Source organism: Microtus oregoni, unplaced genomic scaffold (assembly GCF_018167655.1).
Source record: "Microtus oregoni isolate MIOR12 unplaced genomic scaffold, Mior012 000053F_ref0000044, whole genome shotgun sequence".
NCBI lineage: Eukaryota > Metazoa > Chordata > Mammalia > Rodentia > Cricetidae > Microtus > Microtus oregoni.
Window position 1 is genome coordinate 9,298,032 of NW_024543829.1, and position 124,753 is coordinate 9,422,784.

The 124,753-nt window shown below is 42.6% G+C and overlaps 1 protein-coding gene across 2 annotated transcripts; it reads left to right on the forward strand.

Moving 5' to 3' along the window:
- Nucleotides 1–9,695: 9,695 nt before the first annotated feature.
- On the forward strand, nt 9,696–119,925 carry Ubr5 (ubiquitin protein ligase E3 component n-recognin 5). 2 transcript variants are annotated; one of them, XM_041637444.1, is made up of 59 exons: nt 9,696–10,205; nt 43,051–43,095; nt 43,699–43,780; nt 44,074–44,150; nt 44,940–45,059; nt 49,578–49,767; nt 49,918–50,077; nt 50,818–50,967; nt 53,360–53,571; nt 60,073–60,189; nt 60,283–60,393; nt 61,258–61,412; nt 62,233–62,350; nt 65,195–65,379; nt 67,121–67,230; nt 67,898–68,010; nt 70,042–70,185; nt 70,270–70,381; nt 70,568–70,722; nt 71,258–71,455; nt 74,265–74,475; nt 75,904–76,030; nt 79,760–79,911; nt 80,697–80,792; nt 81,172–81,295; nt 81,867–81,964; nt 82,996–83,144; nt 83,532–83,623; nt 85,097–85,243; nt 85,337–85,455; nt 85,533–85,659; nt 85,743–85,872; nt 86,718–86,878; nt 86,978–87,217; nt 89,145–89,268; nt 90,028–90,139; nt 91,839–91,970; nt 92,297–92,554; nt 93,039–93,307; nt 93,476–93,687; nt 97,001–97,231; nt 97,871–97,944; nt 99,455–99,627; nt 99,711–99,824; nt 100,644–100,864; nt 101,831–101,951; nt 102,041–102,139; nt 104,392–104,635; nt 106,296–106,413; nt 106,918–107,062; nt 107,934–108,064; nt 110,137–110,197; nt 111,681–111,856; nt 112,221–112,305; nt 114,472–114,627; nt 114,946–115,059; nt 116,238–116,382; nt 117,600–117,685; nt 119,319–119,925. In XM_041637444.1, the coding sequence occupies exons 1-59, from the start codon at nt 10,144–10,146 to the stop codon at nt 119,529–119,531; spliced, it is 8,403 nt and encodes a 2,800-aa protein (XP_041493378.1). In that variant the 5' UTR covers nt 9,696–10,143; the 3' UTR covers nt 119,532–119,925. The 2 variants fall into 2 exon arrangements, with proteins under 2 accessions (XP_041493378.1, XP_041493379.1); XM_041637445.1 differs by having other exon boundaries at nt 53,378–53,571.
- Nucleotides 119,926–124,753: the final 4,828 nt, after the last annotated feature.

Below are 124,753 nucleotides of genomic sequence, written 5' to 3' on the forward strand. Positions count from 1 at the left end.
TAAAACTCAAGCATGCTAATATAACCTTGCTTTGCCTTAGAGTGCCTGTTCTGCCACAATTAAGAGTCTCTGTCTCTCTATTATCTGATGCCTTTATCTTCCCCTGTAGCCACACCTTTTGGGGGTGGAGAGGCGGCTCAGGATTAAGAGCACTTGCTGTTCCTGTTGAGAACCTCATTCTGGTTCCCAGTACCATGTCAGTGGTTCACAAATGCTCTTCTCTGGCTCTAGAAGAACCTGTCTCAAAACAAAAATTTATTTGTGGAATTTGTGGAATTCATAAACAATTGATTTTTTATTATTCTAACTTAAATTTTTTTAATTAATTTTTTTTTTCTAGACAGGGTTTCTCTCTGTAGCTTTGGAGCTTGCTCTGGCACTCTAGACCAAGCTGGCCTTGAACTCACAGGAATCTGTCTACCTCTGCCTCCCAAGCACTGGGATTAAGGGTTAACTAAATTTATTTAATGTTTGTGTTTGTGTAGTCAGTTCTTTCCACCATTTGGGTTCTGGGATTGAACTCATGCCATCAGATTTGGCAGCAAGGGTCTAAACACACTGAACCATCTTGCTGACCCTTAGCTCTAATGGTTACACATTGTAAAACTCTAAAGCCATTTCTGACAACTCTGAGGCCAATTTTGAGGCCTCTCAGCAGTAGTGCTGCCCCTCCGCCCTGGAAACCAAGGACCTAACAGCTACACATGCATGTACTGAGATGTTGGGAACTTTCCATCTCCCTGAATAGGGGCAAGATAACCCTTAGGTGTTGATTCAGTTACTGATGTTTTGACTCAGTCCCTGGGAAAGGGGCAAAGTGACCCTCAGATGTTCCCTCTTACCTCATCTGATCTGGCAACCGCTCTCCAGCCAATTATTGGTAATAGCCCTTTTGAATAAGCCAATCATAATAGTTAAGGAACAACCCCCAGACACTCCCCTTCCTTTTGTGGCTTTTTCCTTTAAAAATAGCCTGTACCGAATGCTGGGAGGAAGAGGAAGTGAGGTAAGATGGCTCAGACAGAGCTGGACAGCTCTGCTCTCTGGAGCAGAGACGCCATGCCCCGCTCCCGGGCAGACACAGGCGATGAAGCTTCGACCCAGGATGGACTTAGGCTAGAATCTTCCCGGTAAGCGCACCTAGCTGTGCTACATAGAATATTAGAAATGGGCTAGTCCAGGTGTGAGAGTTAGCCTAGAAGAGGCTAGATAGAAATGGGCCAAGCAGTGATTAAAAAAAAATAAAATAAAATAAAATAAATAGCCTGTACCAGCTATTTGGGGGCTTTCTGGCCTCTCTAATGCTGAAAGACCCTGTCATGACAGAATTAATAAAATCCTCATGATTTTACATCAGCTGTGGTGTGAGGGATGGTCTCTTGGGGCGACTCCTCCTTGGTGATTGGACTCTAGGGTCCAACAACATTAAATTATTTTACACAGGCATAATGATACCTGAAAAGCTAAGGCAGAAAGAGCAGCAGTAAACTGCACGTCAGTGTGGGCTCTGCAGTGAGACCACCTCTTCAGATCTTTGTTGGTGTGTTCTCTTTCCTTTGGTGTTGCCCTGACAGAAACAGTTTAAAGGAGGACTTACTTCTTCTGGCTCACTGTCCCAGCATGCCCAGCCTATAGCTGCTCAGTTCCATGTGTCAAAGCAGAACATTGTGGCAGTGCGAGTCTTTGGCAGAGGACGACTCTGTACATGGTGGTGGACAGGAAATAGTCCAGATGGTGTACTGCCAAATATCTGTCCCTAGAGATCCTTTCCTTCAGTTAGGCCCCACCTCCCAAAGTTTTCAGAAACTTTCAAAATAGTGCCACTACTGGAGACCAAGTAGGCAAAACATAAGCTTAAGGGGCATTTCAGACTCCTCTCCAGTGTGCCAATATTTCCAACCAGTCCCATAAGCTAGGTGTCTCAGGTTAGCAGACTTGCATGGTTTCAGGTAACTGTTGCTGTTTTGGTTTGGTCTTGTGAGGCAGGCTTTATAATCCAGCCTAACTTAAAACTTAAGAGGTTAAGAGCACTGACTGCTCTTCCAGAGGATCAAAGTTTAGTTCCCAGCACCCACATGGCAACTCACAACTGTAACTCCTGTTCCAGGGAATACAACGCTCTCATATAGATATACCCGCAGGCAAAAACAAAAACACCAATACACACGAAATAAAAATAAATTAAAAAAAAAACTTGGGGAAAAAAAACTGTGTAGGGTAGAATGCCCTCAGCGTCATGGCCTCCGTCAGTCTCCTTGTTGTTGGGACTACAGCCTGGGCCATCTCGCAGTTAGACACACAGTTGTGAACAAGTTATCTTTTCCCGCTGTTTTCTATTTGCATTTAGTCAGGCTCTTTAGGGTGGCCTGGGCAAGGTTGATCTTGAGGGACGGGCCTTGCAGGGTCTTGCAGATGTGCCTTGGACACAGAATCCATAGGGGCCGTAGGATGAGGGTGTACCTGTGTGTTTTTAAAGAAAGGCCAGAGCTTAGTACTTAAGCCTGATCCATGGAAATATGGATGTCCTTATGATGGATGCTCTCTGCCAGCCAAGCTATGCCTGTGTGGCCACTCCAGACCAGAGGAAGCTTAGAATTAACAGCCACCGACAGCATTATCTGCCCCTCTGCCTCAGATGAATCCTGTTTTAAGAATCCTTTTCTTCTCCTCCTGTCCTAGAGAGACCCCTTAGAACAGTGTTGAAAACCAATGGTAAGAACGGGTACTCTTGCCTCCAACTTGGTGGAGAAGGTTTTTGCTTACCATCACACAGATGGTGCACAGTTCACCCTCTCTCTTGACTTGGTTGTTAGGTGTGGGGTGCAGTGTCTTACTATGCAGTTGTCCCTTGCTTGGAACTTGTCCTAAAGAAAGACAGACCTCAAACTTGCAGGAGTCTTCCTTCCTCTTCCTCTCTAGTGCTGGGGTTAAAGGTGCTGCCACGAGTGGCTCACGGACTGGCTTTCTTCTTAACACATGGTGCTGTGACCAGAGCAGCTTTGAGATTTTCCTCCCTTTCGTGCTAGGAGGCTCGGCTGTTTATTTATTTGTTATTCACAGCCTTATTTTACTCTCCCTTCCCTTTAATTTTTGAGTCAGATCTTTCTGGCTGACCTTGAACTCACCAAGAGCCACCAGCCTCTGCCTCCAAAGTGCTGGGATTAAAGGCGTGTCCCAACACACCAAGCTTTTTCTTTTTTTTGGTTTTTCGAGACAGGGTTTCTCTGTGGTTTTGGAGCCTGTCCTGGAACTAGCTCTTGTAGACCAGGCTGATCTCGAACTCACAGAGATCCGCCTGCCTCTGCCCGGCTACCTCCTATTTCTTGAGACAAGATCTTACTTTGCCATCTGGTCTGTCCTGGACTCACTATTTAGTGCAAATAGGCCTCGAGTTTATGGCTAATTCTGTTTCCATTTCCCACATCACACCCACCACATCTAGCTATAACCCTTAAAAAAAATAAATTTCTCTCCATTATTTCTCGCTCTAATCCTCATCCTCAAGAGTTGTGGTGAGTGAGGTCAACTCCAGCACCAATGACAGAGTCTGCCTCCAAAACAAGACCCACACCAACAGAGGAACGAGACATAAAGCTGGCGTCTGTACACCGACACAGGGAACACACTCGCTGGCGTCTGTACACCGACACAGGGAACACACTCGCTGGCTGCTGTACACCAACACAGGGAACACACTCGCTGGCGTCTGTACACCAACACAGGGAACACACTCGCTGGCGTCTGTACACCAACACAGGGAACACACTCGCTGGCGTCTGTACACCGACACAGGGAACACACTCGCTGGCGTCTGTACACCGACACAGGGAACACACTCGCTGGCTGCAGTACACCAACACAGGGAACACACTCGCTGGCTGCTGTACACCAACACAGGGAACACACACGCTGGCTGCTGTACACCAACACAGGGAACACACTCGCTGGCTGCTGTACACTGACACAGGGAACACACTCGCTGGCTGCTGTACACCGACACAGGGAACACACACCACCAGAGGAACGAGACATAAAGCTGGTTTCTGTACATTACAAAGGGAGTGCACACGCAGTCTCTTGTTCAAGCCGCTCTCAAACTCCTGGGCTCAAGAGACACTCCTGGCATAGCTCTGATGCTGGAACTAGTGGCCAGCGCCACCACCACCCCGTCTCTTAAACAGCTTTCATAAATACCCTTGAGCACATAAGGCAGCTCCCTTTTGTTCAGTTTGCTAGAATCCTTTTGGTGAATGGTGCTGGGATTGTACGGCTGGCATTTGCTTCTTACCCTGAATGGTTTCTCTCCTTCTTGAATGTTTAAGTCATATTGGTGAAGTTTTCATAGTGCAGATCATCCAATCCTGTATTTGTGGGCTGCGATCCTTGCTATTTATTGGTGAAATTCTTTTGTTCATATTTCATGATTTTTGCATGCATGTTCATGCAATTTTTTTTCTTCTAATGACTGCCAGATTTTTGTAACAAGGTCATGCGCTGGTCTCATGAAGTTAATTGGGTGGTGTTTAATTTTTTCCTTCTCTATTCACTTACCAGAAGAATTTATGTAATATTCACATTGACATGGTTTTTCCTTCCTTCCTTCCTTCTTTGGTTTTTGGTTTTAGAGACAGTTTTTCTGTGTAGCCCTGGCTGTCCTGAAACTCACTCTGTAGACCAGGCTGGTGTTGAACTCAGATATCTGTTTGCCTCTGCCTCCCAAGAGCTGGGATGAAAGGCTTGTGCCACCACTGAGACCCTGTTTTAAAAAATAAAACATAGACCTAGCCGGGCAGTGGTAGCGCACACCTTTAAACTTAGCTCTTGGGAGGCAGAGGTAGGGGGATCTCTGAGGGTTTGAGGTTAGCCTGGTCTACAGAGTTCCAGGACAGCCAGGGTTATTATACAGAGAGACTCTGTCTCACAAAACCAAATAAGTAACAAAATAAAATAAAACAAAATAAAAACACTGGTCCAGGCAACACATCAGCCTTGGCAGCTGCCTGGAGAGGGAGGAGGGAAAAATGACCCATGCTGTGTGAGTTAGCACCATGGAAACCCGACACATGGTGGAGCAGTGGCCATATCACTACCAAAACACCACAAGACAGGGAGGGAAGGTTAGAGAAAGAGGATGGAAGCCCAAAGAATCAGGAAAAGCATACTTAGATTCCAGCCAGCATCCGAGACTCAACAAACATCACGGTGGCTTGTAGGAACTGTGCTAGGGGGTGGGGACTGGGGAAGAAGTACAACTGTCATTAAAGGGCTAATTATTCAGCCTGTGTCTTTAGTATCTCATAAGGTAAACCCACCCCTAGGGGGTGGTTCCTTTGCCAGGTGACTGACTCCCCCAACTGGAATGTTAGGTCTCTACAGGCCAGAGTTGACCAATTTTCCCTTCCTGGGCTCTTTTGCTGCTCTAACTGTACAAATGACATTTTCCAAATCATTTTCCAAACCAACTATTTATATCCAAATCCTTTTCTCAATGTCTGCTTTTAGGAAAACCAAATCTTAGATATGGTTCATTTCAGGGATCTAGTCCTTCAGGACACAACAAAGCTGAGGATGCATTAGCACTCCCTTTGCACTGGGGGGTCCTGGACACGCACCCCTGGCCTCTTAGCTCTCTGCGGGAAAGACTTTCAGCAGACAGCTAGCCTTCCAGCTCGTCTCTGTGGACCAGCGTCCCCACGTCTGACCACCATCTTGTCAGTTTCTTGTGCTTTTAGAGTATTCTGTAATCCTTCTAACTTGGAGAATTCTCTACGAGAGAATCAGTTCTGATTACTACAGAGAACATTTCCTGATCCTTTCCCAGTGCTGTCTGTGAGTGACAGGCTGGAGCTCTGTTGTCGCACTATACACACACAACTCCCTTTAACAATAGACGTCTACGTGTATGTGTGCAATCGCAGTCCATGGGACCAGACTGGCCCTGAACTGCTGTCTCAGCTTCCCAGGAAGCTGGGATTACAGGTGCACACCATGGCATCTCAGCTCTCTTTCCAGGCTGGTATTACACTCTACTTTTCACAGGGCTTGTATCTGAACACTGCTTTGGCCACTCTTCTGCTTTTATGACTGAGTATTCAAATATATGAGTCTATGGGGGTCATACTTATTCAAACCACCACAATCCACTCCCTGGCCCCCATAGGCTTATAGCTATAGCATAATGCAAATGCAGTTAGTACAACTATCCCAGTCTATCAGTATTTGTTTTTTTTTTTTTTTTTTTTTTTTTTTTGGTTTTTTGAGACAAGGTTTCTCTGTAGCTTTGGAGCTTGTCCCGGAACTAGCTCTTGTAGACCAGGCTGGCCTCGAACTCCCAGAGATCCGCCTACCTCTGCCTCCACCGCCTATCAGTATTTCTACGTTGTTTAAAAATTCAAAGTCTCGGGCAGTGGTGGTGCCCACCTTTAATCCCAGCACTTCTTTTGAGTTCAAGGCCAGACTGGTCTACAAGAGCTGGTGTCAGGACAGGCTCTAAAAGCTACACTGAGAAACCCTGTCTCGAAAAACAAAAACAAAACAAAACAAAATTCAAAGTCTCTTCTGAGATTCAGGACAATCTCTTAAATAAAATCCTCTGTAAAATCAGAACCTTAAAAAGCAGATCACATACTTCTAACATACAATGGCACGGGACATACATCACCATTCTAAAAGGAAGGAAAGGGAGCACACTGAGGAAATGCTGGACCAAAGCAGGACCAAAAACCAGTAGGCAGACTCTAGCCTCTGCATCTCCATGTCTGATTCCTGCAGGCCTCCAACCCTTTCAGCTCTGTTGACTGCAGCACACGTCTGTCTACTGGGCTGCTTCCACTCCCTTGGCAGCTCTCCTTGATAGGTATCCCACGACATCTTGGGGTCTCCAAGGCAATCCAGGCTCCACCTTCACAGCTTCATGCAGTCTGAGTAAGAATGGTCCTCACAGGCTCATGTATTTGAAAGTTTAGTCACCAGGGAGTGGAACTCTTTGAAATGGCCTCCAGGACTCCATGTAGGGACGCCCCAGATACACACCTGGCCACAGAGGGAGACTCCACAACCCCTTTCTTGAATTCTTGACTCTAAATCCAGAAGCACGTGGCCGAAGCTGCCAAGTTCTGCAGCTGGTTTCCTTCACTGCCTAAAAGGTCCTTTAAGTCCTTTGCACAGGTTGGAAACTGACTTGGGTGGGGGTCTCGCCCTGAGGTCACTGCTCCCTACATCCCTTTAGCGCCAGGTTTACTTTAAACTTTATCTCCTTGAGCACTGGACTTAGCTCCATTACGCTTCCTTTTCTCCTCAAACTGTGCACTTTGTATTTTCTTGATCCTTTTCCCTATAATTATAGACATTCTTATGAGTGGTTACTAATAACCACGCGGCACAGTCCATGTTAGGCTATCTTGAAATCTCCTCTGATGACGTCATTGACACAAAAACTCTTTAATTTAGCCTCATGCGTATTTTTAGGACAAGAGCAAAAAGCAGCCGTATTCTTTCCCCAAATATCATCTAGCACGGTCTCTAGGACTTACTAATGTTCCTCCCCTGCACACCTTCTCGAGCTGAGCGCCCACACTTCAGCTTGCCCTCTGCATGTCTTCCAGCACCAGGACCAAGGTAACGCTTATAAAAGAAAGCGTTTCATTGCGATAGCTTAGTTATAGAGGTTTAGTTCATTATCACCATGACAAGAGTATGCAGCATGCGTACAGACATGGTGCTGGAGAAGAAGCTGAGAGTTCAGTATCCTGATGCACAGGGGGGCAGCAGTAGCAGAGAGACAGGGAGGGAGGGGGAGAGAGAGGGAGAAAGATGGTACTAATATGATCTTTTGAAACTGCAAAGCCCACTCCCACTGACACATTTCCTTTAATAAAGCCTCTCAAAGAGTTCCACTTCCTGGTGACTAAACATCAAATGCATGCACATACGGGGACCATTCTTCCTCAAATCACTATTTCTTCATGTGATATATGATCACAACCCCGTGTCTTTTCTTGTCCCCTTCCCAGATGAGATGTGTCCTCTGGGGTTTGTATAGTTTTGCAGGAGGAGACAGAATTTCAGGTCTTAGGTATAGAAAACCAGGAGTGGATAAATCCATCTAGCAATGAAAAGTTGGAGAAGGGCAGGTTTGGAAGAAACGTGGCAAAGCGGGGTGGGGGTGGGGGAGCGTGTGAGCCCTCTCCAGGAGTAAATCTGGAACCTGGCACACTTGTATTTGCTCAGAGCATCATTGAAAGTTCTGCTTACAGGACTTTTCGGAGTCTCCTGGCTGGAACCAGTTCCCCTTTTAACAGCGCTTTCCCTGCATTTTCATGCCCATCTTTTTGGGCTGGGTTTATACGGCATTTACCCAAGAAGTTTGGGATCCGGGGTCCTCACATATGCCACAAGGACAGTCTACCTCACGGTGTGATCTGCATATTATGAGACATCACGTATGAAGTAGTGCATAGTGAGGACATGACACATTAAAACCTTTCATTGTGTCTGCAAACAGCTGTGTGACTGACACATCTTTCTGCTTGACATACGGTATTCATAAACCCAAATTCTGCTTTGTCTGGCTCTAGAACCAGCAGTGTCCATCGCATTAACTGGAGAAAAAATAAATGTAGAAGTTACGGATTACTGGTCATAGGTGGCTTAGGCAGTGTCAGTGCCCTTCAAACCATTGAGACAGGTTTTACTGTGTAGTTCTAGCTGGTCTACAACTCAGAGGTTTGCCTACCTGTCATCACCGCCCCGGGCTAGACCACGCTGGAGCTGATGATCAATAGTGTTACTCTTGACTTTTAATTCTTCACAGCATGCTCAAAAGAACTTCCTAATGTAAAAAGCACGAAGAGAGGAAAACTGCTCTGCTGTGCCACCATGAAGAACGTTGTTTACCCAACAACTGTTAGACTGGAAAAGAGGCTTCAAGTTTTCAGTTTTTCCCTCAAAAAGGGCAGTCGCTATTTTCAAAGGAATACAGAAAACTTTAATAAGAGGGCGGCTGTTCTGATTCCATGGGAAAACAACAACAAACCAATGGAGAGATTCCAGAGGTTGAAGTTCCGATACCTCCAGATCCTAAGAACGCTCTTCCTACAACAGGTGCGTATCATCTTTCATTAAAGTACACTAACGAAAAAAAAGAAATCACGAATAACAGGAAATTGGTGGAAATTTCCACACTCTGTGCAGCTGCCCGATGGTAGTGGTGATGGTGAAACAGGGTTTAGTCTACAGCGACAGAAAGACAAAGTCACCTCCAGGACCCCGCTCTCCAGTCTTGAAACGGCCCTTACGTAACAGCCCGCCGCAAGAGGCCGCGCATCTCTGCTTCCCGAGTCTTCCTGTCTCGTCCAGAGGACGGGAAGCACCGGCAGACCATCCGGGTCCGCGAGACCCGTGACGGATCCGAGGCCGAAAAGCCGCCCCGAAGCTCGTGCCCTCCCGCCCCGGCGTCCGGAACGAGCACGTGCTCCCCGAACGCGCCGCCCCGCCCCGCCCCCCGAGGCGGGGGAGGGGGGGAGGACCGGGCTCGCGGCCCAGCGCGCCAATAGGCGAGCGCCTTACAGCGCCGTGGCCCGGCGACGTTAAGCCGTCCAATCGCCGCGGCCCGGCCGCCCGTTTCCCGGAGCCCCGCCCCGCGCGCCGGGCCCCGCCTCCGATGTCCCGCCCTCCGCCCCACCCCCCGCCGGTCGGCGCCCAAGCCTGCGAGACGGAGAAACTGGGGCAGAAGTGAAGATGGCGGCGGCGGCGCTGGCGGCGGCGGTTCGTCGCCAGTGACGCGCGCTGCGGGCTGCTCACCCTCCCCGCTCGCCGCGTCCGCCCCGGCACTCCCGGTCCACCCGCCGCGCTCCGGGTCTCCTTCGCCCGTGTCCGCCGTGGCCGGCCGAGCGGGCGGCGCGTTGATCCGCCCTCCTGCCCGCCGCGGCCGCCGCCGCCAAGCCGGATCGCCGAGCCGGGGACACACGCTCGGCGGGGAGGCGGCGGGCCCTGCGTGCTCGCAGCCCTCCGTTTGGGGACCCGGAGGAGGAGGAGGAGGAAGAGGAGGCGGTGGCGGCGGCCGTGGGCTCCCCGGACGGGAAGGGGCTCGGGGGGCCGGGCGAGAGCGGCTCGTCCCCGGGAGCGGTGCGCGCAGGCGGCACCATGACGTCCATCCATTTCGTGGTCCACCCGCTGCCGGGCACCGAGGACCAGCTCAATGACAGGTACTGGGGCGGCGGCGGGGGAGGGGCGCCTCCCTCCCTTCCTCCCCTCCCCTCCCCCCACGGCCGCGCCGGCGCCCCTACCGCCCCCTGTAGGCCCCGGGAGCGGTGCGAGCCAAACTTGGGAGCCCCGGGCCGCGGGGGCGGGGGACGGCTGCGGTGTGGACGCGGCTGCGGTGTAGACGGCCTAGTGCGCACGCAGTTCCCCCCACCCCCCAACCCCGTTTTCCCCGCCTCTCCCGCGAGGAGCCTCGTTGAACCCGGCGGACGCCCGGGCCCAGGCCCGAGGAGGAATCCATATTAGTCAAAGTTGAATTGAGACAGACAATGCGGATGGGGGATGGTGGAGGTGGAGAAAGAGAGGGAAGGAGAAGGAGCGGCGGGTTTGGGGGGCTCCCGCGAGCCTCGTCCAGGGGGCTGGGCATCCCCCCCCCACGGGGAGGCGGGGAGGGGCGATTCCCGGCAGACCGTGGGTTGGGAGGGGTAGGAGGGAGAGAGCGCCATGATTATTATTATTATTAGATTGGAGCCCCTGCAGTGAGGTTGCCTGCCCCGGGAGGGGCGGTGAAGTCAGGCTGGGGGTAGGGAAAGTGGATTGAATTCCCTTTGCCCTCCTTCCTTGGAAATGGTACTGCCAAACTCTGGCACCCGGGCCCCTGTGGTGAGAGCCTTTTTTTGTTTCCTTTTTTTTTTTTAAATTCTAATGATAGTGTTTTCTCGAGTTGTAATTTGACAGCTGAAAACTGCGTACAGCGTCAAAGGAAAACTCTCGGTGTTGCAGTTTGCATTAACGCGCTGTGAATTGGTTGGGTTCGCTTCCAGCAGAGGAGGAATTTTGATTTAAAAATTAAAGAAATCTCATAAGGCTGTTTTGATTTGGATTTTCTCCCTTGGCTCCGTCACTATGCCTTGCCAGTTTAGGCTTGAGTTGCTTGGCCGCATGCTCTCTGGGACCTAAGATAAAACAAGAAAAGTTGCTGCACTGTTGCAAGACAGACTCGGAGGTTGAGGGAGGCCTCCATTAAAGCGTGTCTTGGGACCTGGAACTTAGATCTCATGATGGACCAAGTATTTACAGGTCAGAAAGTGGGGGCGTTTTAAGCTCCCTTCTCCCCAATGTAGTTCTGCTGGCCAGTGTTTATTTTGCATGTGGAAGGCCATCGTTTCCCAAGTTTAGAAGCGAGGTGTAATTTTTGCTAAGTGACCGGATGACTTAAGTTGCTTGACGCCCAGTTTGTCATGTGCTTCCCGGAGAGAGGAAGAGGCCTAAAGTGTTGCTAGTCTGTAATGTGTCAGTATGTCCTTCCCTCGGCCTGAGCCGGCTGCCTTCCATCCTGGGCCGGCAGTCTAGTTTCTGACATTGGGTGCGGATTTGTCTAATCTTTAACCATATTGTTTAAATACGTGTTTGCAGAACTCAAAATGCTTTTTGAAAAGATTAACTGCGTCGAGTTTTCTTATAGTTCTTTAAATATGGAAGCAACCTTTAAGCTATTAAAACATTTTGTTATAGGATCCTTATTCGATTTCGTTAGATGTATTTACAGCTTCAACGTCAGATTTTTTTTTTTTTTCTATTTTGGTACATCTTAGAATCAGGCCAGTAGCCGGGTGGTGGTGGCACACGCACTTGGGAGGCAGAGGCAGGCGGATCTTTGTGAGTTCAAGGCCAGCCTGGTCTAGAAGAGCTAGTTCCAGGACAGGACAGGCACCAAAAACTACAGAGAAACCCTGTCTCGAAAATCAAAAAAAAAAAAAAAAAAAAAAAAAAGAATCAGGCCCGTAGTGAGGACAGCTCTGCTGCCATTAAGAGAAGTGTGTTGGTCATGTTTGAGTCATTTGTCTTGACTTGGAAGTAGCACCAGAGAAGGAAAGCTTGCTTTTGTGGTAGTACTGACTTTAGAGTCTGCACGTCAAAACCCTTGAGTTGTTACAAACCTTGTATTTATTGTTTATTTATTTAGAGGGGTTCTGGCTAGCCTGAAATTCACTGCCTTGTCTGATGGTGACCTTGTGGTGGGTACCGTGCCCGAGCCACCACGCCCAGTTTACGCTGGCCTAGAGCCCGTTGCTTCCTTTTGCTAGTTACTGCCAGCATGCTTCACCTCCTGTGTGCTGGGCGTTTTGATTCACTTTTTACTTCAGCTGTTTGAGAAATTTCCTCACAGTTTTTTTTTATTCTTATTTATTTGTTTGTTTGTTTGTTTGTTTGTTTTTCGAGACAGGGTTTCTCTGTGGTTTTGGAGCCTGTCCTGGAACTAGCTCTTGTAGACCAGGCTGGTCTCGAACTCACAGAGATCCGCCTGCCTCTGCCTCCAGAGTGCTGGGATTAAAGGCGTGCGCCACCACCGCCCGGCAACAGTTTTTTTTTTTAAGTTGCTATTTTTCCACCCCTTTGTTTTTGACTCTTCTAGAGTCCATGTACTGTATTGAGAATATCTAGATATTTGTGACTTTTTGCTGTCTGTTGAGATAGCAGTCTGGGATAGGGTCTCTATGATGCCCAAGCTGGCGTGGATTCAGTCTTCCTGCCTTAGCCTCCTGGGTGCTGAGATTGCAGGTGTGTGCAGCAACACCTGGGATGAGTTTTTAACTTGGTTTTTATTTTATGTGTATAGATGAGTACCTGCGTGTATATCTCGGTACCACATATGTATGTGTATCTGGTGCAGGAGATGAGAACAAGATGTCAGATCCCTGGAACTGGAGATATTATAGGTGGTTGTGAGCTGCTGGGTGTGGGTGATGGCAATGGAGCCCATGTCCTCAGCAAGTGCAGCAGGTGATAGTAACTGGTAAACATCTTTGTAGCCCTCTGGTGTGAGTTTCTATGAAGTCAGGGAAAAGACAAGTGACTGAGTTATAGCACATTGATTAATACTGCTCCGCTGCTTAGCTGTACTGTGCATGGCCTGTTGAAGGCATCCTAAGTGCTTGGTGACAGAAAAGTCCATTTTGTTTGATGTTTGAGTGTTCATTCTGGAGATGGAATTCTGATCCCCATGTGGCATAGTTGGCACTGTATTGACCAAACCACCGACCCAGCTCTCCAGTGAGTTTCTTGTTCTAGTTCTTGTTTACCAATCTCAGTCAACAAGAACTAGACCCAACCATGGTTCTGAAGCCTGCGGGCTTAGGGGAGGGCTGGCAGTGCTCTGCCACCAATCCTTGGAAAATGTCTGAGAAGTGAGTTGTGCTCCTCACAGAGGCAGTAGATTTATGGAGTGACCCCAGCCAAAGGCACAGTGAGCTACAGTGAAACCTGCATGATGCTGTGTGCAACATCTAGACCTTTCCATTGTCCCAGGCACCCCAGCCTTAGTACAGAGGTGCTGAGTTTCCATTCACTGGTAGAAGTTTATTCTTCAGTTTACATTTCTTGTGTAATAAGTAAGAAACGAGTTTACATGAGAAACAAGTTTTTATCTGACTTTTTTTAACATTTTAAAATTTGTGTGTGTGTGAGTGTGCTACACTATGGGTTTGAAGGTCAGAGAAAACTTGCTCCTACGCAGCGTTTGGATCCTGGGTTTCAAGTTCAGGTTGTTAGGCTTGGCAGAGGGGTATTTACTCAGTGAACCATCTTGCTGGTGTGTGTGTGTGTGTGTGTGTGTGTGTGTGTGTGTTTGTGTGTTTGTGTGTACATGTACGAGTGTGAGTGCCACAGCTGTGTGGGGAAGTCCAGAGGTCAGCTTTGAGGAGTGTTTTTTCTACTTATTCTGTGGGTTCCAGAGATCAAACTGAGGCCATTAGGATTGCTCAGCGAAAGCCGTGTCATAGGTCCCCCCCCCCCAAGATTTTATGTAGTCCATACTTATATTTGGCATGTAATTTCTTTGGGGGTGAGTTGATTTCAATTTTAACAGAATTATTGGAAGAATCAGCCAGATTTTGTTGTCCTAGAGTTCTAACAACTTCTGCCCAATATATCTCTCCAGGTCTCCAGGTTATTATTTTTTTTTTTTTGTTTTGTATTGGTCAGAGAGCTGACTTTCTTAATCCTTTCCTTGTGCAAGATAAGGAAAGATCTTTTTTAAGTGCTGTGGACACAACCTGCGTTCTCTTCAGATTATTCCTTAGGGTACAGGTCGGTTGTGATACAAGTCAGTTCTCATTGTTTGGGGGGGTTCCTGTGAATGCTGCCTTTTTGCAGTATAATGTGTTGTGTAATCAGTTGTAATCAGGGTTTCTCCCTCAGGGTGTTGGAAGGCTGTAAGATAGATAGAATAGACAGGAATTTGAAACTGTTAGGCTGAGTGCTGGCCTCAAGGTCAGGGAAGAACAGTTGAGATAGTGAATGAGAAGCACAAGAGTATTAAGTGAGTCTGGAAAATAGGGAGAGATGGTTACTTTAGTTGTTTCTGTGTGTGCTCGGTATTCACATGGCAGTGCAGGAGTTCAGCTCACCCTAGAGTGCCCTCCCCCACAATTTCCCTCCCTTCCCTTCTCCAGGGTGCTGGAGCTTGGGAATGCTAGGTAAGTGTGGTGTCACAGAGCACATCTCCAGGCCCCGGAAATACTGTTGCTATACATGAAAAGCAACATGGGCATGGTGGATCATGCCAGCAATCCTACTGGGACTTGGAGACCGACGCCCTAATTGCAGCAAGTTTGAGGCCAGCCTAGTCTAATTTTGAGTTCCAGGCCATGTCACTGACAGTGAGACCTCGTCTTTAATAAACTAAACCCCAGACTCTTAATCCAAGTTTGCCATTTTCAGCTGACAGCAGTTTTACCTTTCAGGGCATTCTTGGCCATGTCTGCTCCTCACGTGACTCTCAGCTAGGACATTGGTATTGGCCTGTAGTGGCTCTAGGCCAGAGACTTCTAGACTCCAGTAAGAACAGGACTGTTCCCCACAGTCTGGAATTATTAAATTCACAATGTCAACTCTGTGAGGGGAGAAACCTGGGTCAAGATTATCTTTAGTACAGATGAAAAAATCAGGTTCTTAAATTAGTTTTAAAACACGATAATTGAAAGCTAATTAAAATTAAAGCCGAAGTCAGGCCTTTGGTAAATAGGCCCATTTCAAGTGCTGTGCAGGCACACGTAGCTCCGCTAGTCCATTTAGGGCGGTGGAGGGAGAGTGGTCCCTCAGAGCATGCATGTCGAGAGCTAGCGATTGGCTAAATGTAACAAGGCTGAAAATAAACATTTTTAGGACTGTTGGGTTTTATGCCTTTGCACTCTGAGCAGGAGCCAAAAGGTACAGAAGAGTGGTAACAAAGGTGGTGGTGTGTGGGGGTCATAATAATGAAACTGCCTGAAATCTCAGTGGTCCCTGCCCCAAGCCCCACCAGAAACAACACCCGAGTGTTGGGCCAGGCGTAGTAGAGCATTGCACAGTTAGCAGGAAATCTCACTGATTACTGAGATTGTCATCTAAAACGATAGTAGAAACAGTGGGAAGGGGCAGTCATGTGTAATAAATGGATTAAAGGCAGTGGCTTCAGAAAAGATTGAAAAGCGTGTAGACTAGCCCAACAAGAAGTTGAAAAGACAAATGGGCAAATTTTACAAGTCAGGAAGTTAGTCACTAAATCATAGACCTGGCACAAACACTAGTGAAGGGGAGTGCAGCATGGAGCGGTCCTGGAGGTGGGGACCTGGGTTTTTCTTAGCAGTTACCTCATCTGGGGAACAGACTACAGGGAAATGCAGTTGGTCTCACTGTACAGCCTTGTCTGGCTTGCGGCTCATAGAGATCCCCCTGCCTTTGCCTTCTGAGTCTTTGGATTAAACCACTGGGGGTGAGAGGAGGTGTCTCTGAACACCATCTTTGTTTTGAGACAGAGTATCCGTCTGTGTGTCTTTCCCTCTGGCCTTTAATGCTTTATCCTTTTGCTTCTGGGTCAGGTGCTGGGATTACAAGTGCATACCAGCCCACATGGACTCGTCCCCTCCTCCTTTTTTGAGACAGTCTCCTTATTCCAATCTCAAACTCACTAAGTAGTTAGGGATGACCTTGAATACAGTATCTTGCCTCTAGGTTACTCTCAGGTTACAGGCGTAAAAAAGTAAGCTGTACCTAGTTTTCCTCGAGCATCTAGGCAAGCACTGCCCCGGCTGAGCCGCCTCTCCAGCCTCTCACATCTCTCGGGCATTCCCAGCTTCTTGACATTGCAGCATGGCACCTGAGACAGTCATCTATGAAGTTCACCCTTGAAAACCACCATAAGGTTACCAAAAGTAGGAACAAAGAGATGGCTTGGTGGCTAAGAGCATGCACTGCTCTTGTAGAGAGGACTGGAGTTCTCAGCACACATGCAGGAGTCTTACTTGAGCGTCATAGGGATCCTCTCCTGGCCTCTGAGGGCACTGCACTCAAGGGAACACATCCCCATAGGCACATGGGTATGCAGAGTTTTTTTTTTTTAAATATTTATTTATTTATTATGTATACAATATTCTGTCTGTGTGTATGCCTACAGGCCAGAAGAGGGCACCAGACCCCATTACAGATGGTTGTGAGCCACCATGTGGTTGCTGGGAATTGAACTCAGGACCTTTGGAAGAGCAGGCAGTGCTCTTAACCTCTGAGCCATCTCTCCAGCCCCGTATGCAGAGTTTTTAACAATGACAAAATCTTTAAACAGTCCCAATATTTTTAAAAGTTAAGTTTATAATTTTGTGTTAGACATCATTCATAACTAGGCTTAGTCATTGGGGGCCTACAATCAAAAGGTGCACGCGCGTGTGTGTTTTATGATGTGTGCAGTTTTATGTTGCAGCAGGATGTACTTGTTATCCTTTTTGCCTGAGAGAAAACTGCAGTTACCACTTTTTGTTTGTTTGATTTTATTTTGACTTTGCCTTGCCATTTTGATCACATGAAAATAAATTTTTCCTTGGCTTGTTCTGATTATGAATCTTTGATTAATCTTTTTTGTTATTGTTGTTGCCAGGTTTTAAAAATTTCCCCTGAATATTAGAATTTAAAAGCCTTTCGGAGCCAGGCGGTGGTGGCACACACCTTTAATCCCAGCACTAGGGAGGCAGAGACAGGTGGATTTCTGAGTTCAAGTCCAACCTGGTCTACAGAGCTAGTTTCAGGATAGACTCCAAAGCTACAGAGAAACCCTGTCTCAAAAATCCAAAAAAAAAAAAAATATATAAAAAAGTGTTTTGGAAGATTTCAACATCTGCAGAAGTAGAGAAAAGAGTAAACTAAACACCAGGTACACTAGGTACTTATCCCCCAGTCTCAGTAGTTATAACTCTGACCAGCTCATGCCAATCCTAGCCCCACTGGTCCTGTCCTGTCACAAAGATTTTTTTTTTTTAATTAAAATAGTTATTTGGATGTGCTTGAACTTGTGTGTGTGACAAGTGTGTAAATCAGCTGAATCATAAAGGCCCTAGGATTACATTGTGTGCTGTGTGTCTGGCCCTGGTTGGCCTGGAATACACCAAGATTTGCTCACCTCGGCCTCCCTCATGCTGGGATTAAAGGTGTGTGCCAGCACAACTGCTTTTAACCTGACCTTCTCAAGAGAAAACATCTTTGAACTGCACATGGGACACAGTGGGGGTTTCTGTTTTGACCTAGTCTCTACGGGTAGTCCAGACCAACATGGGATTTACCGTGTAACCCTTAAACTGGGATCCTCCTCGGCCTCTCACCTACGCTGTTCCGTACTGGAACCTTCGTATTCTGACAGTTTGGGATTGTAATTTGTCTGTGTCAGTGCTGAGGGTGCTTCTAGGGTGCGGACTACCATTGAGCTCCATCTCCCAGCCTCTCAGCTCATTCAGGAGGGCATCTTCCCCAATTGTCTGTAGTTGTCATGTGACGACACTGTTGGGTAAGAGGCTTGGAATGAAAGGATTTTTTTCTGTGGTAATACATCGAAGAGTAAAACTGTGAAAAGTTAATGACATTTTTCTAAGTTAGTATTTAGATAGAGGTGAGAGTATTAAATAAGGTCTTAGAAATTATTCTTTAATAAGGCATTTTATGGTTTATTCTTGCCAATGTAATAGTAATACAACTCTAGTATGGTAAATTCTCAGACCTTTTGTGGTGTTTGCATTCTTGCTAGGGTAGTAAAGCGACGCCATCTGATGCTGTCTTGCTTATGTGTAATGTATTACATAGCAGAGATACCATGTTCACTTTCAGGTGGTGCAGTTCATGATACTGAAACATCATTTAGTTACTGTTTTTTACTGTTGCTTTGAGACAGTCTCGCTGTGTAGCCTTAGCTGGCCTGGTTGGTACTCTGTAGATCAGGCTGGTCTCAATTTTATAGAGCTCTACCTGCCTGCCTGTGTGTCCTGAGTGTTGGGTTAAAGTCAGCCATCACCCCCAGCCTTGTGTCCTCATCTTTTTGGAGTCCTATTTTACATACAGAGTAACTTACCTGTTTCATGTGTACACCTGGGATGTTGAGACTTCCTTCCTAGTTGAGACATAGAATATTCTATCACTCTGAAGTTTGCCTGGTGCACCTGTCTTCCTTGTCTCCTCACCTTTGACAGATCTTCTGTTGACTCATTTCTTAGCATAAAGATGGAGTCTTGAGGATCATACACCTTGTTTTTCTGATGCTCTGGGTTAACGCGCATAGTAGATTCTTCTTTATAGTAATCTGTAAGAGTAGTATTCCTTGTGGGTACACCACAATTTTAAGTCTGACTCTTGGTGTAAATTTTCTGCTTTTTTTTCTGTTCCTGTGTTTTTAAGAATTTCCTCGCTATAAAAGAAAATTATTTAAAAAAATCTGGAAAACAGAATAGAAAAAGTCACAGCTCTTATTTTGATTCCCTCCCTTCCTCTCTGTAGTTTAGTGTGTCCTGTTTTGTGGTGATGGGGATTAAACCGAGGCCTATGCACACTCTTTGTTTGTTATTTAGTTTTATCCTTGATTTTTTTTCTTGACTTTAGTTTGTTATAGTAGTTTTTATAGAAAAAACACTCCTAAAAATTACATTTTTGATAGCAAGTTTTCTTATTAAAGTTACGTGTTTGGGGCTGGCGAGGTGGCTCAGCTGTTACCAGCACGAGCTATTTTAGCAGAGCTATGGATTCCCAGCACCCACATGGTGGCTCACAGCCATCTTTACCTCCTGTAGTAGTAGAGGATCAAATGCCCTCTTCTGGCCTCTTCAAGCCCTAGGAATGAGCATGGTGCACACACACATGTGCTGGGAAAACATAGCTAAAAAATTTAATTATGTATTTTGTATAAAGATGTTAGATAGAATTCAATTGACTGTAATTATTTTATTCTAGATCATTGCTTACAAAACTGAGTGAATCAGTAAGTGTATTTTTCATCCATTAGTTTGGGCCGTTTTTTAGTATATGTGCTGCCAAAGCCAGCATAAGTTTGGGTCACATCTTTTCAGTACAGGATCAGAGGTATTGAGAGCCCACCCATTTTGAGAAATTGCCTCTGCTCCAGTATAAGCTGCACTCAGATTAGGTTGAGGAGTTGTACCACATCTTCACCTGGATTAATCCACCAATATTAAGGTAGACTTGGTAGCTCATGTCTTCCGTCACAGCACTGGGGCAGCAATATGGTCATGATTCCGGGCTAACCTGGGCCGTAGTGAGACTGTTGGCAATTCTGCCTGTACACCGTCCAGAAAACCCTGGCCAAACAAAGATTGACACCCCAAACCAAACCTGGAACTCCTGGGGTGATCTGCATTGGCCTCTCCAGGACTCATTATCATTAAGAAGGAAGGAAGGTGGGGTTCATCTGTGGTAGTGTTCATGGCAGCCTGCTTGCTGCGATTTGAGAAGTGGAGGTTGGAGTTTCTAAGTCCTAAGGAAAAAGTTAAGTTTGAGATTAGGAAGTTCATTTGATGGGGAATGCTGAGAAAGGAGACAGTACAGTAGGCTAGTTGAATGCCTTTTTTTTAAAATTGCAATACTGTTTGGCCAATAGTTTAAGCGTTATTTCTAGCTAGCTCTTACATCTTAATTACATCTTAAATTAACTAATTTTTTTTTTTTTTTTTTTTTTTTTTTGGTTTTTCGAGACAGGGTTTCTCTGTGGTTTTGGAGCCTGTCCTGGAACTAGCTCTTGTAGACCAGGCTGGTAAATTTTTATTTTTTATACATTTTTTTTATTGATATTTATTGAGCTCTATAGTTTTCTCTGCTCCCCTCCCTGCTTCTCCTCTCCCCTCTTCAACCTTCCCCCAAGGTCCCAATACTCCCAATTTACTCAGGAGATCTTGTCTTTTTCTACTTTCTACTTCCCATGTAGATTAGATGTAGTTGAATGTCTTGAGTGGTGAAAGACTGGGAGAAGGAAGGTCAGGTTGTAGCTGAGTTCCTAGTTGGTGGCTTTGCCTTGAACTCAGATATAAAGGAGATATAAAAGCCTGTGCCACCGCTTTCCCACCATACCTTTTCTTTCTTTTAAAATTTATTTTTATTTTATTTGCATTTGAGTTTTGCTACATGTATGTCCGTGTGAGGATGTTAGATCTTGGAGTTACAGACAGTTGTGAGCTGCCATGTGGGTGTTAGGACTTGAACCCAGGTCCTCTGGAAGAGCAGTTAGTGCTCTTAACCACTGAGCCATCTTCTCCAGGCCTCCCCCACCCCGTACTTTTTCTTAATGTACTTTTGTTTCTAGTGGTGTTTAAAGGTAAATTTTCATCTTTTTTTTTTTTCTTCTTCCCTGAGATAAGGTATCTCTGTGTAGCACTAGCTGTCCTGGAACTCACTCTTTAGACCGGGCTGGCTTTGAACTCACAGAGATCTGCCTCTGCTTCATAAGTGCTGGGATTAAATGAATGTGACACCAGTGTCCTGCTAAATTTGTATCGTTAAGAAACACATTGACTCCCTTCATAAAATGATTGTATTCTTTTGCCAGGTGAGTGCATGGGGATTAGAGAGTCACTGAGAGGGAGGGAGGGGGGTTAGTGCTGTGGACAGGGTGACTTTTCTTGGATTCTATAGGAACACTGTCTTCTATATTCAGCAGCAGGGGATGAGCTCGGATTGCTGCAACAGGCTCTTCAGGTTCCCTGTTAGGAAGCAGTCACTGCCAAGGGATTGCAGACCCAGGGTAGAGGTGATGCCTGTTGACCCTGCTGCCAGCTGCTCCCCTTCCTGTGACTTGTGAGAGCTGACATTTGTCTGCAGGTGGGAATCAGTAGGTGGCTCACTGACACACCGCACTTCCAGAGGAGTTGTGGTTTGGCAAAGCTCTTGAGTGGCAGGGTATTGTCTTTTTTGGGGTGGGTATGTCTCTGTAGCCTCAGCTTCAGGAACTGTGAACTCTCTCTAGCCGCCATGAAGCTGCCGCCCTCCTTTTGCAGATGGTAGTCGTTTCATTTTACTTTGGTTGTGGTTTTATAAATAGGATCTTGTTGTGTAGTCTAGGCTAGCCCTTGAACCCTCCACCCTCCTGCTGGCCGCAGCCTCCCTGTTGCTGGATTACAGGTGTGAGTGATCCTTATGCCGACCTCTCTGATGTCTTGAGAGGGAGCAACATGGGCTCGTGGTGGGGGAGGCTTGGCTTGTATGTGTGAGCTGTGTCCCTAACACCTGACATGGAAAGATGCCTCCTCCTCAAGAATGCCCTGTAAGTAGCATAAGCTAGTCTAGTTGTAGTAAGTCGTTTCCTCTGGCATTTAGGTACAGAGTTGTTGATTTACTGTGGTACTCTTTCTCACAGTACCTGCTGACCATATGGCTAGGTTAGCCAAAGCACGAAGACCACTGGAAGGCTCTTAGCAATCCTTGTCTAACTTGCTTCAGGAGAGGGGTGCACTTTCATGGTAGAATTCTTGCCTGGGTCCCTTGCTTAGCCCTGGAAAGAAGATTAGTTGGTGACAACAAGCAGGAAGTACAGAAATTCCCCGGTCTTCATTGCTCCTAGCGTTCTTCTTCCTGCACTTAGGTTCTCAGCTGCCAGGGTGTTTGACTGTGTTGTCCTTGTCAACCACCCCCCATTGGGTGTCTCTGACTGGCCTCAAACTCAGATCCACCGGCCTCTACCTTTTGAGTGCTGGAATTAAAGATGTGAGCCACCCCCGAGATTTTAATAGGAGAATATTTGTGTGTCTGTCTGTGTACACACTCCCTGGAAAAAACAGGATGCAAGAATCAGTACTTTGTTCGCTTTTTGTTTTTAACCATGAAATTAAAAAGAAATCAGGTTAAATTATATAAATATTAGCCTCCCCCAGAACTAGAAGGCACAGAAAGGGACACTTAAAGCTCTGGCAGCGCTTCAAAGGTCACAGTCACAGTTTGTGTGTGGGGAATCTGGGCTGGGCCTGCTGCAGATGGTGAGGGCTAGCTGCAGGCCTCTGGACAGGAGGACGACCTTTCCTTTGCCTCTTGTGCAAGCATGCACGTCCAGGAGTGGCCACAGACCAGCGTGCTCTGCTCATTGTGTTAAGTGTGGGAGGTTTTTCTGAGCCACCAAGAACTCCTGAAGAAGAGTAAGGGGCCTAGACTAGATCCTTCAAGGAGCGGCTTCGGGGCTGTGCTGGGGGCCAGGGGAGCTGTGCTGGGAGTCATTTTTCTTATTTGAAACAATTACAGATTGGTAAGAAGTTGCAAGAGTTGTAAAAGTGCTGTGTGGTTTGTTTGTTTTTGCATTTTGTCCAGGTACCAGCAGTAGAAAATAACATTTTCTTGAGCTGGTAAGATGGTTCCGCAGGTGCTTGCTGCCAAGCCTGATGACCTGAGTTCTATCCCTGGAAACCACGTGGTGGAGGGAGAGAGCAAACTCTGCAAACTATCTGTCCTCTGACCTCCATGCTTGGGCAACAGCACACGTGCCTGCCCCCCAATAAATAAATGCAATTACATTTTTTCCTCTTTTGTATTTTTGAGAATTGTTAATCCTGTGGAACAGGAAATTTTGTGTTTGATTTATTGTTGAATCGAGATAGGGTCTTGCTGTATAATAACCTAGGTAAGCTTCCAGAGTACTGGCATGATAATCAGAATTTTAATTGTAGCTCAGAACTCTTACTGTGTGAGAGAACACTTTACATATAGACAGTGTTTTTGTTTGTTTGTGAACACTATGAGGCTCATTGCATTTGAAATTGGTTGTTGCTTCTTAGTGCTCAGACTCCATACTGTAAGAGTGGAGATGGGTGCTGGCCAGGGCTGTGGGGATGCTTGAGCTTGTGCTCCCTGTAAGCATTGGCCTGATGGCATTAGCAGGTGCTGCAGACAGAAATGGCTGCCCAGAGAAATGTAAAGCGAGAGCGAGATTCAGCTGACTTGTTATTAGTGTGTTGTGAGCAATACATCAGGGTTGTGGGCATCCATGCGCGTCTTTTAAGGACTGTAGAATTGCCTGTTACACTGTTTCCTAAGGCCCCAAGGAGAGGTGAGATGGTCAGGAATGCATCTCCCCATTCCTCTGCATCTATTTCATTTACCTCTCCCCCTTGAGCTCTGGCTGTCCTCAGACTCATTATGCAGCCCTGACTAGCCCCAGTCTCACATAGATTGCTTGCCTCCACCGAAAGGTGTGCGCCTCTACACCTGGCCGACTTATTTATTTATTTAGACACCGTCCTCACTCTCAGGCCTCAAACTCGAGATCTTCCTTAAAGGCAGAGGCCTGTGAATCTCTCCATTCAAGGCCAACTCAGCCTGACAACCCTGAGTACACAAAGAAACCTTTGTCTTGAAAGAAAAAAAACCTGAAAGAGAGAGCTCCTCCTGCCTCCATCTGGAGTGCTGGAGAGTTGAAGTGAAGGGACAGTGACCAGGTGTTGGCCCTGGCCTCCGGCTTCTTCCCTTTGGGTGCGCGCACACAGCAGTAGAGCTGCAGATGCTGTTGTTCACTAGTGTTTTCCCATACCTCGTGTGTGAGGGTGCATATATTGTAGTCTTTTCTTTAAAGGAGGAGCTTGTCATTTAACTTAGCAGGATTGTGGGGCTCTGCTGCATGTCAGCACTAACCTGGATGTCGTGGGAATGACAGCCATCAACAGGCTAAGTTGGCTGTAGGGTGTGTGCAGGATTCTTCGGCAGATTGCTAGCCTCGTCTGGGAAGGCAGGAAGGTTCCCTGAGTTCTTGAGAATGAGATTGGGACAGTGAATAGGTGGTAGCCAAGGGGTTGATGGAGGAGCTGTGGGCTGCAGGGCAGGGCGGTGAAAACCTGAGAACTTTCTAGGCACCGTGAGAAAAAATAAAAAAGGGTATTAGCTGGACTAGGTGGCTCAGGCCTTTAATCCCAGCACTCTGAGGTAGAGGCAAGTGATCTCTGTGAGTTCAAGTTCAACTTGGTCTACAAAAAGAGTTCCAGGACTTCCAGGGCTATGTAGAGAGATAGTCTTAAACCAAAACCAAACCCACAAAGAATAGGATTGAGGGCCATTAATTGTGGGGATGGAACTTTGGGCCTATTCTGCAAGTTCTGAGACCCATAGCAGATCCTGATTTTCAGAAAAAAAAAAAAGGACTCAGACTTTAGATTAAAAACTGTATTATTTCTGTGTGGTGGTAGAGGGTATATGCGTGTGTATATGCACCATAGACTGCATGTGGCGGTTCCAGGCACTGTGGAGTCAGTGCTTGCCTCCTCCCACTTTGACATAGGTTGGGCTCTTTAAGTTCTTCTGATTGAATTCTGAAAAGAATGCAGCAAGTGTTGGGTTTTTTCCTTTTTAACCTGCTGAGCTATCTTGTTTTTTGGTTTTTTTTCGAGACAGGGTTTTCCTGTAACTTTGGAGCCTGTCCTGGAACTAGTTCTTGTAGACCAGACTGGCCTCAAACTCACAGAGGTCTGCCTGCCTCTGCCTCCTGAGTGCTGGGATTAAAGGTGTGCGCTGCCACTGTCCAGCCTGCCAAGGCATCTTACTGTCGTTGTCTCCTCCTCTTTTTAAAAAGACAAACCTTTTTGTCCTTCTTTATGTGGAATGGAGAAGGAAGGCGTTTCCAACCCATGCCCCTTCTCTTTGTGGATCTGTCATTTCGGTGATAATGATTTCTGGTTTTGATGGTTTCTAGTCAGGTGTAGTAACACACACACCTGTAGCTTGTAATCTCAGCCCTAAGGAGGCTGAGACACTGATGCAAGTTTAATGCCAGCTTGGACTGGGGTCAGACCTTCTATTTTGTAAATGAATGAATGTTTCCAGCGTTCAGCTATGGGCATTTCCAAAATAACATGCAGACAAATTCGGAACTAGCCAATAGATTGTGATACTCATCTTGTAGGCTGTTAAATGTCTGCCGTGTTTTCAGTGTGTGCATCTATACTTCTTAGCACTTTACTGAGTTGTTTGAGACTTACAGTCACGATACTTCATCTCCTATATGTGGATCTTTTTTCTTTACAACCATTTTGCCATTTTTATACCTTAGAATTGAAAATTGATAGTCATCCAGTAAATGGTGTATACTCACATTTCCCTACTTACCTTATAATGTCTATATAAAAACAGTTTTCAAAACAGTTTTCATTTGAATTTTTATCATGGAGACCTATTTATTTATTTATTTAGGAGGCGGAGTTTCTCCGTGTAGCTTTGTAGCCTGTCCTGGAACTCACTCTGTTCTCAGATCCCTCTGCCTCTGCTTCCTGAGTGCTGGGAGTAAAGACTTGGGTCACCATCATCTGGCTTCATGAAGACATTTTTACAAAAATATTTGGATATTTTTCTCTTTAGTTATTCTGTATTCAGGCCATTTACTTTTTTAGTCTTTTGAGACAGGGTTTGTGAAACCAGCTAGCCTCAAACTCACAGATTCACCTGCACCTCCCACCCCATGCTGGGACTAACGGGCTGACCATCCTATTCTTTTTTTTTTTTAATATTTATTTATTATATATACAATATTCTGTCTGTGTGTATGCCTACAGGCCAGAAGAGGGCACCAGACCTCATTATAGATGGTTGTGAGCCACCATATGGTTGCTGGGAATTGAACTCAGGACCTTTGGAAGAGCAGCCAGTGCTCTTAACCTCTGAGCCATCTCTCCAGCCCTGACCATCCTATTCTGATGCTCCACATTTTCAGTTCTCATGAACTTGAACTTGTGTTTTAAGAGTCTGAGTCTAAGGACTAGAGATAGCTCAGGTGGTAAATTGCTTGCTGGATGTGCTAAATTCTGTCCCCGGCACTCAAGTATAAAGCTGAGTGTGTGTCCTGAAAACCGAAAACCAAAATAACTGAGCATGGGGACCATGGTTGTAAAATCCCAGGACCCACGAGGTCAGTGAGGCCAAGGGGCGGGGTGGGAGGGGAGGAAATGACACCCTAGGTGTCCTCTGGTCTCCAAACACTGTTCATGAAGGTTGGTACTTTCTCATGGGGAAAATACACACACATGCATATGCTCACTCATGCACACAGAATCTTAGAAACATCCCCTTTAAAAATAATAAAGACGAGGCAGGTCTCATGCTTATCTTGAGAATCCTGACGTCCTGCCCCAGCCTTCCCACTTGGCATTACAGGGTGCCAGCGCACTGGCCTCGTTAACTTTGAACTGAGCTATATATTATAATAGTTTCTGTTTCCGTGGTGTGTTAGGATGCATTCCCAATATTTTCCTAGACCTGGTGGTGAAATACTGAACTTTGTGTGATTGACAGTTTTACTTTGTAAATATTTGCATTGGACTGTGTTACAGCAAGATGACCTCTTACACTGACCTCTGAGTCTAGTTGGTACTTGTTGGACTGGAAGGTGTTTAGAGATGGTTTTCCAAGAGATACTCAGTGATCAAGGTTTTGGTCTTGTCAGCTTTGATGTCTTTGCAGCATCCCATTAGGGTGAGGAAATGAGACGGTTTGAGGAGTGTGTCGCCACGTGTGCCTGCAGTTTGCTCGTCAGTGCTGTGCGTAGTTACCAGGGTGTGGCAGGGAGGCTTTCTGGTTGCCTTTGGTGCTCTTTAAGGAATGGTTTTATTTTGAGCAAAGATTTACTCTTCAGTTGAATTTGTGGATGAAGGAATTTGAAAAGTTTTTTTTTCTTTTTGGAGTAAATGTATAAGGAGGTTCACAAGTGTAGAAGGGAAAGGTTTCTTCTGGTTTGTCCTGGCAGTGCAGGGATGGTGCTGAGGGCCTCCTGTGCCTCTGGCAAGTGCTGTGTGCTGGATACTGAACTCCACCCTCTCAGTCCCTGGTTTTGTTTTTAATATAGCTCAATTACAGGAAGGTGTCCAAAGCATAGCTGCAGCTTCATTCATAGGCAGTGGGAATGAGCCAGAGGAAATTCCCAATTTCTTTGATCATCGTACTTGGTTTCTGTTGACTGGGTTTCATTACTCACCCCACACTTAGGTAGAAACAACACAGATCGTTTGTTAGCGCTGTCTACGCGGGGTTTGCAGAGCTCAGCTGCTTGCCTCACTGTCTTGTCTCCTCCCTTTGCAGCTGCCCTTAAGGCCTGAGGAAGTTGTTTTTTTTTTTTTTTTTTTTTTTGGTTTTTCCGAGACAGGGTTTCTCTGTAGCTTTCTCTGTGCCTGTCCCGGAACTAGCTCTTGTAGACCAGGCTGGCCTTGAACTCACAGAGATCCGCCCGCCTCTGCCTCCAGAGTGCTGGGATTGAAGGCGTGCGCCACCACCGCCTGGCTCAGAGGAAGTTTGCGTAGTTTGGGTGGCTTTTGTGTCTGACTTAACCTTAGGGCCCAGCCACAGTCACTTAGGTGTCGTTCTCCTTTGGAGAATGTAGTCCTGAGTCTAGCACATCTTCCTGGAGAGAATAATTTAAATGCTGGGTGACAACTACATCTAACTAAGAACTTAGTATTGTTGCTGTTTTGAGACAGGGTTTCTCTGTAGCCTTGGCTCTCCTGGAACTAGCTCTGTAAACCAGGCCGGCCTCGAACTCAGAGATCTGCCTGCCTCTGCCTCCTGAGCTGCTGGGAAGAATTTATTTCTTAAACCACCGTTTAGAAAGATGGTAGATAATACTAGTAAAATTAATTATTCAGAAAGATTTGGATACCATGGAAGGGTTGATACCATGCATTTGAATATTGAAGCACTGACAGTTTGATATTTATTGCATTGTACATAGCATACCTTGTGAAATATCATTTACAGTAAGCCTAATTTGAGATGGAAGTATTGGACTTGACAGTGGGCCAACATAGAGGCTCTCCATGGCATGGAGGTCAAAATGCAGGCGTCTTTCTTTGACATCACTGGTGTTGGAGTCAGGTGTCTCACTGAGGAAGTGTGGACCACTGCTCTGTTCCCTGATTTCAGACGGATTGTGGGCCAGTGGTTAGTATTTATTTTGTGGGATTTCTGTGCAAACAGTATTTTTCTTTTTCAGATGAGAGGTACTTAATCTGTTTGATTGATCAGCTGTAGGACTGAATGCTTTTCTATTCAGAGACATCTGATCTGAGATGATGGCTTCACTGTGACTGTGTTCAGTTATTTGTTTTTTTTTTTTTTTGTGCTATCTGTGTATCAGGCATTCTCCTAGGTATTGAGTATGAGATGGTGTTCAAAAGAAACTTGCATTCAGTAGGTTCCTAATGGAGAGCTCCAGGCATGTCTTTGGGTAGGTGTCCTAGTCAGGGTTTCTACTCCTGTGATGAAAAAAGCAGTTGTGGAGGAGAGGGCTTGTTCCCTCTCTTCTCTGTGTATAACAGTTCATCATCAACAGCAGTCAGGGCGGGGACCTGGAGCAGAAGCTGATGCAGAGGCCATGGATGGGTGCTGCTTACTGACTTGCTCCTATGGCTTGCTCAGCCCGCTTTCTTACAGAACCCAGAACCACCTGTCCAGGGTCTGCACCACCCACAATGGGCTGAGTCCTTCCACATGAATCACTAAGAAAATGCCTCACAGCCTGATCTTATGGAGCTGTCGTCTCAGTTAAGGGTCTCTTCTGATGACTACCTTGTGTCAAGTTGACATAAAACTGTCCAGTACAATAGGTTGTTACTTTGTAACAAATGTAGCTCTCCAGTATGGGAAAGAAGGAGGGCACCTGCTGGCCTTAGAGTTGATTAGAAGCAGGGCTGGGGAATCCAGTGCTTAGAGAACTTGCCCATCATGTATGAGGTTCTGTGATGTTTCCCCCTCTCCATAAAAAGATGGACAACACCCGTAGCTTTGCCTAAAAGAGTGTTCTGATATTTTGGTCAGTTTTTAAGTGATATTGATCATATTCTGTTGTTTTTTTTAATGCTTTTTGAGGTTTTAATTTAATAGAAGATGAATTGAACTTGCATTAAGTTTTGTGTAGCTGTGGCACACACACAGCACCCTTTGCTGTTTTGTATTTGATGTGTTTGAAGTCAGAAGAAGCCCTGTCTTCCAGACCTTGTTGGCATTGTAAGATGAGGACACAGGCAGGTTCTCACGCTTCCCTGAGTTCAGAATGGGCAATGATAGGAGTGTCCAATGAAGTAAACTCAGCTTTTAGACTTCTTGGAAGCCACAATAAACGGTGGCTAAGAAATTACAGTGAGTGTTATATTGTGTGTATGTGTGTGTGTGTATATATATTCTTAGTTACTGTTTGAGACAGTTTTTTTCTTTTTTTCCCTCTTAAACCTAGAGGGCGGTGGGAGTCTAGTCCAGAGAGGTTCCTCTTAGGTGACTGTTGTGCACTGACAGACCCTGAAGGGGGAAGACAGTCTTGCTTCATAGCGGTCTTTTCAAGTATGGATAAATACAGCTGAGCAGAGCTGTTTAGAGGAGTCTGATGTCTGATGCTGTATAGGTAGGTGAGGTCTCCCCCCCCCCCCCCCCCCAACCGGTTCTGTGTAGCCCAGGCTGGCCTTGAACTTGTGGTCCTCCTGCTTCTGCTTCCTGAGTAGTTGTGGGATTGCAGGGATGTTTGCTACTTTAGAACAAAATTCATTATAGCAGAGTTTCCTTAGACATTTGAAGCAGTGGAGAATTGGGACGGATTAGCTTCTGTTGCTATTTCTACTTCACTACTGCTGAGAGAAAGGGAAATGCTAAGTGGGGACTGGCTGGGGTGAGGAGGGGTGCTGGGCACAACCACTATACTATTGAATGAAGAGAGCAAAGATTAATCCAGTGCTTAGCCAGTATATCCCATTGAAAAATAAGCATTGAGAAGGGCATGGTCGCACACAATTAATCCTAGCTCTGGGAGTCTGTGAGCTCTATGCCAGCCTAGTCCACTCCGCAAGTTCTGCATAATCCAGAACTACAGTGAGACCTTGTCTAAAGAAAAAGGACTTGAAGACATTGGAAACATGTGGCACACCAGAGGCAGCTGAAGACTAACTGCTTCCAGTTTCTAAGCACAAAGCAGGGTAGCAGGACTATAATAACCCAGTAGTCCCCAGTCCACACACATATGCCCTGCAATTTAGGCTGGAGAAAGCCATAACCGAACAAAGCACACTGGCATCAGAAGCAAACAGTGGTCCTATTTAATAATCTGATCGTAAGAGCTGTCACTGTACTAGGTCCCTGCATCCAGCTCCAGGCGGGGAGAAGATGCATGCTGGTAACCCTCTCCCACAGACCAGACTCACGGGTACTGGGAGTGGCTTTTCCAGAGGACCCCAGTTCAATTCCCAGCACCCACTTGGCAGCTCACAAGCATCCATAATTTCAGGTCCATGGGATCTGGTGCCTTTTTCTGGCCTCTGTGGCACCAGATACACAAGTAGTGCACAGACATATACAGGCAGAATACCCATATACATGAAATAAAAATTTAAAAAATTATTTGAAAGTGTATTTGTGTAGACACATGTAGATAACTATTAGCTTTTGGTATGTGAGGAAGGACTAAGACATTCCTCTGAGTGTTTCAGATCAAAACTGTGATTTAGCTTAAAGGCCAGGCTTTTAAGATTGGGATATTGTGGTTAGCACCTGTCTGTTGTCTACTTTATAGAGTCTTGCCAAGCTAATAACGAGTAGACGAGTAAGAGAAGTAAGGCCGAGGTAGCGAGTCCTTTAGATTTGTTTCAAGTAGACTGCAAGGTCAGCAGGCCGAAGTGAGTGCCTGTCTGTGTGTGTGCCTGACCTTTCCTTCCTCCCTGTCCTCTCCCTAATTCACAGCCATAAGCGAATTCCCATCTTCTCCATTCTGGGTGCTGTATTTGTGTGATGTCTGCCTGGAAGCCCTCCTTTCTCTGAAAGCATTTAGGACTTCTCATGGCTTCATGGACCCACTGCTCCTGGAATTGTGGGCCTTGTGTGTCTATTGAGCTATATAATTTAGGTTTAAAAGTGTTTTAATTTTCCGTATGAATGTTTTACCTCTATGTTTTTCTGTGTACTGCTTGTGTGCCTGGTACCTATGGGAGGCCAGAAGTGTGCTGGGATCCCCCGGGGACTGAAGGTAGAGGTGTGAGCACCATGCGGTCCTCTGGAAGAGCAGCCAGTGCTCTTAACTGCTCAGCCACCTCTATTTCTACAGCTCCAATTCAGATTTTTTTTTTATATTTAGAGGCTACTTTAATAAGTCCAATACAATTTACATAAAAATACCCTGTGAGAATTTCATGCATGCCACAATTCGGGCTTTTAAGACAATTCCGTGAGAATTCCTAATGTTCAGTAGCATTTTAAGAAAAGATTTTGTTTTTATTAGTGTTTTAATTTGTTTATGTGTGTTTCTGAATGTATGCCCCATGTGTGTGGGTGCCTGGGAGGCCAGAAGAGGGTGAAATAATCTTGAGCTAGCCACAGTAGATGCTGAGAACTGAACTTAGGTCCTGTGGAAGACCATCAAGTGTTTTTAGACCACTGAGCCATTTGCCCTGCTCCAGTAACGTTTAAAATAGAGGTATTTGAAGTTGCATAGGATTTTTGAGATAGACTCTATGTAACTCAGGTTGGCCTTGAACTTGATCTTTCTCCCTCAGCCTTTCCAGTGCATCTGGTAATAAGGTACACATTTTGAATGCAAATACTGTCTTTAATTTTTCTACTGCTTTGTAGATAAGGCCACGATCACTGTTGGGAACTTGGTGAGTCTGAATTATTGTTTTTCTTTCAAAGCTGGGTTACAGCACCTACTGTCCTGTTTCAAATGTCTTGAATTTTCTTACTCCTTTGCTTTCTCTTACAGCTTTACAATTCATGTTACTATTTTAGTTTTTTGGAGGTAGTGGTGATAAACACATAGAACTAGCATAGTCTTGAAGATAGAATTTATTCTTTTCACCCAAAATACACATACCTACTGTGATTAATTTTTTTCTTTTTTATAAAGTGACCCCTTTCAGCTTTTTTGTTGTCCTTGCTGGTAATGTCTGCCTATGCATACATGTTGGTCTTGGCCATGGTGTTGTCTTCAAAGAGATTTGGAGCTTCTTTAGCCCAATAACCCTACATTTTCCTCCTGGAAGGAGCATCTTCGTATGCACAGGCTCGGTAGCATTAAAAATGCACTCTTTGTGCTCAGGATGGAATTTTGGGAGCCTCCAGTCTTTAAGCTGAAAAGAATTGCAGTCAAGGCTTACATTTTGTCTAAGTACCCTTTACTGAAGTACTTGGTTTTCTTCTGTGTCGGGTGGGCAGGTTTTGTCATGTTTTCTCTGTTGAGAGTGCTGGACTTCTTCTGTGGTATTGCCTTGAGCTTTGTGAAGTCAGACAGTGTGGCCCCGCGGCTGTCCTCTGCCCTCCCGTTAATGAGATTGACATCTATGAAATAAATACATTGATATTTCTTTTTACAGTTTTTGTCAATCATCTGTTTGTATTTTATTTTCAAATTTGCTTAGACTTCTGAGGAGAGATTCTTATTCCAAGATAGTAATGATTTGATTACAGGAAGATGGGTGGGTTGATTGATTATAATGTTTATTCTTCTAGCTGTGTTCTACCCTGACAGTGTTTAGATGATATCTAAGAAAATTTACATAAACAACATCAAATCTTAGAATTCTCTAAGTGTTAGTGTTGGGGTGGGGATCTATTTCTGGTCCAGTTCAGCTGCACTTGTTTCTTGATGTGCTCTGTATGCTGGAATATACTAAAGGAAGGAAGGCTTTCTGCATTAGGGGTTTAAGGTTCCTGCTGGTTTGAGTATAAGCTTGCTTGAATGGTCCTTTATTTTTCTTCCTTCCTTCCTTCCTTCCTTCCTTTCTTTTTTTTTTAAGACATGGTTTCTCTGTGCAGCCCAGGCTGTCCTAGTAGAACTTGCTTTGTAGACGAGGCTGGTCCTCCAACTCCCGAGAGCTCTGCCTGCCTCTGTCTTCTGAGGCAGAGGATTAAAGGCGTGCACCACCAGTTGCCTGGCTGAGTAGCCCTTCTTAGTGGGAAAAGATGCCCAACAAGAACCACTTATGTTAGAGAAGGGAAACTTACGGAAATACCTTGCGGTCTTCATAAAGGCAGGTTGATTTTAACTGAAAAAGATCTGCCTAAGATCTGTCTGCTGCAATATTATTTTGGTTTAAAGAATGCAGCTAGAGCTGCGTTTGTGGCACATACCCCTAATCCCAGCATGTGGGGGAGGAGGGAGCAGCAACAGGAATTCAAAGACATCCTTGATGTCTGAGGCATTGTCTTAAAAAAGAATGATCTTGCTTTATAAATGTTTAATATTCTAAAATAATACAACTTTAGGTTGGGTGTTGTTGTTCATGCTGACTACTTTAAAAAGATCTGTTTAGGCTGGGCATGGTGGTGTTGGACTCTAGCGTCCAAACACCGAGAAGGAGTCGCCCCCAGAGACCATCTCATACACACAGCCGATGCAAAAGCATGAGGATTTTATTAATTCTGTCATGACAGGGTCCCCCAACATTCGGGAAGCCGAGGGACCTCAAATAGCGGGTACAGTCTACTTTTAAAGGGGCCACAGAACCAAGGGGGGTTGTTCTTTGACTATTCTGATTGGCTTATTTGAAAGGACTATTACCAATAATTGACTGGAGAGCTGTTGCCAGATCAGATGAGGTAAGAGGTCATTTTGACCCCGTTTCCCAGGGGACCGAACCAAAACTTACGTATATGGGTAATTGTTCAGGAACTGAGTACGTGCAAGTGTAGCTGTTAGGTCCTTGGTTCCCAGGGGAGGAGGGGAAGCACTATGGCACAGAGGCTGAGAGGATTCAGAGTTGTCAAAAATGGCTTCAGGATTGTCTTAAAGTCTTACATTGGGAGGCAGAGAGAGGCAGGCCGATCTGTGAGTTTGAGGCTAGCCTGGTCTACATAGTGAGGTACAGGACAACCAGAGCTACATAGTGAGATCCTGGGGATGGGGTGCTGTTCAATTGATTAAATGATGGGAAAAGTGGGCATTTTTGTTTAGCTAAAGAGAATAATAACATGATGGTTCTTTCCGAGGAAGTCTGGTCTGTGTATTCCTCCTTGGTTCTGGGTTAGAGATCTGGAGAAGACTTGGTCGCCGAGTTCTTAAATGAGTGTCTCCAGCTTCCTAAGATCTCACTAGACTGCGTCCTATTCGGGTTCAGAGTGGGGAACAAAGAATTGGGCAGGGTTAATCAGATTGCTGTTGTCAGTCTTGCAGAAGAAGCTTTAGTAAGGCTGTGGACTGAGTTTTTGAGGGCCGAGACTACACCAGTTTCCTGAGATGAAGCATGCTCGTAATTGCTCTACACAGGCTTTTATGCTCATGAATGTTTCAGAGAATTCTTTGTATGTTTATGATGGTTCGGAGCAGCCAGTCCTTGACCTAGTTAATGTTAGAATCACTTTGGCTGCTTAAAGTTTTGAGCTGGCAGTGTGGTCCTGTGGGATGAAATCCAGTGTAAATGGGCAGGCGGTGGTCTCCGCAGTTAAGTGCTCTTAACTGCTGAGCATTTCTTGAGCCTCAAGAAACCAACGGAGCTTGATGTGTGTAATTTTTATTGCAAATGCTCATAATTTCGTTCAGTTTAGAAGCTAGAATATAATGCATTTATTGCCACCAGAAAGTGTCTGGTGACAGTGCATGCAGTTCACGGTGGAAAGCTCTTTGCTATCAGATCAGGTCATGGAAGCAGACATCTGTACGCAGTAGTCTAGGTGTGTGTTTACCTGGGACTTGTGTCTGAATGAGCTCTCTTTCCCTTTTCCTGCTTCCACTTTGGTCCCTTTGGCTCATTTCCCTAAGAACAGTCCAGATTGTGGGAGGAGAGACTGACCCCAGAGTGGACGAGACTGAGAGTTTCTCATCCTGTGAAGCAGTACTGAGCATTTTCTTGTGGGGGGCACTGTCATTATCTAGAACAGGACTTGCTGTTGCAGCAGCAGCTGAACTAGCTTGTATCCTCCAAAGTGTTACTTCGCAGGTTACCGTTCCTTTGGTTCTAAGATGTGTGGTAGGGTATAGCCTTCCACCTTACTTCTCTAAGACAGGGTCTCTCACTGAGCCTGAAGTGTGCTGGCTAAACTGTTGGTCAGCAGACTCCCAGCATCCACTTGTGTCTGTCTGTCCTACATGAATTAACAGGCATATGTTGCTCTGCTTGGCTCTCTGTGACTGCTGAGGATTTAAACTCATGTTTGCCGAGTAAGTGTTGTTACCCATTGGGCTGTCTCTCTGTACCCCTAAGGAGTGTTTTAAATTATTATTGATGAGGGGATGGGTTGGGCTGGAGAGTTCAGTGGTTAAGGACTTTTGCTGGTGTTCCAACGGATTTTGGTGTGATTATCAGCGTCTTCAGGATGGCTCACAACCATCTGCTCTAGTTCTAGGGGATTTATTACCTGTCCTTTTCTGGCCTCCCTAGGCACCAGGCGTGCATGTGGTACACTAACATACACTTAGACAAAACACTCATACATAAAATAAAATTAATAAACTTTAAAATTGTTTTTGAAAAAGAAATAAAGCAACAAGCTAGGTCTTGACTAATTTGAAATCATGTAGGGTGTAGAGCCGGGGCATGGATCAGCATGTGGCCAGTAAACATGTTCAGTGTCTGCTGTTGAGGACTTGGGAGTTAATGGTGTGGGGCTTTCCTTCTAGAGTACCAGTGAGGTGGGCTGTGGAGGAAGCAGGCAGTAGGTACATGGGGCTTAGGACAGTGCTTGGCTTAGTGTGGAGTTGAGGTGGGTGGTTTCCAGTAGTCGAGTTACAGACGACTCTGGGGGTACAGTTGCTCTGCTAGGCTGGGGGAGTGTGTTGGAAAAAATAGTTCGTGAGTGTAATCTGAAGAACTGTGGCAAGCTAAGGCTGTTGGGTTATATAGTCTGCTTCTGAAGAGCTAGGATTAGAAACATTATGTGGGGGGAACCAACCAAGCAAACACAAACCCACTCTTCCTGAGAAGGGTCTAAGCGTAAGGACAGAGGATTACTGAGTAGCGCAGCTTCCTGTCTCCAGGATCTTATTCTGACCATTCCTTGGCTCCTCAGATTCCTGCCCACCAGACTATTAGCTTGGCACTGGGGCAGATTAGAAGCTGCAACATAGCACACACTCCAAGGATGAAAAATAGGAGTTTACAGCATTGATAATAGCTGCTGTCTATTGAATGTTTGAGTGATTGGCTCTCCAATATATGTAAGAAAATCACTTCTAATCCTTCTGTAAGCACCTCTTTCAGACAGATGGTTAAATTTCCACTTAACAGACTAGAAGCTGTTTCAGATCTGTGAGGTTAAAGCAAGCCATGCGTGTGTGTGTGTGTGTGTGTGTGTGTGTGTGTGTGTGTCTGTGTGTGTGTCTGTGTGTGGTAGTGGACAGGATTGTGTGCAGCGGAGCACTCTCTTTGCTGTCTTCCCTCATAAACACGGACAAGCTTACCCAGGGCAACAAGAAGCCAGCCTGTGGTTCTTCCTCAGCTCTTCAGCTCTGACTGTGGTCAGGTGTGCAGTCTCCTAGGTGTCTTAGTACTACTGAGTAGTTGGGTTTCGTTACCATACTTTATTTCTGTTTATGTTTGTGTCAGGGGTCAGAGTATGTTGTGAAGTGTCAGTTGTGAGACTTTCCATAAGAGTTCACAGCAGACTTGGAAGGGTTTGAGTACACAACCTGCAGTTGGAGGGGCTTTCCTGGGAATGAGGTTGTCAGTATTCGGACTGGATGGGGCTTGTGCGAGGAAAGCCGTTGTGCTCTGTGCGGGGCTGGGTGGCTGGACTACCTTGTGCTGTTGACATGCTTTGGTTCCTGTGTAGGAATAAACAGTATAGTTTACTGTTTAAAATGAGGTGAAGCTGAGAGAGGAGGCACACACCTTTAATGTCAGCACTCTGGAGGCAGAGGTGCGTGCATCTTTGCGAATTCCAGGCCACTCTGGTCTACATAGTGAGAAGAACATCCAGAGCTGCTCTGATCCTGTCAGGGAGGGGAAAATAAAGAAGTGAGATGAACCAGGATTTACAAAGCTATCAAAAATTAATGTGTAAAAAGGCCACATCTTTGTCCTTTTCTACCAAATCTCCTCTTGTTGTCTGGCATGAGTCTTCTTCCCTTTTCCTGTTTTGAGTGGAGCCAAAAATAGCAAGGTTGATTTTCGGTTTAAAAGAAAATGACTCATTTTTGTGTATTTGGAGCTCATTCTCCCAGGGACGTCTGTCTTTCAAATGCACAGTTGTGCGGGATTTGTGTCTCATTTTATATTATCTCTGACATTAAATCTGAACCATTAAATAGGAATATCTAACCATAGAAATTAGATTCCAGAAAGAACTGATTTCTCTATTGTAGGTTGTAGAAGGTGCCCCCCCCACCCCCCCACCGGGTTTCTCTAGCTATGGAGCCTGTCCTGGAACTAGCTCTTGTAGACCAGGCTGGACTCAAACTCACAGAAATCTGCCTGCCTCTGCCTTCCGAGTGCTGGGATTAAAGGTGTGCGCCACCACCGCCCAGTTTGTAGAAGGTTTTTATAACCCAAATTTTGTCATTTTCATTTTGTAGAAATCTTTAAAGTTTCAGTTGGAAACCATTTTAGAAGACAAAGACTGGCATTTTAAAAACATGCATCATATAGTATATTTACAGTACTAGAAGCTTCTTTTTCATCTTGAATGCATCTAGGGTGAGTGTCTTATATCATTTGCTTGGTAAAGTGAAAGTCTTTGATAGGCTGGCACCTGCCATCTTCCTAAGTGTTAGAGCAAGTTTAAGTCCTAGTTGGGAGCAGTGATTCAAAGGGTGGCATGGAAGTTTCTCTAAAAGCCCTCATTTGTGTGACTCGGGGTCATTGGAGAGTAATGTCAGATGTTTGCTACTGAGCACGGTTCTCTTTGGGTAGGCAAGGAGGTAAAAGGGTTAGAATGATGTCAGATCAATTTAAAGAGAGAAAATGTGGACAGGCCTGTTACCGAGCAAAGAGAGATTAGAAGACTTTGATCAGTATACACACCACTGAGGAAATGGCCTTTCTTGGGGCAGGGGTGGTCTTTCTGTGTGGACTGTCTCCAAACTGGAAGCAGTGAAGGGCACTCTGCTCACTGCTACAGTATATGAGCTCAGTTGCTTGCCACGCCCACCCGCTTTTCTTGACTGTTTGCCTTGGAAGTTGGTAATCTAGACCTGGCTGGCTTCAACTCTTAAGATCTGCCTGCCTCTGTCTCCCCGGTGCTGGAATTAGGGATGTGGTCCCATGCCTGGTGCTGGGATTAAAGGAGTGTGTCCACGCGCCTGGCCTTTGAAAAGCATTTTGAAAGTACATAGCCAGGAGGTTCTGGTTGATTTCTGTGATTGTTCATGAGAAGGATGGGCAGTTATTATTATTTTTTTGCATTTGTGTATTTATTTTTCATTATTTATTTGCTTGATTTAATAAACTGAACATGCATGCGTGGGTATGTTTGTCCGTGTGTCATGTACTGTGTGGAGAGTAGAGATCAACATCACGCCTCCACGTTTTTTGTGTGTCATCGCCACCTCACAGGCTTACTGTTAAGTCTGCTACTAAGTTGAGGTTTAAGATATTTAGGTGTGAGTGAAATTTGGCTTTTTAAGAAAGAAATGTTGCTTTTGTTTTGTTGCTGTGAGAAGTCTAGCTTGTGTCCTTAAGCATTGGAAGCTGGTGCACTAGCAGTTTTAGTGGGTCTGCTGGGTGGGTATGTGGTCCTGTGATCTGCGCTCAGCCACAAAGAGAGGCAGATGCTCCTAAGCAGAGCCCACTCTGTGCTGAAGGTTTCCTTGTCATGTTACGTATGTTTTAGGATTGAGTTAATGAATTAAGTTGATAATTGGAGGAAGATTCTAGGTGATTATGTAAAATTTATTTGTATATGAAATTTTTCAGATCAGTATGATTTTGATATATTAGATACTATTTCATTCGTTAAAAAATATTTATTGTGTGTGTGCACACATGTCATGGCATTCCTGTGGAGGCCAGAGGATTACCTTGAAGGAACTAGCGTTCTTCCATCGTGTGAGCTCTGGGTATCCAATTCAGGTCATCAAGCTTAGCATGTTCCTTTACCTGCTGAATCCTTTCATGGCCCCCAGTAAATGCTGCTTTTCATTGACATTGCATATGTTTAATACACCGATACATTTGCTTTTTTATGCATTTGTAAGAATTCCGAGCCTGAAAAGACCCAGGGCTAACTAATGGGCCTTCCTCACATAGATGAGAACCTGCGTGGACGAGCTGCGGGAAGCCCTCAGACTTGTGTGTGCACTCGGTGTTACTTCCACAAATTGGTGTGCATGTCAGGTGAACCTAGGACATTAATTATGGGTTCCTTACCCCCCTTTTTCCTTTGAATTGGGATCTTTTTATGTACTCAGGCTGTCCTGGCACTCAGTCTGTATCTCAGGCTGGCTTCCTGAGAGTGTTGAGAACATAGCCATACTTCACCTAGCTTTAATTACAGGTTAAAAAAACATCAAGTGTTTCATTTGTTGTGTGACTATCTTGCTTTTGCACCTCTGACTGCACCGGAACTCACTATGCAGGTTAGTTTGGTCTCAAGCTGGTTTTGAGCCTCCTGTCGCTGCCTCCTGGGGGCTGGAATTGCCAGCATGTGCTACTATACTGGATTGTGAAGACCTGCCCTTTTTTGTCCAGGTTACACGCTAAGGCATGTATGTGGAAGTCAGGACAACTTTGGTGTTGGTGTTGTTCGGTTTTGTGTTGGTGCCGGGGATTGAACTCACGGCATAAGGCTTCGTGTAGCAAGTGCCCTCCCTTCCCTCTGAACTGTCTCACTGGCCATTTTTGTTTGTATTTTGAGATAAGGTCTCACAGTCTCTGGCTGTCCTCTGCACTCACTGTAATCTAATCCAGTGAGTTTACAAAGATTTGTCTGTCTCCAGAGTGCTGGGGTTATAGGTGTGCACCACCATGCCCCGGCTTCACTGGCCGTCTTAAAATGTGAATTTTAAGATTAAAAAACTTAACTGATACCAGGAGCCATTTTTTTATGTCTTTGGTAGTCTGTAATTTGCTTTTGAGTTTATGTGTTATTAAATTATTTTCTGGCATTTTGACATCCTCAAAGCTAAGTTTAGTCCCATATCGTCTACCTGAAATACTGTTTAAAATCACTGACACATTTAATTTTAAATTTTCGTTATTGTCCAATTTTGAAAGTTTTGACCCACTCTGCTGGTTTGTATATTTTGAACTAATGAAAAAGACATGGTAAAGAAAAGAGTTGGTTTCCTGTGCTAGTGAACAAATGTGTCTTTCTGTGTGTCGTGGCTGTGGTATGGGGGAAGTCTGTGTGAAGGTGGGTCTGGTACAATCAGGTCTCCTGAAGGCTGCTGCCACTCTGGAGCGCAGCTCTGTCTATTTGGCCTTCATCTTCTAGTTAGCCTCCTCAGAGCTCTGAATTCCATTCTTGTATTTAATCTTGTTTGAAACAGAATGTGTCTTCTAATTGAGCAAACTGGAGTTGAGGGGGAAAGCTCGCCCTCCTGGAACCGAGGGGACATATTGTTAAAGAAAGAAAGTAAATGCACCACTGGGCTGGGAAAATGAGATGGATTTTTTTTTAGGGGTGATGGCACAAATTGCACCCACAATTTTGGTAGTGAGAAAGAATTCACCGGTATTTGTTTTTTTGTTTGTTTGTTTGTTTGTTGTTTTAAATGAAAGCACCAACAGAAAAATTTAATCACCAGGTATGCCTTGGTTGTTCCTTAGTTATTGTGCATGCTTTACAACGGTGTGTTCCAGTAGTCGGCCACTCTGCACTTGCAGGGTAGGTTGACAGACTCCTCCATCTAACTCAGTCACTCACTGCAGCAATTAGAACATTACCCACGGGTGCAACAACCTCTGTAGGCTTTTATTTTAATTTAAAAACCTTTCACATAATTCCCTATTTTATTGTCTGAGTACTTGCCTGTGTTTGTGTATGCCTGTAGCGAGTACACATGGCGTGAGGTCGGGAAGGCATGGGGTGGCTGTGAGCACCGTGCAGGTCCTCTGGGAGAGAAGCCATCTCTTTAGCCTCTTCTGGAAGCTTTTTAAACCCTAAGCAGCTTGTACAAGTGGTTAAAGTTTGATTTCATCCTTACTTTTAGAGATCAGCAGTTTCATAGATCTTCTATTGATTTATGAACTGTTGTTTTTTCATAGTGTTTTCTGAAATTCTCAGTTTATCTATATAAAAATTATTTCTAAGAAAGTTTTAAAAGACTGGACAGTTATGTAGGTAACAATTGAAGAGATGAGTTCTTGAACATTTCTGTTTGGTTATATTGTACATTATAAAATTACTCCCTTAGGCTGATAACATTTTGTATTAATTCCGGACTGTGTCTTTGAGGGAAACAGGCAAATTATAATGTACAGCACAAGTTATTATCTCTCTTATGTAGCCCTGTGAGGATTGTGCATCTATCTGTATGCATACCAGAGGCTCATGTTGGCTCCTCATCTGTTCTGTGCATGTGTGTTTGGAGACAGTCTCCATGTGCTCCTGGCTGTCCTGGAATCTTCTGTAAACCAGTTAGACCTTAGATTAACAGATCCTCCTGCCTCTGCCTTCCAAGTATTGGGATTAAAGGAGCGTGTCACTTCCTGGCCTCTCCATATTTTTTGATTGGTTTTTTATTGAACGTGGGCTCTTGGTTTCTTTTACATTTGGCTGATGAGTGAACTCCTGGGCGTCATCTGTCCCGGTACCCCCTGTTCCCCACCCCCCAGCACTGGGATTAAAGGTCCCAAGTCTGGCTTTTATGTGGGGTCTGGGGATCCAGACTCAGGTCCTGGTGATTGTATGGCAATTACTCTACCCACGGAGCCACCTACCTAGCCCAGAGTTTTTTCTAAGCATGTACAGCAACATTCCTTTAGAAATGGAGGTGTTGTCCTGTACAGATACCGCGGTGTGCCATTCAGCCTCTTGTCACAGGCCATGAGAACTGAGACTAGGCTTTGGGAAGACACCGCTGTGCTAAACTCGACAGAATTTTGTGCTTCCCAGTTATTTTCATTTCATGATGTCTGTGTGCTTTCTTAGACAGCGCTCATCCCATGTCAGCAAGGTAGGGAGTTCTGGCTGCCTCGCACTCATGGGTCTGGCCTCAAACCCACAGAGATGTGCCTGCTCCACCGAAAGGTGCGCTCCACTACACCTGGTTTATAAATGAGTTTTCCATTAGGCATTTGCTCAGGGACCAGCTTTGCTGCTGATGTCAGTTATGAAAACTCTAGAAGCCTCCTTGTCCCTGTCTGGAAACGGGGTTAGCATGGTAACACTGGAGCTGTGGATGGTTAGGGACAGGGTTGGCATGGTAACACTGGAGCTGTGGACGGTTAGGGACAGGGTTGGCATGGTAACACTGGAGCTGTGGACGGTTAGGGACAGGGTTGGCATGGTAACACTGGAGCTGTGGATGGTTAGGGACAGGGTTGGTATGGTAACACTGGAGCTGTGGATGGTTAGGAATGGGGTTGGCATGGTCATAGTGGAGTTGTGGATGGTTAGGAAGGGGAAGGATTGCAGCACCCGCTTGTGATTGCTCTGTGTGTCCCAGGACTGGTGCAGGTTTGTCAGAGCCATCTTGTTTATGCAGGACCAGTACCAGACTTTATTAACACTTGGTGTTTGTTTTTCAAGGTTGCGGGAAGTTTCAGAGAAGCTGAACAAGTACAATTTGAACAGGTAAGAATTTTAAAATGTTTTAAGTTTAGCAATTTTTTGTGGTTGGATGTGCTAAGCAATTGTCCTACCAATGGAGCTGTAGCCTTTTATTAGGAAAAGGGTCCATTTTTTTATACCGTAGTATAATATGGTTATTATGGTTTTATTAGATTAAGATTTAGATTAGAGGACTGGGCTCAGTGGTTAGGAGCACTGGCTGCTCTTCCAGAGGACACAGGTTCAATTCCCAGTACCCATGTGGCAGCTCACAACTGTCTAACCTCAGTTCCAGGGGATCTGACTCCCACACACCAATGCACATAAAATAAATTTTAAAAAAGTAATTAGATTAGATTAAGAATCTTTGTTTGCGATGTAGCCCTGGCTGTCTGTCTTTGAATTTGATATGTAGATCAGGCTGGCCTTGAACTTACAGACAATGATGGGAGTAAAGGCTGTGCCACTACATCTTTTATTAAGTTACAGTTTCCTTAAACTCTGATTTGTAAACAGTTTGGCTTACTACCCAACTGCAGTGACTCTATGGTGGATGTTTAGGAATTAGTTCTTTTTGTTTTCAATTAAGAACAATTTCACTTGCATGTTTTTTTTTCTTCTTCCTAGCCACCCGCCTTTGAATGTCCTGGAGCAGGCTACCATTGAGCAGTGTGTTGTGGGACCGAATCACGCTGCCTTTCTTCTTGAGGTGAGGAATGAAAGTGAAGCAGTGAAGTCACCTGTGCCTTCATGCTTCCCTTAGTCAAGGAAACAGTAGGTATGGAGGAGGACTGGGCAGTGCCGACTCTGCAGCCCGTCAGGCTGTACTGTTCCCGGGCTTTTGTGCTGTTGTGGTCCTCAGCCCAGATGTGGGCTTCCTCTGGAGGGAGGGGCTTCCTTTCCTCTGAGCTGACAGTCATGGAAAGCAGAATCTGATTACTGAGTAAGTTGAAACTTTAATGTCTTCTCTTTTAGAATTTTATATATTTTCTTTTCTTTTAGGATGGCAGAATTTGTAGGATTGGTTTTTCAGTCCAACCAGACAGACTGGAATTGGGTAAACCTGATAATAATGATGGGTAAGACTTTTTTTTTTTAATATGTGCAAATGCGTGTGTGTTTATGGTGTTGAGGATCAAACCTAGAGCATAGTATATCGTAAATAAGCACTTTACTACAGAGCTACATCCCTGTCTTGTATTTTGTATTTAATACAATATTTTAGAAAACCCATTTCTGATCTTGATTATCCTCAAATGATTTAAAAAAAAAAAAAAGGCATGACAGAAAAAATGATCTGCTGGGGTAGGAGATGGCCCAGGTCTTGCACCACATTCGAAGCTGGTCTTGAATCATGCTCAAGATGGCCTATTGCCCTGGCTTCCCAAGTAGAAGGTAGTACAAGTTCGTGCGTGCGTGCTGGTGCGCCTGGCTGACTGAAATGACTTATGTCATGTTTATCGCTAGGGACAAATGAAGGAACGCACTTTGAAAGCTGTCAAGTTTTTTTCCCCTTCAGATTTCGGTCTGTAAAAATTACAGTGTAATAAAGGGTGCTTCCCAAAATACGGCTCCTATTTGATCATTTCCAAGAAAAACATGGTTGATTTTAAAATGTAAAGAAAATTTACTATTATTCATTTCCATTTGAAAATTGACAACTGGTTCTACGAGGAAGGAATGTGAGTGTTGGGCAGCTGCCACCTGGCACACATTTTAGTAGGAGTAGCCAGCATACCTACCTGGCAGGAGTTGGGTACCTGTCGGGCAGGCAGACACTGGACAGGAGGTTCCTGCGGGGAAGCCTGGAGGTATCTTCCCAGCAGCCTGGGCTGTGTTTTGAAGGTTCATCTCTTGATTTTTCCTAGGTCAAAACTGAATAGCAGCTCGGGGGCAGGGAGGACTTCTAGGCCTGGCAGGACAAGTGACTCCCCATGGTTTCTCTCAGGTTCTGAGACTCTGGGCAGGCTGGCAGGCAACACTCTGGGGTAAGTTGTGTCCAGTTGCTAGCCCTATTCACATAATGTGTGCTGAAGAATTCTGAAAATAATACAAGAGCAAAATGATTTCATTTATTAAATCTGGAAGAATACAGTTATTTAGGAAATTAACTGTTATCTGTAGTACATGTCAAACAACAAACATTTCTTCGTTGAGTTGAGATTCTGCATGGCAAGTCTATTGGCATGGCTGAGCTCTGCTTCCCACTGGTGGCTCCTTGTTGGTTACTTAGAGTGGGGTTGAGTAGTCCTCAGAGCCCCTCTGTGTTGACCCCCAAAGCCTAGCTAGTTAGGTGTGACCCTCACAGAAACAGTTTGCTTATCTTGTTTTGTTTTCACTTTTATAGTGGCATTTATTCCTAATCTTAGGTTTTTAATTTATTTTTACTTCTGAAATAATCTGGTTTTAAAACCCTCACAGCTCCAGAGCTTGAGAGGCCAAGGCAAGGAGAGTCTGGGGTTGGAGGTCAGTCTGGGCTGCAGAGCAAGCAGGACCCTCCCACTCATCTTTCCCACATCAGCTCTTCCTTGGGCAGAGTTCTGAAGCAAGGACTTAAGATTGTTTGGTAGCTGGGCGGTGGTGGCACACTCCTTTAATCCCAGCACTTGTGAGGCAGAGGCAGGTGGATCTCTGTGAGTTCTAGACCAGCCTAGTCTACAAGAGCTAATTCCAGGACAGGCTCCAAAACCACAGAGAAACCCTGTCTCGACAAAGCAAAAAAAAAAAAAGTTTGGTCCACAACTCATCCCCATTTTCTCAGCTGTGCTTTTAGGATCCTTTCTCTGGAGGAGGATTCAGTAGCGATCCCTGTAGGATTTGGGTGCCATGCTTCTTTAGTCTCTTGGTGAGGGCAGCTCCTTAGCCCTTCTGTTTTTTTAGCCCCGGATGCGGTTAAGGAGCTTGTTACAGTGCACGTGCACTGTGTCTGGATCTGCTTCTCCTTTCACTCCAATTGACTCGAGAGCAGGCAGTTGGGCGGGAACAGCCCAGTCCTTCCCTTCCCATTTCAGTGGCATGGGATATTGATGGGTCTCACAGGGCTGGGCTGGCTGAGGTTACTTCTGGCTGTTGGGTGAAAATGATGCCCCTCGTACAAACACTCTTCCCCCTTAGTCATTCACATGGACTTTGTGGAAAAAACCAAAACTAGAAAACATTTTCAAGTATGTGACTATCTGATTTCTCCTCAAGCTTCTGCACATCGATTTTAATACCTTGATGATTGCATGTGTTAGTTGTTACTGTAGCATTGGCTAGCAGTTTAAAAATTCCATCTTTTTTTTTATACTTAACTATAAGGAAGAACTCCCTCTGATTAGTTTCTTTCCCTCCTTTAAATTTTTGTTTTATGTCTTTCTGTCCAGTGGCTTATATTACTTATATTATTATATTTGGTGTGTGTGTGTGTGTGTGTGTGTGTGTGTGTGTGCGCGCGTGCATGCACTTGCTCACACGCTTGCTGATGTGTATTGGTAGCCTGTTAATTATGTTGCTCAGATTGTCTGCCTGATTTAAATGCTTTTAACTGTTTAAGGTAGTTATAATATCTATGACAGAATGACAAATAGAGTGGTGGAATTTTATGAATTTACCGATGAAACATGCCCCAGATACAGTAATATTGACTAGCACATTTATTTGACTTTGGATAAAACCTCCAAAGAGGACTGTGACTAGTTTTAAGACTTGAAATGCAGAGAGAATTGCTCATGTTTGAGCTGACCCTCAGTTGACCACTCTTACCTACCATTCCCTGCTTGACCCCTGACATCTCACCATATTGAGCTGCTGGTCAGGGTGGCAAAGCGGCATTCACACGCCTGATTTCATCAGGTTTGCCAGGTTTGCAGAGACCTGGTCTGTTCAATGGGAATGTGAGATTGTGACAGGTTACTCTGAAAACCAAACTTTTCAGTCAAGTATGCATGTGCTTTTCTTTGATTTGTTCTCTCCCTATTCATCCATTCATTAACACATGCTTTAGAGTTTGGAATGTATGGCATTTGAGAATTGAGGACAGACAAATCTTGAGTTCGCAAAGGGATATCATTAACCACAAACGTTGAGTAGGATATAGTGGAGTAGGAGCGAGAGTGTCCTCCTGGACCCTGTCCTCTTCCCTAGAGATCTGGCTAGCTCACTTTGAGCTGAACGGTTTCCATTTCAGTGTGTGTTTGAAAGACTTTGGGATAATCACGCTGTTTCTTTTCCCTGTCAGCAGGATATCTGAGAGGTGGTCGTTTATTTTCACTGGTCATCTTAAGACCCTTTTTCCTTTGGTTTTTGTGTTCAGCAGTTTGGACTAAAGACTGCCTTGCTGTTTTCTCCCATTAATAATTACTTAATGTATATATCGTGAGATGTTTCAAAAATCTCCTATTGTTTTTCTTAATTCACTTTGAACCAGGTTGGAAGTAAGAGTTCATTTATCTGGGAGAAGAGAGTTATAATTAACTTGTTAACTTACTTAATAGTGAGGCTTAAAAAGGAGCTGTGGCTGTCAAAAGTCTTTGCTGTTGTCATTTAATACATAGGTGGGCTATGAGCTGCCTTTCACTGGCTTGGACTCTACAGTCCTTGTGGATTTCGTCTGAACTAATCATTTACTATGGGTTTTGGATTGAAAAGTGAAGCAGATACTTGGAAATTGTAGGTTGAAGCTGGCCAGGTAGGAAAGGTGGTACATAGTAGGACTCTGACAAACCGGATGTTTGAGGGTTTGGAGGATCACATGTGGTGTGTGAGCATGTGTATGCTGGTGCTTGCACCTGTGCATATGCCCAGACAGGAGATTGTCAGCTGTCTCCTTTCTCTGCTTTACTCCTTTGAGGCAGGGTCTCTTTCCAGAACATGGAGCCCTATGTTCATCCAGGCTAGCAGCCACGGAGTCCCAGTGGTTGCCCTGCCTCCTCCCACGTATCCCTGGGCTGACCGTTGTACATAGGATCATACCCAGCTTTTTATGTAGGCTGGGTTCTGAACTCAGCTCTTCATGCTTGCACGGGAAGCACTCTTATTGTTGAGTTCTTTAATACTCGGTTTTATCTAATGTGGTATTTTACTTCCAGCATGCCATGTAGGATTCTGTGATATTTATTTTTCTTTCCATTTCTCTTAAGTGGAAAGTTTCTCAGACTCTTTTTCTTTAAACAAACAAAAATATGTACTTTAAAATGTAGTTTACAAATTACCTGGACTACACTTGGTGTGAAGCTATGGGCACACCATGTGATTTTCAGTCCTTTTGTGTAATCTTGAGTGCTGTATGGCTGGGTTAGAATTGTAGCATTGATTTGATAATTTTACAGAGCAGAGTCACGCTTTTCCATTATGTTTTAGTTTAATATTTAAGAAAATTGTAACTCTATTATCAATAAAAGGTATTACACATTCAGTACTTACTGTCTTGTTACCCGGTGCTATATGCTTAGCATAACATTAATCTTTGTCTAAAGCACGTTTAGGAGAAATGAGGGTTTGGGGCAGATATTCAGTTTGAATTCTGATAGGTTAGATGGAGTGGGCAATCCCTGTAGCCACAGTTGGAGTCGTGGGTGACTCACCTCAGTGCAGGGGTTCCTGGAGCAGAGCTTCCCATGTCAGCTGACACCGTTACAGTGAACTGAAGCTCCTGGTGCCAGAGGCAAACACACAGATCCCTTTGTAGGCGGACTTTCTTCCCTGGTCCTCTGTCTTGGCGTTCATTTTTATACCTCTTGACGGTTTTAGTCTCTGACACGTGTGAGATGAACATGTGTGAGCTCAGTCTATCCCATCAGGTTCCTAGTGCCTGCTTAAGGGAAAGTGGCAGAAATTTCTTGGTAGAAATAGCAATTCCTTTCTTTTGTGTTCATTGATCACAAAGATTATTTACCAAACTGGACATTTTTAGATGAAATTAGGAATGAGGTTCAGACATTAGACACTCTCACAGGTGACTGCGACATAAAGTTACTCTGCTTAATATATTTTTTCGAATCTTGGTATGTTTCTCCCACTTTTTGCACGTATGTGTGGGTGTTTGTGGTATGGATGTGGGTGTGTGTGCATCCCTCTGTGTGTGTGTGTGTATTAATGGTCACTCTCCTGTAGTTCCTGCAGCAGGGCACTGAATTGGGACTCACCTACTAGCTAGGCTGGCTGGCTAAGAAAATCTGGGGACTCTGCTGTTTATTCACGGGCTTAACTAAGTCCCCAGACATGCCCCTTCCCCTTTTGTTTTGGATAAGGTCACAGTATGTAGCCCAGGCTGGACTTCTCTATCTCCTGAGTCACAGGGAAACACTGCCATGCCTGCCTCTGTATGCAGGTCTTGAACAAAGATGGAAAGGATGTTGTATTTATTGTTTAAAAGTAAATTTATATTTACGTGTTATAAAATCAGACAGTTATTTTATAGTTTATTCCCAAATTTTAACTAAATAGCTAACATACAACAGTGTGACTCAGCTTTATGTCTTTGAGTTGTTTGAAGATTGTAAGTTCACAAATCATCCCATGTGCAGGAGCCGCTGGAGTTCTGGAGTGGGCGGGAGTGGAGGAGGCTCCTCTGGGAGGTCATCTGCTGGAGCTCGCGATTCCCGGAGACAGACTCGAGTCATCCGCACAGGACGGGATCGGGGGTCTGGCCTCCTGGGCAGCCAGCCCCAGCCAGTTATCCCAGCATCTGTCATTCCCGAGGAGCTGATTTCACAGGTATGCTGGCAGAACCTTTCCTACAAAGGCAAGAGAGGGAGGTGAGGGCCTAACCCTGAAGAGTTGAAAAATGGGACTTTTTCTTTACTGATTTAGAAAGCTGACTTTAGTAATAATAGAAAGCACAGCACTGTCCCTTGTTTATTTTAGGCCCAGGTTGTCTTACAAGGCAAATCCAGAAGTGTCATTATTCGAGAACTTCAACGGACAAACCTTGATGTAAACCTTGCTGTAAATAACTTACTCAGCCGAGACGATGAAGATGGAGACGATGGGGACGACACCGCCAGTGAATCCTACCTTCCTGGAGGTCGGTGCCTCCTCTCACACTTTTCTCCTGCCCCGCTGCTGCTCTGGCTGCCCACTAGAATTTTAAGGACTAACTGCTGACTATGTCTGTCTTTTGGAAGGTGGTGGATAGCTCTTGGCTGTGCACTTTGATTATAAAGTTCCTTTATAACCATCCATTGGATTTGTGCTAGATCCTAATTAACAAATGTTTATATTGCATGGATTTATCCCTGCCTGACATGGGATGTTGTTTTTAAATGTCATTACTGAACATTGGTACTTACTGAACTGCATTTATATTTTGTGTGTATTTTGTTTTTATTGCATCATTAAGTATCTTAACAGTGGTCTTTAATTTACTAAATAGAGCCTGCAGCAATTATACATGTTTTCTAGTTCTTAAGATCTGTGTTCATGGGCTGGAGAGATGGCTCAGAGGTTAAGAGCATTGACTGCTCTTCCAAAGGACCTGAGTTCAATTCCCAGCAACCACATGGTGGCTCGCAACCATCTGTAATGGGGTCTGGTGCCCTCTTCTGGCCTGCAGTCATACACACAGACAGAATATTGTATACATAATAAATAAATAAATATTTTAAAAAAAAAAGATCTGTGTTCATAATGTTAATTTTATTTTTTAGATCCTGCAGTGAAAACAGTCTCTGATTTTAATGTATTTTAATTTTTAGAGATCTTTAGTGGTCTACAGATACATTATCTATAGCATCTTAACTTATATTTGTTTGTTTTTATTTGTAGAAGATCTTATGTCTCTTCTTGATGCTGACATTCACTCCGCCCACCCAAGTGTCATTATTGATGCGGATGCCATGTTTTCTGAGGACATTAGCTATTTTGGTTACCCTTCTTTTCGCCGTTCATCACTTTCTAGGCTAGGCTCATCTCGAGGTAATTTTGCATTTATTTCTTGATTTGTGGGTTGGCTATGTGGAAAGATAGTGGTAAATTCACCTGTATCTGAGCTCAGATATGATAGTAGAGTGAAGTCACTGCATTCAGTTTGCTTGAGAGCCTTGACTTTAAAACTAGGTTTTATATTTTGGCGTGCCATGATAGAATTTTAGAGAGGATTTTATTGTATAAAATAAACCAAAGGCTATGACTTGTCTAAGTATATTTTTACCTAGAAAGATAGATTTTGATCTAACTGAAAGCAGAATTCTAATTTACAGTGACATGCAACATTTAGAAAAAGAAAATCTCCTTAGTTTGTTGATTAGAAACAACACAGTAGTGTTCATTTTAAATGCTGAGCAGACGTACGAGTGAAAATGAAAAACTGAGCAGGACTGACTGGTACTAAACGGACAGACATATTTGCCTTATTAATGTGCTATTAAAATCTTTAAAGGTATGTAGTGCAGGTTTGGAGCTACTTTAGCTTACATTATTACTGTTTTAAAACCTCTAAAGGTATGTAGTGCAGGTTTGGAGCTACGTTAGCTTACATTATTACTGTTTAAAATCTCTAAAGGTGTGTAGTGCAGGTTTGGAGCTACGTTAGCTTACATTATTACTCAGGGAAATTTTTTTTTTTGCTTTCCAGAGTTCAAAACTGCTTGATTTAAATAATAGACAAAATAAGCCAAAATTACAATAATTAGTAAAGTGGAAAAGATGCCGTGCTCTGTTAAGGATGGCCTTGCTCTGCAGATACTGGTTTCTGACTGTGTCGGCTGTGGCTGTCGCCTCTCACATGAACACATGTCGCAGCGCAGACTTTACCGCTTTAACAGGGCCGTGTGTTGAATTTTGAAACACATACTTTCTGACATTAGCAACTCCTAAATATCTGTTTGTTAAGTTCATTCTGTGTAGATATTTTTGTTTGAATCATGAAGTAGCTGTACTAACCACTGTTGACTTGGGCAGTGTGGCAGTTTATGTTGTTTTAGTGGTGTTGGGAAATTGAAGCCAAAGCCTGTCACATGCTGGGCAAGTGGTTTGCCTTGCGTGACATGCCTAGCCTCACGCAGCAGTTGATGTGGTTCAGCTATGTATTGTCCAAAAGGTTTCTTTTTACTATATTATTAATTTTTCAGGACAGGGTTTCTTTGTGTAGCCCTGGCTGTCATTGAAATCAATGATCCACCTTCCCCTGCCTCTCCCAAGTGCTGGAAATGGAAATACAGGTGTTTGACACCACACCTGGCTCTTTGGACGATTTTCAAACGTAGCCTACAAACATCCAGAAATGTAGCTGTAGCTTTAAGTTAATTTGAGGCCAATTTTAAGGGATAGTACAGAAAGATTTATCTAGAAAGGTTCTCCCCTTAAAAAACACCCAAACAAAAAACAAAACAAAAACGCCTGTCTGTTTCTCAAAACATTTAAAATAATTTATCCAACATGATAAATCCATCTTATAAATTTATCTTTAACAAAGACTTGAGTTTTTACTTTATCGAAATATAATTCAGCCTATTTAAGCTTTTCTGTTTGTTCATTGAGAAAACAAACCTCGAGGATTTGGAGGATTTGTAACATTTGTTACATTTGACACTCTTGGTTTGTGCCTTAGCTAGGATTTCTGTCGCTGAGATAAAACACCATGACCAAAAGCCCTTCAGGGAGGAGAAAGGTTATTTCAGTACGAACTACTACTACATCACAGTCTCTGAGGCCCAGCACTCATGTGTGGCGGGAGAGCCAAGGAGGATGTTGCGGCTGGTTTGTTTTTCATGGCTTGCTCAGTCTACTTTCTTAGAGCACCCAGAACCTGCCTTCTTACAGCCCCACATAGGACTGGGCCTTTCCACACCAGCCACTTTTCAGGAAAATCCCATGGACTAGTCTGGTAGGGGCATTTTCTGAATCCATGTTTTTTTTTTTCCCCTAGATAATTCGACCTGTGTCACGTTGATATAATAATTAGCCAGCCCAGTTGGTGTACTTGTATTTAATGTTTTGAAACTCTATTTTATAAACCAAAGACTCTTATACTAAGTTTTTCTAATGATATAATATGAATTTCATATGAATAATGAAGTAATAAAATAATTCTAGAATATTTAAATCCATTAAAAAAAGCCACCAAATCAAACTTGGAATAATTCTACTCCAAAAACATCAGACGGCCTCTGCATAGTGTGAAAAACACTAGCGTATAATCTTTATCTAGTCACTTGAAGGGTCAATGTTTGAATGTTGCATGTCAGCCTAATTAGATATTGATCGTATGCATTTTGAGTAGATGAAGTGCTGTTAGCTGCGTCCTGCAGGGTGTGTACTAGAGAGTGGCTTACTTTTATCCCACTGGTGTGACCCGATTGCATACCAGTTCTCCTTCTTCCCTTAGAGAGAGACTCCGAGCTCTTGCGGGAACGAGAATCTGTTCTACGGTTGCGGGAGCGAAGGTGGCTTGACGGAGCCTCATTCGATAATGAAAGGGGCTCTACCAGCAAGGAAGGGGAGCCAAACCCGGATAAGAAGAACACACCTGTCCAAAGTCCGGTGTCCCTGGGGGAAGATTTACAGTGGTGGCCTGATAAGGTATTTGGGAAAAGTTTGTACTTTCAAGTAGATTCCTAACAACCGTCCCTCCGTAGAGAGTTTCCGTTTTGTCCTGTTGTTTGCGGGGCTATTGAAAGAGGCAGCACTTTTAAAGTGCTCATCTGTCTTTTGTTTTAGAAGCATCTTCTGGAGCTTTGACCAAGCCATGGACCTCTCGTCCAGTGGTGCTGCTGCTGCTGCTTGCTGAGTGAATCAGAGAAGTTGGGGAGATAGTTCCAGCCACACATGAGCACTTATCCTCCGGGACATTTTTCCTGGGGATAATTAAAATAATCGTTATATTCTTTGGTAGAGATGTACTTTGCTGAATTTGATATGCCAGATGGACCCTAGTTTCTACAGGACAGTCTCTGGTCACCGAAGCAGTGTGCATGTCAGAACAGGATGAGGCTCTCCATTTCATGACAGTGTATTCTGACATACCCTTTGATCTGTGACACTGGGCCTAGGAAGGAAAACAGAACACTAAGTAAGCCCTCGAGTGTACGTAGGGCTTGTCTCTGCAGTCACCTCTGCCACAGTGGAGTCTGCTGTGGTATGTGTTCCACTGTCTTCAGCGGTCAGTCCATTTTCAAAGGCCTTTACAGATGTTCTTAGCATCCATGTTCTTCACTCATAAAAAACCATGTCCTCCTTCCCCTAATTCCCCAGATAGTGAGTGGACTAAGTCCTAAGCGTAAATAAACTTGAGTTTCTGGTTCACACCTCTGACCCTAGTATTTGGGAAGGTGAGGAAGCAGGAATTGAAGGCCAGGCTGGACCACATGAGACCCTGTCTTAAGCAAGGGAAAGGGTGTGGGGGCATCTTGGAGGTTAGTCACCAGCAGATGGAGAGTCTGATCTGAGTTTTATCTTTTATTTCTTTGAACTCAGATTTGGGGAAATACTCAACCTTCTATATTTATGTTTTCCCATAGTTAGTATCAATCTTAATTCAGTCAACGTATTTTTTGCTACTTAGTTCACATGGGAAACTTGAATATAAGAGGGGCCATGTACTTCACCTGTCTTTGGGCTGCTATTGCTGGCAGCTAGCATGCTTTCCCTGAATTGTATTTTCTTAGCCACCTTCCTTCTCCTCCTGTGGTAGTGTTTAAGCCATCAGTAGCTCCCCTTCTCCATCTCCCTCCTTTTCTTCCCTTTCTCCTATTCTCCCTCCCCGCTGTCTTCCCCCTCTTGCTTTCCTCTTGCCCTCCCCTTCTCCCTCTCTTTCTCTGACCCTTCTCTCCTCCTTCCTTTCTTCCAACTGTGGGGGCTCAGACATTATTGTTCTCAATTCTCTTGCCTGGGTCCTTAGAGCTCTGTTACTTGTTTTGTTTTGTTTTCACCAGATTGGTTAAGGGTTGTGATTCCTGAGGAGGGTAAGGCAGGAGAGGGGCTACAGGAAGTGTATAGGCCACAGAGACAAACAGGATTGGGATGCAGTTGTTAGCTGCAGCAACTGCCCTCTGCTGAGAACTCAGGGTCCCCAGCTCAAGAGAGTTGGGAATGTTGTGCTGGAGTTAACACTTGAGAACCAGAGCAGGTGGAGAGCATGTGTTGGGTATGCGCTGACTGATTGCTGCTAGAGGCCTTTGCTTTGCTAGGTACGGGGACTGTATTGAAAACTGGAACTTTCGTGAAGCTTCAAGTCTATTACAAGATACAGATTATAATCACTTAGACATTAATACTTGAAATGTGAATTTGATAGCTTTTGCATGTTTTAAAATTTATTTGTCTGTCGGTCTGTGTGTCTGTATATATATTTATCTATGTCTGAAACAGGGTTTCTCTATGTAGCTCTGGTTGCCCTGAATCTCACTCTTTAGACTAGACTGGCCTCGAACTCATGGTGCTGGGATTAAAGGATAATGTATTTCTGCATTTCAGTATATGAAAAGGTAGTCTTAATTTTGTATACTCTAGTCATCAGAATTTTATAGTTTGTGTTTGAACTATATTCATTTTTTATGTTTTATGTATATCAAATATTTTTATGCATGTATGTTTGTGTCTGTTGTGTTTGGTGTTCCTGGAAATCAGAAGAGGGTGTTGGAAGGTTGTTAGATGCCGTACTAGTGCTGGGCTTGAACCTGGGTCCTCTGGAAGAGTAAGCAGAGCTCTTAACCACTGAGCCATCTCTTCAGCCCTGTCCTCTTAGTTGCTATAAACTTTGAGCACTCTAGCAGTGCTCACATGACTCGATAGTGGTACAGTTAGCAAGGAGGCCAGAGCCTGGGCAGGGTCCCTTAAATAGAAAGTAGTCTCTTTTGAGGTAAAAAAAAAAATTAATATATCTCATTTTTTAATTTCAGGGAATTCCTAATTCACATTCTTTCATTTTTAGACTCATTTTCTTATTTATTGTGTTTATTCCTGTGGGTGCCACAACCTCCATTTGTGTATAGAGGTCAGTGGACTACAGACTCTCTGAGGAGTGTGCCCAAAGGGGACAGAGCCACCGTAGCTGATGCGTGCACGGGGGTTGGGGTAAAGGGTTAGAGTTAGAGGAAGGCACCTGAAACAATTAGAACATATGCGCTGTATGATTTCACTTTAATGTAGTCTTCAAAAAAGAAAAGCCAAATACAGTTGGTCATCACAGATCTTTGGCATGGGAAGATGGTGTGAAAGGACTTGGATATAATGTCGCGCATGCACATGCATGTCTAACTACCTCTGGAAAGCAGTTAATAAGTAGGTATCAGCTGACTTGGTTCTAGCTCTAGATGAGACGTTTGAGTCTGCTCAATCATGGTGGCCATCTACTGTAAAATGCTGGAGCATCCTGTGCAAACCGCAAAGGTGTTTCATATACCCCTTCCCCCTCCCCCCCTCCCCATAAATAGCCTCACTAAAGTAAAAGCTTTGCTTTGGTTTTGACAATACATTTAAAGGATGCTTCCACTCCTCATTGCTGAGCTGCCAGGAAGGGCTTGATGGTGGTGGCTGTCTGGGGGTATTGAGAAGGGATCATCAGATCAGCACTTAACTAACACTTATGTCCTGGATATGTTTTCAGATAGTTTAGGGGAATTAAGTACCTGTATTCCTACCAACTCTGTGCACACGAAGTTGTGTGCGTTATCTGTTGAAGGTGCTGAGAGAGGCTGACATGTGGTACCTGGCTCTGACTAGAAGTTACCATTGGAACATGCTTATTGACTGCGCTGCCTCATCTTAATGGTTTTCATGTGGATGCATATGAGTTCTAGAAGTTTAAATGTTTTATTGATAATTTGACATTTCTAAAAAGCGTCCATTAAAAGTTAGCTCCATTTAGGCATGACGGCACACACATACAATCCCTGCTCTCTAGAAGATTGCCGTTTGTTCAGGATTGGCTTGTGCTTCACAGCAAGTACCAGGCCAACAAGACAAAAACAAGGCTTACAAATGTGTAAACTGCAGTTTGATGAGGTGAGTAAGATGAGACAGGACGACACAGAGCACAGGAAAGAAAGAGGTGAAGCAGGGCAGGACAGCCGACTGCTGATGCTGGCCCTTTTCTTCATGGTAATGTGCTGTGCTTAGTTTTAGCGACATGTGGTGAACAAGGGATTTTTTCCCCCCGTCCCTTCCCTAGGCTGGTTGTTGTACCGTTCATCAACATCACCCATAGCAGATTTCCAGGTTCTGTGACATCAGCCCAGGTGGTGAACAGTGGGCTGCCATGCTTGGAAGCCATTTTATTGTTTTTTTGAGTAACAATCAGTTCCGAGAGGGTCTTGTCACTGTCCCTCTGCAGTTAGGGTGTTTTGTCTGGGCTGTGCAGCCCTCAGGAGAACATTGCTGTAAGGTGTTGGAATCAGTTTTCCGTGGTCACTGCGCAGTTGGTTGATGTGCTTTTTGCACCGTGCAGCGCGTGTGTCCACTGGCCTGAAGTCTGTAGAACTCACAGTAGGAGCTCACTGGGAAGCACTTGCTGGAGTGTGATGTGTCAGCACTATCATCTGCGCTGTCCTGAGGTGTGGAGAGAATCCCGTGGGGACTGATAGGAGAGAGGTGTCACTGATGCTGAAACAGTTTTGAGGTAGTAAGTGGGCATCGACCATGATGGTGCCCGAGAGCTCATGGTATGCTTGTAGAACAGTGAGCGCACAGAATTGCTGCTGTAGCCCAGGAAGTAGAAGTGGTGCGCTGGGCGGAGTATATTGTAGATGGCTGTAGTCAACTTGCCAAGCAATTGAAGACTTGATCTTTGGTGATTAATGGTCCAAAAGAGTCTCTAGGAAATTACTGTGGGGAGGTTGGTGAGGTTTTTGTCTGTGTTTAAGTAAGTGACACTATTGATATCATAAAGGAGCAGGAAAGGGGACTTCTGGTCAGTTGTGATCATGGCAGGATTGTTGGGGGACTGTGAAGACCTTAACCAAAGTAGGAATAGTGGGGGCCAAGGAGGGAGACCCACTCTCGGACTGGTTGCTAGATGATGAGAGAAAAAGAAGAGTAGAGAAGGCTCCTAGATCCCAAGAGTACACAGTGGGTGATGGGCTCATTAGTGGAGGCAGGGACCACCTATGAGGGTGGGAGTATCTTCTTGTGGAAGATGATGCTTATGGAAGCCATACCTACACTTGGGTATGTCTTAGTTTCTGCGACTCTTTGAGAAGTTCATACTTGTGCTTTTTTGGGGGGGCGTGACTTACTTTCTTCTGAGTCTCTCTTAAGATGTATGCATAAGCCTGTACTGAGATACATTTATTATATCCTTGCTTCCTTTTAGAGAGTATTGCAGGTAAACCAGGGATTTGTATTTCAAAGCTTAGTGTGCTAGTTGATAGAGCTACTGAGGCTGAAGGTGGAATGTAAGGGGACAGTGATGCAATCTGGGGGGACATACAGTGTATGAGGGAGTTGGAAAAAGGACACAAAGCAGATGTGTAGCCCAGGCTATCCCTGGGCATTAGGACTTAGAGGGTGTGGCAGCATACGTGGCTGGCTTGTAGAGTTCGAAGGGGTAGATGGATGAAACAGATAGGTTATCCATTTGGCGCTTGGAAGGACTATTATATTTGTTTCAGAAGCAGTTAAGTGAGAATTCAGTTTGCCACAAGGTAGACTAAAAGACAGACTAGCTTTAACGGTTGTTGCGGGAAAGGGGCATACGAAGGGCTGTGTTCTGTGTGCCTGTCTGTGTGTGTGCCCTTCAAAGAAGGTAGGAGGTCTTTCTCTGCACACAGGAGGTGGTAAGAGCTTTCATTCAGTAACACAGAGGTGGGGCGTTGTCATGGCTGAATCTGACCAAGCATTTGTTTTATAGTAGGTCCTGTGCCTACTATATTAGTTCACACCCCCTTCCAGATATCTATTAAAATATTTATTTCAGATGTGAAGAATGGTTTTAGAGAAATAACGTAATTGAAATCAAGTCATGTTAGTAAGTGGACCTAGATTTTGGGCTCCCCTCTGCTGATGCCATTCCATTATATTTAAGTTTGTTGTGGTTTTGTTTGTTTGTTTTTTGAGTGGGTTTTTCTGTGTAGCTCTAGCTGTCCTGGACTCACTCACTCTGTAAACCAGGCTGGCAGCGAACAGAGAGCCACCTGCCCCTGCCTCCTAAGTACTGGGATTAAAGACATGCACCACTACCGCCCAACTGTTAAATTAAATTTCAGCTAAAGGACTGAGAGGTAGGGAAGGTAAGATGTGGTGCACTTCCTGCCAGGAAGGCGGGAGTGGCCTTCCAGTGCCTGTGGCTTAGGGAACAGAGGATTGGGTGACTCGAAGAATGTAAATTCTTTTGGGTGGTATCTTTTGATGCCATCTTTAAGGTGACTTGAAATGGTTGGTTGCAGATGCAGAAAGATGGAAATCAGTGCTCTCTTGTGTATTCTGAAGCCTAGCCTGTTTATAGCCCTTGACAAAGGAAGGTTCTTTCCTGCATGTTCTGCTTTGAGGTTTCTGGGCAACTTTATGGTTCAGTCATTATTCTTATATTAAAATAATTACGTTATTTACATTCATTCCTTGTTTTTATATATAATTGCATCCTAGTCGATTACATGTCTTTCCCCCTTAAAAGTTAATGAACTTTTACCTTAAGAAAGCACATGGGTGTCAGCAGTTTAGAAGTGTCTGCAGGGAAAGGTCTCTACCCCCCCCATCTAGCACACTCACCGAGTATTTTCTATGGACTGTTGTGAGGTTGGCAAAGGTCATCTGAAATGTTCTGGGCTGTGCGATGTGTGAGCTGAGAGAAAGGCAGGGTGAGAGCAGCTACAGCATCAGAGCTGCTGAGTCTTCTGCATAGACTTGATGAGGACAGGGAATGGGTTATCTGAAGGTGGAGGCAGAGACAACATTGAGAACAGTCCTGGTGAATATCGTCCTGGAGACAGGAAGCAGGCTAGCATGGCTGAAGGAGCATGAGTTCCTAGGAGCCAGGGACTTGTGAGGGTCTTGAGATTGTGACTTATCTGCCTACGTAAGCAGTGGTTAAAAGCCATGTCTGAGCCAAGTGATCTGACCAATTTGTATTTTATTTCTACTTTATAGGATGGAACAAAATTTACCTGCATTGGGGCTCTGTATTCTGAGCTTCTGGCTGTCAGCAGTAAAGGAGAACTGTATCAGTGGAGATGGAGTGAACCTGAGCCTTACAGAAATGCCCAGGTAGTTTATTATGTTGACTCTTGGAATGAGTGACTACATATCAACATAAGAAATAGTAATCATTCAATAATCATTTTTCATATGCTTTTAAAGAATCCTTCATTGCATCATCCACGAGCAGCATTTTTGGGATTGACCAACGAGAAGATCGTCCTCCTGTCTGCAAACAGCATACGAGCGACTGTAGCGACTGAGAACAACAAGGTGGGAAGCATTTTGCATTCAGGATGGTTTATTTCATGGGTAGTCGGGCGTTCTTCCTCTGCCCTCCACCTTCCATTCTGATGCGTGTCCATACTAAAAGCCTGCTAACGTTTACAATAGTCCTTCCATCTTTTCATTTTTTTGTTGGCAGTTTATACTATAATGTAACTTTGAAACTATTTATAATTTCTTAGTCTACTTGTGTGTGGGCGCACATGGCACATTGGAGAGACAGTGTTCTTCTCACACGTTTGTGGGTTCTGGTGATTGAACTTTTAGGCTTATCCTGCCAGCTTTGTGTATAAAGTCGCTTTCTCCTGTTAATGGAAGAAAAGAGAGTGTAACCAGGAAAAGCTAGGAAGGAAAGTGCTAAGAGACAGGAGGAAGGGCTAAGGAGCTATAAGAGATGGATGAACTGTTGAGATTGATGCTCCACTTAAGATGAGGTCAGGCTGTCAGGGTGGTGTGGCTGGAGACTGGCATTGCACTTCACATGAGGTTAGGCATGAAGTTTTTCATGTGCATGATGAGTGTTTTGCTTCCTTGCACGTGCGTCAGAGCACCGTGTGCATGCTCGGTGGCCAGAGGGAGGGTGCCGGATCTCCTGGAACGGGAGTTAGAGTTGATTGTGAGCCTTAGTGTAGATGGTGGGAACCAAACCTTGTCTCTGCAAGAGCAGCAATTGTTCTTACTCCTGAGCCATCTCTCCAGGAGCCTTTTCTGGAGTGCTTGCTTTCGTTTTGTTGCACTCTGAGCATTGCAGACTTGGAGTTCATAGACTGCATTATGCCTTTCTCCAATGCTGACCACACTGGTTTCCAAAGAGACTTCTTTTACTTAAGCCTCTACTATTATTTCCCGTAGGTTGCTACATGGGTAGATGAAACACTAAGTTCTGTGGCTTCTAAGTTAGAGCACACGGCACAGACTTACTCTGAACTTCAAGGAGAACGGATAGTTTCTTTACATTGCTGTGCCCTTTATACCTGCGCCCAACTGGAGAATAATTTATATTGGTGGTAAGTGTTTTTGACAGAGGGTTCTCATTATATAGAAAGCAGTTTTGAAGAGAATACCACCTTGGGGTCATTGAAAAGGCAGTGCTCTCTAGAACACCAATTTCTCTTTAAAGCAGTTGCATGAGAAACTAAATGAATTTATGCAAACGGTGTAGCTAGCAACTAAGTTTATTAAATTTCATGAGCGCACAAAGTGGAATTAATTATATGGATTCGTACTATGCGTGGGTAACTGACTATTTGCAGGTAGTTGTAACCCTTTCTTCTGTACACACACACACACACACACACTCACTTTGCTGTTACACAGTTTAAATTATGGGATATATGTTATTCTAAAATTTTATTGCATGGATTTTTCATCATTTATATTTAACTTTATTGTTTTGTTTTCAGAGACAAGGTTTCTTTGTGTAGCTTTGGTGACTGTCCTGGAACTCACTCTGTAGACCAGACTGGCCTCAAACTCAGAGAGATCCACCTGCCTCTGCCTCCTGAGTACTGGGATTAAAGGCGTGTGCCACCACCGCCCGGCTATATATTTAGCTTTATTGTTAATAAGACTCAATTTATTCTTTGTATTTTCAGGGAGTACTAGTAAATTTACATCATCAAAAGTAATTATTTGTAGGAAAAAGTTACTTGTAAAAACAATATTGGTTTTATTTTCTGTAGAATTTAACTGCAGATTAATACTGTTCTGAAATAAAAAATATTGGAGAAGCAATGTACCAGCAATGCTTAAATGACTAAATAATTTGAGATTTATTTAATGGGCTGCTTTGCTGTTTTCTTGACTTGTCTGTGGTTTTCCTTTCAGGGGTGTTGTCCCTTTTAGTCAAAGGAAGAAAATGTTAGAGAAAGCTAGAGCAAAAAATAAAAAGCCCAAATCCAGTGCTGGTATTTCCTCCATTCCAAACATCACCGTCGGAACGCAGGTACGTGGTTAGAGTCAATAGCGTCCCTGTTGAGCAGCTCACAGCTCCCTGAAGCTCCAGGTCTAGGTGAGTGATTCTGGAGTCTACAAGTCCCTGCACTCATGCACGTGTAACCACACACGGACACACAAATACATGCTTTAAAAGAGAGAGATGATAAAATTCAATATTTATAATTTGTAACAAGTGTTGGAATGAGAAAAAGCTTAGAAAGCTTCATGGTCTGTGAAACTCAGTACAAATGTGGATTTTTATTATACAATGTGCTACCTACTTTCTCCATGTAGCATTTTCATTTCAGGTTCTTTCTCGACACCAAAAGGTCCTATCACCCTATTCCCTGTGTTTTAAGAAATAGTCACTTCTTGATCCCAGCTGTAATATACTGGTTCTCTTCGTGTGGCTCTGTCTTCTCATCACCCGCAGTCCATGGCTGTCTTATTCCGAGTTTGTTTACCTTCCAAATAGAAATACCAACTATCTGGACTTAGTCAATTTTCATTATTTACCAAGGCATCTCTCCTGTAGAAGCCTCCCTTTTCCCCCTGTTCATTTAAATTTCAGTTTCAACCTTGATTACCGGCTGAATTTAACAAAATACAACAGCTATTTAAATAACAAGTGATGACATTAGTATAAGCAGGGATGATGGGAAATAAAGATACTCTAAGAAGGAAAAGGTTTATGACTTTTATATTTAGATTTATCTGTTTTTGACTCCTTTGCCTGCACGCGTGCATTGCATCACGTGTGTACTCTACCTGGTGCTAGAGGTGGCCAGGAGAGGAGCTGAATTCCTGGACTGGACTTTCAGTTGGTCTGAGTGGTCTTGTGAGTGTTGGGACCCAAACACAAGTCCTCTGTAGGAGCAGTGAATGCTCTTAATTGTTTAGAGACATCTCTTTACTCAAAGGAAAATTTTTAAATAAAATAGACTGATAACTTATTGCTGAAGGATAAAACACATCAGAGTACCTTGAGGTACAACTGAGGTTTTGTTTAAAGCCAGAGGTTTATGGAGCTACAGAAAAGAAAAACATTGCTTTACTGACATCAGAAAGAAGTGTTGGATAACTCCACTTGCTTCCACATCCCGACACTGAGCAGATAGGAACTGAACGTCATGCTTCTTGTCTGTAAAGTGCATGTATTGTAATATGGTGCTAAGAAGTAACCTCAGTTAATAAGCCATGTTTTGATTTCAATTAAAGTATTTTTTATTGAGCATTTTATTGGTCTCTCAGCTTTTACTAGATTTTATTTTTGCTTTTTTGAGACAGGGTTTCTCTGTAACAGCCCTGGCTGTCCTGAAACTCTGTAGACCAGGCTGGCCTCAAACTCACAGAGATCCTCCTGCCTTCTGAGTGCTGGGATTAAAGGCGTATATGCCACCACTGCCTGGCAAATTTTATTGTTTAAAGTGAAGCAAAGCTGGAACCTATTAGGGAAAGTGTGTGGTGAGCTTTGTTTATGTTTGGGATGGGGCTTCACCTTGAAGCCCTGATGGCCTAGAGCTTAGCTTGCGATTTGCTGCACAGAAATTGTGCTGGACTCAAATGTACAGAGATGCTCCTGCCTCTGCCTCATAAGGCCACCACCACGTGTGGCAAGAAAAGTCTTTCGTATAAACTTAGATAGGTACACTTATTAAATGTTGGGGTAGAGAGACATATGGCTAGTTTTGGCTGTGGTGGAAAGTGGCAGACAGTACTCCTTTTCCTGAAAGTTTCTGGCTAGAACATTCTTCCAAGTTTGCTTCCGAAACTACTTATGTATGTGTGTATGCCCAAAACTATAGTTTATGATATGTAATTTTTCTTGAGGAAAACTAAGCCACTGTTGTGGTTTGTTTGACAGTGTCTCTTTAGAGGCCAGCTTTCAGCGGATAAGTGCCACAAAACCTGTTTTTTCCTCCTCCCCCTCCTGTTCCTCTTCCCCTCCTCCCCCACCCCTCCCCCTCCCCCTCCTCCTCCTCCTACCCTCCTCCTCATTCCCCTCCTCCTCCTTCTTTTCTTCTTCTTATGTTTTTAAAGCTTTAGAGTCTAACCTTAGTTCTACAAGGTCCTTTAATAAGCACTGTCTTTTAGCTAACAGTGAGAAATTTATAGGTTATTGACATGTAAACTTGTTTGTTTAGGAATCTTGCTCTTGTTTTGCTGAGGCATTTCTTTTACCTCAGCCTTCTGAGTGTGGGATTTTAGGACTGAGCTGCCACACCCTGTTCGTTTTAAAGTTAAAAGATTACAGTGGCCACTGAAGCCTCTGGGTGTAAAGGTCCCCCACTGAAGGAAACCTTCATAGAAATGTATCAGTGTCTCTGGGTGTAAATGCCCTGCAAAAGGAAAGCTTCACAGAAATGTCTTTGTCTTCCAGTTTGTGTCTTCCAGTTTCTCCTGCTTTTCTGTTTACTTTTCCCTCACTGACACGTCTGTGTGAAGTTTATAGTGATACATTGCTAGTGGATACACTGATGGGCTGTTGAGAGAGTCTGAGCAGTGAGGAGGGACTTTAGTTAGTGATACAGTGCTTGCTAGTGGACACACTGATGGACTGTTGAGAGAGTCCCAGCCACGAGGAGGAGGGAGTTTTAGTTAGTGATGCATTGCTAATGGACACACTGATAGACTGCTGAGAGAGTCCCAGCCATGAGGAGGGAGTTTTAGTTAGTGATACATTGCTAGTGGACAAGCCAATGGCACTGCTGAGAGAGTCCGAGCAGTGAGGAGGTTACAGTAAGCCATGTGAGTGTAAACCTGTGTTGGAAACACAGGAAGCCCACTTTGCGTACGATCACTGATGCATTGTTTGCTGTACCCCCCTGATGCTGATTTTCTTGTTTGCCAGGTGTGCTTAAGAAATAATCCTCTTTATCATGCTGGAGCAGTCGCATTTTCAATTAGTGCTGGGATTCCTAAAGTTGGTGTCTTAATGGAGTCAGTTTGGAATATGAATGATAGCTGTAGATTTCAACTGCGGTCTCCGGAGAGTCTGAAAAGCTTGGAAAAGGCCAGCAAAACCCTTGAGACAAAGTGAGTACTGAGGCCTATGCTTAAATCTCAGCTTTACTGTATGGATGAGCATGGCCATCAAAAGTTTGCATAATGAAATGGGGAAATTGCCGAGCTTTCATTGTATGTGAAAGTTTCTTTTTCAAAACATTTGGTTTTATGTATGAGTGCTTCTCTCTCTCCTCTCTCCTCTCTCCCCCCTCCCCCCCTCCCTGTCTCTCTCTGTCTCTGTCTCTCTCTCTCTCTCTGTGTAAGCCAGGTGTAAGCCAAGACAGGTCCTCTGGAAGAGCAGTAAGTGCTCTTGTACACCCAGTCCCCTCTCTACCCCTAGGTTGCATTCAGTTTTTGGTGGTGGTCAGATTGACAAGCGGTGCTCTCTCTCTCTCAATGCCTTTTTGTTCTTAGCGTGTGCCCTTTGCAAGTGTTACTCCTTACTATTCCATGTTCCTGTTAGGCCAGCATTTGCTTTTCTCCTATACAGTAGCCTTTAGTCATTATGACATGGAGGAGTGTTTTCTTTTTGCTAATTTTGGTACATGGAAAATGACCACATACACAAATGTTTGAAATTCTGATATAATGATTATAAGCTTATTATAATTTCTGACATTTCTTTTGATGTTAGAAGTGCAGGCTGAAACTCGGAAGCACAGGGGTTTGTTAGTAAGCTAAAATATACACTTAAGAAATCACACCTAGCTGGGCAGTGATCCTAGCACTTGGTAGGCAGAGGCACCTCTGAGTTTGAGGCCAGCCTGGTCTACAAGAGCTAGTTGCAGGACAGGCTCCCAAACTACAGAGAAGCCCTGTTTGGAAAAGCAAAAAAAGACAAAAAAAATCAAAGTATAAGTATTAAGACAGTAATACTTAAGATTTATAATTTTAGGTTTTTTTAATATTTAAAGAAATGGGTGGACCCAATTACAGTGGTATTCGACCTAAAAATAAAAACAGATCCTACTTTCCTATTTTATGAACTCTAAAAAAGAAAAAAAAAGAATAGAAATTTATAGTGTTAGGGTAGGGCCAGCTTTTATGTACAAATATTGCTTATTTGGGTATGATAATCTGGGTGCACGAATGTCAGTCATCTGGGCGTGGTGATCTGGGAGTGCACACGAGTTCTAGCACTTAGGAAGCAGGGGCAGGAAGAGACCTTAAGTTCACAGTCAGCCTGGTCCCACATAGCTAGGATTTCCCAGCTCTTCAGTGCTACACAGAGACGTCCTGTCTCAACCCAAAACAACAGACAACCAGACATAACTTGTAAACAAGATGAAGAGAATGTGCTATTTAAACTGTAACTTAGTTTCTATCAGTGAACGTCTATATTGAGAGCACAGCCATTTCTCCTTCAGTAGAACTGTGTCGGTCATCAAAGTGCCTTCACTTGAGGTGTGAAATTCTCAGGGAGGGCACTAGGAAGCAAGAAGGTTAAGATGAGGACCCAAATTCTTTGTAATGTGATGTTAGTCTTGGTGTATCGCGTGTGTGCTTTGTTGCCTATAGGACGTGGTGGCACTGTCGTCGTATGGCGCTCGGGTTTCTTCTAGAGAAGCCAGCGTGGGAGACCTCGTCAGAGCAGCTCTCTCTCTTATGTGCACCATGTGCCCTTTTACTGCATGGAGCTGTAGTTAGAAATAAGTTTGTGTTTAAAAATATAGCCATTGAATTAAGACGTCTCCCCTCCCTCCTGAACTTGTTTCCATCAACTGGAAGTTTGTTTTATTCCGGTTATAAGGAGAGGACTTTCTCACCCTAGGCCTGAGAGTAAGCAGGAGCCGGTCAAGACAGAAATGGGTCCCCCACCGTCTCCAGCGTCCACCTGCAGCGATGCCTCCTCCATTGCCAGCAGTGCTTCAATGCCCTACAGTAAGCTTTATGCGCTCTGTGTAGACGGTGCTGGTATCTGACTTGTCAACACAATTCCATTTAACAATTCCTTCTATGGATATTGTGTGTTCTCTTGGTTTTTTTTTTCCCTTGTTGTACAACTTTTAAGAAGAGAGATAATATTTATAGTGTTAATTGTTTCGGTTGTTTTTGACAATTACAGTTAAAAATACATAAAATTTTTTTTGTAGTCGTCAGAGGAAGTGACCCCACTACCCACTGTGTGTTGCGGTTCTTTGAGTCTCATTATTTTGTGTATTAGCTAAGACATGATTTCAGATTGTGCTTAGGACTTAAAGAATTTATAAAGCTTGGCTTAGAATTGTCTGTGGATTTCAAGGTCCTTGAAAGTCACACTTTGAAGTTATGTGGTGGTTTTAAGGAGATCATAGCTGATACTCCTTTTTAAATGTTGCCACACACACACACAGCTCATTTTACTATGTAGTAGTGTACCAGTTGTAGCCCTTCTTTATTTACTGTGAGTTTATTGGAGTATGAGTTTTATGTTGCAAACTCTCAATTCAGAAAGGGGGACTTAAGGATTCTGGGTTCCTGTACAAACATCCACTACTGCATGCTTAGATGGGACTGTCAGAGTTTTTATGGTTTCTTTTTGGTACTTAACGTTTTGCTGTTGTCTAAGAACGACGTCGGTCGACTCCAGCCCCGAAGGAGGAGGAGAAGGTGAATGAAGAACAGTGGTCTCTCCGGGATGTCGTTTTTGTTGAAGATGTCAAGAATGTTCCTGTTGGCAAGGTTTGTTCAATGCTACTACTCCATTTTGCTTGCTTGAGGATATCTATAGTTAGTGTCTGAGACCTCTTTCTTCCAGGCTACCTTTTAGTTAGTCTGCTTCAGTGGCTCCTTTAGACCTTCCGAAGGTGAAGAGATGAAGCTGTGCTGTGGTCAGGGCTCTCTAGGGGAACTGATAAAATAAACACACGCTCTCTGGCGCTCTCTCTCTCTCGCTCTCTGGCGCTCTCTCTCTCGCTCTTTAGAACGACTTAACAGGTTGTAGCCTAGCTAGTCCAGCAATGGTTGTCTACCAGTGGAAGGTTCCAGAATTTAGTAGCTGTGCAGCCCACAGGCTGTATGTCTCAGCAACTCTTCGGTATACACTGGAATCCTTAGAAGAAGTAGGCTTTAGCCAGTGAGAGTGAGGAAGTGAAGAGCTTTGTTCTCCCATGTCGTTTGTATAGCTGCCAGCAGAAGCTGTGGCCCAGATTAGAGGTGAATCTTCCTAGCTCAGAAGATATGGATTAAAAGTGTAGCTTCCCACCTCAAAAATTAAAAGTGGGTCTTCCCACTTAAAGTGATTTAAGAAAAAAAAAAATCACTCACAGGTATAACCAGCCCCCTGAATTTTAGTTAATTTCTCATGTTGTCAAATTTTGACAATCAAGAATCCATCACATGTGCATTGAGCATTTGAGGTGATGTTTTCTTCTCAGGTTAATTCGGGATAATTTTACATGTACAGAAAATTTGGAGAGATACATTACTGTTTTTATTTTTTAAGTAAGATTATTTGTGAGGTGTGTTTGCACACTGACATGAGTGTGTACAGATGTGTGTGTGTGCTGATTCCCTTAGAACTAGAGTTAGAGGCCCTTGCAGGATGCTTATTGTGTTGTATATACACTGGTCCTTAGGATTGCGAGCATGTGCTCTGGCTGCTGAGCCCTCTCTGCTACCCGGTACATTACTTTAGATGCGGTCCCTGCTGGAACTCTGAAGCTGCAGAGGGAGATCATTTGTAGCCTTTAAGCACTGCTCTGCATGAACCACCTTGTGCTTTCTCCTCCTTTCCTCCTGAAGATTTTCCTTCTAAGAAGCCAAGTAAATAGCAGTTTGCTTGGATATTATTAATTGACCCTTTTGTCCCTCGGGCCATAGTTTAGAATTCCTATAGTAGAGAATATCCACAAAGTGAGTGCTTTTTAAATTGCTTTTTAGTTTTCTGAAATATGATGACATTTGAAATTATGATTTTTCGTTTGTATACAATGGAAATGAATGGTAAACCAAGATCTACGGTTTATACAGGCCTTTCTTAGGAAGGCTTTTCATTAATGTAGTTTGATTTGAGTTCACACTGGCTTAAACTCAAATTAGAAGAGGTGAGATTCAGATGTCCTGCTTCCAAGTCCTGGCTTGTCTGCATTGTTGACCCTGTCTCCAGTTTGAAAGCAGTGTGGTCACACAAGTACGGATCTGGTAATTTAAACTTACTTAATTAAAAAAAGGAAATAACAGCAACAATAGTATGTCATGTCCTCAGTCATACTAATATCTTAAATAGCTTTGCAACTTTCTAGGCTGCTGACCTACATAAATACAGAAAGTGCCAGGTGGAGTACGGTGAGGTCTATTTGTTACCTCATCACTTGGGAGGTAGCAGCAGAAAGATCCAGAAATTATTTAAGATCCCATTCAGCTTTATAGTGAAGATTAGTTTGGGATATAGCTATTGCTGCTTAGAGTAATAAAGAAGAAAGCTGAGCGTTCTGATCAGTAAGTGGCCAACTCTCGTGATTGTGGTACATGGCTAACACGCGTTGTAATCATTGGCTCTGAGTTGGTTCTTTTAGCCTTGAATGTGGATCTGACAGGAAAGTTTTAATGGTTTTGTTCAGGTTAATGTAACAGTGTGGTGCTCATTGAGGATACATACTTACAAGAACTTAAGTGTCTTTAGTATTAAGTCACTTCGGCAAGCAGTATCTGCATGTCAATTTTACATAAACTTTTTAAAAATTACTCATTGTATTTGCCTCTCGTTTCCAGGTGCTAAAAGTGGATGGTGCCTATGTTGCTGTGAAGTTTCCGGGAACATCCACTAACACAAACTGTCCAAACAGCTCTGGCCCAGATGCCGACCCTTCTTCGCTCCTGCAGGACTGCAGGCTGCTCAGAATCGACGAGCTGCAGGTCTGTACAGGGATTCTCAGTTAATTCTGGGATGGACCATTGAGTTTGTTAGAGTAAGAGCAAAATTCCCATTGTTGTTGGCAGGTTGTCAAAACTGGTGGGACACCAAAAGTTCCAGACTGTTTTCAGAGGGCCCCTAAAAAGCTTTGTATACCAGAGAAGACTGAGATCCTGGCGGTGAATGTGGATTCCAGAGGTGAGGTCTTTCCCATTCACGCATGTGCCCAGGGGAATAGGAGACATTGTTGGTGACTTGATGGTTTTTGTCCCTGGCATGTCGCACAATCCAGTGAAACGTGGCTGAATTTACACACAGCTGTTGAAGAGTGATTGGTAATGTGTGTGAGTTTTCTACTTCTCTTTCTTTTTGTGCCTTTGAAAGGTGTCCATGCTGTTTTGAAGACAGGAAACTGGGTGCGGTACTGTATCTTTGATCTTGCTACAGGAAAAGCTGAACAAGAAAATAATTTTCCAACAAGCAGCATTGCTTTTCTTGGTCAGAATGAGAGGAATGTAGCTATTTTCACTGCTGGACAGGTAAGAGCCGCATTTTCCTCTTTAAGAATAAAGACTGGCGCCGGGCGTTGGTGGCGCACGCCTTTAATCCCAGCACTAGGGAGGCAGAGGCAGGCGGATCTCTGTGAGTTTGAGACCAGCCTGGTCTACAGAGCTAGTTCCAGGACAGGCTCCAAAGGCCACAGAGAAACCCTGTCTCGAAAAAACCAAAAAAAAAAAAAGAATAAAGACTGGCATCTTTGTGCCACGTAGGGTTTGCCTGTTAGGGAATTAAAGATTTTAGAATATTCAACATATTTTCTTATGAGAGTTTTAAATTTGATTATTATTGCTAACATAGTAAAATAAATACACTTATTGTAAGGTCAATCTTTGTCTCCCACTCCTTTTTTTTGTTGATAAGGGTCTCTAGTTTAGGTTGAACTTGAACTCTTGCTCTTCCCGTTTTATTTTATCCTTCTAAGAGTTTAGGATTTGGGCATGCATGGTCACAGTAGGTTTGTATAATCAGTTTTGATGTGATCAAGTAGTATTTATTATTTTTCATCCATTGTAGGAATCTCCTATTATTCTTCGAGATGGAAATGGTACTATCTACCCCATGGCCAAAGATTGCATGGGAGGAATAAGGGACCCTGACTGGCTTGATCTTCCGCCAATTAGTAGTCTTGGGATGGGTGTACACTCTTTAATAAATCTTCCTGCTAATTCAACAATCAAAAAGAAAGCTGCTATTATCATCATGGCTGTAGAGGTAATTTAACTTTTGAAATTACTTGGCATTTTAATTAAGAAGAAATACTGATATCTTGAGAAAATTCTTGTTCCTTCCCTATAAGAACTAATAACTATAGTAATATAATAGTAAACTAGATGAGAAGTCTGGTTATGGTATAATATTGTTTTAAAAATGAAGGCATTTATACTGTTGGAATAGCACAGTGTGCTGAGATAAAAGTCAGACTGTTTAGAAAGCTTTTGAGGAAGTGTTGTTTGTGCTAAGGGGTGAGAGAAGATTACTGTCTGTGGTACCAGGTGTTATCTTTAAGAATCTCAATAATGTTAGAAAAATATGTTTAGCCAAGAGGTGAAGGTGATATTGGTACCAGGGGGAGCAGAGGGTGACTTGGGTCTTTCCCCGAGGTGCCTAAGTTTGATCTGAATCCCAGTAGAAGAATTTTGAAGTGGTGAATGGCATTTTCTGTTTTAAAGATTAGTAATAAAGTATTGGGGTTTTAGGGAGGAGTGGAGAGAAAAGAGATGTTTAGAGAATCAGATAAAAACTAGTGTATAATCCAAGTTAAATACAAGGCAGACTTGAACTTTTGAAAATGGGAAAGAGGGAGAGATTTGATGTACTTGAAGGAAGCAGAAACTGCACAACTTAGCTTAGGACCTGGTGGATGGTAGTGGTCAGGGAGAGCTGTGTGTGAGATGGTGATGGGGGAAGGTGGAGGAGGGGCAGACAGAGTAAAGTGGGATTTGGGATTGCTATGGTTGAGCTGCTGTCAGTTGGAGAAGTAGAGATGTTTCCACTCAGCTCTGCAGCTAGCTCTGAGCATTAAAAGGCAAATGGGAATAGTGAGATGGGAATGGTGGTGTTCAAAGTACTGTTGGGCCAGAAGACAGAATTATTTATAAAAAGGGATAAGATCCTGGGTAGGCTTATATTTGCTTTTGCAAGTAGAATCAGGAAAATTTGTTGATGCTAAATGCAAGAGATCAAATTCAAGAAAAAGTGTAAAAAAGTCTTGTTTTATTAATTCAAAATTGCTTATTTATTTTTGTGTCTGTCTGCATGTGCCATGGAGAATCCAAAGCTGTGTGGAGTTGGGTCTCTTTCTAGATCTAAAGACAGATCCTAGAGCTGTCCGCACCCACCACACAGGGCCTTGAATTGCTCAAAGGTGAGCATCTAGGTCAGGATTAACATAGGTACTTTGTTTTTAGATGTGCAATCTTGAGGATGTATGTCTATCACACATCCATGAGGACAGTGGAGAATAAAAAAGAAAAAGACACCCTGAGAACAAAGCGAGACAGCACAGTTCAGTGATTTGAATGTGACATGAGTAGAGCTACAGACTTTTTAGTTTGCTCTGAGCTCCCTGTGCCTTTTCCCATACGGCAGCACAGCTAAGCATGGTACTAGGTCTCGCAGGTTGGCAACGAACACTTCCTGTACAGTTGCTGATGCCAACCAGCTGACTGGTGGGCTGTGATCATTGGAGTGGGGGGTGGACAGACTTGTGTGCTCAGGCATGCTTTGGGGTTCAGAGAGACTTCATCTGTGAGCATATGGCAGAAAGTCACCCGTAGTAGTAGTTAATTCTACAGGGAAAGCAGCTTTTCTCACATGTGCCAAGCATGCTGAGTTTGCAGTGACCCCTCTATTCCGTCTTCTTCCCCATGAGGTTGGGGAGGGAGACTTTAAGGCAGTTTCTGACAAATTGTTCAGTGTCCTTTTCTTTGTCCCTCTCTATTCCCATACATACCTGCTTGTTTAAAGTTTTTTTTTAAATAAAACTAGTGCTTTATGTTCTATGAAATGTCTTTCTCTTTAGTTTTTCACTTTTGTACTGTTTTTGTGTTTGTTGTTTGAAAGACTTGTTTTTCTATGTGTAAAGTAGCATGTGCGCTCCTGGTGCCGAGGAGGCCAGAGCAGGACGTCAGATCCCCTGGAAGTAGAATTACAGAGGGCTGTAGATGCTGGGAACTGAATCTGGGTTCTCTGCAAGAGCGTCGTGTGCTTTTAACCGCTGAGCCATTTCTCCAGCCCTGAACTACTTCTTTGTGCTACGAGACAAGAGACAATAGTATTTTCTGCGCATATCTTACAGCACTGTTATGTCTTGATAGTTAGATCTGTTTCTGACTTTGGAAATTATACCTATGATAATTCCTAGAGAGTTAAAGGTTTTGTATTCATGTACCACAACATAATATCACCCTTTGCGCGCCTTGATTACTGAATATGTACGTGATTGGGGGATGTGTTGGAAGGCACATGTGGAAATCGGAGGACAATTACAGGAGTTGATTCTCTTCACCATGTGCCTTGGGGATTGGTCTCAGGTGGTCAAGCTTGGTGGTAAGTGCCTTTGCCAACTGAGCCTTCTCATAGACCCAGAAATGTAACTTCTATACAATGAGGTGCTGGTAAGTAAGTATTGAATAAAGAGTAACATCATTTTAGCTGATAGTATTGCTAGTGTTCTAATTTGAGAGCCGGACTAAACACCAGGGTGTCCACCAAACATGGTCATTTTATCATACCCAGGCATTCCTGTTGAGTTCTTCATTGTGTAACTGGTTTTCCGTCAGTCACAGAGTTGAGGTAGTTCTGACAATTGGAAACCTTTACTCAGACATGTTTCCCAGAAAGTTCATACTCTTTCTGCCCTCACTTAACAGAATACAGAAGAATTCAGCCACGTGCAGTCTGTTCTGGATCTGATTGCGTTGTAGTGGCCACAACACAATGTTTGATGTATGTAGTTTTAGATATGTTTGCTGTTCAGTTTCGTTGAAGATTTTTTTTGCCCTCTTTTGCCCGAGTACAGAAACAAACCCTAATGCAGCATATTCTGCGCTGTGACTATGAGGCCTGCCGACAGTATCTCGTGAATCTCGAGCAAGCGGTTGTGTTAGAGCAGAACCTACAGATGCTGCAGACATTCATCAGTCACAGATGTGATGGCAATCGGAACATCCTGCATGCTTGTGTCTCAGTTTGCTTTCCAACTAGCAACAAGGAAACTAAGGAAGAAGAGGGTAAGACCAGCACCATAACACACCTTCAGTTCCTGTGGAGAACATGTGCACGTTTTACTTTATGTTATATGATCTTGGAAGGTCTGACTTTGTAGTTGGTAAGGATATTTATAAGGGTTAGATATGGAAGCCTGCATTAAGTTTGATCTGTGAGGTTTTGTCTTTAATTAATTCTTTGAATAATATACAAGCTGAGTATGTTGATACTAAATGAACTTAGCAAATTGAAGTAAGTACAGTGACTTTTTGTTTTCGTTGTTTTTTATTTGTTTGTGTTTTGAGACAGGTTTCTCTGTGTAACAGCCCTAGCTGTCCTGGAACTAGCTCTTGTAGACTAGGCTGGCCTTGAACTCACAAAGATCCGCAGCCTGCTTTTGCCTCCCAAGTGCTGGGATTAAAGGCATGTGCCACACTGCCTGGCTACAATGACATTTTAAAAAGCATTTTAAGTTATATACGTGTGTATGCCTGTGAATGTGTGTACAAGGGTGGGTACACTTGCCGGAGAGGAGTAGAGGCATTGGACCCTCTGGAGCTCGATTTCCAGCAGCCATGAGTCATGGTGCTGGGACCTGAACTGTGCTCCTCTTAGGAGAGCAGGGAGTTTTTCAATTGCTGGTCATCTCTCTACTCCCTAAATAATTATCTCAGTATATGTATGTATGTTCATGTGTGCACACGTGCCAGTGCTGGGGTTACAGGTGGATGTGAGCTGCCCAACAGGAGTCCTGGGGAATTTCGGTCACCTGCAAGGTTAACAAGTGTTCCCAACTGCTGAGGCACCTGTGTCTCCAGCCCCCATAAGCCACCAGAAGCAGCATTTGTCCTGTTGTTTGAAATGTAGAAGGGAAAAAAATAAGTTACTGGGCTGTTATATGTTTCTGAAAGTCAGTAAGATGATTTGTTTTTTTGCTTTGTCTTGGTGGTGTGTGTGTGTGTGTGTGTGTGTGTGTGTGTGTATTTTTGTCCTTGGATTTTTTTTTTTTATATATTGGCTAAATGTGGAAGAATCTAAGTGAAACTGTGATTATTTAGAATTCTGCTGGTGATGTTGTGGTTAGTGCATTTTGAGTGGTGACTTGCAATTCTCATTTTTATTTCATCAGAATTCCTGGGGCTGTGTATAAATGGCATAGAACTAAGACGGGCAGACTGATAAGCGAGCCATCTTATTTATTTATTTATTTATTTATTTATTTATTTTAATAATAGGTAACTTTAAGTCTAGTTGAGTTTACCTTTTGTTATTTATGTTGTTGAAATGAGGCAGAATAAAAAATAAAGGTAGTATTTCAACCTTTGTTGCGGAGAATAGTTACCTGCTATGCTAATTGAAGCACTAACATGTGTGAGTTAGTGTTTACTGGTCAGTCCATACTATCTGTTGTTTTCAAAGTTTAAATCCTAATTTTTTCCCTTATGTTTCAGAAGCTGAGCGCTCAGAAAGAAATACATTTGCCGAAAGGCTCTCTGCTGTGGAAGCCATTGCAAATGCAATATCAGTTGTTTCGAGTAATGGCCCAGGTAATCGGGCTGGATCATCAAGTAGTCGAAGGTAATATGATTTTTACAAGGAAGTTTAATTGGAAGAAAAAATCCCAAGTACAGAAAGCAGTGTCTCTCATACTGTTGTGTGCATGGATTGGTGGGTCCTTTCTTGTTTGTTTTTGGCTTCTACCAATAGCACTGGGAAATGTCTGGTAACTAATTAGGGTTCAGGTCTGAACATTGGGATCTCTCACACTTGATAATGGAATCACAGCTCAGACTTCATCTTTTGAACATGATCTGAACTTATCATTCTTCTTAGGCAGTTTCCTGAGATGGAGACCAAGGAACACAATACAGTCACACACACACACACACACACACACACACGCCTCCGACTCACAAAAACAACAACAGAAAAAAATAAATAAAAAACCAACCCTCAGTCTTTAAGTTTTCATATTGCTTATATAGGTTCATTCCTCAGATGTCTTAATGATCTGGGGAGAAGTAAAAGGCTGATGTGTCTTTTGAATGTTTGATTTTAAATTTTCAGGTTTTCTGAGTTGTTGAATGAATAATCCTTTGTAACCTATTAAAACTGCTAGGTGTTTCCTAGATAATAAAGAATTCAGTAATTTTCTGTAGGAAAAGGGCAAATTTTAGATATGCAAGCGTCCGAGTTCTTGGTCACGGACACAGGGTGTGTGAAGGCATTGGTGGGTAGTTGAACCAGAGGAGGCGCAGCGCAGCCTGCTCCACGGGAAGACCATTGCCCGAGTTTCTGCTGTGCACTCATCTGTTCCTTCACAATGGTTTTTTCTAAATTGGCATTAGGAAAGCTACCAAGTTGATAGTTTCTCTGAACTCAAAAAGATCCAAAAGTGAGACATAACAAAAAAAACTCTGTGGGTGACCAAATCATAATTTTAAATAGTACAGAAACATGTGTACTATACATACGGAAATTACCATGAACTTACTTAACTAGAACTACATTAAGCAAAGCGTTGACTCTAAAATGGGAAGCAACTTAAATTCTTCACGAAGAAATTAGTTTCTGAATTATTTCAGGTATTTCATTTCCTCAGGGAAATTACAGGTGCCAATCACTTTGGACTCTGATACAGTTGGTCCAATGCCAATACAGCCATCTTTTTTCATATAAGGATTATTTTGAAGGCAAAGACTAAAAGGAGCTTCAAGAGTGGGCGATGAGTTGCTCACAGAAATAGCTTTGCACAGTAAGCTCCTTTGAGGGATTTGCCGAAGATTCCACTGCTGTGCTCTTAACCATGCAAGCTCAGGGCTGCCGGTGACCAGATGACAGCACAGGAGGCTTACTATCCACGCCGGGCAGTAGGAAGTCCACAGACTGCTTCATTGAAGTGAAGTCCTCCTCTAGCCTACAGTGGATTTTGTAGGCGATGCCCCTTGATGAGTATGCAGGCTGGGATTCCTGAGCTGTAAGCTCAGAACTGATGCGGTTTCACTGTTGAATGGAATACTGTAATGACTTCAGATGATGCTATGACTCGCTAGTTCCTGAGTACAGAGGGCAGACTTAGTGGAGAGCTTGATTGAGGCATCTGATTGCAGGTGTGTGCTCTAGCCTTGTTGACCTGGAAGACACATGACCTTCGCTTTTCTGTCACAGTGTTGTATTTGACCATGACTGGATTCTAAGGCTTCTGTAGCATGGATAGAGCGTGCTTACAAAGAGGAGATTACACCATCCTTGAATTCTTCCATATTGTCAGAAAACACGATGACTCCAGGCAAGCCTATATGAAGAAATGTCAAAACGTCAAAACTCTGAATCTTAGCAGCCAAGTGGTTCCTCCTCAGTATTGTCCTCAGCCATTGAGGATCCAGGTGAATCTCCATGAATTGTGTACAGCATCTTGAAGAATAATTTTCTTTTTCTTTTTGTTTTTTTATTTTTTAAGAATCTATATGAGGAATTGGGCAATATACTTAAAAGTGTTCCCAAGACCCAATGAAGAAAAAGGTTAAGGACAATTTAAAAAATGACAAGGAATGACCCCTCATTTAATATTGACTTGACTACATCATAACAACAAAGTTGGGAAGTTTGCACGTTCAAGATGAGGCTATGATCTCAGTTTACCTTCATTTATTCTAATGTACACCAAGCTAGAAGTTGGAGAATACACCACATGTGCTTTCTGATGTCTTTAGATGACCATGTGTACTTCTAGTTTGCCACTACTTCTGTTTCTTACGCCTGACTTCCCTTACAATCGTAATTTTATATTTCTTACCCAGTAGGCATTTTCACTGTGACCCTGGGATGAGCACTTTTTCTTAATAAGCCCCAAACACACATTTATTTTCAGGTTATTTGCAGTGCCTTCCATTTCCTACATTTTCCCACCCGTGCTCTGAGTAGAACAGGTTGGCGCCCTAGCGGCTGTCATCTCAGTGCAGTGCACAGTCACTGGTGTGCTCTGCCCTGGGAAGAAACCTGCTCTTTCTCTCCGAGTGCTGACTGACTGAAATCATCATGGCGCTCTGCCCTCTGTCTTAGAAAAACTTGTGATCTTAGGTTTCCAAATCAGGGAGGTGGGGAGAATGTTGAGTAGATATATGTGGCAGTAAATATATAGGTAATACATTATTGGAGACATTAAAATTTACACCACAAATAAGTTTCTAAAAACACATTCTGGAAATAGACTCTTGAAAGAAATTGTCATGTTCTTAATTTTTCTTACAAAAGCAAAACTATGTTGATATGGAAAAACACATTTACACTGAGATTAAATAGTTGCTACATTTGGAAACTCCAAACATTAACAAGATTATTTAAGATTTTTTATTTTGTTTCTCATAAATTACAAGGTCTTCCACAGTAGAAGTCATATCTTTGTGATTATGGCTGCATGGGAAAATGAAATCCCCATCTATAAGAGTTTTTACTCTTTATTTAGAAGCTTTAAAAATTGTGGTTCAGTGGAGGGATTTGTGCTCTCTTAACTGCTATTGTCTTAAGCGTGATTGTGTGGCTGGAGTAAGCTTTTGTTCAGGTACAGTACAGGCTTGTATGTAGGAAGGTACCAGTTCCCCTGATGAGGGTTCTTGAGTAGTTATCTTTTTAGTGATGTAGACCACCTGTACAGTGTTCTTTCTTTATATAGCAAGAGGAGAAAACAAATCAAGCCCTAGTAACATTTTTAGTTTAATTAATTTTTTGAAGGTGTAAGTTGTATTGTTTGTTGAGGGTTTTTGTTTTGTTTCATTGGCTTTTTTTTTTTTTTTTGGCTGGGGGGGCTCTTTTAGGTGTTGAAAAAAATCTAAATTGTTCTTTGTTTTAAAATTGCTCATGTGGATATTTGTTTAATTGCTTTTGAGTTCACAGAAAAGGAATTTAGTAGGCTAATATTCATTTTGTACTAATCATTAGTTTTATTGATATTTGTTTTTCAATTTAATTTTTAGGAAATGGGACCAAAAAAATTTGTTCTAATGTTTAGGTGTAAATTTATCCTAATTGTATGTATGAAAGATTATTTCTAATGTTATCTCACTAAAACTTTTGTTCCCTTTGCTAAAGTTTGTGGGGGCTTTAATGCTTTCAGTGTCCATTGGGTACTGGACTCATTTCTGCCCGCTACTGACTCATCCTGTGCTCACAGAATTGGCGTTTGTACTTAAGCCCCTTGCCTGGAGTGTTTGCTTATAGAAGCTCTGAGCTTCTCAGATGAGAGCACCTGTGCACCTCCTGTTAGGTTAGACATGGTAATGAGTTCTGATTTTGTCCATATCCTTCTAGTTTGAGATTACGGGAAATGATGAGACGTTCATTGAGAGCAGCTGGTTTGGGTAGACATGAGGCTGGAGCTCCGTCCAGTGACCACCAGGATCCAGTTTCACCCCCCATAGCTCCTCCTAGTTGGGTTCCTGACCCTCCTTCAATGGATCCTGGTAAGAGCTCTTGTTTTATTTAGTGTTTAATAAAAAGGCAAGATTGTGAAAAGAGAAATGACATTTTAGTGAAAAATAGTTTTAAAATTGATGTGGGATTTCCCTCTGTATTCTGTGATTACCATTAATGAATAAAGGAACTGTTTTGGGCCTATAGCAGAGCTATAGGGGAACAGAGTTAGGCAGGGAAAACTAAACAGAATGCTGGGAGAAAGGAGGCAGAGTCAGAGAGAAACCATGTAGCCCTGCTGAAGAAAGACGCCGGAACTTTACCTGGTAAGCCACAGCCATGTGGCGATACACAGATGAATAGAAATGGGTTAAATTAATGTGTAAGAGCCAGTAAGAAACTAGAGCTCATGGGCCAAGCAGTGATTTAATTAATACAGTTTCTGTGTGATTATTTCGGGTCTGAGCAGCCGGGAACCAACACGTGGCCTCCTACTACAGATGGTGACAGTAGAACGGTGACCATCATCATTAGCTGAGAAATTGGCCTAAGGGGTTTGCTTGTTTTTTTTTTTTTTTTTTTTTTTTTTTAGAATCTTCTCTTACATAATTTATTTCTATGCTGGTAAGAGGCTTGATGGCCCCTTGATTATGATACATCAATATAAATGAATGGTTTGCCCAATGGGTTTTCCATAGTATGGAAAAGAAATTTCCTCTTAACCTTTTGTTGGATTTGACCTTTGGTTTGTGGAGAAAACCTTAAGGCCTGTTAGCAGAAAGGCTAGGGGTATGCTGCCCATAATGATATGCACCCGCTGTTCTGTTTGCTAAAGATGGTGACATTGATTTTATCCTGGCCCCCGCTGTGGGATCTCTTACCACAGCAGCGACTGGCAGTGGTCAAGGACCAAGCACCTCCACCATCCCAGGTAAGACCTTGCTGCTGTCTGCTTGGGCTGACACACCGGTTCCAGGCTCTGAATAAAGTTCATACTTTGGTCTCAAAGATAATGTTTTCCTTTGCTTAAAAAAAAAGTATTGTACTATACATAATCTTCCTTCTATATAATTTGGAATACAGTATTTACATACATGCATTAGGAAATCAATTAAAATTTATAACCAAAAGCTATGGGGAAACCCTGTCTCGAAAAATCAAAAAAAAAATGTTAATATGCTTAAATTCTTTGTATTAAGTTAGTTTGCTCTTACAGATATTGCTCTAGTGACTTACTCCATATCATGGTATGTTTTTCAGAACTCGGTCTTTCTTCTGTTTGATACTAAAATAATTCTGCTTAATTACAGGCCCTTCCACAGAGCCTTCTGTAGTGGAATCCAAGGATCGAAAGGCAAATGCTCATTTTATATTAAAACTGCTTTGCGATAGTGCAGTTCTGCAGCCGCACCTGCGAGAGCTCCTTTCTGCCAAGTAAGAAGCTCGACAATCTTTTTAGATGACTCCCTGTGTGAATTGACTTGTGGGGTACTGAACATAGAATCTGTCAGTATATTTCTTCTGTTGCCACTATCATGTTTGTGTGAATTTATAACATCAGACTCCAACTCTAAATTATTCTTAGTAAAAGAGGAGTTCTCAGTGTCAGAGATTAGGCCCCAAATGACTGGAAACCATGCTCTTGTTAGTTGGGTCAGGGTATGTGCTTCTCTTGAGGACAGCACAGAATTTGTTGACATCCCTGCCATTAGGAAGCTGAGGCAGAAGAATCGTGATCAGTGCCATCATAGACAACAGAAGATTGTTTCTCTAATAGCATCACAGAGTAATCTTTCTGTAACTGAAACAAAAGTTGAGTTGTGTGTTTATAGTGAACCCTCCCTCCCTCCCTCCCTCCCTCCCTTCCCTCCTTCCTCTTTCCTAGTAGATAGGAAGGCAGCATTGTGTATTTGTGTTTTTAAGACAGAGGTCTACCTGCCTCTGCCTCCTGAGTGTCAACTTTAAAGCGATGAACCGTCACGCCTGTCTGCTCTTCTCATTTTAGGGATGCGAGAGGGATGACCCCATTCATGTCTGCTGTAAGTGGCCGAGCTTATCCTGCTGCAATTACCATTTTAGAAACAGCACAGAAAATTGCAAAAGGTAATTAGTGCATAGTTCAAGGCCTAAATGAGCTGCTCCTTTTTAATTTGAATAGATTCTCTTCATGTATAGCATTGCAATTATTCAAACTATGTTTGTAAATATAATTGAAATTATCAAGATAATTTTTGTATGTATAAAATTTGGTTAAATTTTTTTCAAACTTCATATAAAAGCAACTGGTATGAATTTTTCACTACATTTATAATTGGTAGTATAAAATCTGAAAGTAATACAGTGTTGTCTATGCTGAATTGATATGACAAGCTCATAGCGATAATAGGCTGCCATATTGTAGCTGCATCTGACTTAAATAAGAATTGAGGAATATCAAATTTCTGTCATCTAGTTCTTAAAGGATGAATTATCTTTTTTTCAAAGACTGATGTTAATAAATTGCAGTATGGTCTGTAATTTACTAAATAAAACATAGACTCAAGAGTCTTGGTTTTTTGAGACAGTGCCTCACTATGTAGTACAGGCTAACCTCAAATATGTGTTCTGCCTCCAGTGTGCTGGGATTATAGGTGTGCACTCTCAGACCTGGCTAAGACTTGAGGCTTAACTGTTGGATACAGGACCAAGGCTTCCACTGGCGGGAGTGTGTGTTGTCATCACAGAGAGTTACAATGTAGTCAGTTTTGCCTTTTTTGCTCCAGAATTGGCTGGATTTTCTTATACATTGACTTAAGCAAATTATTTTCAAGTGTATAGGTATTTTGTGTTCATGTCTGTGTAGCATGTGTGTGCCTGATGCCTGCTAAGGCCAGTAGTGGTCATTAGATCTCTGGAGACTGCAGTGAAAACAGTGTTGAGCCTGGCGTGTGGGTGCGGGGGGCCCTGGTGAGAATCCAGTGCTCTTAACAGTTGAGTCATCTCCAGCTAGACTTTTCACATTTTGACTTAAAAAGTTTTTTAACTAATAAGAAGAGGTTACTAATTGGTACTAAATAAATATATTTAAGGCTCCTCCTTGTGCTTGTGGTTAAGTCCTTTCTGATAGATGAATTTCCGTGTTCTTAATTCTTCAGCTGAAGTGTCTACAAGTGAAAAAGAGGAGGATGTGTTCATGGAAATGGTTTGCCCATCGGGCACCAACCCTGACGACTCTCCTTTGTATGTCCTGTGTTGCAACGACACCTGCAGTTTTACATGGACTGGAGCAGAACACATTAACCAGGTAAGTCATCCTAGCACTTCTTCAGGTTTCCTTTCCCCTCCTTAACTAGAGTTAAAAGTGTGTAAATATCTCTGGTATTTTATTTTACTTTTAAAATTATCCAAAGAATTAATTTTGATTTGGTTCCTACATAAATATGGCAAAAAGGGTCATTCATTACTAATTAAATATGGTGGATTTTGAAAATTGAATCTTCCCATGTGCAGGACTCTGACCCATGGCTTTTGATACAGATTTTATAATTGCTGTCTATTTTAGGATGTGGACTGTTTTGATGTGCTTGGTTTTCATCCTTTACACTGCCCATTGCACACTCATCATGTTCTCCTTGTTCCCCAAGTGCCTTACTGTTACCCTGCCGTTAACTGGGACCCATTTTAATTTCAGGACATCTTTGAATGTCGAACCTGCGGATTGCTGGAGTCGCTCTGTTGCTGCACAGAATGCGCGAGGGTATGTCATAAAGGACACGATTGCAAGTAAGTCCAGCTGCATTTTTTGTTTGTTTTGTTTTGTTTTTCGAGACAGGCTTTCTCTGTAGCTTTGGAGCCCATCCTGGAACCAGACTGGCCTTGAACTCCAGAGATCCGCCTGCCTCTGCCTCCCGAGTGCTGGGATTAAAGGTGTGCGCCACCACCATCCAGCTCCATTTCTCAGAAACTATTTAGGCATATGTTGCCGTGCAAAACAATGCTTCAATTGTTGGCATAGTTTAGAAAATGTAGAAAGTTGAGTTTTTTTTCGCATTTCAGTTTATATGTAAAGAAATATGGTCTTCGATTTTTTTTTTGGTATTGTCGAATAACTTGTTTTCTATTATCGGTAGTCCTCATTAACCAGAATCAGGACAGTAGGCTAAGGAATGTATAATTAGAGTCAGATTAATATTGTTCAGATTAGTGCTTCTAAACATGTTTACAGAAAAGTTTCATCTGTATTCTGCAGCCAGTTTTAACTCCCTCTCTCCCCAGCATTGTTAAATGTGTTATGCTGAATAGTTGATCTGTGCCTTGTTTATGTTTTAAATGTTTTAATCTTTTATTCCACGGTAGAGTCCTTCTAGCTGGTTTGTTAGTTGTTACAGACTGCAGTACAGCTTATGTCCCAGGGTTACCAGCAGGAACCCCGCTATATAGATGGCACAGGGAATAGAATGCCGCTATCAGAACCCTCCATTTGGGGTGCTGAGACACATCAGCTGGCAAAGGCACTTGCTACAAAGGGAGCCTGAGTTTGATCCCTAGGTTCACAGAATGTAAAGAGAGACTAGACTCTTGCAGATTGTCCTCTAATGTTTGCACATGCTCTGTGGACAGGGTAGCCCCCTCGTCTGTCCTTCACTCACCCTGCCCCATAGACAGACGTAAAGCCCACTTCAGTTTCTGTGTCCATGCTGGCCGGTCAGTGTGTGCACTGCCCTGCTGACTTCCAGGGTGGGGGAGCAGGAGTTCCTGTTCTGACAGCATTTGCAGTCCTGTCAGGTGAAAGACAAACGCAGGAAGCATCTGCCCACAGTGGTCAGAGGGTTGCCCAGATGCATGTGGGAGGCCACCTAGGGCTGGGAAAGAAAAGGGAGTGACTATCCAAGACAACAGGATGCTGGGTTCTGTCTGTCTGTCTATCTATCTATCTATCTATCTATCTATCTATCTATCTATTTATCTATCTACCTATCTGTCTGTCTGTCTATCTATCTAAGATTTCTGCCTCCTCCCCGCCACCGCCTCCCATTCCCCTCCCGGATGCTGTGTTCTTAATAGGAATTTTAGTGTTGTTTTCTGGATTTCATACCTTTAAATAATCTTTCTTGTATATAGCTTGTAAAAGTTACACTTTGCCTTTTAACATAAACCAGAGTTCTCTAGTTTCATCATGTTGTAGGCCCTCATTTCAGTGCAGGTCTCTCTTTTTTTAAGTTTTCTATATATGAACTTTTCTGTGAATTCCTATAGACTCAAGCGGACTTCACCAACAGCCTACTGTGATTGTTGGGAGAAATGCAAGTGTAAAACTCTGATTGCCGGGCAGAAGTCTGCTCGTCTCGACCTCCTCTACCGCCTGCTCACTGCTACAAATCTGGTCACTCTACCAAACAGCAGGCAAGTAGAATTCTTGGGATGCAGAATAGACCAATGGAAGGAGCTCGGCATATGGTGTACCTCGCTCACTCTCAACAACGTGCTGTCTTTCAGGGGAGAGCACCTCTTGCTGTTCTTAGTACAGACCGTCGCCAGGCAGACAGTGGAGCACTGTCAGTACAGGCCGCCCCGAATCAGGGAGGATCGTAACCGGAAAACAGCCAGTCCTGAAGGTGAGCGTCTTGAACATTTCTAACTTGTGTGCAAAGCCAAGGATTTTATGTTTGTCTGACCCACTCGTTCTTCTCAGATTCAGATATGCCTGACCACGACTTAGAGCCACCAAGGTTTGCCCAGCTTGCACTAGAGCGAGTCCTGCAGGACTGGAATGCTTTAAGATCTATGATTATGTTTGGATCACAGGAGAATAAAGACCCGTATGTATCTGTTCAAACACTTAAAACTGTCTCTGCTTCCTGTGTTAATGTCGCTATCTACAGTGTGTTCTGTCTCTTTCTAGTCTAAGTGCCAGCAGTAGGATAGGCCATCTTTTGCCGGAAGAGCAGGTATACCTCAATCAGCAGAGCGGCACAATTCGGCTAGACTGTTTCACCCATTGCCTTATCGTCAAGTGCACAGCTGATATTTTGGTGAGTTCATTGATTCTTAGTAGACTTCATGCTGATAACTTCTGATTACAACCATCAACCCGGTTCCCTCCAAAGTAAAATTCTTCAGTGAATTTAATCATAGTAGACTTACATCACAGCCTAGCCATTTACTGAAATGAAATGCAAAATGTTTTGATATAAAAATTGTTATACGTATCATTAAAAAGACAACATGAAATTGGGTATTTGTAGTTGATAATCTTGTTTGATAAACTATGCATAGGAAAGGTTAGAAAGTAATTAGTAGTTTAGTAGATATGGAATTACAAATTTTATCACCAGATATTTTAATCTACTTTGCACTTTGTTAAATGTGCTATATATGTGTGTGTATTCTTCTGATTTTACGTATTTTATATTCCCTTCTAAATAATCAAGATGAGTGTAAGTAGGACTATATAACAAAAAACCAAGATAGTATCCATTTGGGATCACTGTCTGCCATACACATGGTGGGAGTTGTGTTGCTTAATTACCGACTCTGGAAGATGGTTTGGTTCAGTTTGTTTCAAGAGTTTGTTATGAGGGCTGGGAATATGGCTTAGTCAATTCATAGGTGTTTGCTACCAAAGTCTAACAACCTGAGCAGTCCCTGGACCCACGTGATAGAAGGAGAAGAGCAACTCCTACAAGTTGTGTCTTACCTACACACACACACACACACACACACACACACACACACTAATTAATATATATGCACAAGCATCATTTTTAACATTTTATTGGGGAACTATTAACATTTAGAAAGTATCAGAACAGTGTACTTAATATTTAACCATCTCTGAAACATCTCAGCATTAATAGAACGGTTACAACTTTTAAAGCTTTTAGATACTCTGCTGGGCACTTTAGTAAAAGAACTCCAGAACAAATACACACCTGGTCGCCGAGAAGAAGCAATCGCTGTGACAATGAGGTTTCTACGGTCAGTGGCAAGAGTGTTTGTCATTCTTAGTGTGGAAATGGCTTCATCCAAAAAGAAAAAGTAAGGCGTTTAAAATACTGTTGGGACACATTTTCAGTGTAACAATGTTAATATATGTATGAGAGGACTCACAGATTCGTATTTTCCTTTCTGCTATAGCAATTTTATTCCACAACCAATTGGAAAATGCAAACGTGTGTTCCAAGCACTGCTCCCTTATGCTGTAGAAGAATTGTGCAATGTAGCAGAGTCTCTGATTGTACCTGTCAGAATGGGGATTGCCCGCCCCACAGCCCCGTTTACACTGGCCAGCACCAGCATAGACGCCATGCAAGGCAGCGAAGAACTGTTTTCAGTAGAACCATTGCCACCGCGCCCATCACCAGACCAGCCGAGCAGGTATGTTAGTTCTTAGTATAGAAATGTTATGTTGTGCTTTTGAGTAACAGATGAATCAATTTTTCTCAAGTCTAATTTTGTTACCTTAATGGAAGTATAGTGATGTTTTAGTATGTATCTGACACCATTCATTAAAGCTGAATGTCAGCAACAGGATGTTTACAAACTCTTGGAAATGGAACAGCTCACTACTAACTGAAAAATAGACCGAGACAGAAATTAAGAAAGAAAATAATAATAGCCGGGTGGTGGTGGTGGCACACGCCTTTATCCCCAGTACTCGGGAGGCAGATGCGTGAGGATCTCTTGAGTTCAAGGACAGCCAGGGCTACACAGAGAAACCCTGTCTTGAACAATAAAAGAAAAAGGGTCTTGAGTACCAAGCCCTTGACTTTTCTGGAAACTATCTGGCATTTTACCTAACAAAGCTCTTCTGTCACCATCCCACCATTGGCAAATTGTCATTTTCTGAAAGCTTTGTAAATTAAGTTCTACGATTTCTCAGCTGTGTCCCATTGTCAATGATTTTGCCAGCCAGGTCTGTCTGGATTCATGTTATACTGATCCCAATACCATGAGAAGAGCCTACCAATTGCTGGATTACTTTGTGTTGCTTTAAGAGAATATATTTAGTACATTACATATATTGACTTTTACTTATTAGTATTGCTGCTAAGCCCCCCAAGCTCCTGTTGTCCTACAATACCCCAAGACCTGGTCTTTATAACATAGGCTGGCCTCATTCATGGCAGTCTTTTGCCTCAGCTTCCCTAATGCTGGGATGACATGCATGAGCCACCATGCCTGGCGGAGTCGTTTTTTTAATATGGAAATCCTATAATTTTGCAGTGTTCAGAAATACCTTTTTGACGGGGCACGGTGATACACACCTGTAATCTCAGCACTTAGCAGGCATAGGCGGGTGGGTCTCTTCATCTGTAGAGCTTTTTCTCTTGACTTCTCATGTACGTCTGTAATAATGCATCTTGTGCCGAGTGATGGTGGCACATGCCTTCAATCCTAGCAGAGGCAGGTGGATCTCTGTGAGTTCAAGGCCAGCCTGATCTACAGAGCGAGTTCCAGGACAGGCTCCAAAAGTACAGAGAAACCCGGTCTCCAAACAAACAGCAACAAAAGCAAACAAAAAAATCTTGTTTTATTTTCTAGGTTCTGAGCTTCCTGGCTGGCAGGTGCCAACTGCTCCTGTGGAGGCACTGTTGCTTAAGTGGCTCTCAGATAATGCCTTAGATTCCCATTTCTCACGAAAACTGAGATGAGGGAAGATAAAAGTTCCATCTTTTTTCTTTAATAAATCTTGATTATGTATATAGTGTACTTCCTGCATGTATGTTAAGGCACCATATCATTACAGGTGGCTGTGAGCCTCCATATGTTTGCTAAGAATTGAACTCAGGACTTCTGGAAGAGCAGCCAGTGCTCTTAACCTCTGAGACATCGCTCCAGCAAAGTTTTCCATCGTAACATCACTTAATTTTAATTTCCTTTATCTTATTCCTGAATCCAGTTGAAATTACCAAGGACTTCTTAATATCACATCTTTAGTTTCTGGTCTGTGTAAAACTTAATGCAGTGATTGTTACTGTGCAGGGTATCTGCCTTTTGTTATTTCAAGTCAGGTTTGAAGAGAAGCAAAACTGTGAGCGCTCTGCTTCTGGCTGTTACTGTTCTAGGATATGGTTTATATATTGATTTTCCCTGTCCCCTCCCACCCACTAGCAAGTCCATGGGTCACAAGCTGGTACAGAATAGAAACTGTATCTGCTAATGGATGAGTGTTCGGCATCTGAGGGTGTTGGAGGAAGGGAAGAATATAAGACTTGAGCTCCATAAAACATCCCAGGGAGAAGTGTGCCGTGTGTTGCCTTAGGTGTGGAAGTAGCGTTCTCACCAACCCTGCTCCTTCCAGCTCCAGCCAATCACAGTCATCTTACATCATCCGGAATCCACAGCAGAGACGCATCAGCCAGTCACAGCCTGTCAGAGGCCGGGATGAAGAACAGGATGATATTGTTTCAGCAGATGTGGAGGAGGTATTTTTAATTATTTTAAATGCAGATGACACCCTTTAATTTGGTGGGAAGAAGAGTCACTTTCAATATTAATGATAGTAGCTTAAAACTACCCCATGTTCCATCCAACCTGTGGACTTTATTATACCCACTCGTGGCTCTGTGTATTACAGCAGTGTCAGTAATCTTTCATTTCTTTTGAGTACCAGGAAACTGGACACATAAACTTGTTTTTTTACCTAACAATTAAGAGTAAAGATAGTTTTAATGTTGAAATAGTGTTTTAATATTTGAGAGGCAGGAAATTGGAATTTTATGATGGTTGAAGTACAGAGGAAATTCAACCCTTTCCCTATGCTTCAGAACAGCTTCATACTTCTAATTGTAAGGTTCTGTTCATGTAGAAAAATTAAAATCTGTCAGATATGTTGATAGATTTTTTTTTGCAGTGTTCTTGCTACATGTATGCCTGCCAACCAGAAGAAAACACCAGATCTTATTACAGACCCGTGTGAGCCACCATGTGGTTACTGGAATTGAACTCAGGATCTACGGGAGAGCAGCCAGTGCTCTTAACCTCTGAGACATCTCCTCAACCCTGATAGAATTTTTGATAATAGATTTCTATTAGCAAGTTATTTTTAAAGCTACATAGTATAAATTTAGAATTCCTTATTTTAGAGTGTTTTGCACTTTATTTCACTAATTCTGTGGATGAAATTGGTAGAGATGGAGGTCTGCTATGTGCTGTAATGGTCTACAATAAGATTCTGGGTTTAGGTTGAGGTGGTGGAAGGCGTGGCTGGAGAGGAGGATCACCACGATGAACAGGAAGAGCACGGGGAAGAGAATGCTGAGGCTGAGGGGCATCACGATGAGCACGATGAAGATGGTATGCAGGCTTTGGGAGTTATTAGGATGGAAGAGAGAAGCCTCATTTGCCCTACCCTAAACCAGTTTGCTTTCTGCCAAGGCACTCTGCAGTGTGCTTCAAAGTAAAGCATAACAAAATAATTTTACCATCCCCCCTCTTTGTTTAAGAAACTCTTCTGTATCCTGGACTCACTTCAGACTCAGTGTAGGTGGGATGACCTTGAACTTCTCATCTTCCTGCTTCACCTTCCCAGGTGTTAGGATTGTAAGATGTGTGTGACTGTGCCAAGTTTATTGATGGTGGGGATCCAGCTGGGACTTCGAAGCATGCTAAGCAAGCGCTCTACCTAGCCTTCTACTTTGTCTGTCTGTCTATCTGCATATATTTAAATTTTCTGAGACAGGTTTTCTCTGTGTAACAGCCCTGACTGTCCTGGAAATCCCTTTGTAGACCAGGCTGGCATCACACTCAGGGATATGCCTGCCTCTGCCTCCCAAGTGCTGGGATTAAAGGTGAGCGCCGCCACCACCACCCAACTCTTTCATTCTTTCCTATTTGGGGCTGGTGGATAGCTCAGTAGGTAAGGCATTGTTGTCAAGCCTGTTTCCTGAGTTCAGTGCTAGGGACCCACATGGGGAAAGTAGAAAACACATCCCCACTAGTTATTATTCTATCTCCATACAGAGGTCCATCTTATTGCCATGCCAAATAAGTAAATATATTTCAAAAAAGTATTCATTTAGCCAAACATGGTGGTGCATGCCTTTAATTTCAGTATTTGGGAGACATAAGCAGGCTCATCTCAGAGTTCGAGGCCAGCCCAATCCACAGAGCGAGTTCCGGGACTGTTAACACAGAAACCCTGTCTCTACTCGTCCCCCTCAAAAAAAAAAAAAAAAAAGAAAGAAAGAAAAAAAACAGCCATTTATTCAGTGTGTGTATGATCTGTGAGTCCAAATGCGTATGTGCCACAGCTTGCGTGTAGAGATTAGTGACAAGTCTGTGTTTTGTCTCTCCTGCCAACTCGGGAGATCTGGTGACTGAACTCAGATTTCAGACCTTAGTATAACTATAACTAGTACCTGTGCCTACTGAACCCACACAGTCCTGTTTTCTCAAAAAAAAAAAAAAAAAAAAAACTTTAATGGTAAAATAATCAACATTCTGGAAGCTGCGGTAGGATTTTGAGTTTAAGGCCAGCCTGGGTTATATATTAGCAAGATCTTGTCTTATTCACCTCACCTCTAAAATTAATCAATCATAATTTAACAAAGGAATTTCCAGTGGAGAGAAAGGAAAATAGTGCATCCTCTCCCCGAGATAGTAGCATTGTGTGCTTAGTTCTCTGTGCAGCTCTGTCCCATGCGGTCTCTAACGACCGGGTGTTAATCTCTGACTTTGTGTTTAAGGTAACTGAACTGCATTATTATAATTAATTTTATAAATGTTTTAAGTTCCCTTTTGAGGTAAAATAGATGAAAGTAGGACAATGTGGGTAGGGGTCTTACCCAAGCCCTGAGGCTCTGCAGGAGGTACGCAACTGCGGGAAGTCCACTCTTTACAGTGCTTGAGCCGTTCTTCCCAATCTCTGGGTTTTCTGTGCCTTACTCACCCGTGTGCCCTCTTAGTTCCTCCTTCTGGGACGATATACTGGCTTGTCAGATCTGTATTCATTATTTGGTGACTTTTTCTCCCTTATTATTTAATACTTTTCTAGGAAGTGACATGGAGCTAGATTTGTTAGCAGCTGCTGAAACAGAAAGCGACAGTGAAAGTAACCATAGTAACCAAGATAATGCCAGTGGTCGCCGAAGTGTGGTCACTGCAGCCACCGCTGGCTCAGAAGCAGGTACGTTGCCTCATGGGAGAAGCTGCCTCTTGCATCTGTAAATCCTGTATTACATGCATGGGTAACTAGAGGCTCTTTGTACTTTTCTTCTTCTCTGACTGTTCTGGTCAGCTTTTGTTTTTGTTTTGGTTTTTTTTTTTTTTCAGTAACGGATTAATTTTAAAGTTTTTTAAAAAAGAGTGTTCTCATTCAACTATTTTTATGATGTTTTCTCAGTACTTCATATCATTTAGCACTGTTAAATATTTTCTTGAATGAGGTGGTACATGATAAAGTTAATTATCAAAGTACTTATGGTAGTTTTTCTTCTAAAATTTATAACTTAGGAGCAAGCAGTGTTCCTGCCTTCTTTTCTGAAGACGACTCTCAGTCTAACGACTCGAGTGACTCTGACAGCAGCAGCAGCCAGAGTGATGACATAGAGCAGGAGACCTTCATGCTCGATGAGCCGCTAGAAAGAACCACCAACAGCTCGCATGCGAGCGGGGCTGCCCAGGCTCCTCGGTCCATGCAGTGGGCTGTTCGTAATACGCAACACCAGCGAGCCACTGGCACAGCTCCGTCCAGCACATCTACACCAGCAGGCAAGTCTGAAAACTGGGACATTACGCCTAGGAGCACTTCATTTATTAAGTTGTATAAAAATTCCTTTTGTTGAGTTTCAAATATAAGAAGTACATGAATATGATTATATCACGTTTTCTCAATCTTTGCATTATTGCTTCTTTTGGACTGGATAGTTCTTTATTGTTGAGAACACTTTTGGACATTCTAGGATGTTAAACTATGTCCATAGCCTTTTCCGGTAGATGTCCCTAGTATCCCCAGATCTTCCTCCTTTCTTCTCCACTCGTCCAATTGTAACAACACAGCGCCAAATGATTTCTCGTGTGGTGGTTGTGAAAAACAGAATTACTCTTGAACACTTCCCTCCTCAGATTATACAGTTGTAGTACACTTTTGCTCGTGTACATATTATTAATTGATGATTTAGATTTGTACAAGCATATACAGTGACAGTAGTTAGCAACTACATCAGCTCATTGTAATTGTCCTTTTTCCTTATAGCAAGTTCCGCGGGTTTGATTTATATTGATCCTTCAAATTTACGCCGGAGTGGCACCATCAGTACAAGTGCTGCAGCCGCAGCTGCTGCTTTGGAAGCTAGCAATGCCAGCAGCTACTTAACATCTGCAAGCAGTTTAGCCAGGGCTTACAGCATTGTCATCAGACAAATCTCGGACTTGATGGGCCTTATCCCTAAGTATAATCACCTAGTATACTCTCAGATTCCAGCAGCTGTGAAATTGACTTACCAAGATGCAGTCAACTTACAGGTATGAAACCATTGAAAAGTTGCTTACTAGAATATAGTGTTTCCCCATCAATTAGGAGAATTTCAATATAATGGGAATATTACAAATGCTTAAATATTAACCTACTATTACTGTATCAGATTTAGCTTTGTTTGGGTAGTTTTGACTATTTCAGTTTGATCTTCATAGAACTATGTAGAAGAAAAGCTTATTCCCACGTGGAACTGGATGGTCAGTATTATGGACTCTACTGAGGCTCAATTACGTTATGGTTCTGCATTAGCGTCTGCTGGAGACCCAGGACACCCAAACCACCCTCTTCATGCCTCTCAGAATTCAGCTAGAAGAGAGAGGATGACCGCACGAGAAGAGGCCAGTTTAAGAACGCTTGAAGGCAGACGGTATGAGATTCTCCACATGCGTCTCTGTGTTGAGTCAGCCCCTGAATCCTAGGTTAGAGCTTTTGGGTTGCTGTTACATTTGACCTCACCTTTTGGTGAAGGAGAACTGCCTCATGTTACTTGTTTTTGAGAGGCAGTTGAAGCAAAATCGTTTTGTTACCTAAGTTACTATTCTTTTTAAATCCATTCATAGGGCTGGAGAGATGGCTCAGAGGTTAAGAGCACTGACTGCTTTTCAAGAGGTCCTGAGTTCAATTCCCGGCAACCACATGGTGGCTCACAACCATCTGTAATGAGATCTGATGCCCTCTTCTGGTGTGCAGGAAAACATGTTGTATATATAACCAAGAAATAAATCTTAAAAAAAAAAAAAAGAGTTAGACTCTTTAAATCCATTCATGTCACCATAGGAATTTCTTACTAAAACTACTGTTAGCCTAGGTCCTTGTTTCCCTTTATAAGGCATCTGTTTCTGGAAAGACTTGGTTTCGACCAGGACTAAGCTCAGAGCAGTTTGTACTTAGGAGGGAAAGTGTGTGAGTGTCAGTATTGTGCTTTGGTTTCACAACACACATTTCTCCCCTCTCTCCCTTATCCTGTTCAATTATAAGTTAGCACTTTTCAGGACTAGAGTCACCCCAGCATTGACGTCATCAGTGAAGAGGATGGGTCTGGGGATTTGGCTCTCGTTGTTGCTGGCAGTTAAAATAGTGAGAGAGAACAAAGATCTGGGGGGCACGAGAGAGCGGAAATGCTGAGATACAAAGAATTGTTGAGGCAGGCCGGGCCAGGCTCTATATTTTATACTTGATTCTAAAATAAGGAAATAGGAAGTAATTTCTTCATAGGGAAATCAGAAATATTTAGGAATAGAATTCACATACTTGCCTTTGAACATTTGGGAGTTGAGAACAAATTTATTTGATGGGCTGGTTGGTAGAGTACTAAAGAGAGATTTGATTGGCAGCAGATTTTCTGTTCTATGAGCTCTGCTCTACAGAAGGACAAGTTCTTGTGTTTTGGGGGCTGTAGTCAGTTGCTCTAAAAGAACACAGTATTCTGTTGCTGGAGAGTGGGGGTCAGTGGTTAAAAACACTGGTTTGCAGAGGACCTGGATTCAGTTTCTAGATCACACGTGGCAGCTTATAATCACTGTAACTATAGTTCCCAGAGATCAGACACCCTCTTCAGGCCTCCTTGGGCAGTGTACCAACCCACGTGGTGCAGTCCTATTGGCATGCAAAACAGTCACATACATAAAATACTCTTAAAAGACCAACACCCTGGACTCTGATGTGGGATCTTGATCAGTGTCAGCATTGTGTGCACCTCTCCCTAATCTCAACCATTGTTACATCATCAATACGTGGTCTTTTAGGACTGGCTTCTGTCACTTAACACGATGGTGTTTTGGCTCAACCATGTATCAATAACTTAAAAATATTCTGACATCTTGTTAACTATTCATCAGTTGACATTTGGAATATTTCTTCTACCTTTTCATTGTTGTATGTGATGCTTCATCTCTCCATAGAGGCTTGTGTGGGCGTGTGGTGTTTTATCTAGTTGTAAAATCGCTAGGTCATATATATATATATGGTAATACCACATGTTTAACATTCTGAGACACCAGACTGTTTCCTGAGAGGAAAATACTGAACAGCAGTGTTAGAGAGAGCGTTAGTTTCTCTGTGTCCCTTTCTATCCCCAAACTTTTGTTCTTCCTGTGTCTGCCTTGAATGTGCTAGGGTTATAGGTATAGATCACCTAGCTCATGCCTATAGTTTTCTCTGTGTCTCTTTGATTGTAGCCACCCTAGTGGGTGTAATATGCAGTCCACACACCCGAGGGCTGGGGACACCTCAATTACCCATCTGAGTTCTTTGAGGTTTTGATTTGATAAAGATGTTGTAATATATTTTTCATGTGCGATTTGGCGGTTGGCCCTGTGTCTGCTTGCCTCTGTTCCACAGCTGAAAATAGATTTTTTTTTTTAGTTTTTATTTAGTTAAGAGTTTATATATTTTGGATAATAATTCCTTATCAAGCAATGTTTTCGAAGGTTTAATCCCTCTTCACTTTTTTTCTTCTCTTTTTAATGTGTGAGGGAACATCTTGAATTGAGAGGTAAGCACCAGATCCTTTGGAGCTGGGCTGAATGGCAGTTATGTGTTCCTTAGTTGGGTGCTGAGATCCAAACTTGGGTCACCTGGAAGAGCGGCAAGTGTTCTTAACTTCTGAGCCTTCTCTCCAGCCTCCCTTTGCACTTTCTTGGTGTCCCTTGAGAAGTTTCTAATTTTGATAAAAGTCCAGTTCGCTTAACATTTTTATTTGCTGCTTGTGGTTTTTGGTATCATTTGTTTGTTTGTTTGTCCGTTCATTCATTGAAAGATAGTTTTGCAATGTAGCAGCCTGGTATCAACTTTGCTCTGTAGCCCTGACCTATTCTACGCTCCATCTGTCAGCCTCCTACATCCCAAAGCATGGGATAGCATGAGTCACCATTCCCAACAGTTGATGTTAGTTTTAGGCTATGTTTTAGTTTGCTTTTCTATTGCTGGAGTAAAACACACTGGCTATGCCTTAGAGAGGAAAGGGTTTATTTCATCTTACACCTATAGTCCATTATCAAGGGAAGTCAGGGTCGGCACTCAGCGAGGGAACTGATGCAGAAGCCTTGGAGAGTGCTGTCTACCAACTGCTTACGGTTTGCGCAGTGTGCTCTCTCACACCTCAGGTCGACACAGCCCTTAGACCCTCCCATGTCAACATCGGTGAGAGACTGCTCCTTCAGCTTGCACGGAGGCTAATCTGATGGGGCCCTTTTGATGGTTTCTCCTTCCTGCATGACTCTAGCGTACATCAAGTAGACAAAAACTCACAGGTCGTGCTTCTCAGAGTGGTTTCTAGAACTCCACCATCGGCCTTGAGCTGACACTTGTTAGAAATGCAAATTCAGGCTTCTTAAGACTGGTAGGGACCCTGAAGTGTAGAGCTATAACTCATAAGCAGTGGTATTTCTAAAGAGTTCTATTTTCTCTCTTAATATATTTCATGTTTATGAAGTGTTTTGCACATGTACGGTAGCTGAGGAAGCAATAAGACAGTGTCAGATCTCTCGGGATGGAGTTCTGGGTGGTTGTGCATCCCTGTGTGGATGCTGGGAACTGAACCCAAGTCTTCTACAACAGTAGCAAGTGCTCTTAACTGATGAGCTATTACTTCAGCCCAGTGTTTTCATTTCTTTTTTCATATTTATGAGATTTCATATTTGTGGGTTTTGCAAACTTCTTTTTTGTTGTTGTTCCTATAGACGTGCTACATTGCTTAGCGCCCGCCAGGGAATGATGTCTGCTCGAGGAGATTTTCTCAATTATGCTCTTTCTTTAATGAGATCTCATAATGATGAACATTCGGATGTTCTTCCGGTATTGGATGTGTGCTCATTAAAACATGTGGCATATGTTTTCCAAGCCCTTATATATTGGATTAAAGCAATGAATCAACAGACAACATTGGACACCCCTCAACTGGAACGGAAAAGGTACATCCATACTTTCCTTGAGTTTTGTTTGAGAACTACTTACTTGTTGTGGTCTCTAAATAGTCAGTCTGGATGAGGAAGATCAGCACTACAAAAGAGAACAAAGGTATTTCATGTAGGAAAGTGGACTTGACTTCTATCCACCTATTCTGCCATTATTCCTCGAAAACCCAGGAATCAAGTGAAACTTAATAATGAGGTCTTTGCTGGAGTTTTGTTGTGTTTGGAGGAGAGTTTGTAGACACTCAGTATTTCTGTAGTGGAATTCATTCATTCAGGCTCCTGGTGAGCCTGTTTTGTTACTGTAGTGAATTAGGCAGATGGTTTTACCATTTCTCATCATCTGAAACTATATAGTTGTGTTAGACAGTAGGAGTTAGATTCCAGGGTGAGGTGTCAGATGCTAAAGGTGTTTGCCCGACCACCTGAGTTCAGTTCTTGGGTGCTGTGTGGTAGAAGAGAGAACAAATCTTGCAGATTGTTCTCTGACTTCATGTGTGCTATGACAAACATGCACACACGAGTTAGATACCCAAGTGACAGTTTTAATGTTGTCTTCTTGCCATCTCTCCCTCACCTTTGTTCTTTTTCATGTCATGTGAATACTTAGTTTAAATGACCAGCTTTGTTCTCTTATAGGACGCGAGAACTTCTGGAACTGGGCATTGACAATGAAGATTCAGAGCATGAGAATGATGACGACACCAGTCAAAGTTAGTGCTCAGAAAGTCACTGCTCACTTAAGAATGGCCGCCTCTGTAGTTCCACATTATTTTCTGTCTGGGTGGGAAATCTCTTTTCTTCTCTGTCGCATTTATCTTCTCTGTCCTTTTTATCACACATCCTTGTGTATAGTTTATAATGAGGACCGAATTCATGTGTATTTTTCAATAGTCCGTACTTCTTTAGATTTTCCCCCTTTTCTTTTCTCTTAGTTAATATTTATCATTACTTTAAGTCTTAGGAAATATTAATTTTTTTCTATTAATATTATTGTAAAATAGATTTAATTAAGAAAATGTAAATTATTCTTGAACAGAAACTAAGAGAAGTTAAGTTTTGCTTTTGGGTTATTTTGGTTTTTTGAGACAGGGATTCTCTGTAGCTTTGGAGCTTTTCCTGGAACTAGCTCTTGTAGGCCAAGCTACCCTTGAACTTACAGAGATCTGCCTGCCTCTGTCTCCTGAGTGCTGGGATTAAAGGCATGCACCGCCACCATTCTGCAAGAAGTTTAAGTTTTAGTGCCGCAAAATTGGAGGATCTTGTAGAATAGTGGTTCTCAGCCTGTCGGGGTGATGGTTCCTTTGGGGATGAGTGATCTTTTCACATGAGTCGCCTAAGATCATTGGGGAAAACAGATATTAAAGGGTACAGCATTAGGAAGATCGACACCACTGTTACAGAGCCAACTTGTAGTTTTCTGTTATTCCAGTTGGGAGTTAAAGGTTTTAGGTGAACAGTCCAGTTTTCTGTTTATTGTTCCCAGCTAATACTTTATTAGCTTAGGGAAAGAAAACTGGCCTGGGTTGGATTGGGGGTAGAGGTTGTTGCTGATGTTTGTGGTGATTAGTTGGTTTTTTTTTTTTTTTCCTTTGTCCTTTTGAAAGTCCAGCCATAATCCACCATTTGCACAGCCTTAGTAGGCACTGCCAGAGTTTGGTTCTGTCCAGGAGAGCTGCTGCTAGCGTGCTGACTTGTGTTGGCTGGGCACAGAAACTGCTCAACAGCTCCTACTTGTTTTCACCGTGGTAGGCAAATAGTCAGACTTCAGCTTCTGTTCATCGCCTTCTGCTGTCTTCAGATTGAGTTCTGACTGTGGTCAGGAAACTAGCTGATTTTGGCTTCATTCTCTAGATTTAAGGAGAGTGTGTAAGAAGCCTGTTCGCAGAGTGGAACATTTATTCTTGCATTTTTATTGTTGTGTGAAATAGTGCTTTCAGTTATTTTGGATTGTCGCTTTAAAAAAATACCGGAAAAGCTAGGTGTGGTCTCACGGGTCTTTAATGTCAATACCGAGGTAAATAGAGGCAGCTCAGCCTGGTCTACATAGTGAGTTCTAGGACAGCCAAGGCTGCCACACAAGAAGATTCTGTTTCCGATCCAGCCCTTAACTTGCTTTCTAGTATACTAATATTTTAAAAGAGATATACTAAGAATTTTGGATCGGACAAATTAATTTTCTGTTACCCTTTGTAATCACTATTTTTTTTTTTTAATGTTTAGGTGCTACTTTGAGTGATAAGGATGATGAGTCTCTTCCTGCAGAAACTGGCCAAACCCATCCTTTCTTCCGCCGTTCTGACTCTATGACTTTCCTTGGATGTATACCCCCAAACCCATTTGAAGTGCCTTTGGCTGAAGCCATACCCTTGGCCGATCAGCCACATTTGTTGCAGGTGAGCTAAACAGGTCTAAAGCTGGCTCATAGCTGATTTTGAAGTGTTCAGTCTAACTATAATATGTCTTGTTAAAATTCCAGCCAAATGCTAGAAAGGAAGATTTGTTTGGCCGCCCAAGTCAGGGTCTTTATTCCTCATCTACCGGGAGTGGGAAGTGCTTAGTGGAAGTTACAATGGACAGAAATTGCCTCGAGGTAAGACAGTAAAAGTTTACAGTGTGTTTGTTGGTTAGCACTTTCCCCCAGTTTCCAGATGTGAAGAGGTGCCTATTTCACCACTCAGTTCACACATCGTATAACTCTGTTATGTCTGTATTGGATTGTCTGGTCTGGTCCAGAGCGTTATTGGTGTGTGCTGCTAAAAACTGAGGTTTCCACGTGAGTATATTTAATACAGATGAGCATATGTAATTTTAGCTTCAAATTTCTCTTGATGTGCTGAACTGCTTGAATCAAGAAAAACAATGAGGCAGCAGTAGTAATGATTAGTAAAGACACCTCAGTAAGTCTGTCTCTCCGTACTGTCTCTGTCTCTGTAACCAAGGAAACATTTAGGTGAGAAATGAGGCTGGAGGAGATTTTAATTTTCAAGGGGGAATGTCAGTTATCACAACACTAATTACACAACAGATTTAGTTTTCAGAGATATATATGTCTGACTTGAGGTAAAATTTATATTCTGCTTTTCTAGGAAAAAAATGGTATATTTAAAGACAACAGTGAAATATAGCTGAATAGATTTTTATAACCAAGTGGTAAAGGCAAATGTAATATTAAATTATTGAAAATATATAGGAGGCATAGGTGCCAGATACTACAAAACATTGCTCTGAGAATTCTCTAGACTGCACTGGGGGAGTGCACTGAATTTGCAGTTGTCCAAGGACTAGGTTGACCAGAACAGACTGGTGGAGAAAGCTCTAGACAGGGGGCATGGTTTAACTTCCCTTGGGATTTCTGTGGGACTCTGTTATGTTGAAAACATATGTAACTTTTAACCCTAAAATTCCATAGGTTCTTCCAACTAAAATGTCTTATGCTGCCAATCTTAAAAATGTAATGAACATGCAAAACCGGCAAAAGAAAGAAGGGGAGGATCAGGGCGTGCTGACTGCGGAGACTGAGAGCGCAAAGCCCGGGCCGTCTGCTCATGATGTAGCCGCGCAATTGAAAAGCAGTTTGCTAGCAGAGATTGGACTCACTGAGAGCGAGGGGCCACCCCTTACATCATTCAGGTAAGGTGAAATGAAGTAGTGCCCTTGACTGCTGCTCTGTTATTTTTATTAGAGATTTCATTCTTTATAAATTTGTATATGTAAGTTTATGAATACTGTTACTCTTCTGTGATTTCTTAATTTACTATCAGATAAATACTATTGAGTTTTCTGGACTTTATTTAGAATTGATCTTCTTTTTCATTTATTGAATTTCCAAGATGCCAGTTTTCTTAATCAGCAGTTCAGATAAGGGAACCATGTAAATACTACAAAGAATAGAATTTTCAGGATTTATGACTTACGTTTAATTTGGACTCACAAATGGTATCTTTGACAGAAGTAGGTGTTCGTTTACTAAATAAGTTGCTAGTATATACTGTTGCTTATGCTAGAAGTATAAGATAATGTTTTTGCTTACAAGTTAGTGAACTCGTTAATAAAATAAGGCATGCTTAGTCAGTGAACAAGGCACACTGCATGGTCATTTCCTACCAACCATAAAGGGTATTGGGTGATCTCTATATTAAGTAGTTGTGGTATGAGAGAAGAGGGAGTTTGGCTAGCAAGTTAGCTTTAGGGATGAAAGAAAACCACATCAAAGAAAGGTCTCAGAGGGACAGAAGGTAGGAAAAATGTGATTTACGTCTGTGCAGTGCGGAGTAGATGGTGCTGATGGATAAAAGTTACTAGGAAATATTGTCGTGAGGCCATATTAAATTTTGTCCGTGTTGGGTTAAGCACCACTAAAACAAATAAAAGTTGTAGAGGTGGACTGAGGAAAGGAAGTAAATGGAATGTTGAAGGAAGATGATGCCTTGATGGGGTGACGTGTGTACACATCAGGAGCCCGCATCTCTGGGGAAGGCTTTGAAATACTTAAGACAGCACAATATTAAAAGACCAAGAAAGGTACTGCTATTGACCAAAAATCTGAATTTGGGGAATTGATGTAATTGCTTTCTCCGTCTCTTTAACTTCTCGCAGGCCACAGTGTAGTTTCATGGGGATGGTCATTTCTCATGACATGCTGCTGGGACGTTGGCGCCTTTCTTTAGAACTCTTTGGCAGAGTATTCATGGAAGATGTTGGAGCAGAACCTGGATCGGTGTGTAGTTTGTGTACTTAAATTCTTTTCTGCATGATATGAACATGTTTCAGTGAATAATTGTTACTGTTACTTTATTTTATTTTAAGATCTTAACTGAATTGGGTGGTTTTGAGGTGAAGGAATCAAAGTTCCGTAGAGAAATGGAAAAACTGAGAAACCAGCAATCAAGAGATTTATCACTAGAGGTAAAGGTATTTAGATTTTCTGATATTCATAGTATACTACTGCAGAAGTCTAAAAACATGTAGATAATAAATATTGCTCAGTGATACACACTTATAATTAAAATTTTAAAGAAATGACGATTACAAGATTCTGAGTAATAATTTTTGTTTGTCTTGTCATTGGGGATTTGTTTCCTAGCTTCTTCCTAGCATGAGAGCCTTAGTTCCAATCTCTAGTACCCTCTTAAGCCAAGTGTGAGCCGGGTGGTCATGATACACACCTTTAATTGGGAGGTAGAGGAAGGCAAATCTCTGTGAGTTCGAGGCCAGCCTGATCTACAAGAGCTAGTTCCAGGACAGGCTCCAAAGTTACAAAAGGGGAGAAAATAAAACCAACAGAAAAAAGCCAAAACAAAACAAAAACCATGTCTTGAAAAACCACACAGACACACACACACACAAAAGCCAAGTGTGGTGGTGTCCCATCCCTTTGATCCTAGGACTGGGGAGACAGAGACAGGATTCTTGGTGCTCATTGGTTAACTAGTCTTGCTGAAGTCAGTGAGAGCCTCATCTCAGAAAATAAGATGGAAGATGATAGAGGAGTAAACCCGATGTCGGCCTCTGGCTTTCATATGTTTGCCTGGGCAAGTATACCTGTACACGTGAACATGTATACACACACTTCATTACAGAAACATGAACAAGAATACCTGTACACGTGAACATGTATACACACACTTCATTACAGAAACATGAACAAGAACTCTTGGTGTTTTGAATTCCATTCAGACTATTCTTATTGATGCTTTGTTTGTTCGATGGCTAGTGTTTTTTTTTTTTGTTGTTGTTTGTTTTGTTTTGTTTTGTTTTTTTCAAGACAGGATTTCTCTAGCTAACAGCCGTCTCTGTCCTGGAACTTGCTCTATAGGCCAAGCTGGCCTCAAACTCACAGAGATCCACCTGCCTCTGCCTCCCAAGTGCTGAGATTAAAGGCGTATGCCACCACCGCCCTGCTCAATGGCTAGTTTTGTCATTTTTAGTGCCTCAGCCCTTTCTAATATTATCTGTAATAAATGACGTTCCTTGTTACTCCAGTGTGTGCCATGTACATTTCCAGCCACAGGCCCTACCTTGGCCATTTCTTAAGAAATCTGATTATAAGGTTGGAAATGGGCTCTGGTCTGAGGTTCCGTACACTGCTAGCATGGTTGTTATTTCTAGGCCTTTAAGAAACTACTGTGAAATTCATACTGAGACTTTGCATGCAAACTGAAGATGTCCTTTTTTCCAGACTGAATAGACAGCTCACCTTGGGTGGATTGTTTATACCCCACATTTTACAAGTCTTAAAATTATAACATTACTACTACTACCACCAATAAGATGTTTCCTTTTTTAGGTTTTTCGAGACAGGGTTTCTCTAGCTTTGGAGCCTGTCCTGGAACTCACTCTGTAGACCAGGCTGGCCTCAGACTTAGAGAGATTCACTGTCTCTGCCTCCCAAGTGCTGGATTAAAGGTGTGTGCCACCCTTGCCCGACAACTTTTAAAATAAAATTTTTTATTTCAGCTGGGCATTCCCCAGCATGTCATTTTCAAACATACATTTTCTGTTACTGAGGGAGTTACATGTTTGGGAATCAGTAGTGTAGGAGGTTCATTAGTTTAAGGTCCTCCTGGACTATAGAATAAATTCTAGGCTAGCCTGGGTTACATACTAGGATATCTCAAAAGAGAAAGAGTTCCTATCTGATCCACCTGGGACTTACTCTTATGTACCAAATGATAATATTGATGTTCTCCAGTATTTGATGTTTTTTTTTTTCATTTATTTGTTTTGTTTTTCAGATGCAGGGTTTTTTGTTTTTTTGTTTTGTGTGTGTGGTGTGTGTGTGTGTGTGTGTGGTGTGTGTGTGTGTGTGTGTGTGTGTGTGTGTGTGTTTAGTCCTGGCTATCCTAGCACTGTAGACCAGGCTGGCCTAATTCACAGAGATCTGCCTTCCTCGGTGCTAGGATTAAAGGTGTGCACCACCACATCTGGCTTCTGGTGACAAAGAGTGGATTTGGATGGAATTAAATTCCATTAGCTTGACTTAATAATATAGGGCAGTCTTTGCTTTAGAAAGTGATATATTTGGGATGTAAAAGCCTCTAAGACCTCAGATTTCTTTGTGGTCGCATTTCAACGACTGAGGGAAAGGTGAGATTCTGTTTTTAGGTAGAAACCCTGTGGTTTCTAGCACTGCTTTATGATTTGGTGTATTTTACTAGGTGGATCGGGATCGGGATCTTCTCATTCAGCAGACCATGAGGCAGCTCAACAACCATTTTGACCGCAGATGCGCTACCACACCAATGGCTGTCCACAGAGTTAAAGTCACCTTTAAGGATGAGCCAGGAGAGGGCAGTGGCGTAGCCCGAAGTTTCTACACAGCCATTGCTCAAGCGTTTTTATCAAATGAAAAGTTGCCAAATCTAGATTGTATCCAGAATGCCAACAAAGGTACTCATACAAGTAAGTACTCTACAGATGTCAGGCACCATATTACTACTCTTGTTTGTCATAACAGTGGAAATCATGATTATATAGCTATACATTTATGTTTTACATAATTCTAGAGTATGAATTGCTTGAGTTGACAGTTTGCTTTTTATGGCAGTGTGCTCTTGTTTCTGGTCACACTAGCTTCTCGCCTCTGTTGTTACCTATTTTGGAGGTGACAGGCTGTGAACTCTTAAGTGGCACTATACAAATCCTGGGAGGGAGTGGGAATATTTCTTTCACCCTTGTGTTAATAGCTATTTGAAGAGAAAACGGAATTCTCTAAGTAGGCTATGCTAAGATTGATTCACAAGCATGCTCCAATTTCAGTGAGGAAAAGAGTTTGAGGCCACATGTAGACCAACTATGTCACTATGCTTAGAATTTTAATTTTAGTAGGATATTTTTTCCTCTTTAAAAATAGGGCTTCATTTATTAACATCTTGGAGCATTGCAAGCTCATTATGAATATACCACTTGGGTTAGGACTCTTGGCTAACCTTCAGTTGGTACATTTAAAGCTTTGTAAAAATGACAAATCTGCAGGAAATGGGAATTGGTAATGTGTGCCAAGCGTGGTCAGAAGATTGCCAGTCTTCTAAGTGGACGGATGGTGATTAAGTCAGAGGGAGCTCATAGAAATGACTGAGGCTGCGTCTGTATCTCATTGTAATCTACCCCCTTGGAGACCGCCTGGGCTGCAGAAACAATAAAGGGTGAACAGAAGGGGGCTTTCCAGCCTTTGATAATCACGTTTACCGTTTAACTTCTGATATGAGGAAACTTGGATAATCGTAACATTTTAGAAATATCTTTATCAAACATCATTAAGAAGCCATACTGAAGGGCTGGTGAGATATTAGTGTAAAGGTGTCCACTGCCCAGGCTGCTGACCAGAGTTTGATCCCCAGGGTCCACATGATGGAAGGACAGAGCCCAGTGCTATGAGCTGTCCTCTGGCCTCTCCACACGAGCTATGCCATGTGCATGCCATTTGCTGGGGTACAGCAAGTGTACGAATGTGATTTTCAAAAAGAAGGAAAGAAAAACCATGGTCAGGATTACAGTTTTCTACTAGCTCACGCCCTGGCCGTCTTCAGTGCGCCCAGTCATTACGGAGCAGATCGACCGTCAGAAGTCTCAGCACTTTGTACAGTGGCGCCAGTCCAGCTCGAGCTGTTGCCCATTTTTGCCCAGTTGGACGTGACAAGGGAAAGCAGTTTGCAGATAGTAAAGTGGATTGTGCGTTCTGCGCAGCTCTCAGTAACCTCACACACCAAGGAGCTGTAGAGGTGGTCTAGTAATAGTTCTTACTGTGAGAGCGGGAGGGCCTGAGTTCAAATCCCTAGCACATTCAAAGCTTGACGTGACTTGTTTGGGCTTATAACCATGTTGTGGGATGGCAGGTTCGAGTGAGAGCCTATATCAAAAATGTGCAGCAGTGGGCATCTCTGATGCATGTGCCTAGGCATGTGGATGGACATGCAGCACACTCCCGAGAGAGAGGTTCTGGCAGCGAAGTGATCTCCATGCTTTCTTGTTGTCTTCCCATTTCAGCATTGACTGGAACCTAAAGATTGTCACCTTTTGTGCTCATTTATTATTTTGTGCTGTCTTTCCCCTTTTCTTCTAGGTTTAATGCAGAGATTGAGGAACCGCGGAGAGAGAGATCGGGAAAGGGAAAGGGAAAGGGAAAGGGAAATGAGGAGGAGTAGTGGCTTGCGAGCAGGATCTCGGAGAGACCGGAATAGGTATGATGGGTTTAATGTTTACTCAATACCAGCATCTTAGACAAGTTGGATAAAGGCGTGTAAATGAATGTGGCTTGGCAGCAGTGATCAGTGGCTGTGAAGGGTCTGCCTTAGCACCCAGGACGTTTGAATGTCACTGCCTATTAGTCACCAAAGTTTGACATTCCATCACAGTTTTTACTTTCCTAGTTTAATTAACTCTTAATGTGACAATCTGTATTACTTTTAATTTTCTCTTATTGCAATGGGTTACATTTTACTTTTGTTTAAAATATCCAGGAATTATGGATAGTTTCGTAGAGTCTGATCCTGCTCCATTAAATTCAAATTATATGTTACATGTAGATTTTTAGTGACAAACTGAGATAGATCATCTTTATTTCTCAAACATGTTATCTTTAGACATTGTATCCTGGTTGGCACTGTCCATGTTCTTTGGTTTTCTATTGCTATTTTCATTTGATCATCAAAAGAAATGGACTCAGAAGCTTGCTTTCCTTACAGAGACTTCCGGAGACAGCTTTCCATTGACACCAGGCCTTTCAGACCTGCCTCTGAGGGGAACCCGAGTGATGACCCGGACCCTCTGCCCGCTCATCGGCAGGCACTGGGAGAGAGGCTCTATCCACGAGTCCAAGCCATGCAACCTGTGAGTCCTGGGCACTGTCCTCCTGTTGACTAGGTGTAGGCTTTTCCCGTTGCGCTGCAGTGACTGTTGTCGAATTGCCAGGGTCTAAGCAGCTGCACAGCTGCACAGCTGAGCACTGCTCAGTGATGCACTGAGCACGTGAGCACTCCTGCACGGTGATGGGGATTTAGGAGTGGAAGTACAACTTGTGCAGCCCTTCAGCTAGGGTCTTCTCTCCCACAAAACTTAGTTCATTCAGCCCGATTGGAGTTCTTTATGTGTTAAAGAATTTACATTTTTACTTACATAAATTGTTACTTTTTGAAGTAGATATGATCTGTAAGCAAGCTGTAACTAAAACAAATGGCAGTCCTTTACTACTGATAAAACAGCTTAAGATTTCAATTTGAATGTTTTATTAAAATTCTGTACTTATAAATTAGTTGATTTTTTTTTCTTTTTTCTCTTTATGTATTATGCGAATACATGTAGCCAAACTAATAAGATAGAATCAAATCTATTTCTTGCAGTAAGTCGGCTTTCAAAAATAGACGCCCTTCTCCTCCCTTTCCTTCTTCTTTTCTGTATTAAATGAAGGTGTTTCAGGCTCTCTGAAGAAGACAAAAGTTACAGAAATTGCATGTACGTTTACTTGAAATTCAAATACCTTAAAAAATACATACTGTCATACAAATATTCCAGCCCCAACAAAACTATGCTAGTTTGTGGGATATGTGGTCCCTGTCTGAGGTGTCTGATTAACTTGCAGTTCCATAAAAAGCCTTGCTAGTTCACAAGGAAATTTTATTTGAGCTTATTTCTTTTCCTTCTCTTGAGTGTAACTGTTAATAAGCAGAGAGTTATTAAAGTAACATTTGTTCATCTTTTATAGGCATTTGCAAGTAAAATCACGGGCATGCTTTTGGAATTATCGCCAGCGCAGCTGCTTCTCCTTCTAGCAAGTGAAGATTCTCTGAGGGCAAGAGTCGACGAGGCCATGGAGCTCATTATCGCACACGGACGGTAATGTGTGCTCCAGGAACAGTGTTTCAGTTTAAACAATGGCACTGTGTATTTTCACCACATGCTAAAAAGCATGACAAACTAGAGGATAAGAGCACCTGTTGTTCTTCCAGAGGACCCAGGTTTGGGTCCCAGGACTCATATGGGGACTAACAACTGCCTGCTACACTCCAGTTCCAGAGTCTAAGATTCCTTCTTCTAGTTTGGTGCACAGATACACGTGCAGGCAAAACACCCATACATAAAAAAATCAAAATGAAAAAACAAAGTAGAATATTGTTTTTCGATTTTTTTAAAACAATATCTTATAATTCCTAAGTGCAATAGCTGAATTTTTCATGTTTTATTCGGTCATACACGGTATTTGACGTTTAGAATTGTTCTGTTCTGTTCCTGAGACAAACCTAGCCTTGAACCCTAACCTCCTGCCTCAGACTTGAGAGTGCTGGGACTTAGAGCTACCGTGTCTGGCTTAGAAACCGTTTTGTTTAGAAGTATATCTGTAAGTTCCCTGAAGTCCACTCCACATTGGGAGCACCCATGTAAGAGACCACATTATACTCAATCTCCTACGTTCTTGTGTTATGAATAATACTTCTGTTACGGCTCCACATTCACCTTAAAATTTTGTGCAGGTTTTTTCTTATCCTTCTGCAAAGTATATTAGTTTGAATATAAAATCTAAAAATAGCAAATAGTCCATCTACTCAAGGTGACAAATGTCAGAAAGATGCCATATTAGATGCACTTGCTCTGTCAGCTGGTTTGAAGCAAGAGTTACTTTAAATGAAATTTATATGGTGCTATGAACCTCAGACATCCAGTCACTGTTCTGCTGCTGTGAAGAGACACCGTGACCGTGACAACTCTTTATAAAGGAAAACATTTATTTGGGGCTGGCTTACAGTTTCAGAGGTTTAGTTCAGTCCATTAGCATCATGGCAGGGTGCAAGACAGCATTTGGGCAGACATGGTAGTGGAAAAGGAACTGAGAGTTCTAAATCCCGATCCACAGGAAACAATAAGAGAGAGAGAGAGCGAGAGAGCGCGCGCGCGCTGCTGGGCCTGGTATGGACTTTTGAAACCTCAAGGTCCACACCCAGTGATCCGCTTCTTCCAACAAGGCCACACCTCTTAATCCTTCTCAAATAGTGCTACCCCTGATGACTAAAATTCAAATATCTGAGCCTGTGGGGGCCATTCTTACTCAACCCACACCACTGTGGTACCACCCCAGACCGTAGGTTGTAGAAGTGTAGACTAGTAGCTGAGCTCTAGAGCTCAGTGGCCACCTCTCAAGGTGTTTATCTATTATGTGTGCGGTGTTCTGCCTACATAAGTGCCTTTAGGCCAGAAGAGGACACCAGATTTCATTATAGATGGTTGTGAGCTGGGAATTGCACTCAGACCTCTGGAAGAGCAGCCAGTTCTCTTATCCTGATCCATTTCTCTGGACTTTAATGTATTGTGGTTTGTTTGTTTGTTTTTTAAAATTCTTTGCCCTATCTCTGGCGCTGTGAGCAGGCTGAGAATAGCTTAGCCCACAAGAAAGTTGGATTTTTTAAATAAGATTATATAAATATATGTAAGCATTGCTAATTTAGTATTTTCTGTTGATCAAAACTAACATCTGGTTTTATGCACTGAATAGTGAATTTACTAGTGGTAAATAGGACTTGGGCTAGAGAATTTGATTGCTGGTGCAATTGTGCTCTGAGTATTTTTCTGTATTTCTTGCTTTGTGCTGAAGTTTTAGCATCCCAATGAAGACTGTATATGTTATCTTACATCAGGAAGCCTTAGCCATGTCTTGAACTGTATGTGTAGCAGCTAGTAGAGTTTTTTGGGTTTTGTTTGGTTGATTGGTTGGTTGGTGTGGTTTGGTTGTTTTGTTTTTGAAGCCTGTCTTGGCAGCAGCATGAGAACTAGCCTTGAGTTTGCTCTGTAGTGCATGCTCCCGAGCTCTAGGATTCCATGGTTTTAAATGTCTAATAAATATGAATAGATACTTTCATACTAAATTTCAGACATTTCACCTCTATGGAATGTAAAAGGGTTTCATTTATTTTTAGGGAAAATGGCGCTGATAGTATCTTGGACCTTGGATTATTAGATTCCTCGGAAAAGGTACAGGTAAGGGATTTTTTTGTTTGTTTAGTACATGTTAACTGTTAATGAGCAGTTAGAACAACAAAAAAAAAATAGAAAAATAAAGCAGGATTTAGGAGATGTCTTTGTAAATAAAATGAATGGTTTATAGTACAGAAAGAGAAAGGTATGTGGTTGCAATATACAGAATCGAATCATAAAATTGATTGAATTAAATATTAACACAATACTGGTCACTTGGCTGTTTATGTTGAACACAGACTGAGTTAAGCTTTAGTGTTGAGATCCAGATGGCTGAATAGCAGAAGAAAGAGGAGGCAGTGTAGAATCTTAGGAGTCACTCCTCCCAGAAGCTGTTGGTTGCCAAAGGTGCAAAGAAAACATAACACTTTGTAGGTATGGTGTGGTTTTTTTTCTTGTATTTTGTAATTAATCTTCTGTTAATAATACTAATCTGCTAGCTGAGAGGAGCAAACTCACTATAATCTCTTTCATTGGTCACATTAAAGAAGATTAGTACAAAATGTAAAAAAGGAGCTACCTGTGGATTCTGAACAAATAAATAGTAGCACACAGATTGGAAGGAGAAATCAAGACTTGACAAGTGGCTGTCTTTTTCAGCAGGAGGGTAAAGCTGAACCTTGTTCTGTCTTACCTGAAAGACAGCAAAAGCTTTTGGGGGGCATTTGGGGACCACTCCTACACATGCAGGACCCACTGACACAGCATCGTGAGCAATTGATACAATCTCCTAAATTAAAAAAAGTCACTGGACCAAACCCATAACAATATGGCAGGTAGAAACAACTTTCAAGTATCGTCTTGGGGCATGTGGCCATGTGAGAAGATCCGATGACACGGAGGAGGAAGGTTGGATAGAAAAGTGCTGGGGAAATGATGTTTTTCTGAGATAGAGACTCAAAAATTCAAGGTCAGCAGATTCGGAACAAACTGCTCTATAACTGTCCAGACACATTGAAATAATCAAAGAAAAGGAATAGTGATTTGAAAAATAGTGGATTACTTATCTGAAACTCATAGGCCATGATATAGAACTGTCAATCCAGAATTCTTTAGCTACTAAAAGTACCTTCATGGCATTAAGGTGAAAGAGTGGTTTTTGTTTTGAAGATAGGGTTTTACTGTAACCCAAATTGATCCGGAGCTTACACAGGAGATCCTCCTGTCTTAGCCTTCCAGTGCTGGGATTCCAGGCATGTGCTACCATGAAGGTGAACCCAGGGCTTTGTGCTTGCCAGGCACACATTGTCCCAATCGATTTGAGACCCCAGTCCCAACTGATTTTATTTTTTAGGAGATATTAAGACTTAGCATACATAAGGTTTGTGTTATAGCTCAGAGTTACCTTTAATATTATTATACACGTATTTAAATATGAATGCTGTTCTGCTTTTCTTTTACTTTGAATGATTTCAGAGAACCAGTTCATATATTTCATTTTTAAAAAATGAGCACAGAGGCCTCATCTGTCATATTTTGTTATTAGGAAAACCGAAAGCGCCATGGCTCTAGTCGAAGTGTGGTAGATATGGATTTGGACGACACAGACGATGGTGATGATAATGCTCCTTTGTTCTACCAACCTGGGAAGAGGGGATTTTATACTCCACGACCTGGCAAAAACACAGTAGCAAGATTGAGTTGTTTCAGAAACATTGGCAGGTAAACTAACTGTCCTTATTGTTGGGATCGGGACTGGACCCAGGGCTCTGTCCGATGCTGAGCATGCTCTCTACCACTGAGCTACTCCTCCAGCCCCACGCTTTCTGTGCAGCCCAGGCTGGGGTCAAACTCATGTTCTTCCTGCTAGCCTCCCAGGGCTGTGGAATTAGAGGTGTGTCATCACATGGCCTGGCTAAAATTAGCTTTAAAATTGAATATGTACTCTATTTTATACTAGGTAGAAATGAGGCTTAGGGAATTTTTAAAAATATTATCTATCTATCTATTTATATATTTATGTATGTGTGAGACTAATTCTATGATTAGTTTTGAATTTAAATTATATTTCTGTTCTTATTTTTAGGATTCTTGGACTATGTCTGTTGCAAAATGAACTATGTCCTATCACATTGAATAGGCATGTAATTAAAGTGTTGCTTGGTAGAAAAGTAAGTTTGATGCATATAACTGCTTTTACAATTGTAAACATTTCTTTGCAAAATAAATGATGGTACACTGTATAGTATTCAGTTTGTTTTAAAGCATTATAATCATAATTGTCAAGTATTTAATGATATAGCTAAAGTCCTTGTATATGGGGAGATGGCACAGTAGAGTTGGTAACAGTTACGGTTGGTTCCTGACAGACTTGGATCCTACTGAAGAGAAATCCTATTGACAACTTTATAAAAACACAAGCACTGTGCTTGACACACAGTGCTCAGGAAGCCAAAGCCACTGTAATTGGTCCCAAGTGGGTGGCAGTAGAGTATAGAAATAGTCTTAAACACAGCCCACTTGAAAATGCATGCAAGTGCCACCGAGGGGCCAATGAGCGTGAATAAATGAAGTAGACATGCTTGGCATTGATCTGGCTTATAGAATTATTGTCTTTGTGTTGATAGTCTGATACCCTGATAGAATAACACGTGCTGCTGACCACTCAGTTGCATCACAGTTCCTAAAGCTATTTATTATAAAGAGGTCAAGACTCTTTTCCAGAGAGGTTGTACCATGCATCTACTGTAAATTGAATTGTGAAAGCTAGAGTCTACTAATTACCCCCACTAATAGTTTTTATTAGCACATATTAATTATGCACAATAATGCGTATTATGACATTTTCACCTGTTTGGTCATATCCCCATTCTTCTCACTTTATTTTGTCTCCTTCCTGCTCTCTTTAGTCCCCTTCTGCTTTCATGTCTTGTCTGTGATCGAGTGGTACTGTGTGTGTGTGAGAGAGAGACCGAGACCTAGTGGGTGTCATTAAGGTTGTTTACAGGAACATGGGCACTTGACCAGTGATTAAATCAGTGAAGAAAATGGTCTGTCCTCCCCCCGTCAACCATTAGTTGTATAAATTGCTAGGAAGATGTGGGCACTGTCTCATGCCCATGACTTGGTATTGATGGTCACAGCTGTTCAAGAACCTTGCTGAGCTCCACAGTCAGTTTCTACACTGCCGCTTTTCTCTGGCACACATGTGCATACACGCATGCATGCACGCACGTGCGGCTTGGGTAAAGTGATACAGATCTCCCATTTATTGCTGGACAATCAACACTCGTTCTTAGTACTTTGACCAGTTGAGTCTGCAGTCAAACTGACCGCTGCAAAAAGAAACTAACAGAAGTGGACAGCAACACTAAATGTATGTGCATAAACAGTTATTTAGAAGACAGTTTGATAGGTGCACCATATCCACTCAACAAAACTACAGATCTTTCCACTAGGGCCTATGACCTCCTCATCCATGGGTGTTTAGTCATATTTTAGTACTAAATTAATTGTCTTTAGCCAAATCACTAAATATCATTTTCTGTTTAATTGAGCCTATTATAGTTAGAGGCATTTTTTAGGCTGGGACCACAATTTAACTCTTGACATGTCCAACTAAAATGCTCTGTGCATGGAACGTGAGTAGAAACCAAAGCTCTTACATAGAAAAGTGTTTAGTGTGTTAACTCCTTTTTTGGTTGTTTGGTTGGTTTTTTTCAGGATAGGGTTTCTCTGTAGCTTTGGAGCCTGTTCTGGAACTAGCTCTTGTAGGCCAGGCTGGCCTTGAACTCACAGAGATTCTCCTGCCTCTAGTGTGTTAACCCTTTAGCTCATGAAATCTGATAGACTTCAGTCTAACTCAGTGATGTGATCTTTGTAAGTTACCAATTTCGAGTGGACTTAGTAATCTGTATTGTGTGGAGACCATGAGGAGCACAATGAGGTCGTCAAAAGCCAGCTTATGCACATAAGCGGTGTTCAAGAAATAATGCTGACTTAAATTATTTTTGAAACTTATTTTTAAAGCATGCTGTTGGCTCCACCTCATAGCAATTAACTTTTTTATTCCTGTTATGAAAAATTAAATGAATTGTGAAAGCCAAAGATTTGTTAATTTTTATTTCCTCTTTAAAGCACTCTTCATCATTGTACCTTTAAGTTAAAGAAAATTAGGGCTGGGATATAGCTCAGTGGTAGAGCACTTACTTAGCGCGCACACAGTCCTGGGTTCACTCTCTCACTTCCCTTCCCCCAGAGTCATCACAGATTGTAATTTACTATGGGGTCAGGAAAAGAGGCTTCTTTTCAGATTTCTTGTGTGGTTATTTCCTTAGGTCAACTGGCATGACTTTGCTTTTTTTGACCCGGTAATGTATGAGAGTTTGCGACAGCTGATCCTGGCGTCCCAGAGTTCAGATGCTGATGCTGTGTTCTCAGCAATGGATTTGGCATTTGCCATTGACCTGTGTAAAGAAGAGGGTGGAGGACAGGTAAAGTAAATCCAGTTTCTGATTTTGTAAGAGAATTGGGGAATTTGTTAGGCCATTTTATAAAGAACAATTTGGGTAAGGACCAAGAGAGAAAGACTGAGACGGGGTGTATGCACGTGGACCAGAACTAGCACTGTAGGAGAGGAACAGACTGAGGCAGAGCAATTTTGTACTTACTTAGGCTGGCAAGGTTTGTGCCTCTCAGATATTTGTCAGGTAAAGACTCATCTTTAAATTCTAAAATTTTAGAAAATAAAGTTCTCACGAGCTGTTGTTTGTCAGAATTGCTTTTAAATGCCATTGCTGAATTTCTCCTAGGTTGAACTCATTCCAAATGGTGTAAATATACCAGTCACTCCTCAGAATGTCTACGAATACGTGAGGAAATATGCAGAGCACAGAATGTTGGTAGTTGCAGATCAGCCATTGCTTGTAAGTATTTTCCAGAAAAGGATTATGTCATGGGAAGCTATTTTTATTTTACCATTGTTCTGAATTAGCCCAATAATCTATCTATAAAAGGCCCAAGTTCTCCAATGGAAAATGGATTCGCAACTAAAAGTCTGAAGTCTCCAGCTACAGGCCAAGCACTTGTTTTCTATTGGAGATAGATGTTGGGAACTGTAACGGTCAGAGATAGCTGGTGAGCAGCTAAGGGCTTGTAAGGCTGAAATGTCATTCTTTAAGCATCCTGTTGTCACCTGACTTAGAAGGATTCACCCCAGCAACATCCGCAGAGGAGGCTTGTTAAGCAGAGCCTGAAGGGTTCCGAGTACAAGCTTCGCCAACATTTGTTTAGGGAAGCCTAAGATCTCATGACAACCCAGAGTTTTTATTGGTGGCTAGTCCCAAAGAGTTCCTTGGCTGCACATCCAGCCGTGACTACTGAAATTTTTGAGGGAGGCTTGTTTCTACTATCATATTGTTACAGTCAATAATTTAGGTAGCACCCTAAGCACAGCGATGGAGGAGTGTTTCAAAAGTGAGATTCTCAAGACAACAACCAGCTCTGCATTCAGGCCTGTCTTATTAATGCTGCCCCTTTCCAGGATAAAGTTCCTATAAACTGAAGAGTGGTGGTGACTTGTGCTGGGAATTAGACTGCGTGCAAGTTAGTGCTCCACTCGTTAGCTTCTGGCCGCACATTAGCAGGTTAATGCTTTAGTGCACTGGTTTCCTTCTGCAGATGAGCGTAAGATTGAACACTTTTTCAGTTGGTATCTAGATTTTGGGTTTGAGTCTGGGAGGTTGGCTGTTACTGTGCTTTTTCTAGGATGCACTTTTGCCAAATTGAAGTAATGCTGCTTATAAAATGTGCTGCCTGTACATTATTTATCTGATTTAAGAAGCAATTTCAGTTTTCTACTGGGATATAAAATACTAGGTAACTTCTGAACTAGCCTGTTTTCTGTGCTCAATTCTTCCCCTTCTTTCTTGAATCTGTTAAGAGGAAACTCGAAAACAAGCCCTTTTTTTCCTCTTTGCTTAGGGATCTAGCATTTTCTTTTTTAGAGAGTGCTGCTATAATTTGATGTTGAACTTAATATCAACAGACACTATGGAAAACAAAGTACTGATTATAATAAAAGAAAAAATTTCCAATTCTCTAGGCCATGAGGAAGGGTCTATTGGATGTGCTTCCAAAAAATTCCTTAGAAGACTTAACAGCAGAAGACTTTCGGCTTTTGGTGAACGGCTGTGGCGAAGTCAACGTGCAGATGTTGATCAGTTTCACCTCTTTCAATGACGAGTCAGGTAGGAAATGGCAAGTCTTTGTGAAGAGCTGTGCTGGGGCGTTTGCTGAGTGTGTCCTCTGAGGTTCTGGGTTACAGAGTCTATTCCCAAGCCCTGTAGAATATCAGGTTTGGTTTTTCATTATTATTACAATTAAAGGTATGATTAGATGAAGATTAATATTTTGATATCTTAGAATTAGGTTATTCTTCTGTTCTTTATGGGAAGCCAAGGCAGGAGAATATGAAGTTTGAGGCCAGCCTCAGATACATAGTGAGATCCTGCCTAAAAAACAAAATACGTGCACACATGTGATTGAGAAGATTGTAACTGTACTGTAGTTACTACATACAGTTTCCCTTTTGTTTTCTATTTTGTCCTTCATCATATTGCATATCTTATTCTATTTTTGGTTTTATTGAGACAGGGTCTATGTAGCACTCCTGTTGTCGGAGGCTGCTTGTTCTTTCCTGGCCGCCCAGAACCGAAGTAATCACACAGAAACTATAGTATTTGCAATACTGCACTGGCTAAAACAGCTTTGTTCATTAACCAATAAAAGCAACACATACACACAACTTCCACCACCACACTCCTGCAGCTCACTTCCTAGGGCAGGCTAGTCTTGCTAAGCTTAGAGATCCTTCTTGCCTCCGCCTTCAAGTGCTGGGATTAAAGGTGTGCTACAGCCCAAATTACAGAAACATTTAAAATTCCCTTCGTGCTTGGTAATTTATAGGTTGTTGTGTAATGGGTTTTGTGACACATTTTAGTGTAAGTACTTAGAACTTAGTTCATTTAAAAACCAAAACTATAGAAGGGAAAGAAAAACTGTCAGCTCAGCGGCATTGCATCCTGTGAAAGTTTTAGAGAGAGAATGCTGGTGTCCTTTCCTCTCCCTGTGGACAGAGTGGGTGGGTGTCCGCCTCTTACAGAGACCTCATGTGACTTATAAACCCAGTAGTTTTAGAAGCACTGGTTCACTGTCACATGAGAAGACTCAAGTTTACGGATGAGTTTTATGCCATGGACATGGTTTGAGTGATGATAGTTCACTTTTCTTTACTCAAGTCAGGATTACTTAATTACAAAGGTTTGTAAATGTACAAATAGCTTTAATTTCCTAATAGGTATTAGATATCTTAAATTTTAAAGTTTGTCTCTTTGTTTATGTATGAAGTTTACCAGTGTTCTAAAGAGACAACATCTAATACAACACATTGACTTTATATTCTTAGGAGAGAATGCTGAGAAGCTTCTACAGTTCAAGCGTTGGTTCTGGTCCATAGTGGAGAAAATGAGCATGACAGAACGGCAGGATCTTGTAAGTTAAATCTTACAGTTTGTAGGGTGAAACACAAAGGGTTTGGTTGAGTTTGCTTTGGTTTTTTAGAAGGTGATTTTCTTCCTGAAGAACATAGTTTACCAATAACAGGTCTAAGAAGTCGGGCACTGTTTCTCTTAGTGATCCTTTGGTTGATCCATTTTTTCTTTTTTTAATTTCTCATTAGTGTATATGAGTATTTTACATGCGTGCATGTCTGTGCACCATGCGCATGCAGTCTCTTCTGGGGGGGGGGGGAGGCTAGAGTTAAAGATTGTTTTGAGTCATTGTTTAGGTGCTGGGAACCAAACCCAGGTCTTTTTGGAAGAGCATCTGGTTAGTGCTCTTACCTGCTGAGCCACCTCTCCAGCCCCAACTCATTCATTCTTGAAGAAACTTTACATGAAGCCTTTTCTTACCTCTTAAATGAGTAAATGAGTCGATGGACCGACCACAGCTTTGCTTGCTTTGGTACTTGGGAGAGAATTTTTGTTTCATGTTCCCTTTGTAGCATTCTGAGATGAAGTTTCTTATATTTTAGGAAATATTATAGTTTAGGAAATAACCACAATTAATGTAAGTTTCTGAGCTTTTCTGGGAAGTTAGATTGACTTTAGTGCTTCGTTGTGCAAAGTAAATGCTATAGATTACATTTTATCACAGAAAATTGATACATGAATATAGAGGACAGATCATTGCAGAATATTTAATATTCATAAAAATAAATATTTCTGCGAAGAAGCCTATGTTTGGCATAGAGGAACAGTTACCACTTACTGGGCATCATTTGTCTATCCTGTGTGTCATACAAAATAAATTGGTAATGGATTCCATATGACTTTATTGTGTGAACTTTGATGTATTGTGTATATTAGCCACTATTTTGCTAGTAGATAAAATAACATTTAGGTAGCCCATGGGAGTGTTAATTTTTCTTTAGAAATGTGTTTTTTTCTAAGAAGTACTTAGAGAAGTTAGCCGTAGTAAAGGCCCTTAGAGATCACTGATACAATAGCTTCACGTCAGATGAGAAAACTTGGACCTTGAGACAACTACTTTGAAGTCAAAACAAACAAACATAACACCTTTTTCTCCTTTAATCTGAACATTTTTTAACATGTAGTTTATTGAGGTAGAATTCATTCTGCTTTTTAATACAATAAAATAATTTTAAAACTAAGTTTTATTTTTTCAGATCATATTATTTACCCCTTTCCTCTCTCCACACCCGGGTTCCTTGCTCTTTTTCAAATTCATGATTGCTCCCCTTCCAGTGTGTTTTTGTGTTTGTTCGTGTTGCTAAACACATAGGTAAAACCTGCTCAGACTGTATAATGTCATGTAGATGTGTGTTTTCAGGGCTGACCATTTGGTACTGAATAACCAGTTAGTGTGCTTTATCTAGGGAAGACTGTTTCTTCTGCTCTCAGCGTTACTTAGTTGTCTGTAGTGATTTGTTTATGGTTGAAACTTCCTGGAGTTCTCTACCTTCCCTCTCAGTCCCACCCATAGCATGTCTATTGTTCTTGCTCAGAGTTGGGCAGTTATGAAACTTCAGAATTGATGTTGTTTATATTGCTAGAATTAAGGTTGACTATAAAGGCCAAAGTTGTAACTATATGTTCTTACTTAGGTTTACTTTTGGACATCAAGCCCATCATTGCCAGCCAGTGAAGAAGGTTTTCAGCCTATGCCCTCAATCACAATAAGGCCGCCAGATGACCAGCATCTTCCTACTGCAAACACCTGTATTTCTCGGCTGTATGTCCCACTCTATTCCTCTAAACAGATTCTCAAACAAAAGTTACTGCTCGCCATTAAGACCAAGAATTTTGGTTTTGTGTAGAGTATAAAAAGTGTGTATTGCTGTGTAATATTACTAGCTAATTTTGTAGATTTTTTTTCCCATTTGTCTATAAAAGTTTATGGAAGTTAATGCTGTCATAACCCCTGGTGGTACCGTAAAGAGATTAAATGCAAACATTCCTTGCTGAGTTTGTAGCTTAAAGGCCTGAGAAGCACTGGCACCTTTTGTCTATGATGGTTTGTTAGTTGCCAACTTCCAGGTCCGACCCCAGCCAAAGCTGACAGCAGAACAACATAATCTACACTGTGACTTTCTTTTCTGTGAGGGGAAATGTAAGATGTTCTGAACATGCAATGCTGCCTTTGTGGGAAGTGTTTCGACAAAGGCTCTTGTATAGAGGGAATAGGGGATTTCAAAATAAAAAATTAAGTATGTTCTGTGTTTTTCTTTTAACTTTTTTATGGTGTTTAATTTGTGGTTGGCTGCAATTGTGTATCATGTATATGGAACTTGTAAAAAGTTCTTGACATCCAGATTTTAGAGACAAAAATCACTTTTACCTATAAGACCCACATTTACTGCGGGTTATTTCCGCTGCATTGAGCTCCAGGATATTAAACGATACCACTAATATTTGCATGTAATTTGTTGAGTTGAGAGAGGGCACTTTTTCTGTACATATGGTGGGGCCAATGCACAATCCTTATTAGAGTCACCTTCTCTTCTTTGTACCTGTTCCAAGGCAGTTAGACAGGCTCCTGCCCTTCAGTCCTAGCCAGACGTTTGTGCTAAGGGAATTCAGTTATGTGTACCCAGCTGGGCACTTCCTGGTAACTGTAAAATGCTTTATAAGATCATGATTACTGAAAATACATTTTGGAAAATTTTAAATGTTCGTGAGCAGCTTAAATACTTTTGTATCTAGCCTTTTTAAAATATCTTGTTACATTTTACTTTTTTAAATAAATTACAGAAGAAATGTCAAGTAATTGAAGAAACAGTTTTTATTTATATACTTATACATTTTTAAAGCTAAGGGCAATGCACTGACATGGTTATATTCATACATTTTTTTAAGTTTATATATGTATGTATGGACTATAAGAAAGTTAAGAAAACCAGTCCACATTTTACAGTTAGCAGAGAATCATGAATGGCACCCAGCCAGGCTTTTTCTTTTTATAAGCAGAAGTGATGTGTAACCATCAATTGGCACAGAAAGTTTGAGTTAACTGAAAACTAAGTGACAGGTTCTTTTGTTTTGTTTTTTAAATGACTCTATGTGGTCTTTGAACAATGCCCTTTATACTTTGTGGACTTAGCAGTTTTATTCAGTGGGATAACAAGGGACAGAAAGTCCCCCTAGAAGTTGTCACTTTAAATATGAAAAATGGGAGAAGTTCTGTCGTCTCTCATCTATCTTCTCAATTCCTGCTAGGACTTCTGGCCTTGGATAATTGTCATGTCTAAAGAAAGGAACTGCACTTTTACTATATAACTTCTTTTAAAGACTAAAGCGCATGGCATTCTCAACCCTGCTAACACTAAAATATTTGAAATTGAACCATTGTAGTGAAGGTTACTTAAAACTTAGACAACACCATGATGTATTATGTGTGTAAATTAGCCAAAGTGAGACATTGGTTGTTATGCCCAAATATTATTCTGAATTAAGAGCCAACAAGCATTTGAAAGGTATAAAACATCAACGTAAGTCCTGTGTGCACACAACAGGCTTGATCAGTAGTAATGAACAAGTTAGTCCTGTGTGCACACAACAGGCTTGATCAGTAATAAATGAACAACTTAGTCCTGTGTGCACACAACAGGCTTGATCAGTAGTAATGAACAAGTTAGTCCTGTGTGCACACAACGGGCTTGATCAGTAATAAATGAACAAATTAGTCCTGTGTGCACACAACGGGCTTGATCAGTAGTAATGAACAAGTTAGTCCTGTGTGCACACAACGGGCTTGATCAGTAGTAATGAACAAGTTAGTCCTGTGTGCACACAACAGGCTTGATCAGTAATAAATGAACAAATTAGTCCTGTGTGCACACAACAGGCTTGATCAGTAGTAAATGAACAAATTAGTCCTGTGTGCACACAATGGGCTTGATCAGTAGTAATGAACAAGTTAGACTAGGGCACTTGAAACCCTAATTGCAAACTTATTTTTAATAGTTACTAAAAGAATAAAAATATTTAAAATAATGTGTTATTGAAAATAATGCAGAATGTCTGAGGTCTTCCTAAATCAAGAGTTTGGTTAAAATGCTTTTAGTAATAATAAAAGCAGTGAGGCTTTTTTTTAAAGTTAAGCATAAAAGGGCTCTAAATATAAAATAAAGTCATATAAAACAAGGTTCTCTTTTGTTTAGCAATTAAGTGAAACAACTGGAGACAGTTCAGGAAGACCAGGAGGAAACTTGACTGGTGTTTGGAGCTTTGCTACTTCCCACTTTGGCTTGAGAGAGGACAGCATCTCCACTGTAAAGATAGGGTTGTTTTGATGAATGCCATGACAACTACCAGGCTCAAGCTAAAAAATGACATCTTCCTTGAAGAAATAATTCTCCTGCTTTTGTATCGCCAAGATTTACTTGTGGCTTGTTAATGCAGATGCCTGGGCACTGTCTGTCTCTGGTCCCTTTTCTGATACACTAAACAGTGGAAGCCACTCATCTTCATAATAGAGAATTCCAGAGTGAGGACCAGAGAGCATCCTGTTTCACTTGTGGACATAAATCCACTACAAAGTTCTATGCAAAAAGTACAACTGTTCTATGCAAAAAGTACAACTGTTGCTTAATCCTGGCTCTTGCTTGAGCACTGTTGGATGGATGTGCCTTTAGTGCACTGCCTGGGTAGTGGCTGAATGTACTTACACAGTATGTTGTATCTTTAAAATTCATAGGGACCACAAACTCAAAAAGATGGCACTTACTGCCTACCTAGCCTGGTGGCTTGAATTTGATCTCCCAAACCCATCCACAGGTAGAAGGAGAGAGCCAACTGCGGGTTGTTCTCTGCCCTCAACCTGTGCATGCATGGTGACGTTCACAAATAATAATAATAATAAAACAGCATGGATAAAGATTTCATGAGCCTCTTTCACAAGTGTAGCATCCAATCAATGGGTTAGCTGTATTTTGATGCAAGTAGACTTTCTCCAGGAAAAAAAAAAAGTGTTCTTGTATTTGAAATGTCTGATGCAAAAAAGTGAAACTTGACTATTAATGTTAAACTGTGACAGGCTTGTGGCATGGGAATGATTAGGTGAAGTTTATGAATCACACCTAATTCTTTTAAAAAATAGGATCTTTTTAAAATAAGTGCCCTGTAGCACAATTAATAAAAACCCAGAGACAGAAACTGGTGTTCTACCTGAAGGTCAGAAAAGCAAAACAACCAGCCACTCCTGGCTCTTACCTCTACCTCTGTCGGAAATGGCAATCCTTCCTCCAGGAATCTCAGAATGAGACTGTGCTGTGTCTGGAAGCTGTCTGTTCCTGTTTTATAATGCTCTCTAGCTCTGGGATCAAAGGCGTGCACCACTACCACCTGGTTTCTATGGCAGACCAGTGGGGCTGTTTTCCTTTCTGATCTTCAGGCAAGCTTTGTTAATTAAAATATAAATGAAATGAAATATCACTACAGCGCCTCATGCTTCTGTGTAGCCAGCAATTCAAAGTTTTTTTTGTCTCGTAGAATTGGCTTCTAGCCTACAGAAGTGGAAGGCGTATGTAAATATTGTTGCCATGTTCATTAATACATCTAGGGGATAAGTACATTTGTGTTACTGTTCATTAGAAAAATTCTGCCCACAGAAAAAATAATAATCCTCAACTACCAAAAAATGGATTGGGTAACATGAGGCACACGTAATAGTTGCCTCAATATGGAGAACAAGAAAACAAATGAAGCCGGGCGATGGTGGCGCACGCCTTTAATCCCAGCACTCAGGAGGCAGAGGCAGGCGGATCTCTATGAGTTCGAGACCAGCCTGGTCTACAGCGCTAGTTCCAGGACAGGCTCCAAAGCCACAGAGAAACCCTGTCTCGAAAAACCAAAAAAAAAAAGAAGAGAAAACAAATGAAAGCATAGGTCACCAGATTGCTGCTTCATGGTAAGTATAGAAGCAGCAAAACTTAGAACGGGGACAGCAACAAACACTGAGCAATGCAGCACAAGGAGCTGTGTAATGTAGAAAGTGGTCTAGAGTATGTGCCCATTAGTGTGTTTGCTACGCTTCAGAGCCAGCATAACCATTTCACAAAAGCTTTTTATATGCTTTGAGAAAAAGGCAGAAACGAACCTTTAATTTTAAAAGATGCATGGTGCAGGAGTGTAGTTCACATACGTACATGTTTAGCATGTGTGAAACCTTGAGTTGAAGGCTCAGCACGCCCAAAGTCCAGGGATGTGGAGGCCAGAGGCCAGCTCTGTTGAGTTGGTTCTCCTGACTTTAGGTGGGTTCCAGGGTTCAAACTCATGTACTTAAATTTGAGTATCTTCCACAGCTACTTAATAATGAAGGCATCTTGAAAAAATGTTCTTTAAAAAGGAAAATTATATTTATTCTTATCCTATGCATATGGGTCCATGGAGCCCAGAAGAGGGCCTTGGGTACTTTGGAACTAGTCTGCCTCCACGCGGGTGCTAGGAATTGAACTTAGAGCAGTTGTTGCTCTCACCTGCAGAGCCCCTGGCTTTCCCATTGCCTTGTATCAAGTTCGCATTATCCTGCACATAGCCTATTCCAAGTGGCTCTAGTCTACACCTCCAGATGTGCGGACCTCCTTTCCATTCGAGGTCTTTCTGAATAGTAAACATGGCCTGTTAAACAGAACTCCTATACTTAAGTTTTAAAATGAAGAGTTTGGTGCTTGGCAATTTTCTGCAAGGATTTTATTTGGATTGAGAAGGGAGCCTCAAGGCTCACTCCCGCAGGGCCACCTAGGGAACTGTTTGCAGAAACAGTGGATATTTGTGCCCAGGTGCCCTGTTCTGTTTAGAGCGGACTGACTATTCGAGGCTGTGGCAGATCCCTGCATTGTCCTCATGACGCTGATTTTGTAGATGTGAGCCATGGGGTGGTGAAGGCATCTGAGAATAAAGGAAATCTGTGAAAGGGTCAGTCACGTGTGCATGTACGCTCTTGTAGACCTGGTACACGTCCGGGAAGCAGGAAGTAAAGGGGCTCTTGCAGGAATTTTGGAAGAGTCTATCAAATAGAGGAGTCCAGACTTAAGGATGT

Excerpts from the sequence above, each read along its gene's own strand:
- Ubr5 (XM_041637444.1), top strand. The coding sequence starts at position 10,144 with ATGACGTCCATCCATTTCGTGGTCCACCCGCTGCCGGGCACCGAGGAC. Across the intron at positions 53,572-60,072 it reads TACAGTGGTGGCCTGATAAG|GATGGAACAAAATTTACCTG; the intron begins GTATTTGGGAAA and ends TCTACTTTATAG. Across the intron at positions 99,628-99,710 it reads ATCAGCCACATTTGTTGCAG|CCAAATGCTAGAAAGGAAGA; the intron begins GTGAGCTAAACA and ends TTAAAATTCCAG.